Here is a 115,907-nt window from a genome sequence, read left to right as displayed (position 1 = left end):
CAAAATCAGACTCAACATATCTGCTCAATTACAAATTCAACAACCTGAACTTCCAGCAACAAACAGAGGGAAACTAAACTTGATGTCAGAGTTCAGCTTGATAGACTACGAAACACTTGAAAAAACGGTACAGAATCTCAGCCCTTCCACATGTGTCTTAGACACTCTGCCTACCAATTTCTTCAAAACTGTTTTTCACCTCATAGCGGCGGATGTCCTTCAAATTGTAAATGTATCATTGCTGTCTGGCACTTTTCCTAAGTCACTGAAAACAGCTGTTGTAAAGCCACTTCTCAAGAAGAATAACCTGGATGCCTCCATGCTAAACAATTACAGGCCCATATCCAATCTACCTTTTATTGGCAAAATTATTGAAAAAGTAGTCTTTAATCAATTAACCACCTTCCTAACATCAAATGGGTATTTTGATTACTTTCAGTCTGGTTTTCGGGTAAAATCACAGCACTGAAACAGCTCTCATTAAAGTTTCCAATGACATACGCCTCAACACAGATTCAGGTAAAACATCAGTCCTAGTGCTACTGGACCTTAGTGCAGCATTTGACACTGTTGATCACAATATTTTACTACACAGACTAGAACACTGGGTTGGATTTACAGGCATAGTTATCAGCTGGCTAAAATCATATCTACAAGAAAGGAGCTTCTTTGTTGCCATCGGAAACTGTACCTCAACACCAACGTCCTTGACCTGTGGTGTTCCCCAGGGGTCGATCTTGGGGCCACTATTATTCAACCTCTATATGCTCCCACTTGGACAAATCATTCAAAATAATTTGATTTCATATCATAGCTATGCAGATGACACACAAATTTACTTAGCTCTATCACCAAACAACTATGGTCCTCTTGAATCTATGTGTCAGTGTATAGAACAAATCAACACCTGGATGTCTCAAAATTTTCTTCAGCTGAACAAAGAAAAAACTGAAGTAATTATATTTGGTAAAAATGAGGAAAGACTTAGGGTTGCCACTCTCCTTGACACAAAAGGGTTGAAGGCAAAGGATACTGTTAAAAACCTTGGTGTATTAATTGACAGTGATCTAAATTTCAACAGCCACATGAAAGCGATAACTAAATCAGCTTTTTACCACCTCAAAAATATTGTCAAACTCAGAGGGCTGATGTCAAAACATGACTTAGAAAAACTCATTCATGCATTTATCTCCAGCAGGGTTGATTACTGCAATGGACTGTTCACAGGCCTTCCTAAAAAGACTATTAAACAGCTTCAGGTGATACAAAATGCAGCAGCTAGGACTCTAACAAAAACTAAAAGAACTGACCACATTACTCCAATTCTTAAGTCCTTGCACTGGCTTCCAGTAAGTCACAGAATTGACTTTAAAGCACTATTGCTTGTTTATAAATCAGTAAATGGAGCAGGACCTAAATACTTGTCAGACATGCTTCAGCAGTACACACCTTCTCGTCCTCTCAGGTCCCAGGTGAAAAACCTGCTAGTAAAACCTACAGTTAGAACTAAACATGGTGAAGCAGCTTTTAGCTGCTATGCGGCTCAGCTGTGGAACCAACTTTCGGATGACATTAAAAAGGCCCCAACTGTAGCCAGTTTTAAATCTAGACTTAAGACCAAACTGTTCTCAGACGCTTTCTGCTAACTGTGCCGAGTTACAAATTCTGAATCTGCCTCGATAATTATTCTACTTTGTCTTTTATTACTTTTTTTACTACTTTTGCCTTTGTTTTTGCTTACTAATTATTCTTTATTTTTAAATGATTTTACCTTGTGTTTTATGTTTTCTTTTTATTATGATCTTTACCTTTTAACTATTCTTTGACTATATTGCCCTTCTATGCTTTTATTTGTTATTATCGTTTGGTTTTGTTTATGTAAAGCACATTGAATGACCTCTGTGTATGAAATGTGCTATATAAATAAACTTGACTTGACTTGACTTGACTTGACTAGCTAGCAAGCTAGCGATCAAGAAACCAAGCTAAACACATACAGGGCTCACAATAAAACGGTCGAGCAAACATATTGCTCAAGAGACTATCAAACTACATTACAAAAACGAAGTTCACCCAAGGGTAGGCTACTTACAATTTCAACAGCAACAAAGCCAAGTTGGTGTCCGTTTTGCAGTCTTCTTAGACACTACAATCTGACTACATTTTCGAGGCGCGATTGGATACTTCCGCCGAGTTACATCCGAATTTACCCGGTCCGGGTTCAGAAAGTTGCATATTCGGTTTTTCCGTAGAGAAACGATAGAGGGAGACGAAGCACCCACCAAACAACCCAGAAAGTGTTGTAGAACCATCAGAACGACTCTCAACCTGCATAATTAAGGTCATTTTTGCTAAAATTGTTGCATAGGGCTTCTTTAATTAGCTTTCATTTGCACTAATCAGTTTTCTAATGCTCATTTGCACTAGCCTGGCTAGCGCCACCACTTCTCAATGAGACGTGGTCTGGGAACCAAACGTTCATTTTCTCGTATTTGAAAAAAATGCCCAGATCCGTTTATTGGGTGCCACGGATGTCTATCAAATGCGTCTGTGCATAGCTCATCATCGTCTTGCTTTCCCCCATGTTCTGTGATTGGTTCCCTATCTCAGGCGAAAAAATTTGCTCCATGGTCTCCCGGCTGCCTTAGCAGCGTGAATCAAATCGCGCGCAAGGCAGCATGGGAACACCCAGGCTACATTTGCACGTCCATCATGTGGGGAGTGGGCGGCCCTATATGGGCTACTTTTCAGGCGCCCGTGCTTGCTGCTGAGAAGGTCTCACACACAGGAGTTTAGAAGGGAAAAGAGGAGGGGCGCCCGGGGGATTCACCTCTTGAGCACGTCTCTATTGGATCGGGGAATATCGCATAACTAACGCTAAAGTCGTTCATGCTACGAATTGCTTCCAAAACAGCACATTTCATTCATAACATTGGCTACCTGTTATTTTTCTGGATTGTGAAAAAGTTAAAGGTTGTATCAGCGATTGCGGGAGTAACGTCACTTCTGTTGACGTTGAACCAAAACAGAGAGCTAGCTCGCTACTCCCTCCCCCACCCTCCAATGCAATTGAAATTTTCCTAAACTCGCATCTTGTCAGTGATGGATTGGAACGCTATTTATCTTGGTTTTGAGTGGCTGGTAGCACCAATTGTTTTTGTGTACAGATCTCGGAGCCTAGAGGGGGGATTTCAAGTACATGGTTTAGTGATAAACCTGGGTAAGTTAACTCAGAGTAAGGGGTAATAGAAGAGCTGTGTGGTTTCATTCACCTTACAAAACAATGCCATAGGGCTCTTGTTGTAGGAGGTTTACCAATTACTCTGAGTTAAAGGTGCTCTAAGTGATGCTGGGTAACGCCACTTCTGTTGACTTTCAGAGAGAGCTAGCTCCCTACTTCCAACCCCTCCCTCCCGTGCAATTGAAACTCTCCTAAACGCGCATCTCATCTGTGATTTGCTGGAACAGTTTGTTATGTTTTTATGGGCTAGGTTTGCCCAGGTTGTTTATGTTGCCATTTTTGGAGCCTGGGCTGTCCACAGAGATTGCGTCTGTTTATGAGAGGGCCTAGTAATGTAATGAAATAGCTAACGTTAATTAAGTGTGCTTGCAAAGCAACACACTTATTGTTCTTCTTAAGTTTTATTATTATTTTTCCCATCTCCCTAATTTTTTGTCAGCTCTAGCGCCTAGGCCCTTTGAGACAGAGACACCATTCCAACTTTAAAACGTCCGGTCAGTACCGGTGTAAGTTGCTCGCGAAGATGACGTCAGGTGAGCGTGTCGTTCGTCCGCCATATTGGATTGAACAGAAAGCAAAACTAAATTTTCACAGGTCACAAATGTGGTCTGAACGCCACGAAACTTGACGTACATTATCCTTGAACCAAGCCTCACAAAAGTTACTAGAAGGATTTTTGATTTTCGAAAACGTTTGCCCGTCACAGCCAAACAAAATCGGCGGCGAAGCTCCGAAACAGGAAGTCGTCCATATCTCAGGAACACTCACATATTTTTGTATGTGAACTGGGGACTCCAATGTGAGGGTGAAAAAGCTAAAGCTAAAAAAAAAAGAAATATTCCAAAAGTTTCCAGCATTTGGCAAACCACCCACAAGTATTTGGTAACTATCACCTTTCACATTTGCACTTCTATCACAATGCCTTCCAAGTATACACAATGTCTCTGTGGCAGTCTTGCCCAATCATGAAATCCTTGCTCAGCCATGGGATAGTATGGACATACGAACTGAAATGGTAAGGAGAACATTAGCTATTTATTGCTGATGTAGTACAGTTATTTTCACATTGACGGTATTCAGATTATTTTTTCATTATTGTTAAATATCATGATGGGAGAGTATTATTAAAATGTTACAAGTATGTAAATGCATGTTTACAGGCATTTAGGTTTTACTGTGTTGTTTTGTTGTAAAGACATGCAAGGCATTCTGGGCCATGTAATGAACAGTGGTCAGCAGCACTCCATACGTATTAATATGAATAGGTGTTTCTGTAAACCTAGGGACAATAAACAGCTATCTCTGTTACAAAAACGAGCTGGTAATCGCTCATTGAAGAGGGAACTATGATAAAAAGATTGTTTTCCTAAAAGCATGGAGTTGACGAAAGAATAAGCAGGAAATGCCACGTTAATCTTAAATAGCCTACTGAACGCTAGGTGGCAACGTTGTATTACATTTCACTAAATGCGTGTGAGCTTCACAAGTAAGGAAGGTGCAAATATTATGTAATTTATCATGGGAAATTATTGGAAATGTTATTTCTTGTTTATTCTAATTGCAAACCACACACATCCATTCGTAATCACACGTACACTTTCAATACCTTGAAAAGACTCTCATTTTGTTTATTTGATGTTGCCTAGCAACGCAGCCTTCAGAGCAAAGATTCTAGAACAGAGCTTCAGAGAGACACGTTTTGAGTTCGTGGCCAAGTACCTAAAATATCGGTTTCCATGTGTATGTGCTGGATGGTGTGCTTCCTTTATGAAAGTAAGTGTTTTATAGAGTTACAGACATAATGAGTCATGTTGTAGTGGTCAACATAAATGTGCCCCTTCTGTTATTAGAATGCTAAGCAGAGAAGCATGCTAAGCAGAGATTTAGTATCATTAATTTCTTGTGTGGCTAGCTATAGGGAGGAGATGTATGTTGCTAATTGGGATTTATGTTGTTTAGCGTAATGCCATGGTAATTTGATATGAGATGCTTGTGGCAGTAATAGAACTGGCCTTTGGCCATAGCAACCATCCATTTAGAACGATTGGCCTCCATAGCAACCAAAGATCTGAGCTGTGTTGCATAGTGAGGCAAAGTATAGAAAGGTGATGAAATATACAGAGACAGGTCAAGAAATATAGTGTAATGTAGACAGTAGTATACAGTTGATTTACAGACGGTGGTTTAGAGTAATATGAAGTATTCCTTTATTCTGAGATACATCTGAGATAGGCTACATCAATAGGCTCTCAAAACAACCCCAGGCTCACAAAACAATCCCAAACAGACATAAGGTCTTTATAGAGCAAATCCATATAGATTATTTGTCAAATAAACCAGTAAAACATAATTTGTGGGATGGAATATATAACATTCACACTCATAGCTCATATTTTTACAAATAAATCAGTGAAAAAGTATCCTGACAAACAAGCAGCTTTTTAATGCCTTGGTCATATTTCATAATTTCAATTCCTCTGTAGGTTACCTGATAGCCCAGTTTGAGAGGCGCAAGACGCGTGACATTATTTATTTTTGCAGCCAATCACTGCTGTCATTTTATTTTATTTATTTGATCTCAGTCATAGAAGCTAAATTCGAAGGCAGGCCAAAGGTAAAATCCAACGAACCACATTCAACCCGCAAGCCAATAGTTGAATAGCCCTCTCCTAGAGCTTTTGAGATATTGCCACTGCTCCAACACTGAAAGGCACTGTTACAATGCCTGGATCAAGCCAGGTTCAGCATAACGTATGCCACTGTCTGCTCACGTTGGTGACGCAGTTCGCAGTTCCCGCCGGAAATGCAGTCTAGTTAAATGGCTGTTAGCCTCTTGCTATGTCACTAGCGGTGCTATTAGGACAATAGTAGTTTTAAGTCGACCATAATTTGCGATGTATATACAACAACATTTGATTGGGGGGGGCAATCTGAACATAACCACAGTGGGCAGACACAGAGAGGGCAGTGGCCAGGAGAAACATCCTCCTTATGTGGGGCAGACACAGAGAGGGCAGTGGCCAGGAGAAACATCCTCCTTATGTGGGGCAGATAAAAGAGAGAAGAATGTCAACTTCATTTTTGATGATCACTGGACCAGGATGGATGTCCTCTGTGTTATGGTGACAGGCGGTCATCTGCCACACATCCAGGATATAGACTCCAACGCCATTGAAGGTTTCTCGCAGGACTCGATCAAGCTGCATAGATAGCCAGTCACTGCGATAGAAATCCTGCAAAACACATACACACATGGATGGATATTTGAGCTCACCAACCTATCATGTTACACCTCTCCTTTCTGTGCATTTGAAACAGCATGTTGATTGGCTCAGTGTGTGGTGGTCTAAGCCACCACAGAGCCAGGACCATGTATGAACACAGACAGATAGCTTGAGGACTGAATTTGACAAACAGTGTATCAGATTCTAATCACAAACTGCACATTTAAAGGTACAGTAAGCGATTGTAAGTGTAGAAGTCATTTTGGTCTCATTTTGAAATGTTTAATTGGTCCACAGATGTCACTGTGTTATGTATGTGTGCACAGCCATATATGGGGGAACCTTTGTGCAGGTGTTGTTTGACAGAGGGGGAGCACACATAGTCTTTTGACCGTTTTGCTGTGGCAGGCCATACCTGGCGATACTTTGTTGTAGTTTTGTAACAACAGACAATCTGAGGATGCATGGACATTGTATAGATTATTGGACATTGAACGTGGTGAGAGCAATAAATAACACTAGACAAGTAACGCAAGTGGCTATAAGCGCATCAATTAGGTGCCTATCTAGCAACCCCTCATGGCTTCACATTTAGGCTTAGGGCTGATTTTGCACACCAGCGAATGGCGTAAAACTCGTTTTTCACCCGCGCAAAGTTTAATTTGGTATTTTGCACTTTTATTTTTTAAACATTGCGCCCAGGAGTGTGGCAGTTAACAACCTAGGGAGGGGCCCGGCGCGTTGTGAAAAAATCGCTATGGTACACCACCTAAACCTGGTCAGAAGTCAATGGCGAGTTGTTCATATGCTATTTTAAGAGCGCATGTCAACAGTCATATTGGCAGGTGCACGCACCATCCTTCTATCATTAATGAACGCACACCAGCGCACGTCCATGCAAAGCATTACAAATTGCACAATTACAATGGGAAACATAATTAGAATAAAGATATTACGAAATACTGTACATCTCATGATGAGTAGTTATTCACCATCATTTGCAAATTGGTAATGACGGTTAAAAGTGATTAGGGGAGAGGCAAGAGACATGTATGGAGCACAGCTGAAGACGCATTGTCACGAGATATAAGCAACTCCTCTGCAGGATAAATTTTGTTTTATTCAGTCATTTGAGCAATATTAGGCTTTTTCCAGCCTATGTTTTCGATGGTAACCCATTGTCAGTCAATAGTGAACGTAACTGCATATAACTGTCTTCGTTGACTGACACCTTGGTGAAGTTAGTTTCACTTTGCCAATGAGTTCAAATAATAGACGAGTGCAAATGCGTGAAGGCTATGCTAAGTTTTAGTAAAGCATGGTTTAAGAATGACTATTTCATACGGTCTTGCAAGCAGCCTCCTTCAAATGCGCCGTTGAATGCCAAAATACCGATGCATTTATTTGACATATCGCGCTTTGCACCGTTAAAGGGAATAACAGATGTCATTCTCATTGCTTTAAATGATGTTACGCCCCAAACACACCCATATGACTGATTAAAAAACCTAAGAACACCGTGTTGCGCCATGCGCTCCACGTTTGATAACGAAACCCCTCCCAATGTGAACTGGACATCCTACTAAATTTGAATAGACTTTTGACGAGTGACGATGGACTTTAGAATGTCATGATAGGGCCCTTAGCCTCTCCAGAAAGCATTTTTAAGCTGTAAAGCCTTTTGAAGCCATTTCTAATGTGTAACACTTTTAGTCACATTCAGCCAATATCTCTTCATGATACTACGGAAGCGTACTAGGGCCACATGAAGAGAAAATATTTTTGAAAATTCCAAGATAAAAGTCAAAATTTGAGAGAATCAAAGTCAGAATTTTCGAGTAACAAAGTCAGAAATTATTTCTGAGATTAAAGTCAGAATTTCTGACTTTAATCTCAGAAATAATTTCTGACTTTTTTGACTTTTGACTTTTTTTCTCAGAAATTCTGACTACAATCTCAGAAATTATTTCTGACTTAGTTTCTCGAAAATTTTGACTTTTATCTCAAAAATGTTGACTTTTATCTCGGAATTTTCAAAAATATTTTCTCTTCATGTGGGCCTAATACGCTTCCGTATGATACAGCTCTCTGTTCTTGAATTACTCTGTAAAAAAACATAAGAAAACTAACCAAGTTTTTTGGAGAGCACTGAAAGAATGGGTGAGCTAACACCTCCGGTGTTTTGTTGGGTCTTTGGTTCAAATATAATGTAGACAAAAGCATCTGCTTAAAAACATAAACAAATGGGATCCTGCAAATGTAATCCATCTTCTCTGTATGTACAATAACCCAGTCTGACACTGTTCGTCTATAGCTCCCTTTTAGCTATTGGTATGGTGTAACTGGTTTATCCCACTTCTAGCGAAGGGTGAGAAGGGTGTCCCCAAAAGTTGACCTGTTATTTTAAAGCTCATTTTCCAGAACCGTAATGATGTTGAACATTTGATTAATTATGTTCAGTCTCAAGCCTTTAATACCAAATTAATAATGTTTAAATTAAATTTTAAGATTGAGGACCTGAAAACTCAAACACAAACACGGACAGATAAATAAAAGGATCCAAACACACACAGACACACTCATGTGAGTCTAAGCTACTCCCTGCATTCTGCCACACGTAAGAGAAAATGGCTCAGAGAAATCACCTTGTGCCCTGTGTTGGCTGTCTTCATGATGACCTTAGTCTCCGGCGCACGTCTCAACAGTGCCACGACCGCGCGCCGGATCTGGGAAACCCGGTAGGCAAAGTAGGAAAGAGGGAAGGTGGTGAAGTGAGCAAAAACGTTGAAGACAATAACAGTGTGTGGTCCACCAGCCATGTCGTCTATCTCGTTACTAATGTAGTGCAAATCCGCCATAATCTGCCGAGCAACGCTGATGCGGGGGGTGCCATGCGAGCGGTAGTGTAGGTCGATATTGTTCTCCACGTCCACAGCCATATGGGGCCCATTATTCTCAATGGTGTGTTGGTTCATGCGCCTTAGAGCTGTCAGGAAGAAACAAACAGTGTGTTGGATAATCTAATGTTAGTAGTGTGAGTTCTTTGAGACTAAAGGAAAGCGTCTAACAACCATTCTTTAGCTAGATATTTGATATACAACATAATGATATTCACTTCAGCTCCATGATATACAGTGCCTATACAAAAGTATTCACCCCCTTGGATGTTTTTACTGCTTTTATTTGAATATTTTTTTAATAATAATAATTGTAATATTATTTTTTAATAATCTGCTTTCACTTTAATGTCAAAGTGAAAGCAGATTGCTACAAAGTAATGTTAATTAATTAAAAATATATAATGCAAAATAAGCAATTGCATAAATATTCTCCCCCTAAAGTGGTTAGAAGAAATGAAATATGAAATCGGAATCGGCTAAAATCAGTATTGGCAGGTCAAACTCTATGTCTCGTTAGCGACTCGCTATGGCTATGCTGTATGGCTATGCAAGGTGAACGATTCCCCTATTACAAGTTTGTTTACCATCAAATTGGCTTCAAGGTGAAAATCTTGCATAGTGTACCTTAAACTGAAATACCTGCAATTAGGCCATCTTTGAATTAGATTGCGTTACCACATAATAGTTTTTTTTTTTTACATTTTGATGGTTGTTGCTGACCATCAATATTTCATACTTTCAAGTTTAGGGTCACTAAGAAATTGGAAATATAGTAAAATGAAAAGGTACCGTATTGTATTGCTTTTTTATTTTTGACTAGGTGGCGCTATACATCAAATGAGTGGTTATGGGGGGGCGCTGTGGCACAACAGGCTACAGCGCTCATACCATATACGGGTCCAAGTGCCCACGAGGACCCCGGTTCGAATCCGACCTGTGATCATATCCCGGTCCCACCCCATCTCTCTCTCCCACTTACTTCTTGTCTTACTCTTCACTGTCCTATAGAAATAAAGCCAAAAAATATACTTAAAAAAAAGAGTGGTTATGGGATGGGTTGACATCGCCCCTTGAGACCAACATACTAAAAACTCTGACTAAACCGCAGATTCAAAGTGTCCTTCAAACTTTACTGTTGTCAAATTCTCAAAACTCACACACACTTCACAAGACTCCACACTTATATATCTGTATAATTATTATACTACTTTTAATATATACAGTACATTAATTTACTTATATTACTATTATTGTGTTTTACTTGTTGAAAGAGTCTGTAGCTTTCCATTCATCCCAGATTCATTCAGCTTTTCTGCATCTTTCTGCATTAGTCTGTTTCTGGTCTTGTCTCTGCCTTGATACATTCAGTACACTTTGCAAGTCAGTGTAGTCCTGTCAAAAACCTAATGGTGTCAATGGGCCACTTGACTCAACAGATCAAAGCCCTTTTAAGAATGCAGTGAATGAAGAGCGTATTCACCCCACCTGACCTCAAATTTGCAGGCAAATGGTTTGAGTAGATAGTTCTCCGGGAACATGTTGGGAGTTGGATGGAATGGACAGTTACCATTGAGATGGAATGTTACCACAAAATTGTTCAAATGTATCGGTTCAGACCAACATGTTCGCTATGAACATTCGCCTCTGTTCAAGGCATTTTGAACGCACATATGGGGCACGCCTCGGATGGCCCTACAGCAAGGCATACTCAAATGTAGTGACTGCACTCCATAATTTATGATCTGAAATTATTTTTTTGTGTGTTTGTGTTGTGTGTAAGTGTATGTGTATACACATGTATATATTTGTATGCTAATGTCAGGTGTGTGTGTGTGTATCTATACATGAATTAAAACATTTTGGCATGTAAGTATGTGTATATTTATGTATCTTACTAGGCACGGATTCGATAATGAAGTCATACCACTGTCTGCTAGTGGAGTCTCCCATTATGTAGATGTGGTGGTCCTTCAGACACTTAGTTTTGTCCTTTGCATTAAAATGACGGGTGGCACACACAAATGATGTCCAAACATCATCCAAATAGAATCCTGCTGGTATCGGCGTTGGCATCCCTGGTTTACATGCCTCTCTCACTCCTAAAGGTGAGACAGTATGAGGGGGTATGATGAGGAGAGGTGAAATATATCTGGGCCCTTCTGCAGTTCTTACATGACCTTTAGCATCAGTCTAATAACTGCACTTAGTAAGATACTGAGACACTGGTTGTGTGGCTTTTCATATGATGTGTGCATAGTGTGTGGGTATACAGTGCATACGGAAAGTATTCACAGCGCTTCACTTTTTCCACATTTTGTTATGTTTCAGACTCATCTTAAAATAAAATGGATTCTTTATTTTTTCTCATAAATCTTCTACACACAATACTCCAATACCCCACAAAAAAGCTAGTGTTTGGAGTGTTTTGTAAATGTATAAAAAAAGACAGAAAGACATAAGTATTCACACCTTTTGTTATGACACTTGCCATTGAGGTCTAGGTCATCCTACTTCTATCAATGGTCCTTGAGATGCTTCTACAACTTGATTGGAGTCCACCTGTGCCTAAATGAATTCACTAGACATGGAGAGGCACACTAACCTGGCAATAGCCAGATGAATTTCGCTCCGCCTAGCTCCACTCATCCATCTGGAACCGATCCATTGAAGTGTTGCTTCAGAAGGCTGGGCCTAATCAAAAAATGCTTGCATGTGATTGAATAAGCCACTTGTCCGTCATCTATTGACGTGCTACTTCAACCACTCACATCGAAGCCAACCCGTGACGCTAATAACAGACTCACAGTCGCTTCTACGCTATGTCACATCTATGAAACTCCCGCCCTGCGTCCTGATTGGCTAAACCATAAAGTTGGTTGGAGAAATCACTCTCAATGGAAGAGGTCCCAGATGGATGTGAGTGAAGCTAGGCGGAGCTAAGCGGAACGACATTCATCTGGCTAGGGTCAGGTTAGAGGCACACATCTCTTTAAATAAGGTCTCACAGTTGATGGTGTATGTCAGAGTGAAAACAAAGCCATGAGGAAAAAAGGACAAAACAAAGGCTAAACTATTGGGCCACAATTCCCAATGGAAGAAACCAGGCACTGAGCTGCATGCTTCTCTCATCTTCTCAAAGGAACTCTATATCTCATTAGTGACCATTGGGTCCTTGATTACCTGTCTGACCAAGGCCCTTCGTCCCGGATTACTCAGTTAGGCTAAGCGGCCAGATTTAAGACTGTTGGTTGTTCCAAACTTTTCCATTTGAGAATGATGGAGGCTACTGTGCTCTTAGGCACTTCAAATGCTGCAGAAATGTTGTGTCTTCACACAACCCTGTCTCGCAGGTCTACGGACAATTCTCTCGACCTTGTGGCTTGGTTATCACTCTGACATCATCAACTGTGAGACCTTATATAAAGAGATCTGTGCCTCTCCTAATAATGTCCAGTGAATTCATTTAGGCACAGGTGGACTCCAATCAAGTTGTAGAAGCATCTCAAGGACCATTGATAGAAGTAGGATGCACCAGAGCTCAATGGCAAGTGTCATCACAGGTAAAGAAAATGAATTGTATTGTTACTCTTGCAACACTGTGTTTTTCTTTTATTGTTTTTAATTAATTTGGGAATGTTGCCTTAGGCTATGTGTTTTAAGCCTGCTACTGATTGACTGAAGAGTAAGAGGATGAAGGCTGAGAGTTGTGTTCATACCTAATTATTTATTCCTAATTGTCATTGTGTGTGTGTGTGTGTGTGTATGTGCCTATGGGTGTGTTCGAAACGGGAGACAGCTGCCTACTAGAGAGCTGTCTCACTAGACATGACTTTGGATTAAATGCATCTTTTAAAAATGAGCGTAGCACTCTAGAATCTTTGGTTAACACTACGGTATGACGTTAGCAAAGGCCTGACGTTAAACTAAATTAGCTTACGTAAGCTAGCAGGCTAACGGTATAAATTAGTGTTACGGCCGGCAGATATATCAGACCAGACACTATTAATGGTTACAACATTGGCATAATCAGATAGTAAATTGTTTATTTCTCATCTCTAATCTACAAATCTAAGCAAAATAAGGTCACACAAATGACATTTTAAACAGATTCAGCAGCCATTATCGATGTCATCCGCCATGTTTGTTTACCTTTCACAGCTGTTTCAGACGTTGCCACAAGGGATTATGGGTAGGAGGGAGCATGAAGTGTGCATCGATGCTGCCTCCAAAAATGACCGTTATTTGGGAATTCTAAGATATCTTAAAAGGCAGCAGAATTTGTTTTTTCGGTTTCGAACCGCACTTGCTGCCTTGCTCCCCAGTTAGATATCTTAAAAGGCAGCAACTTTACCCGTTTCGAACACACCCTATGTGTCTTAAATGTGCTGCACATTGACCAAACTCTGGGATAATAAAGTATACTTTGACATAACAAAAGGTGTGAATACTTATGTAAATGGAATAATTCAGTCTTTTTATATATACATTTACAAAACACTAGCTTTTTGTGGGGTGTTAGAGTATTGGGTGTACTGATGAGAAAAATAAATAATTGAATCCATAACAAACATAACAAAATGTGGAAAAAGTGAAGGGCTGTGAATACTTTCCGTATGCACTGTACAGTATGTGTCTTATGTTGGCATGGCATTCACAGATCCAAAGAAAAAGGAAAAATATACCAAGAGTGGAGTTAGAGGCAAGGACTGTAATCATTCGTGAATCACCATTGATCCAACGATTCACATGTTGCCTGAGGAAACCAAAAGAATATGGCATCAGAGAAATGTTGTTCCTAATTATGCATAATCACTGATAATGCATATTTTTTACTCTATTCCAATTGTCTTCAACAACAGTACACATGGAATGAATACTGTATATAGGAACTGACTTCAAACAGAACACAACTTTAACAAGATACAGTTTTAAACAAAATTCAATAAACAACAGAAGTAAAGCATGCATAAAAAGTTGCGTAAATGTTACTGTTGACGGCGAAAATTCGATCCTTTCATTTTGACCATCAAAGCGTACAGATTCTAAAAATGGGATTAGAAAAATGGGATTTCTCTTTCAGTCGACTTCACGTAACATTAACTAATGGGAAGCATGACGTCATCAATCCGAATTTATCTCCAGTTACCCATCTGATGCTGGGCTTACATTTCAGGTTTTTCTCTTATGGTTTTATAATCAGGCACACACATAAAGATAATCTCAATGCACATTTCTGGCAACTTGACATGGCCCATTTGAGGTGGCTGAACGAGTGTGATGATAGAGTCCGGCAACCATTTAAATGAAGTTCCAGAATTTATTACTTACCCAGAGTTGGCAAGATTATTAAAGGGCCTTAGAAATGCTAATTTTATCACCACTTTAGAGCTTGCGAAAGAATATTGGCAAGTGCCATTGGCGAAGACGTTGAAGGAGAAGACTGGTTTCACCACATTTGAGGGGACTTTGGCACTACAAAATGATGCCCTTCGATTTGTGCAGAGCACCTGCAGCCTTTCAGCGCCTTATTGACCAGGTATGAAAGCCTAAAGCTTACGCTTCTGCATACATAGATGATGTGGTGATTCAGGGCCAGGATTGGGAGAGCCACTTGCTGAGGGTACTAGAATCTCTCAGACAGGCAGGCCTGATGGCTAACCCAAAGAAGTGTAAACCTGCTTTTGGAAAGCTTAGAATCTCAGCTTTTCAATGATGTATGATGGCTATCTGACAAGAGTAGCTGTTTTGAGTTATCACACATAGGGCCAGATGTACGTACATTTGCGAACGTAGCGTTATCAGCGTCATGGACACACCGCAGATTGCGAACGCTGTCAGACCCAAGTTTCCGTCGTATTTATCAATCGTTCTATCCTTAGTGTAAACTGCACCTTTCTCTGCCTTTCTCCGCCCATAAACGCAATTTACGAACGTCCACAACTGAATGGCAGTGCCTACATACAAGCGCAGTTGAATGAAGTTAACTGATGACAATATTAAAAAGAATCAAACGTTTAGCGATCATGAAATAATACCATACATGATAAGATGTAAACAAGCAGGGAGATAATGAAGATCAGTAGTTCTACTCAAACTACTTGTGCACGTAGGCTATGGAAGATTGGTCAAATCTAGCAAGTAGGAAAGTTTAAGTGAATGACGTGAAAGTGAAAGTAAGACATTCGAAAGGCCAATGAGGTTGCTTTTGGTAGTACAAATACTTTCACCACAAAAACTGGTGCTCTAAATAGCGATTCTGTTGTCTTTGAAAGGTTCTCTTATTGACACATTGAACTGCAATTTGGATTAACACCTGCTTTTACAAGGCGGAAGTATTTAGGCGCAGAATAGACGTGCACTTTCAGGAGCAGTCTTTGTACATACGCAGAATACATAATTAGGCGCTTTTTACTCTTCCCCTCCCATCTTTTTACGCTAAACTCCAACTTTCCCCTGGATCCTCCCATGAATGCATATGCATGACATGACAAACACAATCTGCCACTTTCAGCTCCCACGACAGGCAGTTTGCGCTTTTACATAATTGCGGCCTGTTTGTACATACCTTGCAATGATTTTACACGCACATTGCGAAACAAATACGCCTGAAGTGGGCGCAAAAGCGTTAGTACATCTGGCCCATAATGTAAACTAAGGTTGAAAAAAGAATGCGTATAAATCAAGCAGAACACTGAATTAGCTGAAAATCTATATTGGACATATTGGAATATTTTATTTTGTTATGTTTGGTATCATTTTAAAGGGGAGACTGAGCTTTCATTTAAATCCTTTTGTGAACATTTTTGATAAGTACAGCCAACCCTGCCGACAGCCGACGTGGGATAAAGATGATCTTATGGAACCAATAGAGTATCTTGTAAATGACCCCACTAATAATGCCCTGAATGGTACGAAAACTTCTACAGTAGTACAAATATGTTCTGTACTCATAAAACGAGGCATTGAAAAGTTTGTAAGTACACCAGGAGTTTATTTAAATAACACTTGCCTGATGTCTTCTACTCTGCTGCTATCTACCGCTTGCCTGATTGATCAACGTTACTTCTGTGATTTGGGAAAAGCCCATAAAAGTCCTGACAGGATGCGATGCATAAGGATGTAGATCCAGGAATGCATTAAAATTTGTTTGTAGTACCAGTTTGCAACAATTATTAGTTAACACTAAGTTGTAAACACTTCAGAAAAAATATTAAAAACTAGATATACCAAAAAACTTAACTTAATTCTTAATTCTTAACTTAATTTAGCATAACTTCATTTGTGGCCATGTAATCTCTGCTTCAATGGGAATGAGGGCTTCCCTTAATTAACTCTCTGATAATTATGATGGTGATGCGGAGCAAAGCATAGTTGAGCAAAGCCCCCCCCCCCCCCCCCACTCCATATTCAATTTCAATAAAGCTACCCCTTTTTAAAAATAAATACCAAATTTCTTTTACTCACTTGTCCATGATTTCTTTCTCAAGGTCTGTCATGTGATTCTTGTAAACACCGTGAGTGTAGTACACCAGGGTATTGCAGGGGAGAGTTGGAGGTTTACGGCAGTGCCACATCAGCCCTGTACGGACATCTGGGTACTCACAGCAGCAGCTCCCCTTGCCAGATATTGCCACCCCATCCCATTTTACATTACAGTCCACCTTCTCCTCCACTTTAGCACCCTGTTTGTTCTTGCCCACAAAAAAGCCGTAGAAGTTGACACGGTCAGGGTCCATGTCCCGGTGTTGCTTGAGGATTTGAACACCCTCACTGGAGTGAATCAGGCGGATCGCCACAAACGCCTCACCCGCCCATGGCAGGGTAAACCGGGCCGTGTAGGTGCCATTGTGATGGTCTAGTACCTCTCCAAACACACCAGCCTACCATCCAAAAGAAAGAGGAAACATTTTGCAAATAGTCAGTGAACAGCCCTTTTAATTTATTTATAGAAATATGTTCTCCTCTGGGTATATAGGCCACATGCACCATGGATATTGTCAATTGAATTAAAGGCAGGGATTAATTTGTGCCAAAAGGATGACAAACTGCTCTGCATCCTCCCAGATTAGGAGCTAACTTTTGAATCCAGCACCTCCCTTGTCACACTGAATGTCAGTTGGCTCACAAACAAGAGATTACAAAATCTAGGAAATTAACTAGTAACTAGAAATTAACACTGAATCTTAATCATCCTACTGTTAGGTGTCCAGTGATAATGGTGCGTGAGTCATGAACTGATCAATAATTTAAAATAGGCTAGTTAGTAGAACATTCCATTCCATCCAACTGTCACCTTCAACTGTGACTTGTGTTGACTAGCAAAATACTGAGGCATTGAGAACTGTTTAGACACAACAAAATTACCCCAGTCGCACCCACTCGAGTGTCCCTTGACTTTCTTTCTCTATCAAGACTGGAGCAGTACCCTCTCCGTGCTTAGGGATGTTCAGATAATTAAAGGACCACAGGCAAACAAGACATCAGTAGTGGTCTCCCTCTCTATATTCAGTTTGTATAAAGATTCTTCACATCACATACATTTTTTGGTTTCTGATAGTAATTATCCATGTATCTTGCACATTGTGTTTTAAGGTATGACTAAATCAGCTGGCTGTTCAGATTGATCAGAGCTTTTCTTTTGCTCTGATGTACTCTGTGTTAGGGCTTTATACATTCTATGATCATAGGCTGAGTTTATGATTGTTAGATACCTATTGTGCCATCTCAGGATGTTTTTATTCTTGAAAATAACTAATAGGAACTACAGTATTACGTCTGACGTGACAGGGCATGATGGTCAGCCATTTTAATGGCTATTTATCTGCTTGTGAACATGCTAGAATCAAAACTGTTAGGCACCTCCAATATTTTTTAGTTAGCTGGTGAATAGCCACTGCACAATTTGAAGTCAGTGTTGATGCTTACAGTGTTGGGTTCCTGCAAGCAATGTCCAGACAATAAGAAATAATTTAGAGGAGGAATTGAAGACAAACAGGGAGCAATTTTAAGTTTAGAGGCGTGAGGATTTGATGTTGTAGACAGAGGTGTTTGGTTCTTGTTGGACAATATGCGAAACGTCTCCTTTGTATGTCGCCGCTGTTGCTCCTTTTGATCAACTGTTTCTTGTGTTTTCTCTCTTTACGCCTTGAATCATTTACACTCACGTGATTCTGTCTCCATGACTACTCTAGAAGGCGGAAAAATTGGGGGGTCATCTCGACCCCCCTTTCTGTTTCAAAAATGACAGGCGTGCCGCAATAAAGGCACATATAATTGAAGCCACATTGATCTCTGTTTCTTAAGGTCACCGGGTGCTGTCGGTACAAAAAAAAACTAACCTAGCTTGAGCTGCTGCAGCTAACAGCTAAAGCAGCCAGGCAGCTACAGCGCTACACTCTGAACATGACCATGGGGGCTCATGACCATGGCCCCAGAGTGTAGCACCGTAGCTGCCTGGAAGCTCTAACTGTTGGCTGCAGCAACTCGAGCTAGGTAAAACCGATTGTTTTAGTTTTTTTCATACCGACAGTACTTGGTGACCTCAAGAAACAGATCTATGTGAAAAATCCTTTATGTAGATTTCTCCTTTAACAGAACTGTAGAGATAAAAAAAAAGAAATAATTAAAACTGAACAGCATATATGAAATAAATAGAATAAAATTACATTTAATTTGTTAGAATAAGCCTTTGCTTGGAAGAAATCCCCTCCATAGCTTTTTGGCCTACCAGTACAGTCCTTGGCAACAATGGTTGCGTGGAGCTCCTCTCCCACATAGTAACTGTCCTTAAAGTCATTAATGATGAAAGTGGAGTGGTCCGGACTGGTGCACATAGTTACACTGGTAATCTGTCGGTCAGGTTCACCCCAGTAAACTGCCCTCTGTATCCGGTCCCACTCCTCCTTACTAAAGCCCAGATCCTCTTGGATTTTGAGCATTTGTGTTTGGCTAATGTTGGATCTGTTCCCGTGCTGCTGCAGGATAGGCCATCGAAGCTCACCAACTTTATCTCCAAAAATGAATGTCCACCTGAACTTGAAGAACACCTGAACAAAGGTAAACAAACAAACAAACAACTAGAATTACCGCATTGTGGTGGTATGCCTCTGTGCAGCCGTGATTTTTTGGTTGACATACATTTATAATTCATGACATTGTCAAAACTAGGATAGCATTTCTACACATATTTAGCTTTTTGTTTCACAGTAATATCACATATTGCTTAAGGGGAGGCATTTTCCCCCACTCTACCCTGTTATAAGTGAAATATTATTGTTCTATTGGCAGTTTTGCAAGTGAAATCTTATCGTTTTGTGGAAATACTATATAAAGGGATATTCCACCATTTGGGGAATTACAATTGTTTTTTTTGTTTTTTTTATTTTTTTATTTGCAAACATCATTGACATTACAGAAAATGCAACACTACGACATGCACATGAATACTACATACGACAAACAGATTACATAAAGTAGTACATTACATAAACACATACTGTAACTTAACAAGACATCACATTGACTTGGCTTCCACAAAAACAACATAACATTAACAGAAAGGCTAAGGATGATTTGCGTCCAGGATGATTACAGATATGATTATCAGGGATGAAATTGATGACCGGAATGAAAAGAAGGGGGGATGGGGGGGGGTGCGGATGGTAGCTCTGAGAGTGTGAATGAGGTGGTGTTGGGATGGGGGTGGGGATGGGGGGTGAGGGGTAGTGAGTATGTGTGGATGTATGTGTGTGTGTGTGTGTGTGTGTGTGTGCCTATGTATAAGGCTGGCTTGCTGTTGGAGGAGAGAAGCTGGAACATAGAGAGGGAGGGTTTCAGAGGAGAGGAGTTGTAATTATTCTATTAATGATAAGTATAATGATAGGAATAACTGATTGCCTGGTTGATTGCCTGTTTTACAATTGGTTTTTACCTTTCTCAAGTTCATCCAGCCGTTCTCTTTGTCTGGCGACACCACTTTTAGCTCCAGCCTAGCATAGATCATCGAATCAGACGGATTAGACCATTAGCATCTCGCCTGCTAGCATCACGTTTAATAGTGATTTCCGGTAATTTTCCTATTAATTTTCCTATTATTCCTATAACTTGTCTCTTCTCAAGTTAGAAAGTGTAATAAGACTAATGGAAAATGAAACGTGGCGATTTTCTAGGCTGATTTAACATGGAACTATACTCTCATTCATGTGTAATAATCCAGTCACTAACCAATTCGTCTGCTGCAGCTGAACCTTGTTGCTGGAAGCTAGTCTACAGGGACTATTTTCAGATGCTGCATTATATCATTATCTTGCTGAGCCCATGGTGTTCCTTGATTGTTAGGCTGAAATGAGAGTATAGTTCCATGTCAAATCTGCCTAGAAAATCGCCACTTTTAATTTTCCGTTGGTCTTATTACACTTTCTAACTTGAGAGGAGACAAGTTTTAAATAGGAAAATTACCGGAAATCTTAGTCACTTTTAAACGTGATGCTAGCAGGCGAGATGCTAATGGTCTAATCCAATTCAATGATCTATGCTAGGCTGGAGCTAAAAGTGGTATCGCCAGACTCAGAGAACGGCTGGATGAACTGCTGAAAGGTAAAAATGTTTAACTCAAGGGGAGGTGGAAAATGAGTGTAATTCCCCAAATAGTGGAATATCCCTTTAAAAATATAACTGCAAACAGCAATGAGGGGGCCAAGCAATTAGGCTGGAGTTGCCATGGCAACTCAATGCTGTTACATCAGACATATGGCCGTAAGCTGTCGGAGTTTCATGTTTAGCAACCAAAGATTGGCTGAGATATTAACACGTTCTGTTTGGCGGCATCGCAGCGGATTTCAATTGGTTGTGTTGGGCACTTGTGAATATGGCTTCAAAATCAAGACATATCTAAGGCTCAGTCTGAACAGTATTAAAAGACACTACTAGTAAGTTTTAATTCCAAACATGTCAACACATCATTTTTGCTAATTGCAGCGACCCCTAGAGGTCAAAGGTCACCAAATTTCTTGAGTGTTCTCCTAATGGGGTCATGAGTCCATGTTTCAAGATTATGATACATGTAAGGGTTGCTGAGATATAAGCTCACTTCCTGTTTGGCGCCTTCGCCACCAATCTTGATTGGCTGTTACGGGTGAACGGTTTAAGATAGGGCTACAAAAAGCTTGACTTTTGTCAATTTTGGCCTGAATATCATCTGTGTCGAGTTTTGTAAAGAGCAGACAAAATTTGTAACCTGTGAAAATTTTTTAGTGCTTTTGATGGAATCCAATATGGCGGCCGGATTGATTACGTTGACTTCACAAGTTGGCATGTTTCAGACTTTAGATCTCCCACAGTATTAACAGACATCCCTAAGTTTTAATTCCAAACATATCAACAGGTACAAGCCAAAATGCATTTATGCTAATTGCAGCGCCCCCTAGAGGTCAAATGTCACCACATTTTTGAGCGTCTCCCTGATGGGGTCTTGAGTCCATGTACTAAGTTTGGTTTTGATACATGAAATGGTTGCTGAGTTATGAGCTCACTTCCTGTTTGGCGGCTTCACCGTAGATTTTGATTCGCTGTTATGGGCAAACACTTGACAGATCGGTAATCTGTTGAATTGTGATTTGTGTGACATTATTTTGCTTAGATTTGACACGAGAAAAAAAACATTTTACTATCTGATATTACTACCATTGTTGTAACCATTGATAGCGTCTGGTTTGATATACACTATATTGCCAAAAGTATTGGGTCACCTCACCTGCATTGACTCGCATATGAACTTAAGTGACATCCCATTCTCAAACCAGGTTTAATACGACGTCGGTCCACTCTTTGCAGCTATAGCAGCTTCAACTCTTCTGGGAAGGCTTTCCACAAGGTTTAGGAGTATGTTTATGGGAATTTTTGACCATTCTTCTAGAAGCATATTTGTGAGGTCACAAACTGATGTTGGACGAGGAGGCCTGGCTCTCAGTTTACACTCTAATTCATCCCAAAGGTGTTATATAGTAGCACACAAAAAAAATGTGATGTATGAAACTGTGCGTACGCAGCATTCCACACAGCTTTTCTTTGTACATCTCAATTAACCTGAAATTAAGCACACGTTTACAAGCATTACACTTCACCCTCTGTCCTCCCTCCCTCACGTCAGCGAAGACAAAATGGCATATCCCACAGTATTAATAACAATGAAAACTCATTTGTGGATCCATCCGTCAGGGGCGTCAGACTGGGGGGAAAAGTGGGACTGATTACTAGGGGCCCCAAGGGGGAAGAAGGCCCTTGAAAAGTCTGGAATATATATATATATTTAATTTAATGTCCAAATTAAATGCCAAAATGAATGTAAGACAAAATGTAAAGTTAATTTGTAAAGTGTATTGCTGAATAATATGGTTGATTGACTGAATTTTGTACATAAAAAATATTGAAGACTTTCTAAGGTCACACTCACCCCTTGCTAAAGAGCAAAATGGTTTAGTCTGCCTGCAGGACAATAGGTAGGACTGCTGATAATCCTTTCAATCATATGTGGACTCTTGATCAGCCTATTGTGAGCCTATTGTGGGCCTACTGTAACATGCTTGGCACATGTCCAGGAACAGTTAACTATAGGGACAGGAAATGTAATCAAATGTATACCTTGTCATGTCTTGATTGATTCATTCTCACTACAACAATGGTCTCAAGTCTCATCAACAGTACTCCTCATGTGATCCCAAATCAGCTGACCTCCTAGCCTGGGTGTTCCCATGCTGCCTTGCGCGCGATTTGATTCACGCTGCTAAGGCAGCCTGGAGACCATGGAGCAAATTTTCGCCTGAGATAGGCGACCAATCACAGAACAAGGGGGAAAGCAAGACGATGATGAGCTATGCACAGACGCATTTGATAGACATCCGTGGCACCCAATAAAAACGTATCTGGGCATTTTTTTCAAATACGAGAAAATTAACGTTTGGTTCCCAGACCACGTCTCATTGAGAAGTGGTGGCGCTAGCCAGGCTACTGACCTCCTATCATGTGATCCATATCAATGTAACCAATCACAAACTGGGTAGCCTATTTTAGGAAAGTTCACAGATTACTCGGGGAGCCATTTTATAGCCAGAATCTCCCGCACCACTTTGGTGTGTAGCCATCATCCTCTGAGCTGGGTATGTTCATTCTCTGATTTTTTCGTATGATATCCTAAGTATTCCTTTAACCTGTTTTCTTAACTTTCACATTATTCATTTAGATGTACTTCTAAAATGTTTTGGATGAGTAACTTATACCTGACAAATAAATTGTTATGCTCTGATCCGCATTGCCTACTATGTACTTATTGACCGGGAGAGCAGTCTAGGTAACGGTAGTGATGGCAGTCTGACACTGAAGCTTCGATGTGTGCTTCAAACCAGTAACTACAATTCCATTTGAACCACTGCTCCGAAGGTTGCTTTGCTACGGAAAAATCATGTGACATATGACGTCCGAAGCAGAAACTGCTTCATTCTCTGAATGAATCACCTGAGTGGTTCGCAGCGCCACCGCCTCGTGAACCAATCGTGCTGCCACTGCAACTGGCACGGCCTCGTTTCTAGTCTGAATTGCATCGCGCTCAAAGCATAAACACTTTGGGCTAATGCACAACATTGTGTTTGGTTCATAGCCTCTACTGTGACAAGCATAGTTTGTTCGTATCGATTTATTTTTATTACAATGTAAGAGAGACGTGGGAAAACTTTATTCTGATGGCTCCTGATCAATCTTTATTTGTATAAAGAATGATATTCTTATTCATGTGCACTACGTATGTGTGGGGGTGGTGTGGTAGGTGCGTGCACTAGATTTATTTTACTAGTAAAGCGTCCTGTCCACTATCTAGCCGAGATAATTTAGATGCAATCTTGGCTTTTCACCAGGACAGGTCGCTGTTACTGAAGCTTCGAGTAATGAAACAATTGTTCAAAGTAGTTCAGTGCTTCACCAAAGCTTCATTTGCCCATCACTAGGTAACGGTATAGCGCAATGGATGGCTAGGATTAATTAACGCCGCTGTAGAAATTAGAGCCAAGGTCAAGAGAAGAGAGAGAGGAAGCCAAGAACCTCTACTTTTATCATTCACTTGGGCCACCCCCGAGTCATCAGAGCCTTTGTTGTCTGTGGGGGATGGGTGTGGCCCAGGTGGATATCATTACTTTATGCTACAGTGTAGTTCTTAGTCTACAACTATGCACAGATACATTACATTGTAATGAAACCATGACTGTTGCCCACATTACAAGTATTAATTCAAGACCAAACATGAATGTATTATTCTCACAACACACTTTTTACAGAGACAGTTATTTCAGGGGTAACAAATACTGTATGATAATTAGCTTGGCCTGGCACCCTGGGGGGTTAGGAATTTCCTTTGTGGGGGTAGTATGTGGCAGACTTCTGTAGCTTTGTTCTGAAATATTGGCCTTGCAACCGCAAAAGGCATTCTTTAGAACAGTGTTTTTCAACCTTTTTTGTGCCACGGCACACTTTTGACTCTTAAAATGTCCCACGGCACACTAACATCCTGTGTGAAGAAAAAATAAACATACCATAGCCTAAAATTTCAAATAATACACAGATATGGCCTTATTATGGCTTCTATGCAAGACCTGCTCAATAAAACAAGTGCCCTCTGTTTCATTTGTAGGTGACTATATCTAATTTAATTGTAGTTATGGACTGGATATGTGATGATTCTGTGAATACTGGATATGGGGCCCCTGTTGTACAATGCCTGCATACCACAAATAGTGCAATCATACAATCAATGAGGGCATTTGGTTATAAATTCTTTGATGCAAGAGTTGCTTTTCTGGACCAGTGAGTGACATTTGGGTAATTTTCTGCGGCACACCTGATAATCTCTCACGGCACACTAGTGTGCCCCGGCACAGTGGTTGAAAAACACTGCTTTAGAAATGCAAAAGGTTTGGGCAAAAGACGGGGCTTACACACACATCTCTTTATATAAGGTCTCACAGATGATGGTGTATGTCAGAGTGAAAACCAAGCCACAAGGGTTGAGAGAATTGTCTGTAGACATGCGAGACAGGGTTGTGTGAAGACAAAGATCTGGGGAAGGATACAAGAACATTTCTGCAGCATTGAAAGTGCCCAAGAGCACAGTAGCCTCCATCATTCTAAAATGGAAAAGTTTGGAACAACCAACAGCATTCCTATCTGGCCGCTCAGCCAAACTGAGCAATCCGGGACGAAGGGCCTTGGTCAGACAGGTAACCAAGGACCCAATGGTCACTATGAATGAGATCCAGAGTTCCTTTGAGAGGATGAGAGAAGCGTAAAGAAGGACAAACATCAGTGCAGCTCAGTGCCTGGTTCCTTCCACACACACCGTTGGGAATTGTGGCCAAATCGTTTCATCAGACCAGATGATTTTACTTCTCATGGTCTGAGAGTCGTTGAGGTGCTTTTATGGAAACTCCTGGCAAAAAAACGGATTCTATCTGTCCACTCTACCATAAAGGCCTGACTGGTAGAGTGATGCACTGGATGCATTGGGTCCTTGGTTACCTGTCTGACCAAGGCCCTTCGTCCCGAAGTTTGGCTGAGCCTCTCCTACTAATATGAATTCATTTTGTGGGGATCTACACAGACAGGCACACAACATAGCTGCATCACATCCACACAACATCCAGGATCACATGATGTTTTGGGAAGTCACATGACCAATTAGGAAGTTATAAGTGTTTGCTGGCTGCAAGTCAGATTCTCTTTGTGTTGGTGCTGGACACTGTTGTGCGAGTTGGGCTCCCTTTGGTTTATTGTTGGTCATGGTAGAGCATGTTTAGTCACTGCTATTTGAATTTTAATACTTATTTATTTCATTTTATTAGGGTAATTTCTAGAAGCGTGTGTCCACTCTTCACGGAGGACACAGGCTTCTGCATGGAGTTTTAACATTTGTTAAATGTGATCACCTCATTGTGACCTGAGCTGCTGGGCTGCATTGGTAAATTCCTTAATATGCACATTTCCCATTGAATGTTTATACCTGCATTGGAATATGTTTTAAACTACTTTCTCTGTCCGTAGCAACGGAACATTCACCTTTTTGTCTTCATGTGTCAATGAGCTGTGAGACAGTTGAGCATACCGAAAAGTAGGCCTATATTTTAGCTATGTTTGAGTGGACTATGCTATGTTGTTTAATGAGGCTGGCAACTAACATGCTTGTTCTCTCCTGAAAAGGGACCAGGCCAGCCACTGTTTTCCTGTAATTAGTACGCATTTCTTTGTGTTTGTTTGTTTGGTTGATTATCTGTGATTTTGCCTCTGGGCCTACCAGCCATGTGCCCCATTCATAGTAGCATTGTAGATGCTGGTGGTTCTCCTCCCTAACTATGTCTTCTGCTTAGGCTATCCCTGTACAAGGCCGGATCCACACTGATGCTTTGCCCCTTCTTGCCAAGGGACCACATTGGGAGACACTGTCTTGGTGTGTACTATAACTACAACACGGTGTGATATTTTGTAGTGGTATCTAAAGACCTTAAGTGTTTAGTGCTTGCTGCAACAGAACACGTGTGCTATTTTGTAGTGGTATCTGAAGATCTTGAGTGTGTAGTGCTTGCTGTGTTGCATGCTTCGTCTGGTGTTGGGTTGCTGTCTCCTGTTTTTCTGTCTCACCAGGGTCCTCCTGAGCAGGGGTTTTGCATTGACTGATCAGACCTTCCTAGACTGAGGCCACCAGTTGTTTATAGCAGTATTTTAAGATCTATCCTTATAACTTTTCTACACCTTTTGTACTAAATTGTAATACATTTACATATCTGCCTCTTGTCAACTGTCCCTTTGCGGAGAACATATAGAACTAGATTTGCGGTTCCGAGGAACTGCAAGAGCGAAACATGACCTTTACAACTGGTGCTGGCAAGGCATTGAACTGGGCTTCATTCGGGGATTCCAACGGTACCTCATATTTGAAAATCGGACATACAGGCCAAAAGTTACATGCACACACCTTCATATACACAGACAGCCCAGCCCATTAGACATTGCCAGATGGCTTAGAACTCTGCCAGGTGCAAGTAATCAACTCTTAGCAGTAGAGGCAAAGATCCTTAATTACTAGGAAGATAGAGCAACGTAATTTGTTACTATGGGAGCAAAACGGGACAGTTCCAGTCTGCATAAGTGGGAGTGTCACCCTACGTCACTAAATAAACTTTCTCTCTTAATAAGCAATAACAACAGATAAACATAATTGTGTTCACAGTATTATTGTCCATAATCATGTATGATACCAATGAATCATTCTTAAGGAAATGATATGAATAATTTAATTAGTCATGTGAACCGAGCTAGCTAGCTAGCTAACGCTAGCTTAAAATGCTATACAAGTGGATGGTAGTAGCTATGGCAATACAGCTATGCGCTAACAAGTGACTAGTAGTTGAAGGACTTCGCTTAAACTTAATATACTGTTGCAAATTCGCTTGAGTATAAACTATCCACTTTAACTAATGTCAGCTAGTTGTCATTTCAAAGAAATTACACTTCTCCGTTTAAAATGTTACCTTAGCTAAGAGGCTAGCTAGCATGCTAACAACCGGACAGTAACTGGCAGCAGCATGGTCTAATATTAAGTTATTTTATTACAAATCCGAACACTAAAAAATTACACTATTAGGCTTGAAATGATCCCAAACACTTACAGATTATGACACAATTTTCCAAAAAACCCTCAACAAATCCAGAAAAACAAAATGACCAATTTATTGGTAAAATTCCACAAGTCTCCATTGACATTAGTGCAGCAAGGGCTTACTATGGTCTGCATAAAGATGGATTTTCCCCCCTCCCCCTTGCAATAATCGAATGCGGAAATTGTCGAACGTTTGCGCCTCTCGCTCCACTTGAACCCTCTCTGGTAGAGGTCCTCCAGGTGCAAGTAATGAGGTGCTGTGATGTCATAGAGGCCCAGCATTCCGCCATTCATTTCAATGGGGCCCAAAAACGGCGAAAAACGGGAATACCGCGAAAACGACAAGGGCCAGCGAAACGAAAGTAACAAGCAAGTTACACCAGTTCGGGCCTGAATTTTTGGAGGTCGAACTGCGTCAATAGCTCAAACGGTCTAGGAGCAGTAGTTCGTCCAAAAAGTGGGTGAATAGGAAGATATAATAATAAGTAAACTTAAGAAGAACAATAGTGGGCTTGCTGGATCAAACCCACTAATAATAATAAGAAGAAGAAGAAAACTTAAGAAGAACAATAGTGGGCTTGCTGGATCAAACCCACTAACTAGCCACACTACATTCAGGGAAAGATCTATGGGTCCTCCTGCCAATCATCAGGGGGTGGCGTAGTCAGACTGTAAAGAAGGTATACCGCTTGACGGGTACCACAATTTACAGTAGGCACAGGTGGACTCCAATCAAGTTGTAGAAGCATCTCAAGGACCATTGATAAAAGTAGGATGCACCAGAGCTCAATTGCAAGAGTCATAACAAAGGGTATGAATCAGGGGGGTCAGAATTTGGAGGGTTAGCTTCAGCCACTAAGCATGGCATTTGGCCGCCAACATTTTAAAAAAAAATGGCGTTACATGGTTGCAACTTCCGGCACCAGTTTTTACTTGCTGATTGGTAGATGACAGCGCATGCACGAGTGTAAAGTTAGTCTTTCTACTCACAAAATAAGTCAGGCAACAAACAGCATAAACTGTGACGATCTGACAAACTAAACTAAAAAGGCAGGGTTTAAGTACCCAAACTGATTGACACAATAAGGGACAGGTGAACAGACAAAATGGAGGGAAAAGAACAAAGACAGGAAGTTGCCAAAATAAGGTTATGGGTGTGGCACTGGGCACATGACAGCACATGGCTAGATCAACAAAACAAAGAACTGTCATCACATTGACAGGTAGGGGGAGACAAAAACTAAAGTCCAGGTGAGGATCCTGACAGTTGTGTATGAAAGCTATTTTAAAACACACAGGCTCCTACCTGTAGTCCATGACAACGCAACGTCGGGATCATGTAACCTATGTCTCCCCAAGAGATTTGAAACTAAACAAATGTCAATTACTTATTATCATATAAGGGATTGGTAGAGTTTTTTTTTTTTTCCGTCATCTACTTCCTGAATTTTTGGTCAAAGATACCCGGGACACCGAAACACCTGGGCACATGAAATTTGGTGGGTATGTAGCCCCACTAGACTTTTACGGAAACATTTTGTTTGGTCCCCGGGGTCCACTCCACCAGATGGCGCATCGTTGCAGTGAGACGTAATTTTGTTGGAAGTTAATCTAAAGTGGGTTGGAAAAACACCGGGCTGGGACATTTCTGCTCAAAGTCTCAAAAAGCATCTGAGTCCTGAGTCAACATTCATTCCCAAACACCCATATAGGCCACTTCAATCCTCTATTTTAAAAGGTGATTCAAGTAAGGAAGAGCATGGCTCAAAGTAGAGTAACTAGGACTGAAACTACATAAATTCGTCAAAGTGAATAATGTGTCAACTCGCCGCAATGTAGATTTATTAACGCATCCGTGATGATCTACATCTCCATTTAAACTCCATTCCCTATCATGACATTCTAAAGTGCATCGTCACTCGTCAAAAGTCTATTCAAATTTAGTAGGATGTCCAGTTCACATTGGGAGGGGTTTCGTTATCAAAAGTGGAGCGCATGGCGCAACAAGGTGTTCCTAGGTTTCAGTCATATGGGTGTGTTTGGGGCGTAACATTTTTAAACCAAAGAGAATGACATCTGTCATTCATTCATATGACTTGATTTCATATCATAGCTATGCAGATGACACAAATTTACTTAGCTCTGTCACCAAACGACTATGGTCATCTTGAATCTATGTGTCAAGTGTATAGAACAAATCAACATATGGATGTCTCAAAATTTTCTTCAGCTGAACAAAGAAAAAACTGAAGTAATTATATTTGGTAAAAAGGAGGAAAGACTTAGGGTTGCCACTCTCCTTGACACAAAAGGGTTGAAGGCAAAGGATACAGTTAAAAATCTTGGTGTATTAATTGACAGTGATCTAAATTTCAACAGCCACATGAAAGCGACAACTAAATCAGATTTTTACCACCTCAAAAATATTGCCAGATTCAAGAGGGCTGATGTCAAAATATGACTTAGAAAAACTCATTCATGCATTTATCTCCAGCAGGGTTGATTACTGCAATGGACTGTTCACAGGCCTTCCTAAAAAGACTATTAAACAGCTTCAGATGATACAAAATGCAGCAGCTAGGATTCTAACAAAAACTAAAAGAACTAACTGACCACATTACTCCAATTCTTAAGTCCTTGCACTGGCTTTCAGTAAGTCACAGAATTGACTTTAAAGCTCTATTGCTTGTTTATAAATCAGTAAATGGAGCAGGACCTAAATACCTGTCAGACATGCTTCAGCAGTACACACCTTCTCGTCCTCTCAGGTCCCAGGTGAAAAACCTGCTAGTAAAACCTACTGTTAGAACTAAACATGGTGAAGCAGCTTTTAGCTGCTATGCGGCTCAGCTGTGGAATCAACTTTCGGATGACATCAAAAAGGCCCCAACTGTAGCCAGTTTTAAATCTAGACTTGGAATTATCCGGAGTAAAATGCACTTCGATTTGCAGATCGATTTACGGATGATTGGGAGTACATATGTTGAGTTGACATCCAAATCATGTCATTCGGATGTGTTTTGAGAAAGTTAGATGTTACCGTTTTTAGTCAAAGCTCGTTGGCGTGGAAGTGAGAGGCATATAATTTCGCCGCTACAAAACGCTATTTTTATACCTCTTCTACAGTTCCAAACAACATTGCACTTACGTGGTAGTGAGAAAAAAAGCCAAACCAAAGTATCCCGAGGTCTTTATGTGGTCGGATAGAGAGTCCAGAATGAATCTTTAGGGGAAAGTCCGTAGGAGTCGATTGCCAAGTGTGCTCTGGAAATTCACAATTTCGTCGCCGTTTAAAAAAAAAAAAAAAAAAAACATAGTCCAGTATTTCTTTTGAAATTGAAATGAAGTTGTATGGACTGGACTATGTTTTTTTTTTTTTTTTTTAAATGGCGACGAAATTGTGAATTTCCAGAGCACACTTGGCAATCGACTCCTACGGACTTTCCCCTAAAGCTGGCAGCAAAGATGGCAACATTTCCGGAAAGGTACTGGCTTGATGAAATTCATTCTAGACTCTCTATCCGACCACATAAAGACATAAAGACCTCAGGATACTTCGGTTTGGCTTTAGGGACCCTCTACTCACTACCACGTAAGTGTAATGTTGTTTGGAACTGTAGAAGAGGTATAAAAATAGCGTTTTGTAGCGGCGAAATAATATAACCTACATCTGTCCTCTGTCAAATACAAATGCATTTCCAGCTTTGAAAAAACGTTCAGGAATTAGGCCTATTACAGCAAAAGTGGGACGTGCGTTTCTTTCCTCCCTCCTCGGGACAGTTGAAACAACATAAGGGGACGAATGAACATAGGCCTACAATAATATAAAACTACAATAATATAAAACGTCCCACAACTTCAAAATTTTACTACATCTCATGAATGGTAGGCCTACTCCCAATAGGGGTTATTTTAGATAGATTGTTGCAGGGCTAGCCTCTTCGTGCATGTCTGATAACATATGCCATCATCGTGAAGCAGTTTGTGCGGTTTTTGAAATGTCATGCCCTGTGGATGATTCTGCGATGTTTATAGCTAGAACGGTAGGCTTTCCCATTTATATCATGTTTATATTGTTGGAAACAATATATTGGAAATGTCGTTTCACTAGGTTTTTACGTGGGTTAGGCCACGGCACATAAGTAGGTAGGCTATAGGCTTAACGACCCGGCCGTCAGTCTCCATGGATAACATGGAAAAACTCGACCCCCTGTGGGCCCAAATGCATTTTCATCTTCCTAAAACTGTTTTTCCATGTCTCACCTCCATAAATTATTGTTTAAACACAGATATTTGTGCATTTAATTAAAATACATGGAGTTACAGCCTGGTCGGGACGATTGAACTTGTTTCAATCGTCCCAACACAGACATAGCCTATCACTAGGCCTAGCTTGTTTTGCTTTCCATGTAAACAAGCATGCGATATGAAAGTCTGGGATTGTGGAGAACTAAATGGTCTACTGAATAAGCATGAAGTCAAACCTTTAAATGAAAAATACTCGGCTAACAATCAAAAAATAACCTCTAATGAAGTTTACTTTTGCGCATCAAAACTCGTTTCGCCGGTAACTCCGTGATACAATGACATAGCAGGAGGATATTTGGCTGATAGAAGGATGTTAACATGCTCTATGTTTTGACCGAAGGACGTTTGTCTATCATCATTAGCCTACACTCGGAGAAAACTGGAATGTTTCATTCGTCCCGTGTTTCAATCGCTCCAGCTCTCCTATAGGCTAGCCTACTCTTGAATGCCTTCCACTGTAACCTACGGGGAGGGGTTATGAACAAGGTAGGCTATATGTAGCCTACTGTATATATTGCGGAAAGCCAATATCTCTCTCTCACACACATTCAAATGTGCAGTGTGGGCGGCCATACTGGGCGAGATCAGTCGTAAATATGGCGGCGTTCTATTTGATAGTGACGTAGATGGCACCTATGAATAGTCTTAAGAGAATGAGACCAGAGATGGTTGATAAAGCGGTACGATTCATAAGAGGGTAAATTCTGGCACGTTGTGACGTGGGGTTCGAAGCTGTCATGCCCATTTAGGAGTCTAGCGAGAGGTCCAGTATCTATGTATTCCTATGGAAGAAATGAACATTTTCACAGAATATGACCAATCCCTTAGCCCTACATTCAGCGATGTAAGTTTTGAACCCATTTTCTAGAAGCCACATGTCTCTAACGTAACGACATTGAAATTGTATTTTCCAACGAAACAAATAAAGACAAAAATAGCTTTGTTCGTTATCTGTCACTGTCTCCTCAAAGCTCTGGTGCACAGCCACCTGTTCTCAGAGGCTCTAGACTCAGAGATGGTTGATAAACTAACCTAACATATTTTTTGCTAGAACTAGTAGACTACCACAACGTTGCTGAACGTTGTTATTTCAGGTTTGTTTGCAACAATATATAAGTTTAACCAAAGTTCTTAGCTGCTAGCGAACATTCCCATTCACTTTCCGTTTACTAGCTAGCTTGGTTAACGGGGAAAATGAAATTATTAATTTTGTGTCCGAAAGAGTGTTTCATTGGCATCACACACAAACAATGACTGTAAAATAGTATACAAAATTATATGTATATGTTATTATTGCTTGTTCAGAGAAAAGTTTATGTTTTGACACGCCTATTTAGGAGTCCGGAACTAGTGCCATTTTGTTCCATTGGTGAATCGTCTTATGATTCATCTTAGTTAACTATAGAATCTTTGATGAGACTGTATGCTTAAAGCCTGAGGCCTGGCCACCTGGCAGAAGATTCTAATTGCTGTGATGTCATAAAGGCCCATGTTAAATCAATGGGGAAATTGTAATAGTTTTTAATTAATAGTTTAAAAGTATAAAAGTTACAAAGATGAAAAATACATAGCACTCATGTCCTAAGTAAGACCTACGTAACATAGTTTGAATGAAGTTTCTACGTTAAACGGTTGAAGCTGCATTAACCTCCTAAAACCCGGGGTATAAATTTGAATGCATTTTTTATTTCTCTGTTATTTTGGTTTATTAGGGCTTCATGAGTATACAAAATAAATTTCACCTCTGTACATCAAGTAGTTTTTCTCATTTGAGGACATTGGGTCTATTTTACCATAAAACACAATTCACTAGTTCGCCCTTCTATATGATTGCTTCAGCTAGACTAGAATGTATGGGAGAAGTGTGTGTTTGGCAAGGTAGCTGTCCGTGGTCCTGGAGTGCCTGGAGCGGATATCGCGATAGAGCGATGACCGCTTGCACCCCCCTGTGTAAGGAGGATGAGTAACAGGGCAATTGGTGAAATGGAGGAGTAGGGGGAGGACGGGGGATGATTTCGCGAACGTCGGAGCGTGTGACGTATGGAAAAGGAGGTCGGCTTAAATAGGCCTACCCTGCGGCGGCAGTGGGTGAGTTAATTGCTGTCAATCATCCCAAAGGCTCCACCCGAACTTTGTTTAGAAAACATAATTTCACTAGTTCGCCCTTCTATATGATTGCTTCAGCTAGACTAGAATGTATGGGAGAAGTGCGTGTTTGGCAAGGTAGCTGTCCGTGGTCCTGGAGTGCCTGGAGTGGATATCGCGATAGAGCGATGACCGCTTGCACCCCAAAAGATCACATAGAAAGGCCGCTACCAACTACATAAGTGCTTGCTGAGCGAGTCGTAAATCCGCTAGATTGGAGCGGATGTAAGACTGGTAGGCATCCGAGGACCAACGGCCCAGTATTTTAATTTGTTGCTCCGATAAGCCGTTGAGCGCAGCTGTTGTGGCAGCTCCTATTCTGAAGGAGTGTGCGGAGTAGCGATCCGCGGGAAAACCAGATTTGACTAGAATGGTTTTTAAGAGTGTCTGGAATCTGTGGCGAGTGATGGGTAGCCCTTCGTCTGACACGAAGAGCGGGCTAGTAGACGAAGCTTGAGCTGACCGGTATGAGATGTAGTGAGATAGGTATTGGAAAGGCTGAAGATCTGAGGCGGAGTTAAAAATGAATATGGAGTGTCCTTTTCGGAACTGATCGGTTTTACTCTGTTTGATGGTAAATCGAATGGTGTCTTGGTCTAGCTGCTCTATATCTGCGATGCACGGGTGGACATCGGGAATGAAGAGAGACGAAGGGCATGTAAACTCGCTACATCTCAGCAGCCCAAAAAAGGCCAGTATAAACAAAACGGAGATGGTGAAATCGGAATGTGGTGATATGAACCCTTTGCGAAGGGTAGCAAGGCAGGTGGCGAGAATGCTTGAGGTAATGGGAAGGCGGGAGTCTTGGGGGACTGGCTGTGGCCTACGGATACCTTTGATTAACAAGCCTATCCTGGTGTCAGAGAAGGAAGGGCACTCGGAGCCGTGGAGGAGTTTATAGACGAAATGAATGCCAGCTAGGTAGACTCTAATGGAAGAGACTTTGATCCTGAGTGAAGTGTGGGCGTAGGTGATAAATGATGATATGGTGACTGCATCGAAACTGGGAAATGGTAGTGAGTGCTTTGCATGGAACTGTTTGAAGCACGACCAAGCAGTCCAGTAGGACTGCATGGTCCTGGGTGCGAGGGCTTGGAGGGCTAGGTCGGCCGTGATGGGCTGAAGATAGCTGAGGGGGTGGTTTATAGGAAGATGGTCTCCGAAAAGCTGGGGAGTGGAGTAGGGTACAGGTCCGCCTCTGGAGCCAAGCTTCTGAATCTCTGGAAATTAAGACGAGAAAGAGAGTCAGCAATTTCATTGTGGCAACCGGGGACGTGCACGGCTCTTATAATGAACTGGTAGCTGGCTGCTATCCAGATTAGACGCCTAATAAGAGGGGAAAGCGCAGGCGATTTTGAGCGCGAGTTATTTATGACGTGCACTACGGCTTCGTTGTCACTGTGGATTAGCACGCTCTTGGAGGTCCACTCTTTCCCCCAGAGTAGGGCCGCAATGACTACGGGGTAGAGTTCGAACACGGCTGACGATTCGTTTTCCGTTATTAGCTCTCTGAACTCTAGTGGCCAAGGGGATGCAAACCAGCGCCCTTTGAAAAAGCCTCCGAAGCCTATTGAGGGGCTGCGTCTGTGTACAACTGGAGGTCTTCTGGAGATGATTGGCAGTCGTCGTAGAACATGCACAGACCATTCCATTCGTCTAAAAACATCCTCCAGAGTTTGAGATCGGCCAGGCACTGGGCATCTAGATATACTACGTCTTCGAGAGATGGGGTTGCTGAGGCGCAGTTTAGGAGATGCGAGATGAAAGGGCGGCCCTGGGGAATGATTCGCATGGCGAAATTGAGGTGGCCTAGAAGGGAGAGAACTTCTTGTTTGGTGTGAGATGGTGAGGTTATAAACTCGTTCAACAGTAAAGAGATTCTGTCTTTTTTCTCTTTAGGGAGAGATGAAGAGAATTCTTCGGTATCTAAAATGATGCCGAGGAATTCGAGTCTGGATAAGGGACCGCACGTTTTCTCTTCTGAGAGTGGGACTCCCAGTTTGTTGAATACGTCAGTTAGCGTAGAGATGCCTAGGGCCGGTGGGTAGGAATGGGGGATAACTACTAGAAAGTCGTCCAGAAGATGAACGAGAAATGGGAGCTTATAGTTATTTAGGAGAATCCAGCACAGGGCTTCTGATAGCGTATCGAAAATTTTGGGACTGCTGCGGCAGCCGAGGGTGAGGCGAACTGCAAAATAGTATCTCCTATGCCATTTGACTCCGAAGAGGTGCCAGAATTCGAGATCAATGGGCATGACTTTGAAGGCTGAGGTGATGTCCGCTTTAGCTAGCCAGCAACGTCTACCTGCCTTTTTGATCAGAGCGATAGCGTCATCGACAGAGTGGTAGTGCAGCGAGAACTCTTCTAGTGGAATCAGACTGTTAATGCTGGGAGTGGTACTATTGTGCGGAGCTGAGAGGTCGATGATAAGTCTCTTTTTTCCTGAGTATTTGCGCGTAGCTACGCCTATGGGGTTGATCCTGTAGACTGGGAATGGAGGCTTGGTAAACGGACCGATCATAAAACCAGATTCGACCTCTTTGCTTAGGAGTGAGGTGACTACCTCCGGATCTTTGACGGCAGATTGTAGGTTTTTACAAACGAAAGACTCTGTAGGTCTTGCTAAAACACCTGGATGGAACCCGTGCTTCAACCCTGAAGTCAAATAATCGCAAAATCCCCTATTTGGATTGGACTGAAGTTCTGAATGGAGAGCAGAAACAATGATTGGAGTAGAGAGATACTTTTTAAACTTTTTATTTATGTTCTTGAGTGCGGAACAGACTGACTTGGCATGGGCGCCTGCGCAGTAGCTGCAAACGTGGAGGTAACGGCAGGAGGATTGGCGACACTGAGCGAAGTTAAATCTTCGGCAGATTTCTCGACCTTTCCAGGAACGCTCGTCCTCTTCCCTGGCTTCTCCTGCCGTAGCATCGGGGATGCGGGGAACATAGGAAGAGGATTTAGGGGCTGTGGAGCTGGTGCTGGGGAATTGATGGTCGGGGTTGACTAGTGGACACTCGGCCGCGCCGTGACTGGGGCTATTGCAGAGGGGACAAGATGGCTTAAGTCCTAGAAAAACGCGGTTATGGAGCTCCATATCGAGCGCGCCCCAGTAGGGGTTTTGGTTCCAGAGGCCGACTCTGGCAGCGCATTTAGCTGAAAACAGGCGGTGATAAGTGTAAAAATGAGCTCCCCCGTAGGATACGGCTAGACCGGCGATGATGGCCAGGTAGTCGTTCAGCTCTTTGCGTCGGCTGGGGAACGCGAAACAGATGACTTCCGTGTAGTAAGTAAACGCTACGGTGAACTCGGGAAATGACAGGGTTTTTGATGCTGGGCCAGAATTTTTAAGAGAAAAAACCAGTTCGCCGCAGACTAGATCCCGGTTATGAGAGGGAATAGGAAGGGAGGGAAGAATGGTAGAAAGGTCTACGTCTGCACCTGACAAGATGAGGTTCCTGGTGGACGCTGTGACGGGTGGTGGTTCGAATGCTGCGGCGTGAGGAGGCGGTGGCAGGGCCTGTGCTGTGGCTAAAGAAAAGTTATGCAGCCGGAACGGGACGTCGTGGTCCGGAGCACTCGCTGAGTGCTGATGATGACCCGCTGCTGCGGGCTGGACTAGCGCGGGGCCGGGGAAGAAATGGGAAGGGAGAAAGGGAGGGAGGGAGGGAGCGGTCGCTGATGCGACCGGAAGGGGAGCAACCTGGGACAGGGTCGCGGGAAGTGGGACGGGGAGGGAGAGAGGGTTAGGGGGGAATAGCGACGCTGTCGCTATCGGCGCCGGCTGAGACCAGGTGCTCGCTAACTCGTGAGGGAGCTGGGGAGCTAGCGAGGTGAATCTTCTAACTGACGCTTGGTGAGTTGGGGCGTGCAGTGCAGACGTGGCTCCCGGAATGGAAAGGGGAGGGGGAAAAGGGGGGAGGGAGGGAGCAGTCGTCGGAACGACTGGAGGTGGGGCAGCCCTGGACCGAGTCCTGGCTAGGGGAGGTGGATGGGGGAGGGAAAGAAGGGGTGGGGTAGTAGCAACGCTGTCGCTACCGGGGCCGTCTGGAGAAGTGGGGTTGGACCCGGAAATACGGCGGAGATGCGGCGGGAATGGGCCTGAGCCGCTGACGTGGCTGTGGCTGAAGCAGCGGAATGATGCGCTCTGAAGCGTGTGGTGCCGGAAGGTTCTGTCGGCGTGCCCGGTTCGCGGGGTGGCTGGTGGTGTGTGCTTCGTCCAGCTGAATGGCCGGCGGAAAGAACTGCGCCGGGATGCCAGAAAGAGCAGCCTGGTCCGGGGAGGAAAACAAAGTGAGGGAGCGGGAGGGCGAAAGGACCGGGCTATCCGACTGCGTTAGCAGGCGGAGGAGATGGAACTTCCTATCCGACCTACGGAACGCGATGCCGCGGGAATGGAGAGTGCTGCGGATGCGAGCCACTGTCCAGTGGGTAGGGTCATCGCCTTGCTGGCGCTGGGTCCTGGTGCTGCCGCGAGTTGAGGCTGCTGAGCGGGGAATACTGCCCCGCACGGGGGCAGGAGAGGAGCACCTTCTGCGACCCTGTGTCCTGGGTTCCCTACGCTGGCGGCGAGGGGAACGATAAGGATTATTTTCGCCCGGCGGAGGGCCCTGGGTGTTGGGTGTTGGCGGGACGAAGTTGTCCTCCAGATCGCTGGAAGGGGCGTGGATTTCCAGTTCCATGTTTTGTCTTTGGCAAACGATACGCGGACTGGTTGATTTCGCGAACGTCGGAGCGTGTGACGTATGGAAAAGGAGGTCGGCTTACATAGGCCTACCCTGCGGCGGCAGTGGGTGAGTTAACCCTTTAGGCGCCAGAGGTTTTTTTCCGAAACGATCAATTTTGACATCTTCATTTCAAAAGGCTATATCTTAAAAGTGATAAGAGATAGAGACTTTCTGTAAATTAGAGAAATATTAAGGATGACCCAAAGTTTATGTAGAGATTAAATGTTTATATTTAATTTGCATATAATGACGTCATATGGTGGCGGCCATCTTGGATTATAAAAGTTTCATGAAAAGTCGCATGTTTGAATGATAAAATGCACCACTTCTTTCCCCCCAAAATGTCCCTCACCTTCTGTATGCTATATTGCACAATACTGAATGCTCAGGTAAATAGTAAGTAGTGAACAAACTGTGTAAATCATTAATAATAAATGGCAGAAACAAACCAAATGCATGTAGCGGTAGACTGGCCTTTTGCTGTAGAGATTTTCCATTTACTACATACAGTAGGCACTCTGATTCCATGTATGGGGCACATATATATTATTCAGATGACACACAAACACAAGTAGACAAGACCTGTTTAGTTCAAAAGCTCATTTGCCACGGCAAGGCACAGATCAGGAGTGAGATGACGAGACAAGACAAGAGACAATGTTAGTATTTTTTTTCTTTTTGTTGTTTTTGTTGATGTTTTTTTGTTTTTTTTCTTAGCTGACAAAGACACACACATCACAAGGACATGAACACAGAAAAAGGAACACATAGTGTACTGTATGTCCTAAATGATCAGGGAAGTAGATAGCAAATCAACCGTGTAAATCATTACTAAATGGCTGACATTTTTTTTTTTATGTAGCAGGCCTTTTGCTGTAGAGATAATGACTCCCTATCCCTATCCATACAGGGCCGGCATTCCCATCATCTTGTGATAGACTATGCATGACCTAATGTGTGTGTGTGTGTGTGTGTGGGAGAGGGAGAGAGCGTGTCACCACCTCCACCATGCGAGCAGCATGGCCAGATCTGCCTCGCGCGCGCCGAGTGGAGAGAATTTGCGCAGCTCGGACTAGGCCTACTGTCATTCTCATTGCGACTCCCCACACTGCCACTACGTTCCCCCCTAACTGTCCTATGAGCACTTCGACCTCGTCTAACATACCCAGTGGCATTAGACAAAGGCTTCACCATGTTACTGTCGCCGCGATTGTGGAGAGGCACACGTTCATAAGACAGAAGCTAGCGCTATGGACATTATGCTACCTCCAGCCTCGTTCGCCACACCACTAACACCCTGCTAACTTCCCGATGAACACTCCGAACCCGTGAAACATTATTCCCACCAGTGACATTGGGATGCGACAACGATTCAACGTTTGTGCTTGGTGTAAGCTAAACTATGGAGTAAACTCTCACTTTGTCCAGCTGCATCATTGCAAGGCAGGGACGCATCTGAAGCCTCACTAAACGAATCACCGTCATTTTCTGAAGGCAGATATTCCCCTTCAGAATCAGGGTCCGCGGAATAGAAGACCCAACACTTCATTTCAGGTAAACTTTTTTGATGCCATTAGACGATAATCTAATGCAAATACTCGCTGACGTTGACAATATCGCTCTGACAAAGTGGCTCACACGCACACTAGCTCCGGTATTTCACGCACTGATTCAATGCGCTGTAGCTAGAAAGTTTTGTTTAAAGCGTGCCCTTTTTTCGACTCGGGGATGACGTATGACATGTCTGCCATCTAGTGGAGTGGAAGTTGAACGAAATGGAGGTGTCATTGCAAGATATTTTGTGTGTATATCAAGATAATGTGCACTCATTTTACTAAAAATGTGTGTAATTTAGCTAAATGCAAGTACAATTTAGCTAAATGAGCCCACAATTTAATAAAATGAGCACACTATTTACGAAACTGAGCACATCATTTACTAAATTCAGTGCACAATCTAGTACAATGAGGGCATGATTTAGCAAAATTAGCTATTTTTGTCAAATGAGCTCATAGTTTAGTAAAAAAACTATTTACTAAAAAGAGTGGACAATTTAGTCAAATGAGCACACTATGTACTAGAATGAGTGCACAACTGAGTAAAATGAGTGCATGATTTAGTAAAATGATATTCATTGGAACATATAATTTTAAAAATCCATTTTAAATTTAGTTGACAAAACTGTGTGAAAACAACAGTGCAAAATGCAAAAAACAATGCAAAATGTGTGAGTGTGTACATGTGTGTATTGAAAACTGTTAGCATTGAATATGACTTTTTTGTACATTATTAGTCTTTTAGACAAAATACTGGTTACACCAATTGACATAAATCGGTTACACCAATTGACCATAAAACGTTTATAGCAATAGGACAAGAAATTGACACAGAAAATAGGCATCAAGGTAAACTGAGTTGGATATTTTGATATGTATTCATGTCATTCATCATATTCCATATCAAATATCATTTCATAACATCAATGAAGAAACTTGTGTTCTATTTGATTTCAATTCAGTTCTCATACAATTTCAGTCTATACCCATTATTTTCAAAGAGAGTGAGATAAATGGCCCTATTTTCGCGATGCAAAACCTGGTGCAAAGCGTATTATTATTCTGACAGTTTTTTCCTATCTTACATTTTTATTAAATAATGCGCCCAGGGGTGTGGAAATTACATAAAGTGTGGTCTGGCACATGATCTAAAAATCGCTATCTTACATCTAAAAATCATTAGATTGACCAAGAAAAAAGTCTGGTCTATAGTGAAAGGTGCATATGAAACACAACTGAAGACGCACCGTCACGAGATGTAAGCAGCAATTCCTCTGCAGAATAAATATCCTTAGGTTATTTATTCAGTCATTCGAACATTATGGGGGAAGCTTTTTTCAGGCTAAGTTTTTGCTGGTAACCCATTGTCAGTTAATAGTGAAAGGAACTGTGTATAACTGTTTTGTCGTGGACTATGACACCACGGTGAAGTTAGATTCACTTTGCCTATAGTTCAGTTAATAGACAAGTGCAGATGTGTGTAGCCTATACTCTGCTAGGTTTTAGTAAAGAATGGCTTAGTGGAATACCTGTTCCATAAGGTCTTGCGTACAAGCAGATTCCTTCAAATACACCGCTGACTATCAAAATACTGATGCGCTGTTTGATGTTGCCCTGCTTGCTGTTAAAGGGAATGACAGATGTCCTCCTCATTGGCTTAAAGGATGTTACGCCCAAAACACACCCATGACTGATTAAGAAACATAAGAGCCACCTTTTTGCGCCAGGCACCTGACGTTTGATAACAAAACCACCCCAAATGTGGACTGGACAAACCCCTAAATGTATTTACGCTATTCGCTAGTGACCCAAGGGCGCGGGAAGGGGGGTGCTGAGGGTGCTGCAGCACCCCCTGCTGGCAGGAAATAGATTTTTAAAAAATATTATATATATTTTTAAATAACAATAATAAGTATGTGAAATGATGAGTCAAGTAGCAAAAAAGGGTTATGGATAGGTTCGAATATAGGCTACTAAAAATTAACAGTTATAGAGATCAACGTGAACGTGAGTCAGTTACTGTAAGAACCGTAGCGTGGTTTCATCTATGTGATAGCGAAGTGTGTAGGCCTACGGTTGATATAGGCCTACATATTCTATGCGATTTACACATTCAAAAAAAACATGGATAAGCTGAAAGAAACTTTAATTGTGTTTTACAGTTTTGCAAAAATAATAAATGCATAGCTAGTGAAATCATTTCACTATCCTAGTCGCTAAGATAGAAATTAATAGGACACATACTTGCTGTGGAAACGACACACTTTAGGCTATTCAGAAATTATTTGCGAGATCATTGCAGCCTGATTATTAGCCTATATTTAAAGCCTAACATATCTGGTGTGGTTTTGACGATCAGAAAAGTAATTTTCCTTAGCTAAACTAAAATAAGCTAACAATGTCAAGTGCGCTTCTGTGGGGTTAGGGTGGGCGCAGTGGACTCGGAGTGCTGTCGCGGAACATTGGAATTTGTGGCTGCCCAGGACTTTTCTAAAACTTCTCGCTATCACCCGCACACCGCACTAAAATGACGTATTTAGCAGTCAAAATCCTAAACATGTCCAGGGGTGGGGGGGGGGAGAGAAATCGTCGGACATCCATTATTTTTGTTATTCATCACCCCTGGTCAAAAATAGGTTCCCGTGTGCCTGTGGCTCACGTGTCATGTCTATCATTAATGTGATGATTTCAACAAAATCATAGAAATTAACATTGCAAGACACTTATCTCTTCTATGATCCCATAAATATTTTCTTTGACTTGTTAATTTATTTTATCAAATGACATAGAAAACATAATGAATTGCATCCATATATCCTTGGATGATGCGACTATTTTCCTCTAGCCTAAAACCATGAGAATGAAAGCTACTTTGACGTTACTCTTAAAGTGACAGGCACTCAATTAGACCTACACACCACCACTGTAATAACATTGACACTGATGTGAATGATCACAGTATTCAATATTACTGATGTCGTCAAGGTGGTGGAGGCCCCAAATCTTCTCTCTAGCTCTATCTCTAGAGATCAGTGAGGATCTGGAGTCACTGATCTCTAGAGTTATCCGTCTGGACAACCGTCTCCAGGAGCGATCCCGAGTCCCAAGAGGGCCCTTCTCAGAACCACTATCCTGTGCCAGCCGGGCTCCTCAGCTCTCTGAAGAGGTTCCGGAGCCAATGCAGCTCGGTGGAACAAGACTATCCCAGGCTGAACGTGACCGAAGGATGAGGAACAACTGTTGCCTGTATTGTGGGAAGCCTGGGCATTTCCGCAATGCCTGCCCAGAGTTGGTGGGAAAAGCCAAGCCCCGTCCAGCCGAAAGGGGGACTGTGACGGGGTAACTTTGTCTCCTGAGTAATCTGGGTTCTGGCCTCTTTGTCCCCATTACCATCTCCTGGGGTCATCGAGAACACACCCTTCAAGCCTTCATTGATTCTGGATCTGCGGGAAACTTCATGGACCTCTCCTTAGCACAACGTCTCAACATCCCCATCTTAAGCCTTGATCCTCCTCTATCTGTGACTGCCCTGGATCGACGGCCCTTGGGCCCAGGTCTAGTAGACCAGACGACCTCTGCTGTGAGAGTGCACATCAATAATCACAAGGAAGAGCTGTCTTTCCACCTTATCCAGTCACCAGATTTTGCTGTGGTCCTAGGATTCCCATGGCTGACTCGGCATAATCCCCATCTGGATTGGACCTCTCGCACTATACTTGAGTGGGGCCCCACCTGCCACGCTACCTGTCTCTTTTCAAGACTCCCGTCTCATGAACCTTCTGAGCCTCCTGAGCTTTCCCGAGTGCCCCCTGAATACCACAACTTGAGTGAGGTCTTTAGTAAGAAAAGAGCAACTACCCTTCCACCCCACAGACCTTATGATTGTGCCGTAGACTTGTTGCCTGGTACCTGTCCCCCATTTTCTCTCTGTCAGCTCCAGAACGAGTGGCCATGGACCAGTATATCAAGGAGGCGCTGGCTTCTGGCTTCATCCGACCTTCGTGCTCTCCAGCGGGGGCGGGCTTCTTCTTCGTTGGCAAGGACGGAGGTCTTCAGCCATGCATTGATTATCGTGGACTCGATAAGATCACTATAAGGAATCGCTATCCACTTCCCCTCATTGCTTCAGCCTTTGAGTTGCTCCAGGGAGCCACTGTCTTTACCAAGCTGGATCTTCGCAATGCTTATCACCTTGTGCGTATTTGTGAGGGGGACGAATGGAAGACGGCATTCAACACTCCTACAGGCCATTATGAATACCAGGTCATGCCTTTTGGACTCACCAACGCTCCAGCTGTGTTCCAAGCTCTGATCAATGACGTCCTACGGGACATGTTGAATAAGTTTGTCTTTGTTTATCTTGATGACATCTTAATCTTCTCTAAGGATCTCCGTCAACATGTCCAGCACGTCCGTCTTGTCCTGAGTCATCTGCTAAAGAACCACCTCTTCGTCAAACCCGAGAAGTGTGAGTTCCATGTTTTGAAGGTGTCCTTCCTTGGCTTCATCATTTCTGAAGGGAAGATTGAGATGGATCCAAAGAAGGTGCAAGCTGTCGGGGACTGGTCTGTTCCTAGGTCAATTAGGGAAACGCAGAGTTTCTTGGGGTTTGTCAACTTCTATCGGAAGTTCATCCGAGGATTCAGCTCCATTGCTGCTCCCATCACTGCTTTAACTTGGAAGAGCAATACCCCTTTTTCCTGGTCTTCTGAGGCTGACAGAGCCTTCAAGATCCTGAAGCGGCGTTTCACCACTGCACCCATCCTTTGCCAGCCCGACCCTGCCCGCCCATTTGTTGTCGAGGTAGATGCCTCAGATGTAGGAGTGAGGGCAGTGTTGTCCCAGAAGGCCGCTGATGGGAGACATCATCCATGTGCTTTTTTTCTCCCAAAAACTGACTGCCACAGAGAGGAATTATGAGATTGGGAACCGGGAGCTCTTGGCCGTGAAGCTGGCGTTAGAAGAGTGGCGACATTGGTTGGAAGGCGCCTCACACCCTTTTCTGGTGTGGACTGATCATAAGAACTTGGAATATATCCAACAGGCCAAGCGTCTGAATCCACGCCAGGCTTGGTGGGCTCTCTTCTTTAACCACTTTGACTTCACCCTTTCCTACAGGCCTGGGACTAAGAACAAGAAACCTGATGCCCTCTCCCGACAGTTTCCTTCCGATGGCCCAGAGGGTTCTCCCGAGCCTATCCTCCCGAGCTCCCGAGTGGTAGCCCCAGTTCGCTGGGAGATCACATCTGTTGTCCAGCGAGCTTTGCAAAGAGATCCTGGCCCTTGTGCAGTTCCAGCTGGGCGGTTGTTCGTTCCACAGAGGGTCAGGGGACAGATCCTCCAGTGGGGCCATAGTTCACAGCTGACTGCTCATCCGGGATCATCCAGGACATTGGAGTTCCTACAATGGCGCTTTTGGTGGCCAGGTATGAAGAAGGATGTAGAGACCTTTGTGGCAGCTTGTTCCAACTGTGTCCAGGGTAAGGATCTTCGCCAAAGACCCCAGGGCCTACTCCATCCTTTGCCCATTCCCCGGAGACCATGGTCGCATATTTCCCTGGATTTCATCACCGGCCTGCCTCCATCACAAGGTAATTCTGTTATTCTTGTTATCATTGACAGATTTTCCAAGGCTTGCCATTTCCTACCTTTACCCAAACTCCCCTCTGCTCCTGAGACTGCCAGACTTATATGCGACCATGTGTTTCGAGTGTTTGATCTTCCCCAGGATGTTGTGTTGGATCGAGGGTCCCAGTTCACATCGGGATTCTGGCGGGCCTTCTGCAGACTCATTGGCGGAACTGTCAGTCTTTCATCAGGATTTCATCCAGAGTCTAATGGCCAAATAGAGAGACTGAATCAGGACCTGGAAGCTACTCTAAGGTGTTTGGTGTCAGCTAACCCGTCTTCCTGGAGTTCACGACTTCCATGGGCAGAATATGTGCACAATACTCTGAAGTCTGCGGCCATAGGTATGTCACCCTTTGAATGCCAGTTTGGTTATAAACCTCCTTTGTTTCCTGAGCAGGAAGATGATGTTGGTGTTCCCTCGGCCCAGAGGTTTGTGCGGCGGTGCCACCAGACTTGGAGAAAGGCCAGACGGTTCCTACTCTGGGCTTCCCAGGTATACCAGCAGCAGGCCAACCGCCGTAGGAGACCGGTCCGACCTTTCCGAGTGGGACAGAGGGTGTGGCTTGCCTCCAAGGACCTTCTGTTAAAGTTGGAGAATCGGAAGCTGGCACCTCGCTTTGTTGGTCCCTTCAAGGTGGTTAGGCGAGTCAACCCAGTCGCCTACAGACTGCAACTGCCTCCCACCTTGCGGGTCAACCCAACATTCCATGTCTCCCGCCTTCGCCCTGTGGTTACCTCACCACTGCTTCCTAAGCCCAAGGCCCCACCTCCTCCACGGGTCGTTGATGGTCAGACCACTTTTACAGTCAACCGGCTGCTGGATTCCCGTCGGGTCCGGGGCGGACTCCAGTACCTAGTTGACTGGGAAGGCTATGGCCCAGAAGAGCGTTCAAGGACACCTGCTCGGAACATTATTGATCGCACTTTGATCAGAGATTTTCACCAGTCACATCCTGATCGACCGAGGATCGTCAGGAGACGATCCTAAAGGAGGGGGTCCTGTCAGGTCCCAGGGACTTTCCAGTTGCAGTTACTACTTTTGGCCACTAGATGTCCTCATTTGCACCTTTTTTTGTTATTTTCGGAAATTTCCGGATTTTCTCGACTCATGTGTTTGAGTGATTACACCTGTGAGTGTTAATGAATCAGAGTATTTAAGGAGCATGTGTTTGTTAGTGCCTTTGCTGAGTTCTCCTGTGTGCCACCTGTTTCGTAAGTGTACTCCTGTTTTGAATGCTTGTGAAAGAGACTTTTGGTTATCAATTTCTCCCTCTTTGAGGTGTTTTTTTTTTTTACTTCGAATTTTTGGCTGGCTTGTTGAATGGACTTTGTCTACTGCCCTCTGTTTTTGGATTTTCTGCCTTTTTTTTTTCGACTAGATGGTCATTGCCTTATACCTGTGATTTTGCAACAACCCACAAGAAAGTCTGTTTGCCTGCCTGTTTTGACTCGGTAAAGAAGACTCTGAATCTGACTCCTCTGAATTTTGGTTCATTCACTTCTGAGGGTGGTACAGGGGATTCATCTCCACCTTTCACTCCGGAGACCTGGGTTCGAATCCCCGTGCGGGCCTGACTCGTGATAATATAAATAAATTGTGTTACATACTGTAGCCAGCTTAATTAATGTCAATTTAAAGATTATGATTAGCAGTTTCTATGGTTTTTCCATTGATAGTTATAGGAAGCCACGTTGTTGTTTAAACTATTGTTGCTTCTAGCCCACGTTACCTCCAGTTTCACTTGCTGCAGGGACGCACACATTGCATGAGCGCTCATAAGCGTTCTATTGAGTTCTACAAGATGGAAATCTTAGCTCTCAGATGTATAACTCAAATGTGTCTTGACGCCGCCGTTTGTAAGATCAAAATAAGATGTTCTAAATGGAACGCGATCGTATTTTAGACATTAAGATCTCCAGTAGATGTAGCACTACGACACACATTGACAGTGAAATGCCGCCGACGTTTGTAAGATCAGATCAAATAAGACGTTCTAAATGGAACGCGATGTAATTAAGCTGTTCAGATCTTTTCCAAGCGTCTTGGAGACGTATGTGTGCTGAATGGGCTATGTCTATATAGTTGATCACACCAAATTAATGAGTATTTCTAATTGGGGAAACTTTTAGCCTAGTTAACTTTTTTCTCAGTCCGCGGTCCCATACAATTCAATCTTGCTGCAAATGATCAGACATGTGAAGCACCGGGCATAACTTAATTTCGCGGCTACGTGGACCAGTAGGTTAATTGTTGAGGAGGCCTATAGTTTGAGAAAAGCTGCAGATAATAGACAGAGAAAGCATAATGCTCTGAGAACAGTAGCCTGGTCTTTCTGCAGAAACAACAGTGCCTTGGTGCGCGCACCCCTGCTTTCACTTATTGACTCCCTGCATTTCTACATTCTGACAAAAACTGTCAGTCAGACAGTGAATTTTGGTTTACTAAATTAGCATAATGCGGTAACAATTATCATTTCAATTCTACCTGAAATCTGCTCACTGCAGACGTTATAATGCAGACCCAAGCAGCAGCACAGCCTTGAAAGATGCACACTTTGAATTTGATCAGAGCGGCTCTGGTTTTTCACTGACTAACTCGATGTGATTGGCTGGATGACCGTTCAATCAAATCAACAGACCTATTTGTGTCTCTCTGTGTATGCGTTATGGTAGATACGGTTCCAACTATTTACGGGAGCATTTATTTCCAAATTTTACTTTCATTTTAATCTTACAAAAAGTGTGGGGGATAGAATCGTGTTCCAGCAAAAGTGTGTACGTTATAACACCCACATCCCCCACGCTTACGACACGCTAGCGGACTGGCTCTAACTGACATTCACCACCTGTTCTGCACACACGGAATTCAATTCTAGAGCGTTTTTGAAGCAAGGCTATGAGCAAGACTGAACCACAGAGAGGGGCGAAATATAAAGGCTGCATCATCTTGCCTAGTGTCGCGAAACGCGATGGCGCAAATGTTTACTTTTTTGGATGACAATAACAACTGATGGCGTAGACATACTGATAGCTTTGATTAAGCCTGAGTGATGTATATTTATGTGGAGAGCTAGACAGTCGTCCTACTTGGCCGATGAGGCACTGAGCCAGGCAGTCGACAGCCGTCAGATGGACTTTTCCAGAACGCACAGCTTGTCAGTTCGCCCCTGCCTACAGAACTATTGGCTATTACTCTGCATAAAGGAAAATCTGATAAAGAAATACATATTTTTAAAAGGAATACACCGGGTATTTATTTTCATTAAGTATTTTAAAAACTTTGTGAAAAACAAACTAATATCCACTCACCATGATCAGAAATCCAAGTAATAAAATCACAAATCTGTACCGTAGGATCTTCTGCGTAAAAGGAAAATTTCATAAAGAAATACATATTTTTAAAAGGAATACACAGGGTATTAATTTTCATTAAAGGACAATTCCTGCGCAAAATGTTCGAGTTTGACCATTCTCTGGGATATGTTAAGCTAATTTAGCTAGCGGTTTGTGATAAAACTGGTCACATTCGATTAGCATGAAAACATATCCCAAAGAACGGTCAAACTCGGTACAAATGTGTTATTAACCCCTAGGTTCGTTTTGCACCGGAATTGTCCTTTAAGTATTTTAAGAACTTTGTAAAAAAACAAACTAGACCTAATATCCACTCACCATGATCAGTGATAAAATCAGAAATCGGTAGGCCTACCGTAGGATCCAACTAAAATGACAAAAGTATACTAAGATCAGCTTCATTCTGAAAATCAGTGGAATTTTGAGGCTGATGAACACATGGCCAATTTGATTAATCTGCGCCTACACTCTTAAAAATGCTGGGTTGGAAACAACCCAAATTGGGTTATTCCTAGCCCAGGTACCTGGGTCACTATTGGACCGACCTCATGTTGGGTTAAAATAACATAATCCATTGGGTTGGTGACTTTAACTCTAAATTGGGTTACTTTTATCAAACCAACTATGGGTCATTCTTACTAACATGATGGGTCAAAATAACCCAGAAAAATGGATATGACCTACCAGCCCATTACTGGTTCATATTTACCTCTCTGTTGGGTTATATATTTGACCCACTATTGGGTGTTCTGTTTTTTTGCTTATGGATTTCCAAAAACATATTTCTTTACTTTATTTTACTTATGTACATCAAGGTGAAATAGGGCTGAAAAAATCAGCTGAAATAGACATAGGAGAATACATTATATTAATTTTTATATTTTTTATTGATTGCCACAAATGGGCTACAGTACAAAAGTAAAAAACACTGTTTCATTTCATTTTGAACAACAATTTTACTAAAATCTAAAAAACATTTTACAAAAAACTAAAAAAAAAAAAAAAAAACAATTAACTAGCAATGCTCATAATACAGTAGTGTAGTGACAACAGTAGAGAGAACTTGTCCAAAATACCTGTGCATCCTGCAGGAGCTGATCTGGGAAATCTTTGACCTGTGGAAAACAGAAAAAATATAGGTGTTAACAAAAATACAATGGATGAAATGTGTCTTGTCCGAAACAGGCAGCCAGCTACTCTAGTGACTACCCTCTCTCAGCCTCTAGCCTACCATAACACAGAGTAAAAAGTATAGACACATGAAACACATCATACACTAAAATATGTCTTACTTTGAGGGATCCTGTGTGGAAGGTCTGGACGGGACAGATGGGACACTTGAAACACAAAGATTAAAAAGGTTAAAACAAAGATTAATGATTCTTTTAGGTAATCAGTGTCAGATCATATCGGATTCAGTCAGAATGACGTATGAATGAGGGCAGCCTTTTTGGACTCTGCACAGCCTAGCCTATGAGAGAGAGAGAGAGAGAGAGAGAGAGAGAGAGAGAGAGACTTTTCTTCCTACCCAAAATTAAAACCGAAACAGGCAGCCAGCTACTCTAGTGACTACCAAGTGGAATCTCTATCAGCCTAATAGTAGAAACATTGTCTTTAATATAAAGATACCTGCTAGCTAGCCACCATGCTCTCGGGTCAAACTAACTTGACTGTATGTAGTTTTAGACTAAGACAGCTAGTTTGATTGCAGGAGAACAGACTAGACTGTACAGGTAATGTAACCGAAATGAGTGTCTGTGAGTGACACAGCTTTAATTGCTTACAAAGTTGCTTTACAGACTCTGTTCTGTGTCTGCGTGTTAATTAACTTACATTCAGGAGAGCTCATCACTGGGTGTCTCTTGTTGCCAATCATCTTGTGCCACTAGGAAATACAGAAAAAGGGCCCGTTACACAAATAACAGCATCACCCAGGTCCAACTAACAGAGCTAAACGAGTGACCCCACACCTGTGGTTCTCAAACTTTTTCTGTAATTTTTGTCATTCTCCATTTTGAATAGGACTGTGCTGTGTATTTTGTGTGTGTGTGCCTGTGTCAGTGTGTTCTCCATCTGCATGCTAAATAGCTTACGTTCAGGAGAGCCCAGCCCTTCATATTTGGCTTCCTTCTGCCAATTAACAGTTGTCACTATGAAATGATAACATACATTACATGTAAAATATCTTACTATCGTTAGTCTTCTGAAGGAGCTCTGGAAGAGGGTGGTGTGGAGGTCGCTGTAACAGTCCTTCGTCATTATCCGGTGTCATTAGAAAATAAAGAAAAACTAAATTATTGGAGTGAACAGTACGTCAAGTTTATCACAATTAGATAAACTAAAGTCAGTGGGCTGAGTAATTGCCACACATGCAACTCATCTTAACCCAGGTCAATATAAGAGGCTAACATTCACATACAGTATGTTAACAATAGGCTATTTACCAGGCCCTGTTTTGTTACAAGTATGTCTAGGTGGGCCATGGGATAGAAAATGTTGAGAACTCCTGGTTTAGACTAAATAATTGTGATTTCAATTTTGACCTAAATTATGGTTATTATTCCATTATTGAGCAGCACAGCAACGAAAACGGCAACAGCACAGCTGAGCTGTACAATACATCCAGTAAAAAACAATTGCTGCTGTTTAACTGTACATGGCTATGAAACAGACACAGATAGTAAATGTAGGGAACAAACAGGGATATATTTGATTAAATAAGGGATTGATGAAGCAGTGGATTTCAGTATGTAAGGAAATGTTTGAATAGTAGGCTAGTTAGATCTATCTGCTCATATATTGTGTTCCTGATGACAAACTTCACATGACTGAAACCAAAGTGAACTTCAGCTAAGAACCAAATTATAGATGCTAGGGTGATGATGGTCAAGGTTTTACTGTGTACCTGTGTTGCAGCTGTAAACTGGGCAGGATCTGGAATATGAGTGGGGCTGAACATTGCCTGTGGAACAGATAATCATGTACGGACCATTAGTTTATAGACAATTTGAGGACCTTCTTATCAATACATTATATGACAAATATGTAGATTGTGATCTAGGCTACTGTGCAATGTGAATGTAGAGGATGTCATAAAAGCAAAATTACGTCCGAAGCGCCACTTCTAAGCTTGCATTGTCGTTTTCAGGTGAAATGGCCTTTTGATGATAGGAGCACTACTACTTTTATACATGATCGCATCAAATCGCTAGCGCTATTTTAAAAACAAACCCTTTCATTTTAGTAAACTATGTGTACACGAACAATGTTCTCAATGCTCGAGTTCATGTGTATAGACACTGATAATACTTCGATCAAAGTTTCAAGTTGTGTTGAGCCTTCTTAGTGTTTTAAAAATACAGATTTTGACACGATCATGTATCAAAATAGTAGTGCATTCAAAAGGCCACCCCACCCGAAAACGACAACTCATAGAAGCTTAAAAATGGACGTAATTATGGTTTTAAACTAAAGTTTGATTCAGGTACATTCCCAAAAACACCCTAGGCTGCATTTTGGCAGAGTTACGCTTGAAGTTCCGCTTTACTGTTTCTGTTCTGTTTAAATTGAACGTAAATGCCAAATATGTAGTCACCTCTAGTCCCTCAGATTCAAAAGAAGTGCCGAACTTCACCTCTGCTATGACTCCCTGCAATGGCCAGCGAAGTGGCAAGCTAACGTTAACGCTAACTAGCTAGCTTCTACCTACCTATCGTTGCCTAACGTTTGCTGAAAACACATCCCGTTAAAGCACTTTCTAACCACAACAGACGTCATAGAATACAGTATCTGATTAAAAACACTTCTACAATGAGTTTACTTATGTGTTATCCTAAGTTAGCCAGTTGGCCTACAGTATGCAAGTTAGCAGCTAACGTTAGCAGCTAACATAACCAAATAGCTTGAAAAATAGCTTGTGTAGCAACGTTAACGTCACCGTTAATGTTAACCTTAATATAACGTTACTATCTTCAAAAAGTTAGCCTACACCGGATTAGTCTATGCATTCTACCAAATATCATATCATATATCATCATATAAATTGTGGCATACGGATTTTACACAAATTCAACATACCTTCGAGCTTTCACTGCCGGCTTGTCGCTTGATGTGGAGGACCAACGGTTGCAATCAAATATTCTAGAACACTGTTCCAGGGGTACAAGACTGTTGTCTTCATGTCTTTGCGATTGTCAATCCAACTGGTAGACTATATTATAATGACCAATGACTGGGTTAAAATTACCCAGGCACTGGGTGCATTACATGATTTTTTGTGCTCTCAGCCACTAACCCAGCACCTGGGTCTTAACAATAACCCAGCATGGGTTATGATAACCCAATAAAAAGTAAAAATGTCATTAACCCAGTGCTTTAGTTAAAATAATAACCCAGCACTTTTAAGAGTGTATGTGACTTTAGTTTAAGGCAGAATTAATCATTTGATAAACAACCATACTCACAAGTTCTGGACAGGCACATGACCCCTTTTTCTACCACACAGGAATTTTTATTGAGTGGAAATTCTATTAACTTTACATGTTGTGTTTCTGACCACAGTCAGAAAGCGTGCTGGACATAACGTTATTCTGTTCCAGGGCCGAAGTTAGTTATTCTGTTCCAGGGCCGAAGTTAAACATCTACAACTCCAGGGTTAGTTCCCTTTTTTCTGTTTGTGGGAGGCAAACGACTTAATAGCGGTTGGGTTTATCACACTTTATATAGGCCTACAATGAACTCACTCTGGTCACAACTTCACATCTGATCGACTTTATCGACATCTCAGATCCAGTGGTGGTTGCTGCTCTTTGGAATTGGAAAATGGTCAATTATTTACTACGGTGCTATTTTGTTCTTTGAAGGCAAAGATTATTCTAAAACCCAGAATAGACCAAACAGTATAGAGTTCTGAGACATGGCAGCTTGGGGGGAGTTTAAATAGGCTAGCCTACTAGAGTTATTTCTCTGTGACTATTCTTTTTCATTTTTAATCTCCCCTGGTAGGCTTTTAGCCAGGCTACACCATTATATAGCGAGCTATCTAACTTAGCCTAAATACACAACTGAAACAAAAGCAAGTCACAAACTCTGTAACATCACATTACGGCTTTATTTACAGTATGCTATTTACAAAGACAAATAGAAACCGACTGTATTGCTCACAAATTATGAGAATTCGAGCTGCAACTTGCCTTGCCTCGACTTCACCTTCCAACACTAAAGTTAACGCATCCCCTGAATTTACTTGAAGATACAAATGATACTTACTAGATAAGAAATAACGATAAGAAATCTCTCTCTCTCTCTACCCCGCACTATTTGATAACACTATACCCCCACTCTGGATGTCACTTCAGCAGAATAACATATTATAAAGCGCTTTGAGTGGCTGGTCCTGGCCAGGGACGGACTGGGACTAAAAAAAGGCCCTGGACTTTCTTCCAAATAGGCCCACTACCATACGCGCACATACAGTACTGTACACCCTTGTCCCTTGCTGTCTCACATACTTTGTGATTCAAAAATGAAATAGGTGGTCACAATGTACAAAAATGCAAATTATTTGCTGCTGGAGAATTTGGGCCCCAAAACATAAAATACTTTTGGGTCTTCAAAATGCTAGGGAGGTTCGGGGGCATGCTCCCTCGTGACGAAAATTTTGAAAAATAACCCCTTAAATGATGACTTCTGGCGAATTTTGTGGAAACTAATTGATAAATTGACTTAAAATACAACCCCTAAACAGAAAAAGTTGGGACGTTGTGTAAAATGCAAATAAAAACAGAATGTCATAATATACTCGTTAAGTCTCGTAAACCCATATTTAGCACCAAAAAGTACATAGTCAAATGTTGAAAATGAAAATTTGGACTATTTCATGGAAAGTATATGTTAATTTTGAATTTGATGCCAGCAACATGTTTTAAAAAAAGTTGGGACGGGAGCATGTTTACCACTGTACTGCTTCACCTCTTCATTTAATCTTCAATTCTGTAAATGTTTAGGAACTGAGGAGACCATTTGCTACAGTTTTGAAAATGAAATGTTGTCCCATTACTCCCTGATATAGGATTTCAGTTGCTCAACAGTGTGGGGTATTCTTAGTCATGCTTTTCATTCCATTATGCACCTAATTTGACAGATCTGGACTGCAGACAGGCCATCTTAGCACCTAGACTCTTCCTCTATGGATAAATACTATTTAAATATGTGCAGAATTCATTTTGCCATTGTTTTCCTGAAATATTCAAGGTCGTCCCTGGAAAAGACATTGCCTGGATGGCAGTATATGTTGCTCAAAACCTGTATACATCATTCAGAATTGATTGTGCTTTGGCAAATGTGCAAGATGCCCATGCTGTAGGCATGAATGCTCCTCCACACCGTCATAGATGTTGGGTTTCGAACTGAGCACTAAAACAAGTTGGATAGGTTGAATAATTGGACAGGCCCTCTCCTCTTTAGCCCAGATGAGTCCATAATTTCCAAAAAGAATGGCAGACTTTGACTGGTCTAACCACAGGACTTTTTCCCATGTTACCTCAGTCCATTTTAAACAAGCTCAGGCCCAGATAAGAGGGTGGTATTTTCTGTATCATGTCTCAATACAATTAGCTGTTTTTGGCTGCAGTTTTTGAATTGAGTATTAAACTGGACACATAGACAATGGTTATCAGAGGTTTTCCTGAGCCCATACAATGACAGGTCTGGTGTTGATACAGTGCCATCTGAGGTCCAAAAGACCACGGCCATCCAATTTGTTTTTCAGCTATTTCCCTTGTTTGCAAGGATTTCTCTGGATTCTCTGAATGTTTTAAGAATTATGTCCTGTAGTAGATGATGAACTCCCTAAATACGTCACAAATTCATGTTGAAAGGCATTAAAAAGGACATTGTATCATCATTTGTGCACACAGGTTTATACAGAGTGATGAATACCCCTACATCTTTACTTCTAAGAGACCCTGCCTCTCTGGGATGCTCTTTTTCATACCCAATCGTGTTGCCAGTTGCCCTAATTCATTGTGAAACATTCTTCCTTTTCTTTCTTTATCATTGCACAACTTTTCCAGCATTTTGTTACCCCCGTTTGAATCATGTTGCTGGTATCAAATTCAAAATGAACATATATTTTCCATAAAATAGTCAAATTTGTCATTTTAAACATTTGATGTTGTCTGTGTCCTTTTTGCAACCAAATATGAGTTTAAGAGATTTGCAGATTATTATTATTCTATCTACTATTTTTATTCACATTTTAAACAACGTCACAACTTTTTCTGTTTTGGGATTGTATATTACATGCATTGAAAGCATAATACGGTCTATAAAAACCTACACAGGTTGTTATATTCAACTAATTTTAAGCAAGTCTATTTGGAGTTTGATCTCATCACAGCTACTACTGTACATCAAGGTAACTTCTTATTCTTCTTCTGTCAGGTTTTATGGCAGTTTACAGGCAAAGTGTATTACCGCCATCTACTGGACTGAGATGCAATCAATTGGATGTTATTTCAAGGAAAATCATAAAAAAAAAAATATTTAAATATTTAAAAAATAAAAAAAAATAAAAAAAACACAAAACAACCAACTAAATCCTATTTGCTAATTGTGTTTCTTTGATAAATGTGATGACAGCACTAGTGATGTTTCCTGATCTAGGCTCACCTAATAAGGTGTCTAAAGAGAAGGCTTTCTTGGCTGCGTTCACTTCCCTCTTTAGCTTTTCTCTTTGTCTGGAGAATCTTAAGCATTTTAAAAGAACATGATCTACATCCTCTCTCATTCCACAAAACTCACATTTTCCAGTTGGATGTTTATTTACAACATGTAAGCTATTATTCAAACCAGTATGGCCTATTCTCATCCTTGTAAACCAAACCTCCTCTTGTCTGTTTGGGTACATAGGTTTGTTATTTAGGATATTCTTTTGTATATTATATAAATGTCTACCTTTCTTCTCCTTATCCCATTCAGCTTGCCATATTAAGTTAACTTTGTGTTTGATGATTACCTTCACTTCTGATCTGCTGAGAGGAATGTTTAACTGAACTTCCTCTTCCTTAGTTGCCTCTTTTGCCAGCTTGTCTGCTTCCTCATTACCACCAACTCCTTTATGAGCAGGTACCCATACAAACTGGATTGATATTCCCTGTTGACTGATTGCAAATATGATATTATTAATTTCATTCAATAAATCCTGTCGGCATGATGATTCTCCATTTTGTATAGATGTGAGAGATGACATTGAATCAGAACAAATAACTGCTTTAGGGGGCCTAGCTACTTCTATCCAATAATAATAGCTGTCATTTCAGCTGCAAATATGGACAGATGGTCTGATGTTCTCTTTTTAATAGAGATTTTGTGATCAGGGATATATGCATGAAAAACACAGACTATATTGGACTAGCTGCAGCATGTGAAGCAAATGAGGATGCACCTTTCTGTGTCTCTGAGGTCGATGTGAGCAATGCCTTTAGGAGGGTAAATTGTAGAAAAGCTACTGGACCGGATGGAATTTCTAACAGGGTTTTGAAATCCTGCGCTGCTCAGTTAGCTCCTGTGTTCACTTATATCTTTAACACATCATTGGCTCAAGAGACAGTTCCTACTTGCCTCAAGCAGTCTGTTATTGTTCCAGTACCGAAAAACAAAAGTCCATCATGTCTGAATGACTACCGCCCAGTAGCCCTGACGTCTACAGTGATGAAGTGTTTTGAGAAGCTTGTGAAAAACATTATCTGCTCATCCCTCCCTGCCTCCTTCGACCCCCTCCAATTTGCTTACAGAGCCAACAGGTCTACAGAGGATGCCATCTCAAACCTCATGCACACCACCTTAACTCACCTGGAGGAGGGTAATGGGAATTATGTGAGGATGCTGTTCATTGACTTTAGTTCAGCATTCAACACGATAGTACCTCTCACCTTGGTCACAAAGATGAAGGCCTTAGGACTGAACACCACCCTGTGTCACTGGATATTTGACTTCCTCACCAACCGTTCACAAGTGGTTAGAGTGGGGGGTCTGACATCTGACTCATTAACCATCAGCACTGGTGCTCCCCAAGGCTGTGTTTTGAGTCCACTGCTGTACAACATCTACACACATGACTGCAAAGCCAACAGTAGTCATACCTCAATCATCAAGTTTGCAGATGACACAGTGATCTTGGGCCTGATTAGTAACAACAATGAACAGTTCTACTTGGATCAGGTTGATGAGGTGGCACAGTGGTGTCAATCTAACAGCGTGACACTGAATATCAATAAAACCAAAGAAATGGTAGTGGATTACAGAAGGCAGCAGCAGAACTACAGTTACACCCCACTAATGATCAGCGGGAAACCTGTAGAGAGAGTCACAAGTTTTAAATACCTTGGTGTCCACATTACTGAAGACTTAACATGGACTGTTAACACTCAATATGTTCTGAAGAAGTCCAGACAACGACTCTACTTCCTTCGTCAGCTAAGGAAATTCAAAGTTTCTACATCCATCATGAAGGCCTTCTACACTTCAGCGGTTGAGAGTGTCCTAACTGGTAGCATCATCACCTGGTATGGGAACTCCACAGTTAGAGATTGTAGTACTCTGCAGAGAGTAGTGCGCTCAGCTGAACGTACTATAAGAACTCAACTCCCTGCTCTACAAGATATCTATTCCAGAAGAGTACTCCTAAGAGCCCAAAAGATTCTGAAGGACTCTTCTCATCCTAACAATGGATTATTCCTACCGCTGAAATCAAGAAGACGCCTATGTAGTCACAAAGCCAGAACTGAGAGACTCAGGAGAAGTTTTTATCCCCAGGCCATCCGAACTCTGAACTCACACTATACTGACTTTGCACACATTCACTCCTCAGCACTCTCAAACATTTCCCAACTCTGAACTCACACTATACTGACTTTGCACTCATTCACTCCTCAGCACTCATGACCCCCCCCCACACACACACACACACACCCACACACACCTACAAGACTTTTAGCACTTTTACATCCCTCTCCCTATGCTACAGACCTTTTATTTATTTTCTTATTTCATCACACGTCAAAACACACACACACACACACACACACACACACACACACACATATCTGACTTTCTCCCACTTTTGCACACTTTTTATTTATTATTTTTGATTTCTCCTCCATCTACCCATGTCCTTGATTGCCTAGCCTTTCTGCCCCCCCCACCCCCCACCCCACCCCCATCCCCAACACACACACTTACATCATCACTGTCATCACTTCACATACATACAGCACACTGCTTGCTACAGTAAGCCTCCTCTACATACTTGCTGCACACTGCCCCCCCCCCACATACACAGCACATTGTCTTCAGGATCTTCTCCAACACACATCCTCTACATACTTACAGCACACTGCCCCCACCTACCCACACACACACACTACACACACACACACACAGTCACTGCTCCACTCCCCTCCCGCCCACACACACATCTTCACTGTCATCACTCACATACATTACATACAGTACTCTGCTTGCAATAGTAAGTCCCTGACCCCCCCCCCAACACACACACTTACATCATCACTGTCATCACTTCACATACATACAGCACACTGCTTGCTACAGTAAGCCTCCTCTACATACTTGCTGCACACTGCCCCCCCACCCCCCCACATACACAGCACATTGTCTTCAGGATCTTCTCCAACACACATCCTCTACATACTTACAGCACACTGCCCCCACCTACCCACACACACACTACACACACACACACAGTCACTGCTCCACTCCCCTCCCGCCCACACACACATCTTCACTGTCATCACTCCATCACTCACATACATTACATACAGTACTCTTCTTGCAATAGTAAGTCCCTGCCCCCCCCTTCATACACAGCACATTATTTCATCAGGAAGCTTCTCCAACACACAACCCCAACATACTTACAGCACACTGCCCCCCCCCCCCCCCAATACACAGCACATTGTCTCATGAGGAAGCTTCTCCAACACACATATTGCACACTGCCCTCTCCCCACATACACAGCACACTATCCCATCTCCCCTGTCATCCCCCCAACACACACACCAAGACCCCTGGCAGTTGGGTTAGCCCCTTGAGCCGTGGATCTGCCCAAGGTTTCTTCCTTGGTAAGGGACTTCCAGTAACTATATGCATGTGACAATAAACTTCCTTGTATCCTTGTATCCTTGTATGCTGCAATACCTGTTTTACCCTCTGAATCTTTAGATGCATCTGTATAGACCTGTGTTGTATCATAATACATACTTTCTAGATATTGCTCTACGTTCTGATACACTCCTCCAGATTTAGCTATCTCTTTGGTTTCCATAATCACCATAGGAGAACAAAACAACCAAGGTGGAGTTCCTACCAGGGGCACAGTCTTACTACAATTGATACCATCTATTTCCAATTGGTTTGCTATTTTATTACCATCCCAGCCAAAGCTACAAATCTGGGATCTACCATATTCCCAACACTCGTTAAGAACTTTCTTAGTGGGGTGTGATACATCATGTTCCTTTAAATTAATCCAGTAAGCCATACTCAACTTAATACGTCTAAGGCTTAAGGGCATTTCTCCTGTTTCTATTTGTAATGCTGGTATTGAAGATGTTCTAAATGCACCACAACATATCCTCAGACTTTTAGCCTGCATTCTATTGATTTCACCAATCAATGTCTTAGATGCTGAACGATACACAATACATCCATAGTCTAACACTGATCTTATCAGTGCAATATAAATTCTTTTAAGGGACATCCCTGACGCTCCCCAGTTGTACCCTGACAAACATTTCAAAACATTAATGCCCTTTTTGCACCTCTCATTTATTTTCTGTATGTGTTCCTTAAATGTTAACTTGACATCAAACCACACTCCCAGGTACCTAATAACGTTAACTTGTTTTAATGATTGATTATATAACTTAAGTTCTAGTGTGGGATTTATTCTTTTCTTTGAAAAACAAATAAATTGAGTCTTCTCTATAGACAAATGAAAACTCACATGCCCATTTTTCTACCTTGTTAATAGCCAGTTGCATTTTGGTTGTAATATTATCAATATTGCGTCCTTTTACCCACAAAGCTCCATCATCCGCATATAATGCTCTATTAATTCTAATGTCGTCTATTGTATTGAAAACATCATTAATCATGATGTTGAACAGCACTGGACTGCATACACTACCCTGAGGTGTTCTGTTTTCTATTGAATAGATGTTAGAAAAATTAACCCCAACTCTCACTTCTATTGTTCTATCCTTTAAAAAGTCTCTAATCCAGTTAAACATCTTACCACTAATACCCATTCTATTCAGCTTAATTAACAGTCCCTCCTTCCATAGCATATCATACGCTTTCTCTATATCAAAGAATGTTGCTAAGACTGATTCTTTACTGACTTGCGCTTTCCTTACTTCATTTTCTAGACATACAACAGGGTCCATCGTAGTACGTCCATTACGGAACCCACTCTGGTGTGGGGAGACAAGTCTTCTAGTGATCATTTTCTCCATAAGCTTACATAAGTTAGATGTTAATGCTATTGGCCTGTAACTTTTAACTTCATTTTAAACTTCACTTTTTACATTACTGATGCATATGTGGTGTTTGATGTTGGCATACATATTTTGACTCATTATGTGATTTTGCTCTTCATTTTGGTTGATAAAATTCAAGATTTATGTGCAAAAAAAAAGCTAATTTGAGTTTTCAGAGCAACATGTTATGCCAATACCTGAATGCAGACCTTATTGATCATTACTATTCTACCTTCCTTACTTTCAATTGCGAGAAATTAATGTTAAATGATGACATACATAGGTCTGCAGTACAAATGTTTTTTTTTTAATTGTAGCTAACGAGTAGGGCTGAAACGATTCATCGAGTTACTCAAATAACTTGATTACAAAAATTACTCGAGGCAAAAACCCTGCCTCGAAGCCTCGTTAAATTCCTATGACGCGCACTATATATTTAGCTGGCGCGATGGCGAAGTCAAGATGTCCATAAATGGCAGAGAATGTCTAAAGTTTTCAAGTAATGTTTTGGGATCATTACATACTCAAAAAGGAAAAGAACAAGCATCTGAACCGAAAACATCCACTCCATGCTGTTTCACCAAGCGTCAATGAAGTAGGCTATCTATCAATCTATCTAGCCTATCTATCTATCTACGTAGCCTATAGCCTACATTGATGTTGGCTGATTTTAATCACATACTGTATTTGTAGCGATGTCGTGATATAATGTTTAGCTTTAATGTTTATAAGTAGTAAACTTATTCACGTTCAATTGCAAGACAGTATTCCTAAAAAAAGAACCCCTTCTTATACACACATGCATGCACCCTCATCTTCTCTCACGCACCACACGCGTGCACGTACACACACACACACACACAGGTTACTAGGTTACCATAGCAAATAAGCTCACCCCAGAAATTATTTTTTAGTAGCCTAATGGTAAAATTATTTATTAGTGGCCTAATGGTAGGCCATTTTTTAGTAGCCTAATGGTACAATTATTTGTTAGTAGCCTAATGGCAAATGCTGCAGGTGTAGAAAATAAAACAGATATTTACTTTGATGTCAGGTCTAGATTACAGCATGAAACTTGTTGTGCATATTAATACATTAAATTGCTTTCCCTCTTCTCCCTCCCAGCACTTCACAGCTTTGTTCGCCCAGCTAAGTCATGCACAAGAGGCTGCGATTTTACAGAGAGCATTTTGAACATTATTTAATTGTTGGCACTGGCACTTATAAACACTAAATGGGTAAATTGCAATAAATGGGCTTAGTTTTGGAGCCAAATGTTGGGAGTTAGAATAAATACCTCTGTGCCAATTGCTTGATCATTTTACAGCCATGTCATTTTCGTTATGCATTATTTGTTTTGGTTGTTTAAAAATGCAAAAAAATAAATATCCGATTAATCGATCGATAAAGTGCTAGATTAATCAATTACAAAAAGAATCGATAGCTGCAGCCCTACCATCATCCCCTCCAACCTGATCACCAAACTCAGAGAACTGGGCATCAATACCTCCGTCTGTAACTGGATTCTGGACCTCCTAACCAACAGACCTCAGTCTGTTAGGTTAGATAGCCACACCTCCTCAACCATCAACCTGAACACCGGCGTTCCACAGGGATGTGTGCCGAGTCCTCTCCTCTATTCCCTCTTCACCTACGACTGCACACCTGTACATGGCTCTAACACCATTGTCAAGTTTGCAGATGACACTACGGTGATTGGGCTCATCAGCAACAACGATGAGACGGCCTACAGGGAGGAGGTCCAGCACCTAACATCGTGGTGCACTGATAACAACCTGGCTATCAACACCAAGAAGACCAAAGAGCTCATTGTGGACTTTAAGAAGTCTAAAGCTAGCACCCACACACCCATTCTCATCAACAGGACTGAGGTGGAGCGTGTCACCAGCTTCAAGTTTTTGGGTGTCCACATCTCTGAGGACCTCTCTTGGACCCTCAACACCTCTACCCTGATCAAAAAGGCTCACCAGCGTCTCTTCTTTCTGAGGTCCATCTGTCTCCTCAGATCCTGGTGAACGTCTACCGCTGCAACATCGAGAGCATCCTCACCAACTGTGTCACAGTTTGGTATGGCAACTGCTCTACCCACGACCGGAAAGCACTGCAAAGGGTGGTGAAAACTGCCCAAAGCATCACCGGTTCCTCACTCCCCTCCATCAAGGCCATCCAGGGCAAGCGATGCTTGCGTAAGGCGCGCATCATCAAAGACTGTTCTCACCCCAACCACAGACTGTTCACCCCACTCCCCTCCGGGAGGCGTTACAGGTCTCTCCGCATCCGAACCAGCAGGTTCAGAGGAAGCTTCTTTCCTGCGGCTGTCACCCTACTGAACTCTAGCTCTGCATCCCGGTGACATCCAACAAACTTAGCCCCCATCACCCCCTGCCCCGCCCCCCGCCTGATGCCTCCTTGCCTGTGCCTGTTGAGGTGTCCACGACCATGGCAACCTTGACAGGGACAACAAGGAGGACATCCCCTAGCCCCCCCCCCCACAACTGCACTACCCTATCCCACCCATAGTGTCTGTTTATTTACAAATGTACATACTGTAATTACACTTATACTGTACATAGCCATATTCTACTGCTTTTCATCCTGCACATACACTACTATTAATACTATTGTAATGTTACTGTTTCTGCACTACAATGGTACTGTTACCACACTGCACATAGTTGTACATACTGTACATATCTGTTTATATGGTTCATACTAAATATCCATATTTATTCAGTTTTTCTGTAATATATTCTGTTAATACACTGCATATATCTATATTGTTCTTACTACTACTATAATGGTACTGCCACTACATTGCTGTTACATGTTGTTCATACATCGTTCATATTACATAGCCATATTTATTCTGCTCTTATAAGGTAACTGCTAATACACTGCACATATTTATATTTAATTTATGCTACTCTAAACCACCTTCTGCAAAACAACTGTATACTACTGTCTACACTGCACTATATTTCTTGTCCTGTCTATGCACCACCTGCCTATACTGTGTATATCACATTGCACTTTTCTGCTTTTTTGCACTTCTGCTTAGACACAAACTGCATTTCGTTGTCTCTGTACTTGTTCTCTGCACAATGACAATAAAGTTAAATATAATCTAATTTAATCTAAACAATTATCTGCCTCTGCTTTGCCTCTTTACGGATCATGCTATGAATAGCAGCAGCAATGTCTGCAAAAGTGGAGACATTGTTATTGACTTTCTGGATCAGAGACATTCCATCAATGATTGTTGCTGTATTATATTCATCTGGAAGATTATCTGATAGTGATGCAAGTTTCTGCAAGTGCTGCTTTAGTGGTTTTCCTTGGGGTCCCCTCAGGTGTCGCCAATGACCATGGTTAAGGTCCAAGAGGGTGACAAAAGACTTCTCTCATGTCCAGTCTTTAACATGATGGTCTTGCCATGTGCTTGTTGTTACGACCCGGTGGGTCTTTGTGTGGTGGCTCCGCCCCTATTGTGCTACTGCCAGTGTTGGGGAGTAACGGAATACATGTACCGGCGTTACGTTTTCAGAATACAAATTATGAGTAGCCTAACTGTATTCCGTTACAGTTACCATTTCAATAGTTGATATTTAGAATACAGTTACATTGTTGAAATCAATGGATTACATGACGATACTTCTCTGTTTCATAAGTTTATTCACTCTCTAAATAAATAAAGGCAATTCCATTTCCCAGAAGCTCCTGAAAGCAATCTATGATGAAATTGTTTCCATGTTCTTCATGAGCCACAGGCTCTTCAGTCTTGCACTAGCCTCATATTGCACCCATCAAAACGCAGCCAGCGCGCATTATGGACGCGTCATCGGAGACCCTGAAATGACTGTTTGCACAGCAAATTAGGAGTAAAGTATATAGCGGAGGTAACTCGTGTTCCTCACTGATCGTGGTTCCTGATGTCTGTTCAAAGGATATTTTCCCAAGTATTAATAGCTCAGGCTACTTCAGCCAATCGGTTACACAGTTTGCTAATCAATAAACAAAGCCTAGTTCACATGTTGATTTAGACCTACAATAAAACCCATCTCTAAAATAGGCACTGCATTCTAATTTTTTTATTCTAACTTAAAATAGCTTTATGGCTTATTTTCTTTTCTAATTAGATCTACATTTACGTTTTAAAATGAGTTATGATGCAGCCTCTGAAGAATTATTCTTGCAAGTAGCATATTTTAACATGCGTTTTTCGATTGTCATTATGCGATCACGTTAATTTTGAGAGCACTGATATACAGTAGTCTATGTTTACTTTTGGAGGTTATTTGCGTTCCACCTGTTATATGTGCCCCTCACTTGTACTGGGTTGATGCCACCTAAAATCTAACAGAAACACCTTAATTATAATTTCTGGCTACGCCCTTAAAGTAGCCTATTTTTTTGTTTGTTTTAATTAGCCTAGTCGCCTGCTGTAGTTTTAGTGGTCACCTTGCTAAAGTTGTATCAGGTAGCAGTTGACTTTACATTCTCCTATGTGGGCCTAACACTTCAGCCATTTCGAACAGAAGAACACACCAGAATTAGGCCTGTTTAGTAAGCAGGATTTGATGGCCGCATTCCTACACTTATAAAATGCAATTCAATGCGTAAGTAATCCAAGTATTCAGAATACGTTACTCAGATTGAGTAACGTAATGGAATACGTTACAAATTACATTTTTGGGCATGTATTCTGTATTCTGTAACGGAATACGTTTTGCAAGTAACCTTCCCAACACTGGCTACTGCTATCTTGTCTGTCTCCTACAGGCTGCTGAGTACAGAGGTGACGCCTCCTAAAGTTAATTGTCGTGGCCATAAGAGGGCCGGCTCTGGCATGATGTCACTCTCACTCATTTCTCTGGCCTGCTCCGACGAGAGAGCTCGTTGGGAGCTGCCCTGACTCGCTGCCCTTCTGGGGATCTCGCCTCCTTCTGCGTCTCCGTCGCATTATGTTTAGTTTATTCATCTACCCCTAGACACACATTGCACAACACTTTACTTTTGTAACTAAACTGACATTCTCTACTTTTATGTTAAGGACCCGTGTTGAGACCCAAGCTCTTACAGTTTTTTGCCAATGTTTTATGAATACGTTAGCCTGGCTAACGTCAGACCTCATCTCATTGAGATGGGGTCTGGGAACTAGACATTCATTTTCTCGTATTTGAAACGTGGTTTACGAATGTCCAAAGCCGTTTATTGGGCGCTACGAATGTCTATCAAATGCGTCTTTACGTAGCTCATAACGGCTTCGGTGTGTCATCATCGTCTTGCTGCCCTCCCTCCGTTCTGTGATTGTTCCCCTAACTGAGGCGAAAATTTGCTCCATGGAATCCAGGCTGCCTAGCAGCGTGAATAAAATCGCGCTCGTAAGGCAGCATGGGAAAACCCAGGCTATGAATATGTACTGTAGCCTACCACTTTGTTGAATAGAAGACAATAAATTGTAATGCCTAGATGTGCTGCCTTTTCGTAGCTCCTTTTAAAAACATGTTCATATGCTAGCATCATGTGTAAACTGGATATGGGGTAAGGTTTAAGTCACACCAAACGCAAGATAGGCTAGGCCTACGATAAATTATTTGAGGGATAAAGTTTGTCAATACACTGGGTGAAAAGGTTCTGAATCAGGGGATATACTGACCGGATTTTTTTATGACATGCAGCATATCAGGAGCATCTTTGATCATATCCTGAGTTTTTAAGAATCAGTGAAAATATTGATTTATTTTGACTCCTGATTTGCCAATGAGATATCAGGGGTATGTATACCCAAATCACAAGTCACACACACCATTGGATATCTTTGGGTAGGTCTCCACCCGCTATCATATTAGATATCAGCCTAGGCCCAAGATCTGCCTTATTAACAGTCACGCATGCCCTACGCCCAAAACGAACCATAAAACATCACTGATAGGCTGTTTGCCGTTTGATTTCTATCTAATTTCGGGACATTAAAAAATAGACTATTTAAAGACTACTTTGTTCAGGCCAGGGCTAGCCTACTTATCTAATTATTTTGGTTATGGTTCAATTTCAATGATATCTTTGAGATTTTATAGTTGCTGTAGTCTGTAGGTCTAATATACTTTTTATGTATAATATGCATGAGATCTGTTGGAGGAATAAAGTTCACATTTTAAATTATGTGCTTTCCCGTCGTCCCCAATGCTGTCTGCCAACTTCGGCTAAGCTGGAGTTGTCACATAACAACAATACAAAGTTAAATTTAACAGTAAACAATTTAAAAAGTTGGTAGCCTAGGCCTACATTAAGAAGAATAGCAATAATAAACAACAATTCAATCAATAGCCTAATGAAAATAAATAAATACTATAATATATGCTACAAACCATAACACATAAGAAAGGCTTATTAAACTTGTTAAAATTGAGCATCTATAATTTCATACTATTTTAACATTACAAGCTATGGCTTCCTTGTGGGCCAACGTGACAATGGATCAATCATGTTGTAAACGTGGGTCTGATAAAACCAATGTTGATTTAATTAAGAAACTAGGCTTCAAACCAATAATGAGTAGCCGTTTGAATTTTGCCATGCATGTGAACATATGTTGTCTGTGAATTTTTAATATACATTTTCGTGTAAAGAATGCTACAATTGAGCGGGTAGAAGTTTGATGCGGTTAAACTTTGTGTGAGAGCACTTTGTGGACTACAACTTTCCGCTAGACGACAGATCACTAGTTTCCCATAACAACCATCAGTTGGTCGAGATGTAGAGGGTTATTAAGATAACTTAATAACGACTTTGAACACAGTGAACCATACAACTTTACAATCACACTGTATGTGAAGCTAGACATGTTTCAAATATTTTTGTTACCATGTGTGTTTATTCCTGCCGTTACAAAAACTAGCATCTCAGCTAATGTTAGCGATTAGCTCACGTCACAAGCGACATGTAGTCTTTCTCGTTATGTCTTTTCCACAACTGATAGCCGAAGAATCATATAATATACTGTCAAACTCGTAACATGAAAAATTATATTAAAAATTCACAGACGACATATGTTCACATTCATGGCACAAATCAAACGGGACCAGAAAATAATTATTTTCTCACATTCACTTGCATTGACGATTTTTCAATCTAGAGGTCCACTGGGGGTTTAGCGGATGGGCGGGACTTACCAGCTCTATACCCATCCCCCACCCCTGACTGACTTTTCAACCAACTCCTGCCACTGGTGGTGACTTCAACCGTCATTTTTCTGTCATGCATCTGACTGCAAGCTGTAGAAACTCTGCCATCATCATATCCAAGGTAAGAACTACAGTACTTTTGTATGCCAATTGAAAACAGGAAAATACTGTTTTTATATTGTAGCTCTAGCATTAATGTTAACCAAAACCGTTTGTTAACCGTCATGTTAGAATTAGCTAACGTTTGCTAGCTAGCGAGCTAACATCGCTAACGTTTGCTGTAAATGTTAACTTTTCAACTAACTAACTTAACCATTGTGTGGAATATCTGGAATGGTAGTAATATCATATCCAACAATAAGTCTGTCTGAGATTTCGTTATGGATGTAAAGTTTTAGTTTGAATTAAATGGCCAAGGCTATCAGGCACGCGTACGTTAGCTAACCTAGCTATAACTTAGCCTACATTATAGTGGCTGCTAATGACCATGCAGGCTAACGTGAACAGGGGGTTGACCTACCTCAATATGATGCCGACAAGTCAAGGGATCTTTAGTTTGTGAAGGGTAACGTATAGTGTTATATTAAGCCATCCTTACACCAGAAGACTTGACCAGATTTGGGTAAGATTATTGAAAGATTGTAGTCTTTTGAGTAAAGCTTGAATGGGGGGCATTAGTTAAAAAACTCCAATCTTTCCCAAATCTTGTCAAAGTATTCTGATGTAGCATTAGGCAAAATGTTCTTCATTTCATAGCCCTTATTTGGTTGTACCTGACTTGTACCAAGGCATGTGTTTATTTAAGATGCATGTGAGGGCAGAAGTGCTTCAGTGATGGTCTTTTCATGTTATGTGTATTTTGCAATTTATTAATCTTAATTTCCCTCTGTTCCCTGTTTGCAGGCAGTGAGTTGTGAGGACCACTTCCCTGAGAACACTGAGTGCATTCTGGAATATTCCAAATGTGTGCCACTTCCATACAAAAGAAGTTCCAATCCCGCAAGAGAGTTCACTCACCAGGTAGCGAGAGACAGACAGACACACACACACACGTAGAATAGCAAATAACATTATAATATGTGACCAGGCATGGCAAAACCAGGCACATGTCTCCCCAGAGACATTTTGAGTTATTCACATATTCTGCAAACAGTGAGGCATAAAGACAGTGGTAAAAGTGGCTAGTGGACAGACAGTACCAAACATGGAGGGGGTGAAGAGGCAGACAGACTAAGCAGAGAAGTCTCTCTCTCCTCTTCCCTTAAGTGAGGCATTGAACAGTTCAATGGCCCTGGGGAAAAATGACTTTCTCAGTCTGTCAGTTGTGCAAGGCAGTGAGCGAAGTCTCCAGCTGATCAGGCTCTTCTGCTTAACAATAGTGCTGTGGAGTGGGTGACACTCATTGTCCAAGATGTTGATCAGTTTGTTCAGGGTCCTTTTGTCAGATAGTGAAGTGATGCACTCCAGTTCAGCTCCAACTACAGAGCCAGCTTTCCTTACCAGCCTGTCAATTCGCCCTGCATCCTTCTTCCTTGTGCTTCCTCCCCAACATACTACTGCATAGAAGAGGACGCTGGCAACAACAGACTGGTAGAACATCCTGAGGAGCTTACTGCACACATTGAAGGCCCGCAGCCTCCTCAGGAAGTACAGCCTGCTCTGCCCTTTCTTGTAGAGTGCATCAGTGTTGGCTGACCAGTCCAGTTTATTGTCCAGGTGGAGACCCAGATACTTGTAGGTGCTAACCACCTCCACATTGACCCCATCAATGGGGACTGGTAGCAGCGCGAACTAAACAAACATGAGATCACGTTTGCAAACCCTGTTAATTTGAATGCACACACGATAAGGCACCCTGCCATCAGTCAAAACAAGACATTCTCGCATTATTCAAATTAATTGCCCACCGAAACTATCTGTAATGGGTTTTGGCTAGTAGCCTATGGTGCCAATAGATAACGACAGTAGGCCCACGTTAGCTAGTAGCGATGGATAAAGTTTCTAACACACAAACTTTATCCCCGTCAAATGTAACTGTGGAAATAGCATCTGATATCTTACGATCTAGTTCCTCTGCTGCCAGACTGAGAGATTCTTCCTCGTTGTAATTATCTTCGGCTAAGGTCAGCTCTAGATTAGGGATGTTCTCCAATGTAATGAAGTCGCCTTCATCATCAGATTCAGGTCATCTGCAATCCGCTGTGCTTTGTCCATCTCCATTCCAATTGTAAACAAACAGCATGTTGGTTCAGTAAGTAGCCATGAGGTTACTTCTAGCATACAGCTGATTGGCGACAAAACAAAAGAGCACTAATAGTCACGCCCAATTCAAACGCTGGTTTACTTCCTGAAACTTAACCATTTTCAAAGACAAAATATACACTTTTAAAGCAACCAATGCTGTTATCTGAAACATGGAATTGCTTCTTTAGGACTTCAACTTGCACATTCTGCAAAAAAAAAACGAAAATAACTAATTTTGAAAAAAAAAACCTTCAAAGTTGTTTTTCGCGACTTGCGTCTCTGCGACTTGAGCCTGGTTTTGCCATGCCTGGTCACATTTGTGTGCAATCTGTGCATGTGTTTGTGTCTGTTACTGTGTTTAGATTATCCTTTTTTATGTGTCTGTTTGTTGTTATGACTGTAGTGGGCTCCATCAACAGACCAGGGCAAAGTCAGTCTGTCCTGCTACAGTGTACTACTACATGCTACTTGACTATGTCTGGAAGCCATGGCTGCTGCCCTCAACATGCTGTAAGTGTTTGTGTGTTTTGAATGAGGGCTATGGGGTATGTCACTGTGCACACTCTGGGCTGTATTTTGGGTCACCAGTGCATGGCGTAATACTCGTTATTCACCCGCGCAAAGTTGAATTCGGTATTTTGCACGTTTATTTTTTAAGCATTACGCCCAGGGGTGTGGCAATTAACAACCTAGGGAGGGGCCTAGCGCGTTGTCTACAAATCGCTATCATACACCACCTAAACCTGGTCAGAAGTCAATGGCGAGTTGTTCATATGCTATTTTAAGAGCGCATGTCACCAGTCATATTGGAAGGTGCACGCACCATCCTTCTATCATTCATGAATGCACACCAGCACACGTCCATGCAAAGCATTACAAATTGCACGATTACAATGGGAAACATAATTAGAACAAAGATATTACGAAATACTGTACATCTCATAATGAGTAGTTCTTTCAGTAGTAATTCACCATCATTTGCAAATTGGTAATGACGGTTAAAAGTGATTAGGGGAGAGGCGAGAGACACGTATGGAGCACAGCTGAAGACGCACTGTCACGAGATATAAGCAACTCCTCTGCAGGATAAATGTTGTTTTATTCAGTCATTTGAGCAATATTAGGGTAAGTGTTGCTTTTTCCAGCCTATGTTTTCGGTGGTAACCCATTGTCAGTCAATAGTGAAAGTAACTGCATATAACTGTCTTGTCGTTGACTGACTCCTTGGTGAAGTTAGTTTCACTTTGCCAATGAGTTCAAATAGACGAGTGCAAATGTGTGAAAGCTATGCTAGGTTTAAGCATAAGTCTAGGTTTAAGAATGACTATTCTAAACGGTCTCGCAAGCAGCCTCCTTCAAATGCACCGTTGAATACCAAAATACCGATGCATTTATTTGACATATCGCGCGTTGCGCCGTTAAAGGGAATGACAGATGTCATTCTCATTGGTTTAAAATGATGTTACGCCCCAAACACACCCATATGATTAAAAAACCTAGGAACACCTTGTTGCGCCATGCGCTCCACGTTTGATAACGAAACCCCTCCCAATGTGAACTGGACATCCTACTAAATTTGAATAGACTTTTGACGAGTGACGATGCACTTTAGAATGTCATGATAGGGCCCTCTAATTTGTTTGACAAATGTGCAATGTAATGCATTAATACAGAAACTAATCATCATTATTGTAGCTTTTTATAATAGTCTTAAATTTTGAAGTTTAGCCATGTTTACCATTATGTTGGTGGTAATGTAAATAGTGTGTTGAATATATGCCAAACTGAGCATAATCATAGTTTTGTTAAATCTTATTTTCTATTGACAGAAACTGAAACCCTCACAAATAAAATCACAAATCAAGAATTAACATTGATGGTGATGGCGGCAAGGGTGCCTTCATAAGGTAATTATAATTTTTGTTTGTACACCTGATTGACTTACCAACTTATTTTTTAATGCTTTGATTTTTATCTTAATCAACAATAACATAATGTATAGCAATTGCTGTTTTATTTTTTTAGGTGCCATCCAGCAAGTCCCAGCCTGGAGCCAGAGGCTGGCACTGCACGTCAGATGGGGGATGATCTATGTTAGGCATCAGAAAGGTGGTTTAAGCAAGACGGCAAGAGCTTCTGCAGACACTCAGAAGGGCTGAAAAAGGTGACATATTTCCGAAAGATGCCCCAATCATCAGTTGCTGCCTGCCTTCTAAAACCTACTATTTAGTGATCTAAATCCATTATGTAACTCGTTAATGCTGCGGCTGAACGACAGTCTGAAAGGCACACTTGGCATCATTGGATTTCACACGTGTAAAAGAAAAGCTAACTTTTATGCACAAGCTACGTTTTGCACAAGCTACGTTTGATACTTTTTCTCTATGTCTAAATGTTCACTCCTTGCATGTCTAACTTGCATTTTACAATGCAGGGACTGTAACTACAGTTATACTAGTTATAAATACAGTAATCATTACTTTATTTAGGCAGAATAAGTTTGTTGTGGTTTCCAAGCTCATTAATGTTAACGTTAGCGGTCTTCCACTGATATTCATGGCATTAGCAATTGACAATTCTTTTCTCTCAAAAATATTGTTACCTTATTCTGACTACCATTAGGCGCCATGACTTAATACAGGGCATCTGAACACACAAAAGAATTTTTGATCATTTTCATGACAATTTGAAATTTTTTTGAAATTTGAATTTTTTTTTATTTTAACACCCATGTGTATTCCCGGTCTCAAATATGACCGGCCATTAGAAATGAATGGGTGAGAAAATGGTCAGTGTATAAAATTGAATCCAGACACATACTTATTGATTAGATGGACTGTATGTGTGCTTCTGTACATTAAAACACCCTCACTCCCCCTCTTTGCTTCTATGCCAGCCCCCACTGGAACCTTTCCCCAATAGAATCTTCCCCTTTCTGACTTGCATTAGCTCAGGTCAATGAGGCCTACAGGCCATAAATAGCTAATGGAACAGGTTATATCTATAGAACACACGTTCATACAAAGGTCTATCACAATATTAGATGATAATATATGTGCTACTATGGATTTATAACAACTTTGGGTGCTGAGATATCATGCAAAACATGAGTACCTTGTCTCACCCCCCACAGCACAGACAATCTCTACTCTTTAAAAACAGCCCCTACAAGATTCTTAGCAATTCTGACCTTTTGACGATCGAAACTATCTCAGGAACAGAGATATGCCCCAAACAGCCCCTACAAGATTCTTGGCAATTCTGACCTTTTGACGATCGAAACTATCTCAGCAACAGAGACATGAAACTGCCCCAACTGGTCCTTGACAATTCAAGAACTTCAGTGCATTCTCCTCCAAGCACTTTGGGATGCCTGGAGCCATAGTGCTCATGTCCCCAAATATGTTGCTGGATGTATTGTAAGCCATTCTAATCTGTTACACACGCCAAAGCTGTTTTGTTATTCAAAATAGGGTATTGGTCTTCACAACTGAACGTAAATGCCCCCCCCCCCCCCCCCTTAACAAATACATCTATCCCTCATGTTATGTTGGTGTCTTTCTGCTCCTCTCGTGTCTAATGAGAATGCTGCGGAATGCTGCGGGAACTTGAATTTGCGAGTAAACACTTGTTAACCTCACCTCAGCAAGTCTTTCATTTAACCCACCGAAGGCAAGAGAAAAGTAGCCTAACAATATGATGTTTTACCTTGAGTTTATAGTCAGAGAGAGTGTATGTGGCCCGTACTTATTAGCTAAGATTTTCTTTTTTTCCTTGGTCATATCGCTGCTGCAGGCCATAACAGAAAGTGAGAGAGATAAAGCCCGCCCTCAGAAACAACTGATAGGTAGGTCTCCAAAAATAGCACAAAGAGAGGTCAATCACTTGTCTATAAATCTCGCATGAAATCGACTAGTCTCACTCCAGACTATGGAAAGTTGACCCCCTCCCCCCCCCCCCCCCCCCCCGAAAAAAAAAAGCCTTCGGATCTACACGATTCACGTGAATGACATATTTTGATTCAAAAATGGCGATTTTCGGCAAAAGGTGACTAGTTTGCAGGTATGTAATTAAAAAAATGAGGAAAAATCCAGCCTTTAAGGACAACAATTTTCTTTGTGAACGGATAATGTATCGTAAATAAATAAGTGTTCCTTAAAGGTTGGATTTTTCCTATTTTTTTTTTTTATTAAGGCAAGATCAGATGATTTTTAAATGTATGTGTATGCTAAGGTTATGTAAACCTATGAGCACAACTGTAATACATATCTCCATTACTTCTAACTATTGCACCTGACTTCTAGGCTGCTATTGTGGGTTTGCTTTTATTTGTCACACAAGCTGAGTTAATTATATTCATGGACAGGGTCAATTGTAACATATGCTTTCTTTCTCTTTTTACAGACACCTGACTTTTACTGCCAAAGGGACCATCAGAGCACCTCTCCCTACCCTGCCGGACATCTATACCAGAACAGTACGGACAAGGGCCCAAAATGTTTTAAAGGACATTTCACGCCCAGACTATGGACTGTTTAAACCACTGAGGTCAAGCAGAAGTCTCTGTTCTCACTCGAGGCAGGTCATTGAGAGGGGGCGAGTGTCACTGCGTAAGCCCCCTACTGCAGACGAGAAAGCCATGTTGATTTGAATATTGATTGATAAATACAATAAAGGCCAATGTAACACATTTTATTGCCTGTCGTATATGAATTTTCATGGTAAAGTAAAATAAGTCATTGGGATTTAGCAGGTGTAATTCAAAGTAAATAATGTAATTAAGTGTATGTAAAATTAATATGAAATATAGCTGCAAGCAGCAATGAGGGGGCCAAGCAGAAAGCAGTTGAGCAAGAGTTGGGATTGGACTGGACTTGACTGTGTTGTGTTAGATTGGATTGGAGTTGATTGGATTGGATTGGACTGGACTGGATTCAAAGGTCACCGAATGTATTGTGTGTCCTTAAGATGTACTCCTAAGACCACATACCAAGTTTGGTTTAAATCGGTGAAAGTGTTGATAATTATAGCACCCCTAGTGGTCAAAGGTCACCAAAATAATTGTGCAGTCTTAATATGGGCAAGTTCAGTTTCAATCAGTGAAAGTGTTAATAAATATAGCGCCCCTAGTGGTCAAAGCACACCAAATTAAGTCCACATACTAAGTTTGGTTGCGATAGGTGAAAGTGCTAGTCATACTGCCCCTAGTGGTCAAATGTCACCAAATGTATTGTGGGTCCTTAGGATGTGTTCACGAATCAACGTACCAAGTTTGGTGTCAATACGAGAAAGTCTTCCTAATTATAGCGCCCCTAATGGTGAAAGTACACCAAATGCATTGTGCGTCCTCAGGATCGGGTCCCTAGTCCATGTACCAAGTTTGGTTTTGATACGTAAAGGCGTTACTGAGATATGAGCTAATTTCCTGTATCTCTAGCGCCCCCGTAGTGGTCGAAGATCACCAAATGTATTGTGTGTCCTCACGATTGGGTCCCAAGACCATATATCAAGTTTGGTTTCCATATATGAAAGCATTGCTGAGATATGAGCCTACTTCCTGTGATTATAGCGCCCCCCCTAGTGGTCAAAAGACTCCAAATGTATTGTGCATCCTCAGGATGGGGTCTCAAGTCCATGTACCAAGTTTGGTTTAGACTTTAGGATTATAGCGCCACATAGTGGTCAAAATTTACCAAATTTCTTGAGCCTCCTCCTAATTGGGTCCTGAGCCCATGTAACAAGTTTGGTTTTGATACGTGAAAGCATTGCTGAGATATCCCTTCACTTCCTGTTTGGTGGCTTCGCCGCCAATTTTGATTGGCTGTTACAGGCGAACGGTTTTAGGTTTGAAGACAAAAAGGGATAACTTTTTTGAGGCTTGGACCGAAGATTATGTGTGTCAAGTTTGGTGTTAATCGGACAAACTTTGTGACCTGTGAAAACTTTTAGGTGTTTTTGATTAAATCCAATATGGCGGTTGGATCAATTACGTTGACGTCACAAATTCACATCTGTCGGACTTAGGACCTCCCACAGTATTAACAATCACAATTAGTAAGTTTTAATTCCAAACACAACACCCGTTACAGGCCAAAAGTAATTTTATTTATTGAGCCTCCTCCTTATTTGGTCCTGACCCCATGTACCTAGTTTGGTTTTGATACGTGAAAGCTTTGCTGAGATATCACTTCACTTCCTGTTTGGTGGCTTCGCCGCCAATTTTAATTGGCTGTTACGGGCGAACGGTTTTAGATTTGAAGACAAAAAGGGATAACTTTTTTGAGGCTTGGACTGAAGATTATGTGTGTCAAGTTTGGTGTCAATCGGACAAACTTTGTGGCCTGTGAAAACTTTTAGGTGTTTTAGATTAAATCCAATATGGCGGAAAATCCATCATGGCGGAAAATTACGTCATAGGGTGCGTTGAACTCGTTCTAAGGATTCCAACGATACCTCATATTTGACAATCGGGCCAACGGGTCAAAAGTTACTTGCATGAACGCACGTCCAACTTTGGCCTGTTGGTGGCGCTAGAGTGCTCGAGATGCCGACTTGAAACTTGGTGAAATTTATCATGGAACTGTGCCTAATTTTACAACTTTTTACCAGACGGTTCTATGGGCCGTTTTTGTGACGTTTTGTACTGTACTGTGACGCTTCCTCCAGTGCGTCCTCATCCGATTCTGCCTGTGCTATGCTCCATATTCAACTTTACAGTGCTAAAACCTGGCTAAAACTCGAGTCAAAACTGTTGCAGAAAATGTCTTCGGAGATACAACTTCATGTGTTTGATCCTAGTATTCGAGTAGGAAGAAGAACCGCTTCCTGATCGTTTGTCGGTGAACGTTGGTTTAATAGAATGGTAACAATTGCCTGTCAGCTTAAAATTTCTCCTAAAAGAGGTAAACGTTTGTGACAATCGTCATCTTGCTTTCAAGTAATAAACAGTTGGAAACGTTTTAAAATAAAGACCTATTTCTTTACACAGTCAAAAGTCTTTGCAATCTTCCTAGTAGATATTTTATTTCACAACACAGGTAAGCACCCTAAATGCAGTTCAGCCACTGACCTAGCCTGCTAATGCTATCGGAATAGCTAGATAGTTATGGTTTGAATTCCATGATACTATCATTGAAAGACCACTTGGTCATAGCCCAATATATAGATAGATCTAAATGCAAACACGCCTACCTAGCTATATTTTGCTGGAATTGTACCAGAATGCCCACAGAAGCAGAGAATGTGTGCTGCAAGACTTCTCCGGTAATGAGAACTATGGCTTTGATAGCCTGGCATTGGCAGAGGTTAGCCTACTCAAGTTGTTTTCTGTCACGTATGACAGAAAAAGTAGCCTACTATAGGAATCTTATAGTATTTTGGGACTAAATATTACAGTAATCTTATAGGAATACTATAGTATTTGGACATACTATAGGTACTATAAGACTACTATAGAAAAACTATAGCGGTTACAGGATATTATAGAGTTATTAGTAGTACTTCTACAGTATGTCCCAATTATTCCTATAAGATTACTATAATATTTTGTCCCAAATATTATAAGATTCCTATACTACTTTCTCGTAAGGGGATTGCTCATGTGGTTAGAAAAATGGGCAACACCAGTACCCCTGTTGTCTGTATGACCCTGTACCCAGGATTAGAACCAGTCTGCCTTAGCATAATGTACTCCCTTCAAAATGCACTAAACATTCGACTATGACGACTATGGCCCTCTGTGAGACAGAAGATATGAAAGGTAAGATAAACCTTTAGCTTAAAAGGGACAAAAACTGATGAAACTCCTAAAACAAATATACAAAACAGGTCAATTGTCTATAAACAACTTTATTATATTTACATACAGCAGTAGTACTCAAAGTGTGGTCCGCAAGCTCTCTCAAGTGTTCCACAAGTAGATGTGGTAAAATATAATAGATGAGTTGTTTGCAATATTGAACCAACTTGTATGTAAATCCAAACAGTTCTGCAACACTGATGTAACCTATGCCAGTTTAAATCATACGAGTCCTCTGACACCATAAGCAAGGTGCAAAGACAATAAGCAAGGTGGTTCAGTAAGAAGGCCTATTGTGTAAATATACTGTTGAAGTAGGTCTACTGTTTTTTTTTTTTTTGCTAGGTGGTCCGTGAAACACTGACAAATAGTAATATTGCAGTCTATTAAAATAATGCAAACACAAAACAAGAACATCCAAACTATGCACAGAATTAACAATGTCTTCTTTTTGCCAGATGATGCAGACATCTGGCCTACAGATCCTTTGTAAAATAGTGCTGGGATTATTTAGGGAAAAAGGTCTGAGTTGTTGTTTCGGCTTGTATTGTCCTGGGGATCCAAAGGGACAACACACAAAACACATTCGTTGGCTGTGATTTTATAACATTGCTCTTTGATTGCGCTGGGCCATAGGTGGAGCCATCAGGTGTTATTGTGGAGATGTCGCTTTCATCCTCCTCCTCCTCTTGATCAACCCGAGGTCTTCTAGCTGGCCTTGGATGAACAGGCTTGATGGCAGTAGAGGTAGCAGGCCCCCATGCCCATGGTGTATCCGAAGTGCTTGTATCAATACTCATACTTTTCATGAAGTATTCTGTTTGGGTACCTAAAGTAAATAAATATGTATTACTGTCAAGTTACAAGATACTAATAGTACACAGGACATTCACTATCTCACAAAACTGTACTGGTACAATGGAAACAAAAATATTTTAGTGAATGTGGTAAGGTGTATGATGTACTAAGTAGCACACCCACAAGAAGACATTCGGTAATATCAATTCTATCTGTTATGCAATTCATGGGTTTCATCAGGTCCATTTACACAGGTGTATTAATCAAGCACCATGCAGTCTGCATTCATAATCGAGGTGCTTGATTTTATACACCTGTGGAAAGTGACCTGAAGAAACCCATGAATTGACTTTCCAAAACATTGACGAGCACATAAGAACCTGTATTAGCCTACTAGAAAAAGACTTCTAGAAACTAACTAGTACAACAATAAAAGTTAGATCACAAACCTCGTCCACCTCTCACCATACATTCACACACCATCTTTAGGACTGGCTTTTGAGCATACAAAAATGTGAGCACTTCTCATAATACATTAATGTTGGTCTGCCTCTATAGTTTAGCTGTCCTGTAACCCATGGTGTATGTATGATAGATAGATGGTTACTTTATTGATCCCTTAAGGGTTGTTTGGCTGTATGGTTATATGTCTTATGTTTTAAATGTTTTATTGGAGCTAGTATTATGGCATTATGTTCTATTGCTGTATGTCAATTGCTATGTGATTTAATATGGGGGTTTTTTAGCCACCATGTGCCTAGTATAACATCTTGCCAATGGACTACAGTTGAAAATTAGCCTGCTGGCTAACACTGGCACATTTACAGAAATGTTGATCAATGTGCACTGTCCTTTAAAAAAATAAATGAAATGAAATGAACCTTTGCTTCTAACGTGATGACCTAATGTAGGCTAGAAAGCTGTGTAGCCTGACATGAGGATGTGCTCTGGAAGACATACACACTAAGTAAACAGAAAGTAATCAAACAAAACATCATTGTATGTCAATGTAATAATGGCAAGAAGACATAAATTAGACTGAAGTGTAAATACCTGAGCTCTAGTGATAGCAACTTAGCCTAATAGTGCAGGGGTATTGTGTTTTTGATTTTCCCTGTTTAGACTAGAACAATACCCGTACTTAGTTGAGCATAAAATATTGTTGCTAATATTATTATTTGTGGTTTAACGCTTAGGTTAGAAGATTATAGGTTCAACAAGCTAAATCTCTGGGTGGTGTGGTCAGTTTCTTATGAGTGTAGCTACACCAGGCACGTAACTAAAGCATTCCGTTCGCGTTATGTACTGCAACAATTAGCTTCCAATAGGCCTAATCAATGGAAGTAGCTACACCTGGCGTGTTAGTGGCCTGTAGGCTACGTTCGGGAAAATAGACCATTCCTCTAATGGATTTTACCAGAGCCCTTCCTATTAGGCATTCTCTGATTTTACACGTCGCGAACAGAACACTTCAGTTATGTGCCTGGTGTAGCTTCCTGTAATATAGGCTAGCCTAAGCCTAGCTTGTACCCTTTTCATGCATGCTAACGTGAAGAATATGAACATGCTATTTTGTAACAGACGTTAGGTGGAAAAGTTTGTTTGTACTTACAGCCTGTGAGCTGGTGGTCGATCGTCATGACGGTACAGAATCAGGTTTTCAGAACATCGATGCAAAACCACTTTCTAAGGCAGTGAGTGTGGTTGAAATGATTGGAACACAGAACTAATGTTGCACTACTTCGGTGGTGGTGTTCCAACGATAAATCCAAACCATTTCTTCCTCAACTCATGTTTCTAAGGCAAGACATGCAACATTGATGTGTTATTGCCAAAACAATAAAACAGGCACGATTTTTTTTCCGCCATGTTGGCAACTTGCTGTTAGCTCCTACTAGCTGCAGAGAGACAATCCCCTAGCCGCAAAATCTTCCAGTCTTCCTGTAGGCGGTCACAAGCCAAGGTGGGCGAGGCCATGAATAGTCAGATTCCCTTCGGTGTCATTGGGAAGGGCTCTTTCTGATTCGCTTGTTTTTCCGTGTATTTTCTTTCATTGGCTAATGCGGGCAATGGGGTAGAAGATCATTTTCACGTGCAGCATGCATATGCAACTTGGAATGAGCTATAGTATTTCAAAAGTAACAAGTATTAAACGGTTTCTCAGTGAATGTGACCTTTAAAGCTTGCAAGCCAACAGAGAGTTGCTAGACTACCCTGGCTGCAAATTACATTTGCTGCCGCTAGGGTGCGTTTAGATTTCTAGGCTACCATTTAGATAGTTTGTCTTTGAGTTATTGTCACTGACTCATAGTGGGCAATCTACACCAATAGAGTAAATAAGGAAGGGTTCCTTGAGTTACCGAACATTTCCCAGGGCAGAGGTTTATATTGGGATGTCTAACATGAGGGGTCATCATATCTAATCTGTTGACTGATTATGGAAGGAGTCTCTTGCTTTCAGATGTTTTTCCAGGTATTGTACAAGTGAAGGGATAGACGAAAAAGGCTTTTAGAAAGAAGTATTTTGTAGTATTTTGAAAATACAAAAATACAGTATTTTATTTTGATACATTTTTTGGCTGCTGTATTTTGTAGCTTATTTTGATACATTTTTAAGGTGGGTATTTGGTATTTTATTTGAAAATACATTTTGATGTATTTGTGCCCATCCCTGGTTGTCTGCAGCTGCCTCTCAGTAGGCTACATCTCTGTATTTCAGCAATGTCAACATTTCAGGCATCAATAAAGGTGATGATGAAACGTTATCCCATTGTTCAATATTTGATAGCCTGTCACAGGAACGTTATTTCGCTAAAATCGCCCTGATTTGGTGCATTTGGCTAGCCTAATGGTACAGTAGCCTAACTTTTTTTTCTCTGTTCAAAACTCGGTTTACACAAAGACGATTGACTTTCTTAGAAGCTGTGAAATTTGGCCAGAAAGGAACATGTCTTCCCTCTGAAAGTTGACACAAAATCAAACAACATTTAATCATTGTTAGGTTGTTGCTAGGGTGTCCATGGTGGCTACTATCAGAAATAAAGGAGTTACTACAGTGGTTTGCTAGTATAATCATGTTGGTTGCCAAGGGCGTAGGTTTGGTCTCAGCTTTGGTGGGGACACATCCCCAACTCCTGTTGTCACAATACCAACATTAGTGTTTCAATACCTATACTAAGTGAAGAATCTCAATTTCAATACTTTTGCGATTTTTTTAAAACTTGATTTGGTTTGTGTGATTTGTGAGATCATTCACATCAGTGGCAATCATAGAATTTGATTGACCCTCCACACACACACACACACACACACACACATAGAAAGTGATGGTTGTCATCAGTGTTGGGCAAGTTACTTCAAAATCGTATTATGTATTACTCATTACTGTCATTTCAAAATAATTTGTTACATTATAATATGTATCTGAATTGTAAGGCATTACACTACTATTGTATTACTTTTGAGTTACTTTCACCAAAATATCTAGAAATATGAATTTGGAATTCTAAATGCAGTTTATTATGCTCAATGCAGCTCATTGCACTTCTAATGGAGGGTGATGTGGTATAACATAATGACTGAGCTAGGCTTAAGGCAGTAGAATGCAATAGGCACAGGCTTAACTTTAGGCTTAGGCCTACTCATTAAAATTAACAGAGAGCCCACTACCTGTATATTGCAACCCAAAACTTAGACATTTCTGAAACATGTAATATGTATTTCAAATACAAAATAGTATTTTGTCATTTTTATTTTATTGGGTTGAAGGAAATGGCTCTGTATTTTGTATCAAAATACTTTTTTGGTGTGTATTTTTGTATTTTAAAAATACTGCAAAATACTATGTGAAAAACACTAAAAAAAAGTTACTACTTGATGAATAATTGGTAATTAGACAACAATGGTTAATGTTTATCGCAATCAGCTAATGTGAGAACAGCTGTGTTCAACGACATTCGCAGCTTTTCAGTGACGGCCTTTGCTTAAGCATCAGCTCTGGTCTGAAGTATAAGTATAAATACTCTTTTGATCCCGTGAGGGAAATTTGGTCTCTGCATTTATCCCAATCTGTGAATTAGTGAAACACACTCAGCACACAGTGAGGTACCCACTAATCACGGCGCAGTAAGCTGCCTGCAACAACAGCGGCGCTCAGGGAGCAGTGAGGGGTTAGGTGCCTTGCTCAAGGGCACTTCAGCCGTACCTACTGATCGGGGTTTGAACCGGCAACCCTCCGGTCACAAGTCCGAAGCGTTAACCAGTAGGCCACGGCTGCCCTGAAGCACTGGTGTGAAGTCGTACGCAAGTAAAGATGAGCAAGGTTACCTGTGCAAGTTCACATAAGGACACCGACAAAGGCAACAATGTCCTTTTGTATCCAAGCCAATTAACAGAAAAAATGTCATATCTCAATGAACCACAATGACATCAATAGATGGTAAGGTGTTGAGTGTGTTTGAATTCCCTTCCTTGTAGCATCCTTTTCTGCATTGCACAGTGGGAGAAGTTCACCTTGTTTAATTAAGGGACCGTTCGTTATTTATAAACGGGGCCACCGGAGGAAAATAGGGGAGGGTCATGTCTTTTTATTCTTTGTTGAGGGGAGGGTCACCTAACTTTTTTTTGTCTAGGAGGCAGGGTCACCCATCTTTTGTATGAATGAAAACAGCAAAAAGTCCAAGTGGCTTGTTTGGTTGTTGATTTCTGTCGCCATATAACGTTCTCTTTCGTTCCATAGCTCTGTCAACATTGAACAATGAAAATAAGGGAGATTTCCCGGGTTTCTCACGCAAAATACGGAAAATGTCAACATTCGTCTCCATTAACTTTGGAAGGGTTGGAGCAACAAAGTAGCCTACTTTATTCACGCCTAACAGCCATATCCATTTGGTCAACTTTATCCAGCCCTAAAAAAGTTCAATTTAACTTTGGTTTACTTGTAGTTTACAGTGTAGCCTAACTTTAAACAGTGTGCATGCTTAACATAAAGCACACTTGTGCTTCATTCATCCACACATCCAGCTCCTAACGTTTTGACAAGCATTTCTACCAATTGACCTCGTTCCTGCCCATCTCTAGCTTTGCTGTCTCCATCCTTTCTGTTTTTGTTGTTTGCAAAAAAATATATATAGTATTTATTGGTAACCAGCAACAAGTGCAATTTGTTAATCGCTGTCATTCTCTCTCCTGCCAACAAAAATGTGTTACGTTCCAAATAGCAGTGCGTAATTCTGCTTCATAAAGTTGAACAAATACATTTGGTCATATAAATAGCCAGTTTATGGTCTACAGTGTAGTTGGTAAGTTATGGTAGGCCAACTTGGAGTGAATATACAGGGGGAATTCTTTGTCTAGCTGAGTAGCCTGGCAGGTGCGCACGTAGGCATAGCCTACGGCCGAACACTGCAAGCGCTAATGAATCGTGCTCTCACGACAACCACGTTGTTAACTTAAATAGGCCTAGGTTAACATCACTCTGAGTTCGCATTCAAGCAAGCAAAACGATGATTTGAATACATCTGTTTCACTGGAGGGGCTAGGGGTAACAACAGGACAACACAGAGACAGGCCAGAATGCAGGACTAATGTTATGAGAGTATTACAGTAATATGGGATATTCTACGGGAAAATATTAAAACGGCAAGACAGCGGGGAAACGTTAAAATGATAAACCCGGAAAGAGTTGGCATGTTAGTTATTCTTCGGTCCCTGTGATTATTTGTGAAATTGTGCAAACGGCCTTTTAAAGCCATTTGAGAAGGAAGGAGTGTAAGCTCCCAAATTGACGCTCGTCTAAAAAATTGAGTTTTGGATGTTCAGCTTCGGCAGCTTTACAATGACTGAGGAAGCCAAGAGACGAGTCCATAGAAACAAGTTCATGTGTTGAATTTGTTATTACCCAGTGTGCTTTGTTGAATGGTCTCAATGCTTTATTGTTTTATTTCATGTGAATACTTACTAGAGGAGTAACTTTTCAAGTGGCTAATGCAGTTGCAGGAAGAAGTCGCAGTTTGAACGAAGTTTCTACGTCAAACGGTTGAAGCTGAATTAAACGCACAAATACGTAGAAGAAAAATAAGAAGAAGAAATCGGATAACAGTAGAGTGCATTTTCATGCCCTCTAATGACACTCATGATAACTTGAAATAGAAGGACAGAAGATAGGTGATTGATGTCCACAAGCATGAATTTCACGAGACAAATTAGAACAAACTGTTCCGGTAAAAATATTCTTGCCATGTTTAAAATGCTGCACTTTTCCCCGTCATAGCCTATCTCTGGCAATTCATTTTTGGATGACAGCTGCTAACGATCATCCTCCACAACCATGAGGATAGGTAGGCTAAACCCAGATAGCAAGGTGACATTGATATGATGTTGATTTTCCATCCAAATCATCATTTTGGTTGAGATTGAAATCTCAATGGTAAATAGACATTGAATCAGCATTACAATCCTGACAAAACCCCGACAGTGCATGAGCATAGATAGAGAGACATCGAAACAACATTGGTTTATAGTTTATATTGCCATAATCGATAGAGCATCGATACATAGTTCAGTAAAAGATATTGAAAAGTCATGGATGTATGGTTTACTGGGAAATTTTGACGTGGTCATTGAAAAGTAGTGGATTTTTAGTTGACCGCGCGACGACGTTTGAACTGTCCGGTGGGAGATCATTTTGAGCAACGGTTCAGTCAGACCAGAGCCATAGAGAGAAGATTACATCTTTATAGTTGGCCATATAATGACATACTTAGGTTAATACTGTATTTCACCAGTTAGGGCACAAAAATGGCCAGTAGCTGCACTGTGTAGCCTATCTTGACATGTCTTTAAGTTTTGGGTTACAGGTAGTGGGCTCTCTGTTGATTTTAATGAGTAGGCCTAAGCCTAAAGTTACAGCATTTCTATCACAATTGACCAGACTTTGACCTTTTGTCTTCTTTTAACAAAATTCTGGCTATGATTGTTCCTTGTATTGCATCATGAGCCATCACTGCACCTATTGCATTCTACTGTAGCCTTAAGCCTAGCTCAGTCATTATGTTGTACCACATCACCCTCCATTAGAAGTGCAATGAGCTGCATTGAGCATAATAAACTGCATTTAGAATTCCAAATCCATATTTCCAGATATTTTGGTAAAAGTAACTTAAAAGTAATACAATAGTAGTGTAATGCCTTACAATTCAGAGACAGTAATATTATAATGTAATGAATTACTTTGAATAAGTAATACATAATATATTACGATTTTGAAGTAACTTGCCCAACACTGATTAAACCACATGTCACTGCTTGACTAAATGAAAAATATAGGCTACTGAACATGCATGGAGATCGTCATAGTTGACAGAAATTACGATACTGATTATATAATAACCTATAGGTCCAAATCTAAATGTTTGGGTTCAGTTTATGAAGTGTTGCTACAGCATGATACTGTGTGTTTGTTATTTATGGGGGGGAATCAGGGGGGGATTTTGGTATCGGTGGGCTTGTGTGTGTGTGTGTGTGTGGGGGGGGGGGGGGGGGGGGGGGGGTCGTCGGTCCAGTAGTGGGCCAGTCCAGGAGAAAATTGCCAGGGCCGAATTTTGTTCCCAGTCCGACCCTGCTCAAGCATGAATGAGTTTGTAAGTTAGGCTACGATGTACATAGACGGAATATGATTATTCTAAAGTTTCACTTGTAAGTAGCCTTCAGTTTAACATATTTATCTAACACTGTATATCTTTCTTCTATTTCTGTTAGGTGCCTCTTCACTCAACTGGATGGTCAGGCTGACTGCAACCGTAGGCCTACTGAATAGATGGCAGGGAAGCACAGCACACGGGAATTTATAAATGAAGAAGAGTGAATAAATGCACTTGCTTTTCAAACTGATAACAAGTTGTCAATGGTTATTTATGCAAGCTTGTGTAGCCTAAACCAGACATACCTAGGCCTAGCCAAATGTATCCTGGCTGTAGATAAAGCAGGGTATGAATTTCCCAATATTTTGCCAGATTTATAGTGGTTTACTGCGGTTTAATATGAATTGAAATACCATTGAAATCGCATTGATCTTTAGTTTGGTTGTAATTTCAACATTGTTTCAATATTTATTTTAATTGAAATACAATTGAAATTCCGCTGGTCTATAGTTAATAAATCAACATTGTTTCAATATTAACTGAGGGTGCAAACTGATGTTAAATCAACATCGAAATCCGACATTGATTCAATGATTTATGGTTGACAATGTAATGTTGATTCTACATAGTTTCAATGCCCGTCTGCTATCTGGGAACAGTCGTTCGTCGCCTTTTTGCTTGTTATTGTAAAACCAACTGTTAGGGCTTACACAAGTGGTCGGCATCCCAGTCAATATTTGATATTAAAATTTCTAGAAGCTATTTACTCCGCAGTGCCTTCCCAGATAGCAAACATACACTGGGACGGAACTGGGCCACACCTACCACAACGTCCGGTTGTCTGCAGCTGCCTCTCAGTAGGCTACATCTCTGTATTTCAGCAATGTCAACATTTCAGGCATCAATAAAGGTGATGATGAAACGTTATCCCATTGTTCAATATTTGATAGCCTGTCACAGGAACGTTATTTCGCTAAAATCGCCCTGATTTGGTGCATTTGGCTAGCCTAATGGTACAGTAGCCTAACTTTTTTTCTCTGTTCAAAACTCGGTTTACACAAAGACGATAGACTTTCTTAGAAGCTGTGAAATTTGGCCAGAAAGGAACATGTCTTCCCTCTGAAAGTTGACACAAAATCAAACAACATTTAATCATTGTTAGGTTGTTGCTAGGGTGTCCATGGTGGCTACTATCAGAAATAAAGGAGTTACTACAGTGGTTTGTAGTATAATCACGTTGGTTGCCAAGGGCGTAGGTTTGGTCTCAGCTTTGGTGGGGACACATCCCCAACTCCTGTTGTCACAATACCAACATTAGTGTTTCAATACCTATACTAAGTGAAGAATCTCAATTTCAATACTTTTGCGATTTTTTTAAAACTTGATTTGGTTTGTGTGATTTGTGAGATCATTCACATCAGTGGCAATCATAGAATTTGATTGACCCTCCACACACACACACACACACACACACACATAGAAAGTGATGGTTGTCATCAGTGTTGGGCAAGTTACTTCAAAATCGTATTATGTATTACTCATTACTGTCATTTCAAAATAATTTGTTACATTATAATATGTATCTGAATTGTAAGGCATTACACTACTATTGTATTACTTTTGAGTTACTTTCACCAAAATATCTAGAAATATGAATTTGGAATTCTAAATGCAGTTTATTATGCTCAATGCAGCTCATTGCACTTCTAATGGAGGGTGATGTGGTATAACATAATGACTGAGCTAGGCTTAAGGCAGTAGAATGCAATAGGCACAGTGATGGCTCATGATGTAATACAAGGAACAATCATAGCCAGAATTTTGTTAAAAGCAGACCAAAGGTCAAAGTCTGGTCGATTGTGATAGAAATGCTGTAACTTTAGGCTTAGGCCTACTCATTAAAATTAACAGAGAGCCCACTACCTGTATATTGCAACCCAAAACTTAGACATTTCTGAAACATGTAATATGCATTTCAAATACAAAATAGTATTTTGTCATTTTTATTTTATTGGGTTGAAGGAAATGGCTCTGTATTTTGTATCAAAATACTTTTTTGGTGTGTATTTTTGTATTTTAAAAATACTGCAAAATACTATGTGAAAAACACTAAAAAAAAGTTACTACTTGATGAATAATTGGTAATTAGACAACAATGGTTAATGTTTATCGCAATCAGCTAATGTGAGAACAGCTGTGTTCAATGACATTCACAGCTTTTCAGTGACGGCCTTTGCTTAAGCATCAGCTCTGGTCTGAAGTATAAGTATAAGTATAAATACTCTTTTGATCCCGTGAGGGAAATTTGGTCTCTGCATTTATCCCAATCTGTGAATTAGTGAAACACACTCAGCACACAGTGAACACACAGTGAGGTACCCACTAATCACGGCGCAGTAAGCTGCCTGCAACAACAGCGGCGCTCAGGGAGCAGTGAGGGGTTAGGTGCCTTGCTCAAGGGCACTTCAGCCGTGCCTACTGATCGGGGTTTGAACCGGCAACCCTCCGGTCACAAGTCCGAAGCGTTAACCAGTAGGCCACGGCTGCCCTGAAGCACTGGTGTGAAGTCGTATGCAAGTAAAGATGAGCAAGGTTACCTGTGCAAGTTCACATAAGGACACCGACAAAGGCAACAATGTCCTTTTGTATCCAAGCCAATTAACAGAAAAAATGTCAGATATCTCAATGAACCACAATGACATCAATAGATGGTAAGGTGTTGAGTGTGTTTGAATTCCCTTCCTTGTAGCATCCTTTTCTGCATTGCACAGTGGGAGAAGTTCACCTTGTTTAATTAAGGGACCGTTCGTTATTTATAAACGGGGCCACCGGAGGAAAATAGGGGAGGGTCATGTCTTTTTATTCTTTGTTGAGGGGAGGGTCACCTAACTTTTTTTTTGTCTAGGAGGCAGGGTCACCCATCTTTTGTATGAATGAAAACAGCAAAAAGTCCAAGTGGCTTGTTTGGTTGTTGATTTCTGTCGCCATATAACGTTCTCTTTCGTTCCATAGCTCCGTCAACATTGAACAATGAAAATAAGGGAGATTTCCCGGGTTTCTCACGCAAAATACGGAAAATGTCAACATTCGTCTCCATTAACTTTGGAAGGGTTGGAGCAACAAAGTAGCCTACTTTATTCACGCCTAACAGCCATATCCATTTGGTCAACTTTATCCAGCCCTAAAAAAGTTCAATTTAACTTTGGTTTACTTGTAGTTTACAGTGTAGCCTAACTTTAAACAGTGTGCATGCTTAACATAAAGCACACTTGTGCTTCATTCATCCACACATCCAGCTCCTAACGTTTTGACAAGCATTTCTACCAATTGACCTCGTTCCTGCCCATCTCTAGCTTTGCTGTCTCCATCCTTTCTGTTTTTGTTGTTTGCAAAAAAATATATATAGTATTTATTGGTAACCAGCAACAAGTGCAATTTGTTAATCGCTGTCATTCTCTCTCCTGCCAACAAAAATGTGTTACGTTCCAAATAGCAGTGCGTAATTCTGCTTCATAAAGTTGAACAAATACATTTGGTCATATAAATAGCCAGTTTATGGTCTACAGTGTAGTTGGTAAGTTATGGTAGGCCAACTTGGAGTGAATATACAGGGGGAATTCTTTGTCTAGCTGAGTAGCCTGGCAGGTGCGCACGTAGGCATAGCCTACGGCCGAACACTGCAAGCGCTAATGAATCGTGCTCTCACGACAACCACGTTGTTAACTTAAATAGGCCTAGGTTAACATCACTCTGAGTTCGCATTCAAGCAAGCAAAACGATGATTTGAATACATCTGTTTCACTGGAGGGGCTAGGGGTAACAACAGGACAACACAGAGACAGGCCAGAATGCAGGACTAATGTTATGAGAGTATTACAGTAATATGGGATATTCTACGGGAAAATATTAAAACGGCAAGACAGCGGGGAAACGTTAAAATGATAAACCCGGAAAGAGTTGGCATGTTAGTTATTCTTCGGTCCCTGTGATTATTTGTGAAATTGTGCAAACGGCCTTTTAAAGCCATTTGAGAAGGAAGGAGTGTAAGCTCCCAAATTGACGCTCGTCTAAAAAATTGAGTTTTGGATAATGTTCAGCTTCGGCAGCTTTACAATGACTGAGGAAGCCAAGAGACGAGTCCATAGAAACAAGTTCATGTGTTGAATTTGTTATTACCCAGTGTGCTTTGTTGAATGGTCTCAATGCTTTATTGTTTTATTTCATGTGAATACTTACTAGAGGAGTAACTTTTCAAGTGGCTAATGCAGTTGCAGGAAGAAGTCGCAGTTTGAACGAAGTTTCTACGTCAAACGGTTGAAGCTGAATTAAACGCACAAATACGTAGAAGAAAAATAAGAAGAAGAAATCGGATAACAGTAGAGTGCATTTTCATGCCCTCTAATGACACTCATGATAACTTGAAATAGAAGGACAGAAGATAGGTGATTGATGTCCACAAGCATGAATTTCACGAGACAAATTAGAACAAACTGTTCCGGTAAAAATATTCTTGCCATGTTTAAAATGCTGCACTTTTCCCCGTCATAGCCTATCTCTGGCAATTCATTTTTGGATGACAGCTGCTAACGATCATCCTCCACAACCATGAGGATAGGTAGGCTAAACCCAGATAGCAAGGTGACATTGATATGATGTTGATTTTCCATCCAAATCATCATTTTGGTTGAGATTGAAATCTCAATGGTAAATAGACATTGAATCAGCATTACAATCCTGACAAAACCCCGACAGTGCATGAGCATAGATAGAGAGACATCGAAACAACATTGGTTTATAGTTTATATTGCCATAATCGATAGAGCATCGATACATAGTTCAGTAAAAGATATTGAAAAGTCATGGATGTATGGTTTACTGGGAAATTTTGACGTGGTCATTGAAAAGTAGTGGATTTTTAGTTGACCGCGCGACGACGTTTGAACTGTCCGGTGGGAGATCATTTTGAGCAACGGTTCAGTCAGACCAGAGCCATAGAGAGAAGATTACATCTTTATAGTTGGCCATATAATGACATACTTAGGTTAATACTGTATTTCACCAGTTAGGGCACAAAAATGGCCAGTAGCTGCACTGTGTAGCCTATCTTGACATGTCTTTAAGTTTTGGGTTACAGGTAGTGGGCTCTCTGTTGATTTTAATGAGTAGGCCTAAGCCTAAAGTTACAGCATTTCTATCACAATTGACCAGACTTTGACCTTTTGTCTTCTTTTAACAAAATTCTGGCTATGATTGTTCCTTGTATTGCATCATGAGCCATCACTGCACCTATTGCATTCTACTGTAGCCTTAAGCCTAGCTCAGTCATTATGTTGTACCACATCACCCTCCATTAGAAGTGCAATGAGCTGCATTGAGCATAATAAACTGCATTTAGAATTCCAAATCCATATTTCCAGATATTTTGGTAAAAGTAACTTAAAAGTAATACAATAGTAGTGTAATGCCTTACAATTCAGAGACAGTAATATTATAATGTAATGAATTACTTTGAATAAGTAATACATAATATATTACGATTTTGAAGTAACTTGCCCAACACTGATTAAACCACATGTCACTGCTTGACTAAATGAAAAATATAGGCTACTGAACATGCATGGAGATCGTCATAGTTGACAGAAATTACGATACTGATTATATAATAACCTATAGGTCCAAATCTAAATGTTTGGGTTCAGTTTATGAAGTGTTGCTACAGCATGATACTGTGTGTTTGTTATTTATGGGGGGGAATCAGGGGGGGATTTTGGTATCGGTGGGCTTGTGTGTGTGTGTGTGTGTGTGGGGGGGGGGGGGGGGGGGGGGGTCGTCGGTCCAGTAGTGGGCCAGTCCAGGAGAAAATTGCCAGGGCCGAATTTTGTTCCCAGTCCGACCCTGCTCAAGCATGAATGAGTTTGTAAGTTAGGCTACGATGTACATAGACGGAATATGATTATTCTAAAGTTTCACTTGTAAGTAGCCTTCAGTTTAACATATTTATCTAACACTGTATATCTTTCTTCTATTTCTGTTAGGTGCCTCTTCACTCAACTGGATGGTCAGGCTGACTGCAACCGTAGGCCTACTGAATAGATGGCAGGGAAGCACAGCACACGGGAATTTATAAATGAAGAAGAGTGAATAAATGCACTTGCTTTTCAAACTGATAACAAGTTGTCAATGGTTATTTATGCAAGCTTGTGTAGCCTAAACCAGACATACCTAGGCCTAGCCAAATGTATCCTGGCTGTAGATAAAGCAGGGTATGAATTTCCCAATATTTTGCCAGATTTATAGTGGTTTACTGCGGTTTAATATGAATTGAAATACCATTGAAATCGCATTGATCTTTAGTTTGGTTGTAATTTCAACATTGTTTCAATATTTATTTTAATTGAAATACAATTGAAATTCCGCTGGTCTATAGTTAATAAATCAACATTGTTTCAATATTAACTGAGGGTGCAAACTGATGTTAAATCAACATCGAAATCCGACATTGATTCAATGATTTATGGTTGACAATGTAATGTTGATTCTACATAGTTTCAATGCCCGTCTGCTATCTGGGAACAGTCGTTCGTCGCCTTTTTGCTTCTTATTGTAAAACCAACTGTTAGGGCTTACACAAGTGGTCGGCATCCCAGTCAATATTTGATATTAAAATTTCTAGAAGCTATTTACTCTGCAGTGCCTTCCCAGATAGCAAACATACACTGGGACGGAACTGGGCCACACCTACCACAACGTCCGGCACGGATCTGCATAATGGACCTGATCCGGCGTCCAAACGCACATCGGTCCAAAATTGGTCTGGATCCGTTTGACGGATCTGGTACCAATAAGGGCTAAGACTGGCCCAGTTCCGTATGGTAGTCTGTGTTACTGATGTGTTCCAGATCTGTTTATCATATGCAATACGGGTCCGCTTATTGTGTGTGGTACGGACTCGTTTATCAGACATCAGCCGGCTTTATTTGACATGTGAAATGTGATTGGTAATTAGGGCTAATTATCCTGAAAAATCTGTTTGCTACACATTTGCTAACAGGTTCGTTATAGGTTCACCCAGGCTAAAGTTCACAGTAACGTTTTCCCAACAGCTCAACTGATAAACATAAGCTAGGCTACAAACACAAGGGGGGGTAAAAAAAACTTTACATATAAGTGTCTTATTATTTTTTTTATTCAACAACCTGGCTGTAGAAGTGCAATCCCAGACAAAGTTTAAGTCGTGTTAATTCCACATTTATTCCTTTTTGCAAATAGGCTAAGTCACAATTACACTCGTTTTTTATCATCAGTGATCCTGTTAGCGTCATCACTGTTTTTTTCCAAAATAGTTATTGTGATAGCTGTTTTGCTTAAGTTAAGCTAGTTGTTGTTGCTGGAAAATAATAGTAGTTATCAATCGCTCGGTTGCTTGTTGTTGTCTCTGAATAAACCAACAGAGATAAAAAGCAGATACTACCTTGAAAAGTTGGGCTGTCCTAGTCCAACCCCAGGCTGGCAAATCATGTCAAAAGATTGATAGTGAGCAAACCAAAGATCCTTGATTAACATTACTGCTTGGACTTCTGCATGCGTGGCAAGAATATGGGGTTGTTTCATAGCACTGTTAGATCTGACACAAACAACAATTGACTACTTTTACCACTGCTAGGTAATAATAAAAATAATGAAACGAACATATGATCAATATTGAGCCAACTATATCTTCTTTTCCAGCCTTACTGTAGAAATGAAGTGGCCATGGGAACATAGTGCACCCCCATGGTTTCTAAATTTGTGCCATTCCAAAATACCTTTTTTTTCTTTAGCAGCCAGTTGATAATGAAGTAGGGAAAGGACAGTCAATTTAGAATCAGCACCTTAATTAATATCATTACCACCTGGGTCTGCTGTGAAAAAATGGTCCTTCGGCTCATATCCGTATCACAGGTTTGGGCCAAATCAGTGTTTTGTATTTTAAACGCATCTCCTGACTTCCAGTTGAGTTGCGGAAATTGGACCTGGGACAAATCTGTAAACCGGTGATAAAACAGCATTGCTAGCAGAGCTGAAACCTGTATCGGGAGTAGACCTGGCCCACAGTCAGATACCGTATGTCCGCTACAGGCGGATCTAAAGGCTTTTATGCGGATCCGGCCCAAAGGAAATTGCTATCTGGGTTGCCTACCATTCTTGCCTACCACTCTAGTTGTAAACAAACAGTGACCTAACATTAGAACGGAGGTGCAAAACCTTAATATACAGAAAAACAGGCTTAGATGTGGTGGACTCTGCCCAGCTTCCCTCATTGTCAGGCCATGATTTATCACAGGATCCACCAAACTTGCTCTAATATCATCTGAAATATTGTTCTGTGCATAGCCTCGTCGACCACATCCTACTCCTCTCTCTCTTTGTCTTCCTCTACCTCTTGCTCTCCCTGCCTCCATGCTCGCAAAGTTCTCAAAATCGCTGAACTGAGGCCTATTTGTGACCTTGCTGATTGGTGTTCAGTTTTGTAAGTAAGTATTTTCAAGTGTTTTTAATCACCCAATGTGTTTTGTATTTTGAATAGATGTGTTGTCCCAATGGTACCCCTGACATTTTATTTATGAACAAAGTGTCTTGTGTATGAAATAGTGTGTAGTGTGCAGGAGCAGTGTGTTGCAGAAAGGTGCAAGTGTGTTGCAGAATTGGAACTAAAGTGCAAAGCAGCGCTTTTGTTTAAGGCATGGTTTGGTTACACTGTGTTTAAGGTATAGTAACAAAAGCTTCAAGTTGTGTTACTTTGGTCTAAGCATGTGTCTATAGTGTTCAAGCAATGGGCAAAAACTGTAATAGTCCTTGGCAACTGGAACAGATAAAAACTTAATCACAAAAAAGTATCCCATTTTGCAAGCAGCATATATTAAGTCTTTTGTCACAGTTCTAATCATTGTCAAACCAACAATCCTCAGTTTTTTTTTAGAATGATCATATCAAATTTGCAATTAGCTTCAAGCCACAATGCGTATAAAACATTCATTGCAACCTTTGTCTTTCTTTAACACTGTAAATGATCTCAATTGTCACTCACCAATTATGGCCGAGGGTCTCTGTTGACGGCGTGATCTTTGAGAGTGTACTCGTTCTACTGCACCACCACCACGATCCTGAGTCTCTTCATTGGAAGTGATGCCACAGCTGCGGCAGCGCCCCCTGCTGAATCTGGAGTGCTGCTGCACATCCGTGCTGGAGAATAAACTAGTGAGCTCCGGGTCTGCAGAATCAGTGTCCATGGTTAGGGGTCGCAACTCCCTAGGAGACCAGCCCTTGGCCAATTCCATGACTCAGGTGTTGTCCAGTGGATAGCGGCTGCGATATGGCTTCAGCTGATCATTATGAACCTCTTTGGTCTTTTGGTCTTTGTCAGCATATATGTATACATATTTCCATACTTTCACTTATATTAGGGATACAAATATGCTTCTAATTTGATGACACTATGTACTTTCACTGATATTAGTGGCGCACAACTATGTTTTTTAACTAGGTGGGAACAGTGGCCTCTGAAGTAGGCCTGCACAGTGCAATTTCGAGGGGGAAAAGTCTAAAAATGCCCATCTCATATGAAGTTAAGGAAAGAAAGAGAGAGAGGAGCCAGACGTGGACGAAGATGAAGACGAGGATGTGGACAAAAACGAGGACCAGTGCGGAGGCGTGTATCAAATATCAGGGCTATTTTGGTGGACCATGCGATAAATCATGACCTATCCATAAGGGAGGCTGGGTAAAGAGCCCTAACCTCAGTTGCTACACAGTAGCGTCAATAATACAGGACATTAAGGACAGGACATGGAGAACAGGCATATCTTCAGATTGTACTCACTGTATTTGTCACATGATTATGTATCCTATTACAGTACTAACTGTACTGTACAAAAATGGGTAGTGCTGTAAAGTGTATGTATGTGAGATCAAATTTATGATCATATGATAATTTTTGTTTTTTGTAAGAAAATGAAGAAATCCCATTATGAAAAGGGTAAAAAAAATAGAAACAAGAATTTTGATCATTGGTGTTTATTTCTTTGAACTTAATCAGAAAAGATGAAAGTACTTGGAATGTAACAACTTTGTAACTTTGTTTGGGAATAGCAGGTGCAGAAAGACAAAATTTCTGCACACCTACACTTAGACACGAATACTTTGTGTGGTGTACTGCGTGCCACTCTTGACAATTGTGATGCCATTCCAAGTAAAGAATTGCATCAAGCTTCTGAAGTCTGAAACATGTAGGCTAGTCTTTGGCCTTTATCATCAGCTCGACTATCGAAATAGAGACCTATAAGGATGACCAGAATGCTCCTTCAGGACATGGCAGACTAGTTTAGTTTAGTTTAGTTTATTTGTTTAGCACAAATTAGTACATCTGTGCAAGGCGGGAACGAAGCCTAGAGGCTTGTACAGAGTTCCACGCCTATTGCCAAGCCAACATATTGACATGCAGGCTAAACATATAAATAATCTGTTTGATCCACAATAAGGAAGCATCAAAAGCAAAATGATTAGGATCAAAGCAAAAAATAGGAAGAAAAAGACATTCTGTCAACAATGGATGTAAAGCAAGAAAAGAAGAATCAAAGAGAGAAAGTTTCAGGTAGACAATAGATGGTTTTTCAACTGTCTTTTAAAAGCAGAGAATGATGATATTGATCTTAGCTGTGGGCTTAATTCACTCCACAGCTTTGGGCCTCTGAAGGATATATTGAACTGGTGCCTAGAAGTACGCGTGCGTGGTAGAAGTAGGTTGTTGTTTCTATACGGTATGACTGGGTGTTAGATGTGGAAATAAATATGTTCTGGAGTGTGACTGGAAGATCTAAATTTCTGTAGAGGAACTTATGGACGAATAAGCATGTTTGATATGGATTCACTTTATCAATGGGGAGTAAGTTGTATCGCTTAAAGAGTGGCAGTGTTGGTGTGTATCTATTTGAGTGAGAAATTAGCCTAAGAAATTTCTTCTGTATGGTTCATAGTTTATTGAGGTAGATGGGATAAGTAGCTGCCCAAACAATATTGCAATAATTAATAAATGGGAACAGAAAACTATAGTACAAAGTGAGATAAGCTGAGGAGTGAATTAAGGGACAAATCTTCCTCAATATGCCCAGCATCCTTGCAGATCTTTTGAACACTAGGTCAATATGATTAGACCACTTTAAACCACTGTCGATTATGACCCCTAAGAATTTGGTTTGCTGAACAAGTTCGATTTCTGCATTGTTGATATAAATTTTAGCTTGCTCTTTGGGATATTGTCTATTTGTGTTACAAAAGATCATAAAGTTGCATTTTTTCACATTGAGGGTCAGTTTGTTCAATTGAAACCATTTCTCTACAGAGTGCAATTCATCATTAACATTATTGATAAGTGTATTAAAATCTTGGTGTGAGGCTATGATGTTTGTATCATCCGCAAACAAAACTGGAAGAACATTAGTGCATGATGATGCCATGTCATTAATATAAATTAGGAATAGTAAGGGACCCCATACAAAATCTTAGATTTTTTTGATGAAAAACTGTTCAAGCAGACATATTGTTCTCTGTTAATGAGATAGTTTGTGAACCAGATAAGGGCTGTACTCTCCACTCCATATCTATTGAGTTTGTCAATAAGTATGTCATGACATACTGTATCGACGGCTTTACTCAAATCAAGAAAGACTCCAAGAGCAAATTTCCTGTTGTCAAGAGCTGATGAAATGTAATTTACAAGCTGGAGGGCATGCTCAGTGGAGTATTTTTTATGGAAGCCATATTGGTGTTTATATAATATGTCGTTAGCTGATAAATGATTGGAGAGTCTGGAGTAAATGAGCTTTTCCAAGATTTTTGATATACAGGGTAAAATTGATATTGGTCAATAGTTGCTAAATTCCTTGGCATCACCTGATTTGAAAATTGGTATAACTTTAGCAATTTTCAGATCAGGGGGGATGATTCCAGATTGTAAAGATAAAGCAAGGATGTGAGTGAGAGGTTGGATGATGAAGTCAGTGGTTTCTTTAATGAGAATACTTTTAATGCCATCATGTCCATGGGCTGAGTTCTTTAATGCCATTGTAATTTCACAGACTTCCTGTAGGGTTGGGGGATCAAAAGTGTGGAGTGTAGAATACTGACCCTTAATCATAATACACAGATTTATATCAGACCCTTTGATGTTTGATGCCAGTTCAGGGCCAATATTTGCAAAAAAATCATTGAAGCCATTAGCAATATCATTTGGGTTGGAGAGAGCACCTTCCTTGGTATTCATCTCCATTGGAGTAGTTGATGGAGAGTTACTGCGATTCATTAAGTGGTTGATGAGGTTCCAAGTTGTTTTAATGTTGTTTGAAGCCTGAATGAATTGTTCTGAATAGAATTTCTTCTTGGTTTTCCTTACTGAAGCTGTAAAATTATTTTTGCATTTCTTATATGCTTCAATATTAATGAGGGATGGGTTTAATACCGATTTATAAAGTTTATTTTTCTTTCGTGAAAGCTTCTTTAGCTCAATTGTTATCCATGGTTTCCCCTTAGAATAATTGTTATTGGATTTCTTATTAATCAAGGGAAATGAAATATCAAGGGCAGAGTTAAAGAGCTTGAGAAATAAGTAGTAGGCTTTTGTTGCATTTTTTAACGTAGGAACCTCATCCCATGATATAGAGCTAATGGCTGACTTGAAAGAATCTAAGTTCTTTTTGGTAAATTTACGGAACTTAATTGGTTCATTGAAAGTTACGTTAGCCTTAGGTGAGTCATTATGGTGAATAAATTGAAATACTGGAAGATGGTCTGAAACATCACACATCAAAAGGCCTGAAGTGACCACAAAATTAAGATAATTGAATAAGATATTATCAATAAGAGTAGCAGATGACATTGTAATTCTGGATGGCTTAGTAATAAAAGGAAGAAAATTAAAAGAGTAAAGTGCATTTAAAAAATCAGCTGTTAATGTGAGGTCACCTTTAAGCAAATCAATGTTGAAATCTCCAACAAGGGCACATAGTTTACATTCTTTGTTTATTGCATCTAGAGTGGAGTTGAGTGCATCAATAAAGGTAGTGATATCGGAGTCAGGTGGTCTGTAAATACTGCCAATCAAAATGCTTTTACTATTAACTTGCTGACAACATGGGATTTTGGTACCCCAAAGTGGACAAAAAGAAATTTTTGCAGACCTGCTGTGGAACCTGATCCTCATTTTTAAGCCTGTAAACAAAAGACCTGCTGCGCCGACTTGTTCCTTTTGGGACAAATAATCTTTCTGTTGGTAGCTGGGTGATGTTACCAGTCCCTCCAGGATTTCGCGAGGATTTTTTGAGATTGTTGCGATCTAAAATGCCTGATTTCGCGACAACTTTTCTAAAAAATTGCGATGGAAGTTGCGGTGTTTTTAGCTGTTTTTTGCGAAGAAATTGTGGGAGGAAGTGAAAATTGCAAAAATAGTTGCGATTTTTTTTATTTATTATTTTTTAATTGAGGGCAATTAAGGTTAGTAAGACGAAAATCACACTGATCATCTTGATGCTTATTAAAAAGGATAAGTAAAGGTAAATAGTAAGGGTTACAGAAAATCAAGGTAGACCTACTTTATTTGTGTAAATACTTTGACTGGGGTAATTCACAAAGCAGTATAACCTTTCGTAGAACTGTCCAAAAAAGACAGCCCCCTAAAAAGATGGCATCATGTCATGTTTCAATACATTCATATATGTTGTAATTCATATTAAGTTCATATATTTGTAATAATTCATATTCTGTGACTTGCATAATTACTAATAGCCAACTAAGTATCTAGTAATTTTATATTGATTTAAACTATTAGACTACACTTTTCTTTAATGTTATTACATTGGTGGTGTGTACGTCTAATTGACTGCCTGCCACTTTAAGGACGTGTCTAAGTGGATTGGAAGGCTTGCATCTCACTGTGTTCGGCTATGAGTGGAAATAACTTTATATGTGGATGGAATTCGGGATGTTTCTATGTCATTAGTTAAAATAAATGTTAAAAAATAACTCGAATGAAATCATTCTTGGATCACAGAAGAGGTAAATGTCTTGCAATGTTATTAACCCGTTTAATCCCAACGGTCACAATTGTGACCGTACAAAAAAATCTTGCTCTTGTGCCTTTAAAACTGTTACTGGATGAATTATCAATACATTTCTCCCAAAAATAGAAACCTGAAAGGGTCTCAGTTAAATATGTGCAGTGTTAAATGTGTAGTGTAATTTGTCACATGGCCAGAGCTGCTTATGTTTTGGTTGCACCCTGACCAGAAAATGTCCACCCAAAAGCTCCCAAACTAAAGCTTAGAAAAGTATGTTTAAGTAAACATAGGACAAAGAGGTACACATCATCTTTAAGGTGTCTAGTATGGAGGGATGCAATTGAAATATGTGAACTTTGTTCAGCGTTCTCATAGCATGAGTGAACAAAATAGTCCAATTTTAGGGATTTTCACACATCTCATTGTACAATCATCTAATTTCCACTAAATTCCATTCAGAGATGATATGGGGACATTGTCCCAGGTCTGTTCTTTACTTTTAAATTTGTATCACATGGCATTTCTCAACATGGCCTCTGATATTCTGTATTATATTTTAAGTGTGCCAATTTTTACATAGAAAATCCATACCACACTATTATACATAGCTATTGTAATAGCTGATTTTCTATGCTGTTCTTAATTTTAATTTCACTTTCAGTCACTTCCTGCACATATCCGATCTAACTGACTGCCCAGATTTTACAATCACACCTCAAAAACAGTAAATCATTATACTTTTATTATTTTACATTATATTACATAATTATATTACATAATGTCACATATAAACAAGGTGGTGGGGGGTATAATCAACTTGCCAGTCAGCCTGTTGAAGGCATATTGGCTGAATTTATGCAGAGACTTGCAGTAGATATGAACAACCTTACCAGAAAATGTATTTCCCACCCCTTTTCCCAACAATACCCCTCCACTTATGTACAGTAAAGGGCCTCTTCCACAGGTACCAGTCAGACGAACCAGAAGCAAAGCTTCATGTGATCAAAAATAAAGATCAAGTGTCTCAAGAATCTGCTCTCACACTATTGTATGTCCAAATTACAGAATATTTCCTATTATGCATTTAGAACCTTACTTAATTCAGTGGTACAATTAATCAAATTTAGCAATATAGTGGATATCACACCCCTCTGACACTAGATTAGGCCAATAACTGAGGTCAGAGCAGGCTCATATGCTCCTAAGGTTTATATGTGATGGGATCATGGACAGGTGTCCCGTGTTCCCCAGGTCAAGCATTGTATGTTTTCAGGGTCCTCCAGCTTTATAAAGCACATAATAGATACCCAAATGAGCATAGGTCCCAGGATACATAGGACACTGGGAATATAGGGCCTTATGAAGATGGCAAGTTACTTAGTCGTATGCTGTGATGAAAATATGTTTAACAGCACTCACCAAAACACACCTCCACTTGTGTGTTTGATGCCAGACAGGCTCATATGGTAATGATGTTGTATATGCATTTAGAACTTTAATTAATCCAGTGGTAAAATTAATCAAATTTAGCAATATAGTGGACATCACACCCCTCTGACACTAGATTAGGCCAGTAACTGAGGTCAGAGCAGGCTCCTATGCTCCTCAGGTTTATATGTGATGGGATCATGGACAGGGGTCCTGTGTTCCCCAGGTCAAGCATTGTATGTCAGGGCTCTACACTAACATTTTTTTCCAGGAGCACTTGTGCGCCCAAGTTAAAAAATTTAGGAGCACAGACAAAAATGTGGGCGCACAGTCAGTTCTGTACTTAACTTACACATAATCTACATTACACTGCAGCTAACAGTTAAACATGCCAGCGCACCAATTGCGAAGATTAAGAATGACATTTAGGAACATTTAGGCTACAGGAAACAGGATTTTAAAGATCAGTGCCTACTTTATTTTCAGTCTGTTCTATTTTCCTACATTTTGTTAATGTAAAATATTATAATACATATTTGCATTTAGCCTGTATATCAAGTATCCTGCCAAATGTAGGCTAATTTATTTATTTGTGAATCCATCTGTAGCTTATCCAAATATGCCTATCAGTGTTTCCCCTACAGTGTATTTAACAGCGGCGCAGCGCCGCCGCTGGATTTTCAGCGCCGCTGCAACATAATATCACGAGATTCACTTAACACACTGTAAAAGCACAACGGCCAACGTCATCTCGAAATTGTTTTCTGAAAGTCTTGAGTAAGTTAAGTGCATCAAATCCGCACTTAGCCTCTCATTATTCAGGACATATATGCGGCATGATGTGTCAGGTGATTACAAGCCCAAAGACAAGTCTGCAGCCCATATGGCTAGCCTACGTTCTGAACACGGTTACATTGTTTAGCTATCCGACTGATGGGGTCTTGCTCCGCCACAGTGTAGCCTATGGTGTCATCGTTCACTTGTAGGTTACACAATAAATAGCCTACTTATAGGCCTGGTGACAATAAAAAATGATATTAGTTATATTTCATCACGAAGCTGTTTGTATGCCGTGAATTCGCTTGTAGCCTATGCCATATGTTAAGCTTGAGCAATTCCTCTGATCCAAAGCCTGCTTTGACACATTGACACTAATGTGAAACATGCATCCTCCTCTCCTAGCCTACATCAAATAAAAGAAACCAATTCATGATTACCGAAATGAATTTAACATGGGGGGGGAAAAGTTTGTTGCGATTTAGCCTACTGTTGTGATGCGGTTCTTTCTGCTGATTGGATTTACGTCCGGTGTCGTCAACTCTGAGAACTCTTGCTCCGGCTGACAATTTTATCCAGAGAGCTGATTTCCCAAAGATGAGCCTCCATCAACATTCAACGACAAATTATTAAAACGTAAGTAATGCAATAGAGTAAACCAATGTGCTACAAGGTGTATGGTCTTAACGTTAATTGTAGCCTAGACTTGTAACGTTAGCGTAGGGCTACATGTAATGTTTGCATGGGAAAGCTAGGCGAACACAGTCTAGGCCTGTTTAAACTTTCTGATAGTTAAAGGAAATATGAGCATATGTTGGCATATACGTATAGCCTAAATTCTGTCCACTTAGCTATAATAGGCTATCACAAACAGACCTTTTCTACGTTTGCGGCATTATACATAGGAGCCTACATTCTCTTATCAGAAAGACGTGTTCTCATAACTTCAGCGTTCTCTTGACGGTGAGACGAACGGTCGCACTTCAATCAAGTAGCCTAGGTCCTTTTCGAGTTAATTGTGAGTGAGTTGTATGGTAACTGTGGGAGTGATGCAGAAGAAAAGTGAGTATTTACTTTTTTATACGTGGGTTTGTTGTTTTGGGACTGAGAAATAGACTACAAGGAGAGCATCTGGCTACGTGCATGCGTGTCAGCATTAATGGCCCCCCAACAATTCAATTCAATTACCAAAGAGCCTTAGAGATGTTCTTTGAAAAGCCCAGAAAAAGTAAGTGCTCGCAGATTGGGTGTGGCCTTTGCCATTAAGACAAATTTAAATAAATTGTAAATAATCTTTTTCTGGGTTGTGCCATTTCATTTTTCTTCTATCATTTTTAACCAATAATGTAAAAGAAAGCTGAAAATGTCCACAAAAGAAACACGAAGGTATGATATAAAAAAAATAAATAAAAAAAATGCGCAACAACCCCCCCCCCCCCAAGTAATAGCACCGCTGCTGGAAAAATTTCTAGGGGAAACACTGCCTATGGTGACCTATTTGACTGCATACTGAATACTAGCCTACTACTAAAACAGTCCATTTTCTCTTCCACAAAACCCAACATAGTCAAGGATATATATATTTTTTATACTTTTATTTGAAATATCTGCATTGATGGGGGCAGTTAGGCAAACGTTAGGCCTACTTTCGTTTCGCACTTCAGCTTGTATTCAGTGTAAACAAACAAGCATGCGTGGAAGCCTGGAGTTGTCAGTAGCGTTCTACCTTTGAATAAAATGGGAGTATTACGGGAGGCTACTTTGTGCCTGCTCGCTACAGCTATATTTTGCATATTGCAGCCAATACGTAAACTGGGCTAAAAGGCATGTTAGGTTACCTTTCCTTCTCTCACTGCATTCTCAGAATCTCATCCTGTTCCTCCTATATCCGATGAATTCGGTGGATAGAAGAACTAATTTCTTCAATCTTTGCATCTTGGCTGGCTAGTCTAACTTTCCGCTTTTTCTGCGCGCTCTTGGATTTGATAGAAGCGACTACTAGCGAGTCACAACGCAAAACTGCTAACGTTGATGGGAGGTGTAGTTTTTATGCTGCATTCGCGACGTGATTCTATGGTTTGCACCAGTAATGTTTCTCGATGTTGCTGTGTATTTTGTAGACAAACATTGACATGGTTAGAAGTCATTCGCACCAGTGCGCCTAAATATTTTTTTGCACTTGCACGCCATCATTTTTACTCGCATGTGCGAGTGAAATGGGCGCACTGTAGAGCCCTGTTTTATGTTTCCAGGGTCCTCCAGCTGTATAAAGCACATAATAGGTACCCAAATGAGCATAGGTTCCAGGATACATAGGACACTGGGAACATAGGGCCTTATGAATATAAGGCCTTTGGAGCATAGGGACCAGGTAACATAGGTTCACTTCATTTAGTGACCTTAACAATACCACTGAGCAAAGGAGACCAATTGCTGGTCCAATGGAAAGGCAATGGCATTGGAAGTATGGCAGTAGACTTGCAGGACAATCTGTTGTGTAATTAATTAATTAATTAAATAATGAATTATAAAATTAAATAATACAATAAAGACTTTTTGTAACATTTGTGATTGCTGTTGTATTCTAGGGTGGTGTTGTTTACACTATAGTAATAGTGTGATATAATGCCTTTTCTATGTAAAAATCGGCACACTTATAATATAATAGAGAATTGCAGAGGCAATGTTGAGTATTGTATTGTGATACAAAATTAAAAGTAAAGAACAGACCTGGGACAATGTCCCCTTATCATCTCTGACTGGAATTTATTGAAAATTAGATGATTGCACAATGAAATGTGTGAAAATCCCTAAAATCGGACTGTGTTGTTTCCCAACGGTCACAATTGTGACCAAGCATAAAAGACTCCTTTTCACCCACTTTTTCAGGAAAATTTGAAAAAATAGTAATTGATTACTTCAAAGGGTTACTCAAGACACATGATTTTTATATATTCAAGTCTGGGAAAAATTTGGGATTAAACGGGTTAATTTCTATGATTTTGGAAGCACTACACAACTGAGCCCACAAGGTAGCAAACATGACACGAGCTAAAAGACATCTCCAGGTGTAAACGTTGCCAACGTTTGCTCAAACCTAAACATAACATCTTATATTTTTAAGTTGACTTCACTCTATTGAAACACATTTTTTGACTGTTTAGGTTTACTATTTACCTCAAAATCAAAAATATTTTATTTGTATGATTCAAATAAAAAACTACTCAAAAGACAATTTCAATGCAGATTCCATTTATTTAAGAATTCCATTAGAATTCTAACAGAACAACATCCCCAGCAATGCGGTTAATACAGAACATCAAAGAAATAACAACATTTTACCACTTCAACAAAGGTAATAATACTCAAATAACAAAATAATAGGCCAACATAAATAAAAGCGAAAAGCTCCATTGCTTGCTTGAGTATTAACATGCTGGCAGTACCAACCATGAGATTTAGAAAACAGAATGCTTACTCATCCATCATCAGCAATTTATTTTTAAGGCTAAGCAGCAGTCTAGGAGGTAACCGCTTCAGGTCTTCCAAACCCATTATAATTTTTTGAATGAAATTAAATGTGTAGGACAATTGCTTTGGATAATCGAGATGAAGTGCACAAATTAAGCCAAATAGCCAAATTATGTCTCTGTCAACTCTGCTATATCACACACTACAATATCTCCGTCAAGAACTATAGAATGGATAGCAGGACCAAACTTCACAAGGGAGTCTGTATCACCCGAGACAGTGAGAATAGCTACAGCTGCATCGGAGAAGGCTGGCAGGTCAATTTCTTCTGCCTGAAGAACATGACAGTAATTAGTTAATGAGTAGAGTAGTCAATGAAAAACACTACATGTGTATTTAATATAATATGAAATACCAGTGAATGAAAAGTTAAGGTAAAATTCCCAAATATGACATTCTTGGTGAATTACTATAGTATGATTTAATTGCTATTCTGGTGGCTAGGAAGATAGTTGTGGTTGTTGTCTTTTGGCTGCAAGGTAGTATCAGAGAGGGCTGAATAGAAATAGAGATATATAGAGAAGACAAAGTAAAAAAAGAAGAAAGAGTGAAAGAGGACACACAATTTAATCAAAAACTTACATTCCAGGTCTTAAAAAATCCATCTTCCCACAGGAAGATGGGAAGGGCCTGCAGAGTAATTTTCCTTCTGCTGTTGACATTGACGTCTTCCTAGAAAGACAGAGGGATTATGGGGTAATGGGAAGACAAATCAGCAGAATATTAATCCTATGCATATATTAAATAAGACTATAGTACAGCTGACATATAAATACAATATTAACTCCTTCACACTCCTGATATGCAACCTCCTGCTCTGTCTTTCTATGAAATCGTGAGAGATGAATGTTCAGTGCATTAATAGACTGGAATGAGCAAATGCATGAGTGGTGTATGCATGGTAATGGGCTGACCCTTGAAAACTGACTGTGATTTAACTAATAATGGCAAAGTAACTGAGCCTGTGTCTCGGAAGAGGCGTCACATGACCTGCATAGCCAACACATTTTGAAAATGCCACATAAAATAAGTCTAAGGTCTCATCCCTTCTTTGATACAAAAACATCACTCAACCCTAGCCTTTGTGTATCCCTGTGAAGAGATGCAAAGGGATAACATTAGGCTAGGCTATTCTCATTGGTAAATAAATGCTTACAAAATATCCCTATAACTTATAATAATATAGGCTACACGTTGGCTACATTGTGACACTAGTAAATGGAGGACAAGTAAGTTATCACTTACCATGGTGTGATGGTGAACTGAAAACTGGCACAGAACTGAAAACATGTCACACAGCCATCTGGTCCTGAGGGGAAAAATATTATGAACAGTATTATTTAACTTTTTTGAACAAAAGTCAGTCAGACAGTCTCTTCATCTCTCTGTATAGGCAGGCCTATCAGAGTCGGATGTTGCCATTGATCATGCTTAGGCTATTGTCAGCAGGGCTTGAAAACGAAATTATTTTTCAAACGTTCCGTTCCGAACGGTTCAGCCTATCTCAAATTTCCCGTTAAACTCTTCTACATAGAATAGGCTATAATTGTGCAAACATTTCAAATCTCGACTTTAAAACGACAAGGCGTGGACAGGCAAAATAGGCTATTACGCATAGGCTACAAACAATTTCCAAATCAGTTTCAGTAGCCTACGCTACGAGCTGGCCTAAGATCCGAAGTGGCAGACGGATAGGTTACATTACAACAGCAAGACAAAATATACACATTTGGACCAAAGGTCCATTTATTCGTTTTTTTTTTTTTTTCAAACTGCAGAAATCAAATTATTAGGCTGTTATATAGAGAACGAAAAAAAAAACGTTATTAACCGGTTTTGTGGATTTCAGAATAACGTTTCTGTTCCGGAACAGTTGAAGACCATTTTGTTTTCGTTTCCGTTTCCGCTCCTCGTAAAATTCCGTTCGTTTTCGGTTTTCGTTTTCGTTCCTTGAACCGGTTCGGAGCCCTGATTGTCAGTAAGTTCGGAGCTACAACTTGGCTTCCTATCCGTGTTAACAAAACTGGATTTGACGTTAATATAAGACATATGCTATTGCTGCACGGTTATTTTTCAACTATGGTACTCTTTGACCTGGTAATTTTCAGAAAATGTAACATCTTTCAGTAAAAATCTTTTTGCATGGTTTAATTATCTACTCTTTCTAGAAACTTGCCCTAATAGTGGCTGTAAAGATTTCACTTGAATATTATATATTTTTGACATTTTATTCCAAAAGTCTAACTGTCATTTCCAGTATAAGTAAGTATATATACTCGTTTGATCCCGTGAGGGAAATTTGGTCTGCATTTATCCCAATCCGTGAATTAGTGAAACCCACTCAGTACACAGTGAACACACAGTGAGGTGAAGCACACACATGAGCTGCCTGCTACAGCCACGCTCGGGGAGCAGTGAGGGGTTAGGTGCCTTGCTCAAGGCCACTTCAGCCGTTCCTACTGGTCGGGGTTCGAATCAGCAACCCTCCGGTTACAAGTCTGAAGCTCTAACCAGTAGGCCACGACTGCCCAATCACATGTTTCCAAAACACAACAAAACGTGTGTTTTCAAGCAAAAATAACATCTACTGTTCCAAATGTATTTTATTAAACATTACACATATCAGCCAAAATATTCAATTAATTTATTTTTCCAGAAATGTTGTATGTTGTATTATTTTTACATGTTTAACTTAAAATATGTGTTGTGATGGAAATGACAAAGTGTGGTGGAGATGACATGACATACATAGACAAATTTAAGATTTAAAACAAAAAAAATGCGTCCCTGCCATATGTTATGTAATTATGATGTTTTTTTCTACAAGATTCTTTAGTAGGCCTACTATGAAGCAAATAAACTGTGTTTTTAGGGCAATGCCATTTCCACCACGTCACCATGTCATTTCCACCACCAAAAACAAAAGTAGCCTTAATATCTTTTAGTTTTTCTTATTTCTTCCAAGGACAAGAAAAGTATCATAGTTGAAGAATTACCCTGCAGTGTTACTTTGCATTACATCTAGCAGCTAATGCGAACCATATAGCTTATGGCAGCTGATGGTAGTTTATGGTAGGCTACTAATAAAATGTATCAAAATGCACTGCCTATTTGTGCGTGTCATGTGTTTGATTTCCAACTTATGAAATGTTGCTTTGGTGTCTAACCTGCGCGGCCAAAGTAGGCCACACCAGAAACGGTTGATAAAAGGATCTTTGGTAATGCTAAACTATACTGTTTGTCTGTCCAGTTTCCACTAAAGTAGTGCAACAACAGGCTGGCTGGCTGACAGCTCAGACAATAAACTAGTTAACTCGCTAAAACATGCTAGCCTGGAAACCAGACTTCGCAGAGAGTCTGGCCTAGATCCATAGGCGTACGTTTATTTCCGGGTGGGAGGGCACAGTTTGAGGTTTAAAATCATTGGAGTTCCTTTGAACCGCTTTAAACCAATCACTAATAACCGGCGTTTCGTCATACAGAGAAGTTTCTCTGCAGCACGCCCATAACAAGCACGGGTGCATCTTATCAGCAAACCATCACACGTTTCATCTGTGTAACTCTCGCCAAAATGCATCATATAGTGTTTTGTGAATGTACCCAAGTCAAACTTTCAAAGTATGTCCAAAGCGCCACTTTTAAGCTTGTATGTGTTGTCGTTTTCGAGTGAAATGACCTTTTGAATGGGATTCCTATAGGGCCACTACTTTTTTTGATACAATCGCGTCAAAATCGCTATTTTTTAAACACTATGAAGGCTCGACACAACATGGAACTTTGATCGAAGTATCATCAGTGTCTCTACACATGAACTCGAGCATTGAGAACAATGTTGGTGTACACAGAGTTTACTAAAAGAGTGGTTTTGAACAACTCACTTGTTTTTTCTGCTCGCTGCCATCTTGCAACGAGTGAGTTGTCCAAAACCTTTCTTTTTAGTAAACTATGTGTACACGAACAATGTTCTTAATGCTCGAGTTCATAAGTAGAGACACTGATGATGCTTCGATCAAAGTTTCAAGTTATGTCAAGCCTTCTTAGTGTTTGAAAAATAGCGATTTTGACGCGACCATGTAGCCTACTAAACTACAGTTTGACTCGGGTACGTTCATAGCCTTTTTAAGTGACAAAATCTATGACTAAAGTTTAGCTGACGATATAACATCCTACTCCACTGACTTCGTTCATGACACTCCTGTTAATAGGCTAAACTATTATTCACATTTGCTCAAAGATTTCATAAGTATAAGCCCTTTTCGCTCCCTACGTTGATGTATTCCAAGCGATCTGCTTCGGGGGCGGGGATGTAGAAACCCATGCCTGGGTACGTAATCGCTCTCAGGGACGCCCTCTTTTCGCTGGTTGGCCCAAAGATTGTTAAGGCGGAGTCGGCTGCCCAACAGCCGAAGTAAACGAGCGTGAATCAACCTATTCCAGACGGAGTACTGTAGGGAAAAGAAATCGACCGGAAGTACGTAGACAGGCCAAGGCCAGGTTAAAAACATGCAGCTAGCCCACAAAAGGTCTCTCTTACATAGCCTACACTTTAGCTGAGGTCTGCCCGCTGGAAGACGGTACACAAATAAATAAACAAAGTACACCTTCATTAAGGCACGTTCTTACCTTTGTGTAGTAGAGGCTATAGCTTGCACTCTGATGATGATTGATGGATCATCTCACTGATTGCTTGCAGCTTGCCTGCCTACATCCGGATGCGCAGCAGTCCTTGCAAACAATTAGTCTTAGGCCTACAATGTCAAAGTGTATCAATTTACAACTGCCACAATCGATCGTAGACTAGTTAATTCACCATTCATTGGGATTTCTGATTTTTTTATTGGTTTATGTTGGTTTGTGTAGGTTATTAGGTTATTTGCCATGTTGATATGAACCTAACCAATGAAGTTGCACGTCTTTATTACGTCAGACGTAATTTCAATCCACTCTTGAAAGAAATGAGTTTGGGGGTCAGTTCTACTCATATACTAAGAGCTAATCTTGTCAAAATAATCAATAACTGGGAAACTAGTTGAGTGAACTCAAAACTTTTGTGGTGCCTGAACAATATGGCAGCTTTGAGTACAGCTCTGCAATTTTATTGAGTTTACAACACTGTTGGGGAATACAGTGCAGTCTCTGGTGTCTGCAGAAGTGAGTGTGGCATCTGACTTAATATTCTGCACGAGGGACTGTTGTGGTAGGTGAAATTTCACGGGGAAACCATGAAGATTGGTCAAATTTGCGAAAAAGTTGCGGTGTTTGGACAAAATTGCGAGGTCGCCCAGAATTCACGAGGATTTGCTAAATTTGCGTTAATTGTTGCGATCGCAACATCGCAAATTCCTGGAGGGACTGTGTTACAGAACATAAATGTACGTTTCTCTGTGTAGTCCAGGTTCCAGTACATGGCCCAAATCTTCTCATTAAATTTCGCGGTACATTTTCTCCTGCATTTCTGGCCACATGGTTCCCTCATTAGAGGGGCCGGGGTAGACAGAGCTCCGGTGTTGGAGGCAGGCAGAGTGGCTGGGACGAGGGCTCCGGTGGTGTTGGAGGCAGGCAGAGCGGCTGGGATGAGGGCTCCGGTGGTGTTGGAGGCAGGCAGACAGGCAGGCAGAGTGGCTAGGACGAGGGCTCCAGTGGTGTTGGAGGCAGGCAGAGTGGCTGGGATGAGGACTCCGGGGGGGTGGAGGCAGGCAGAGAGACTATGTCTGGACTACTGGAGAAATCCAGAAGCATAGAGGTTTCAGGCGTGCTGGTAAACAGGTCCTCTGAACCAAACTGCGGGATACTGATGTCCAGACAGCTATGAAGGATTGTCCATGTTTTTGTGTCACCTCGAACACAGTCTGAAATAAAAATTATAATTAGAGCAATTATAATTAGAAACAAATCCCAAAAATATGAATTTAAGATATTATGGCATTAATTTGAATGAATAGGCATACCATTGTCCAGAATGATCTTTTTTGTTGTGTTTGGTGCTTCTGGGCCACATTGAATAGGCTTGTCCTCACTTGGTTCTGAAATGATATGGAACAAGGAGATGATTGATATAGGTAAACTAGTCCTTCTATTAATAATCCATGAGCCAGTGGGAGCACAGTCTGCAAATAGCCAGTTCAATGATGAGGATTACAATTAGCTACAGTAATTTATATTTATATGTATTATTATATATTTTTTTATTATATAATAAATCATAAATTATTATTTCATTATATAATAAATCATCAGCATACCTATTTCATTAACATTGAATATACTGATATCCTAACAACATTTCTTTTGATCTATTAGTTCATGAGACACAGGCCCAACACAACTAATTCTATATTTTGCATAGGGACCTAACAAATCACCTAAGGAAGAAAGTTTAGCCATATCCTCCATACTGGAGAAAACAAAATTCCATGTTTACAAACGACCTATCCGTGAAAAGAGCAGCACCTTGTGACCAAGCAATCAAATTTAAAGGTTAAAGGTTAAATGCCACCAAACTGCTCAAGATGCACAGTCAGTGAACTCGACTTGGATTACTACTTTTTAATAGACAGAGTCGACCGAAAAAAATGGACAGAGTCGACCGAAAAAAAGTTGGAATTACTTTTACATAAAAGTACCATTGGGGTTAGCCAAGTTTGTTAACAATAACTATCTTAGTGACATTATGGAGTTGTGAAATGAACACCTGCATGAAGGGAATATGGTTCAAATATGCATGGATTGTTTTGGATACAGCAGATTTCGTGAATTGCTATGGATTATATCTTCCATGGATGAAATCGGATTACATGGGAAGGTAGCCTGTATTTTTAATAATTGGTTTTCAGCGTCTGATATAGGCTACATACTGTATGTGAGGCTCCGCCAAATGAGGAGGTGTGTCAGCCTCAACGTTAGCTATGTGACACAGATTGAATTTAGCACCGGTGTTGCACCAAATTCTGTGACCTGTCGAATTTTGTGACTCTAGAGGGCGCTGTTTTATTTGAGTCTATGAATGTACTGAGCTGTACTGACACACTGATGATGCAATTCTGTTATGTGTATAATTCTTCTAATAAACTTTGTACATTGAACTATTTGTTTGTCAGCAAATGCCACGATGAACGGTAACAAATAGGCTAGGTTATGTAGGCGAAGTCATATCGTGGGGAGTTTATTATTTCGTTTTGGCAAGTAGCCGTATAATAAGCGGGATAATGTATAGAACGCCGGTCGTGTCGAGTTAGGCTCCTTTGTCGATGAGCTACCGTAGCGTAAATCGATAGCACGGACATATCGAGTTGCGCTGCCTATCGAGCTGCGCTACTGTACGAAGTTACATACGCTAGTGCCTACGTAGCCTAGGCTACTGCTTTGCCTTCCTGCTTTTCTCCAATGACCGTGGTGTTTGGAATTATTCGGGCTTTTCTAATTTAAGTTGTCTTACAAAGGCAGTACAGACACCTACGTTTCATGTTTGTTTTTATAAATTAAGGCGAGACACGGCAGGTGAAAAAAAAAAAACAATTTACACATTTAGGTGTTTTTTTACAGAAGCGTAGGCTATTGCTGCCACACTAAAATAAATAAAAAGGCCCAGTATCACGTAATTACGTGAAACGTTTCATGTTATAACAATATCTTTTTCACGTTTTAACATATTTATGTTATTAGCCTACATGAAATTATCACGTTATTTCAAGATTAGCCTACTAAACGAGGCCACGAGAGCTAATGCCTGGCATTTAAATGATAACTAGTAGTGTCTTCTCATCGAGACCATTAGTTTGGGGATGATATGCAGCCGTGACACTCCTCTCGATCCCCAACAAATTGCAAAGGGTTGTGTTGAGCTGGAAAAAGAAAACACATTTTAAAAAAAGACAGAACCAAGCAGAAATTGGTATTTTACATGTGAACATACACATACATCATTTACGAATTCCCTTCCTCTGTCCGAAAGAATTCTTTTGGGGCAGCCATGGCGGTATATCATGCTGCAGAGATGCCTTCCCACTTCAGCTGCTGACTTATTCCTTAAGGGGTAAGCCTCTACCCATTTAG

At 40.7% G+C, this 115,907-nt stretch overlaps 1 protein-coding gene and 3 long non-coding RNA genes across 13 annotated transcripts in view; 1 reads left to right on the top strand and 3 right to left on the bottom strand.

Annotated features, from left to right (window-relative positions):
- Positions 1-5,934: 5,934 nt before the first annotated feature.
- Positions 5,935-97,120, bottom strand: LOC121714864 (NXPE family member 3-like). 10 transcript variants are annotated; one of them, XM_042100013.1, is made up of 14 exons: positions 53,861-54,189; positions 52,689-52,745; positions 51,974-52,033; positions 51,617-51,668; positions 51,076-51,120; positions 50,860-50,898; positions 50,102-50,150; positions 49,739-49,786; positions 19,031-19,411; positions 16,830-17,245; positions 14,048-14,118; positions 11,261-11,464; positions 9,111-9,451; positions 5,935-6,474 (listed from the first exon to the last, which is right to left on the bottom strand). In XM_042100013.1, the coding sequence occupies exons 7-14, from the start codon at positions 50,102-50,104 to the stop codon at positions 6,280-6,282; spliced, it is 1,659 nt and encodes a 552-aa protein (XP_041955947.1). In that variant the 5' UTR covers positions 50,105-50,150; positions 50,860-50,898; positions 51,076-51,120; positions 51,617-51,668; positions 51,974-52,033; positions 52,689-52,745; positions 53,861-54,189; the 3' UTR covers positions 5,935-6,279. The 10 variants fall into 10 exon arrangements, with proteins under 10 accessions (XP_041955947.1, XP_041955942.1, XP_041955949.1 ...); XM_042100008.1 differs by having other exon boundaries at positions 49,739-49,789; positions 53,861-54,188; XM_042100015.1 differs by lacking the exon at positions 49,739-49,786 and having other exon boundaries at positions 50,139-50,150; positions 53,861-54,188.
- LOC121714888 lies at positions 69,579-76,486 on the top strand. Its single transcript, XR_006033476.1, has 6 exons — positions 69,579-69,673; positions 70,456-70,572; positions 72,200-72,306; positions 73,626-73,703; positions 73,822-73,960; positions 76,201-76,486. It is a non-coding gene; the product is annotated as an uncharacterized LOC121714888 (long non-coding RNA).
- A 10,439-nt stretch (positions 97,121-107,559) lies between the features above and the next one.
- On the bottom strand, positions 107,560-109,295 carry LOC121714885. The gene is made up of 3 exons (XR_006033472.1): positions 109,101-109,295; positions 108,438-108,527; positions 107,560-108,127 (listed from the first exon to the last, which is right to left on the bottom strand). It is a non-coding gene; the product is annotated as an uncharacterized LOC121714885 (long non-coding RNA).
- Positions 109,296-115,612: 6,317 nt separating this feature from the next.
- Positions 115,613-115,907, bottom strand: part of LOC121714883 — a 7,537-nt gene continuing 7,242 nt past the window's right edge. The window contains exons 4-5 of the long non-coding RNA XR_006033471.1: positions 115,774-115,907; positions 115,613-115,696 (exon numbers count right to left, since the gene is read on the bottom strand). The exon at positions 115,774-115,907 is cut by the window's right edge and continues 100 nt beyond it. This is a non-coding gene — a long non-coding RNA (uncharacterized LOC121714883). The remainder of the gene's footprint in view (positions 115,697-115,773) is intronic.

This window comes from Alosa sapidissima, chromosome 8 (assembly GCF_018492685.1).
Source record: "Alosa sapidissima isolate fAloSap1 chromosome 8, fAloSap1.pri, whole genome shotgun sequence".
Lineage (NCBI taxonomy): Eukaryota > Metazoa > Chordata > Actinopteri > Clupeiformes > Clupeidae > Alosa > Alosa sapidissima.
The sequence above is the reverse complement of the archived record's forward strand: the minus strand, read 5'-3'. Positions and strand labels throughout refer to the sequence as shown.

Excerpts from the sequence above, each read along its gene's own strand:
- LOC121714864 (XM_042100005.1), bottom strand. The coding sequence starts at position 52,742 with ATGTTCAGCCCCACTCATATTCCAGATCCTGCCCAGTTTACAGCTGCA. Across the intron at positions 52,034-52,688 it reads AGTTTACAGCTGCAACACAG|GACTGTTACAGCGACCTCCA; the intron begins GTACACAGTAAA and ends ATAATGACGAAG. Across the intron at positions 14,119-16,829 it reads GAGAAAGAAATCATGGACAA|GCAACATGTGAATCGTTGGA; the intron begins GTGAGTAAAAGA and ends TGGTTTCCTCAG.